The sequence below is a fragment of the Nomascus leucogenys genome, chromosome 13 (assembly GCF_006542625.1).
Source record: "Nomascus leucogenys isolate Asia chromosome 13, Asia_NLE_v1, whole genome shotgun sequence".
Classification (NCBI taxonomy): domain Eukaryota; kingdom Metazoa; phylum Chordata; class Mammalia; order Primates; family Hylobatidae; genus Nomascus; species Nomascus leucogenys.
This window is the reverse complement of record NC_044393.1, coordinates 26,593,329-26,715,224: the sequence shown is the minus strand read 5'-3', so window position 1 is coordinate 26,715,224 and position 121,896 is coordinate 26,593,329. Positions and strand designations below refer to the sequence as shown.

At 53.5% G+C, this 121,896-nt stretch overlaps 1 protein-coding gene and 1 pseudogene across 5 annotated transcripts; one reads left to right on the top strand and one right to left on the bottom strand.

Annotated features, from left to right (window-relative positions):
• The first annotated feature begins 19,319 nt into the window (after window positions 1-19,319).
• SRC (SRC proto-oncogene, non-receptor tyrosine kinase) lies at window positions 19,320-80,674 on the top strand. Of its 5 annotated transcripts, none has more exons than XM_030826273.1 (16): window positions 19,320-19,522; window positions 40,497-40,570; window positions 57,179-57,346; window positions 58,731-58,988; window positions 60,646-60,745; window positions 61,031-61,048; window positions 67,589-67,621; window positions 68,501-68,599; window positions 68,780-68,883; window positions 70,768-70,917; window positions 72,301-72,456; window positions 74,714-74,893; window positions 76,217-76,293; window positions 77,065-77,218; window positions 77,379-77,510; window positions 77,801-80,674. In XM_030826273.1, exons 4-16 carry the CDS (start codon window positions 58,739-58,741, stop codon window positions 78,007-78,009), a joined length of 1,662 nt encoding a protein of 553 aa, XP_030682133.1. In that variant the 5' UTR covers window positions 19,320-19,522; window positions 40,497-40,570; window positions 57,179-57,346; window positions 58,731-58,738; the 3' UTR covers window positions 78,010-80,674. The 5 variants fall into 5 exon arrangements, with proteins under 5 accessions (XP_030682133.1, XP_030682132.1, XP_030682134.1 ...); XM_030826272.1 differs by lacking the exon at window positions 19,320-19,522 and adding an exon at window positions 20,720-20,891; XM_030826274.1 differs by lacking the exons at window positions 19,320-19,522; window positions 57,179-57,346 and adding an exon at window positions 20,720-20,891.
• A 39,591-nt stretch (window positions 80,675-120,265) lies between these two features.
• On the bottom strand, window positions 120,266-121,068 carry LOC100602876 (annotated as a pseudogene).
• Window positions 121,069-121,896: the final 828 nt, after the last annotated feature.

Genomic DNA, 121,896 nt, shown 5'->3' with positions numbered 1-121,896 from the left:
AGCCATTCTACCCAACCATTGCCCCTTCCCCTGCCAAATGCATTTTTGACTTAATGATATTTTCTATTTAGGATGGATTTATCAGGATGTGACACCATCGCAAGTTGAGGAGCATCTGTATACTGTCTGGTTCTATTCCAGTGAAATTCTAAAATAGACACAACTAACCTGTGGTGATAGAAAGCAGATCTGTGGCTGCTTCTGGGAAGAGAGTTGACTAGGAAAGAGCATGAGAAAACTATCTGGGATAATGAATTTTTTCTTTTCTTTTCTTTTTTGAGGCGGGTTCTTGCTCTGTCACCCAGGCTGGAGTGAAGTGGCGGGATCTCAGCTGACTGCAGCCTCCCTCTCCCAGGCTCAAGTGATCCTCACACCTCAGCCTCCTGAGTAGCTGGGACCACAGGCATGTGTTACCGCATCCAACTAACGTTTTGTATTTTTTTGTAGAGACAGGGTCTTGCCATGTTATCCAAGCTGGTCATTAACTCTTGGGCTCAAGTGATCCACCCCTTGACCTCCCAAAGTGCTGGGATCACAGGAGTGAGCCACCACCTGCACCACCTGCTGGAAATGTTTTATATCTTGATATGCAGTCATCCAAGTTGACTGAATGCTTCAGATCTGAGCATTTCATTATGTGTAAATTGTTTTTTCCTAAAATATTTTCCTAGGCTGAGGCGGGTGGATCACTTAAGCCCAGGAGACTAGCCTGGGCAACATAGTCAGGCCCTGTCTCTATTAAAAAAAAAAAAAACAAAACAACAACAAAAAAAACTTTAAAAAAATTTTCCTGTGGGTCAGGATGTAAGCTATGTGTTTGGGACACAGTATGTCATTTAACTTGTAAGCAAATTCATTAAGGTAGATATTATTGTCTCTGCCTTACAGATGAGAAAACTGAAGCTCAGAAGGGTTAAACAACTTGCCTCATTAAGAAAGGTGGGATTAAAACCCAGCACTACGGCCAGGCGCCGTGGCTCACGCCTGTAATCCCAGCACTTTGGGAGGCCGAGGCCGGCGGATCACGAGGTCAGGAGATCGAGACCATCCTGGTTAACACGGTGAAACCCCGTCTCTACTAAAAATACAAAAAATTAGCCAGGCGAGGTGGCGGGCGCCTGTAGTCCCAGCTACCTGGGAGGCTGAGGCAGGAGAATGGCATGAACCCTGGGGGGTGGAGCCTGCAGTGAGCCGAGATTGAGCCACTGTACTCCAGCCTGGGCGACAGCGAGACTCCGTCTCAAAAAAAACAAACAAAAAGACAAAAACAAAACAAAACAAAAAAAAAACTCCAGCACTATGACCCCAAAGCCCATACCTCAAGGGTTACCTCTTCTCTCTCAACCCATTCTTTTCCCTAAGATTTTACAAAAGAGGAAACTGAGTCCCAGAGAGGGTTGGAGACATGCTCAATGCTACTTAGCTCTTTGGAATCAGAATGGAACTAGAATCCAGGTTTCCAGAGCTTTCTTACTGCATCCTACTTGGGCAAAGAAGTCAAGCTCACTCCCACCTCCACCCAGCTGGAGGTTGGGAGCTCAAAGTATAATCTCTAAAGACTTGAATATAACATTCATGTTATGGGAGGCCCAAATTCAGGGCATAGATATCCTGTGACTTCAAAATGAGAGACTGTGCTTTCCATCTGTCTTTGTATTATTGGAGTCGTTCCAGGCTGGTTTTCTGTGGATCACAGAGGCTTGCCATCCACCCTGCTGCAATTATCCCATTTTACACCCAGGACCCCCGACTAGACTCACCTATTCCCTCCCTCCGTGGCTTTTTGGGTGGCAAGATTTCCAATCCAACAGATTCCACAAGCTTCTCTCTGCTTAATTTAAGAGGAGCCAGCATGAGTTTCTCATCTGCTCCTTGACACTCAGAGTTCTGACACAGATTCATGTCAAGAACAACAAAAACAGCCAATCTAATTTGGTTTTAACCCACATCCAATCAATCAACAATAAGAGTGGCTGTTGTCATGTTCAGCCCATCACATTGTTCAAAAAGCAATGTCTCTTGTGTTGTTAGAAGGTAGCATCTTGTCTTTTGAGAGAATTAGGCTTGAATGATGATAGATTCCTCCCAGAAAAGCTTGGTTCTCTGGGAGGAAAAAAAGTAGTACGTGTCCCAGCTTCTTTGGCCTTTTTCTGCTAAAGAGAAATTTCATTAAAAAATGCTGGCCCGGCATGGTAGCTAATGCCTGAAATCCCAGCACTTTGGGAGGCCAAGGCAGAAGGATTGTTTGAGCCCAGGAGTTCAGGATCAGCCTGGGCAACATGGCAAGACCCCCATCTCTAAAAAACAAAAAAACACCCAAAATTAGCCAGGCACGGTGGTGCACACCTGTATTCCCAGCTACTCAGGAGGCTGAAGTGGGAGGATTGCTTGAGCCCAGGGAGGTGGAGGCTGCAGTGAGCTGCGATGGTGTCACTGCCCTCCAGCCTAGGCGATAGAGACAGACCCTGTCTCCGAAAAAAAAAAAGTCTTTTCCTCCTCCTTAAAAGTCAGAGTGTGTTTCACGGGCTGCCTTTTCTCTGGAACTGGCAAGTGGTGCTGTGAATGAATCACCCTGTTTCTTGGGAATGTTTTGCTCCAAGAGCTCAAGGGGGTACAACAAGATGATAAACAGCCTCTTGAAAGGGCTTCTCCTCCCCCCGCTGCGGGGCTTGGAGCCTGTGAGTTCATGGAACTGGGCAGTGGCCGAGCTTTCAGAGACTGCTGAGTCCAACTCAGTTTTGCAGACGAGGAAACCTGGGCTTTCACATTTATGGAAATGGAGCCAGGAGCAGGGCCGAGGCCATGTGAGTACGACCCATCCCCACTGCTGGGGGGCCTGTGGTTCATACCCGCGTCACTCTAAGCTTTAGCCTCCCTCTCTGGAAGATGAGGGCAGGATGCCTGATGTTCCCTGTGGTTTCCTATCATTCAGGGATCCTGAGTCTTTGCTCCTATGTAGTCACTTTGTAGAAACGCTGAACCTGAAATGTGGCACTTTGCTTCTCAAGCCAGAGAAGGATCCAGGCTTATGGCCCTTAGCAAGAGCCCAAGCGGTTCAGTTCAGCTCAGGTGGGTTCAACAAATACACCCACGCCCTGCCTTGTTCAGCCCCTATGCTGGGCACCGGGGATGCCAGGTGGATCAGATCTGGCCCCTGCCTCCAATCAGTGGGTCTAGGCAGACACACAGACAGACTATGACCATAGGCTGTGGCAAGCCTGGGGGTATTAGGCCTGAGGGGCTTTGGGAACACAGGCAGGGCCTAACCAAGCCTAGGGGAGAGCCAAGGAGGGCCTCTGGGGCAGGTAGCCATGCTGGAGAGTTCGACTCTGGCGGCACTGATGAGAGGAGGTGACGGACAAATGGAATGAGACCTTGGGCAAGGCCCTTCCCCAGTCTGGGCCTGGGTCTTCCCAGAATGCACTAGCAGGGGATGGTGGAGGTCTCCCTACCTCTGGACTTCTTGGGTGGGGAAAGTGTTAATGTTCACTGTGAGCTTGGAGGGCGCCCGTCCATGGCCAGGAGAGACTGTCCTATCCTGGCACCCAACGCTGTGGCCTTTTTCACCTCCTACAGGTCCAGAGTCCTCTGGGAGCATAAGGGCTCTGCCTGGCAGCCCTCTCAGCTCTGACTGAGTCCCAATGTGTGTGTGGGAACACCCTGAGCTGGGAGAGGGGAGAGTGAGGCACCCTGCCCTCTCCTGACCCCTGCCTTGTCCTCGGTCCGTTGGAGAATTGCCGCAGGCAGGAAACAGCCCTCAATAATACCGAGGACGGAGGTGCACAGCTGCTGATCAGTACCAAAAAGGAAACTCTTTTTTTTTTTTGAGACAGTCGCCTTCTGTTGCCCAGGCTGGAGTGCGGTGGCATGATCCTGGCTCACTGCAACCTCCACCTCCCAGGTTCAAGCAATTCTTGTGCCTCAGCCTTTGAGTAGCCTGGGCTACAAACACATGCCTCCATGCCCTGCTAATTTTTTTTATTTTTTACTTTTAGTAGAGATGGGGTTTCACCATGTTGCTCCGGCTGGTCTCAAACTCCTGACCTCAGGTGATCTGCCTGTCTTAGCCTCCCAAAGTGCTGGGATTACAGGTGTGAGCCACCGCGCCCAGACTCAAAAAGGAAATTCTTATTCTGAAGTGTCCATCTCTGACAAATCCCTGGAGTCTCTGGCCCTAGATGGGCAGGGGAGTATCCTGGGACCCTCAGTCCCTATAAGCGGCGTCTGTCTCTCCCTTGCCCTCCCCAGCCAGGCTTAGCTGCCTCCACCTCCTCTCCTCCCACTCCTTCCAGGACCTCTAGTGGTCTAGCTCCCGCCTCTACTCCCCTGAAACTTTACTCCCTGAAGTCAGCTGGAGCTGCTTTGTGATTGGTGGCTTAATGACCTGGACACTTTATTGGCCCTGACTTATCTCACGTGATCTCCCAGCAACATCTAATCCCAGAACAACATCCTTCCAGGAAGCCTAGAATCCTCTTTGAAGGCCTCTTCCTGCAGCCTATTAGACATGAGGACTCCCCGGGCCTCTTCCTGGCTTTCTCATCCTTTACAAAACACCATATTCTGAGCTTCAGTTTCACCGTCAGTGAAATGGGAATAATGATACAGGTTGAGCACCTCACATTCAGAAATTTGCCATCCAAAATGCTTTAAAATATGAAACTGTTAGAGCATTGACATGACATTCAATGGAAATGCTCACTGCAGCATTTTGGATTTCATTTTTTATTTTTTGGATTAGGGATATATATAATGCAAATATTTCAAAATCCAAAATTGAAACACCTCTGGTCCCAAGCATTTCAGATTAGGGAGACTCAACCTGTAGCACCTTTTCCAATGGGTTGCAATGAGTTAATGCATATAAGGCACTTAGCAACTGATGCAGCGTGTTCAAAAACGTTGGTTAAATTATTCATTTTTTTCAACATCTCCGTGGATATCTAACAAGTTTGCCCAAAATAATTTGGCCAAAACCAAACTCGTGACTTTTTGGCCTCAGTGGGCTTCTACTCAGGCTTCCCCATCTCAGTAAATGCACCTCCACTCACCCACCCAAAGCCTGAGAATCCGTCTTGAGCTGCCCTCTCTGTGCCCACACCCCTCATCCCTCAGCAGGGACTGTGGGTGCTTCCTCCTAATGCACTCAAGTCATCCACTCTCGCCACCTCCCCTGCCAGGCTTGCAACACTTTCACGCCCTCCTGAAGGACATCCCAGCCTCCTTGCTGGCCTCCCTGCCTCCACCCACCTCCCTTAATCCCGCTCTATGCCGCTGCCGGCAGGGCCTTGCAGAAACATACATTGGTGGCTTATGCCTGTAATCCCAGCACTTTGGGAGGCCAAGGTGGGCAGATGCCTTGAGCTCAGGAGTTCGAGACCAGCCTGGGCAACATAGGGAGACCCTGTCTCTACAAAAAAATAAAAAAATAGAAAAAAAACATTAGATCTTGTCACCAACACCTGTCCCCACCCCTTAACATCCACAGTGGTCTCCCAGAGCCTGGAAGTAAAGCTCAAGCCCCTTCCCATATCCCAGGAGGCTCCAGTCCCTGTGAAGAGCTCTGGTTCCATCTCCCACTAATCTTCCTCCACCCATTCTCCATCCAGATCCAGTATAACCATTCCCAACTTGAGGGCCTTTCCCTGAGTGTTCTTTTCCTCAAATCAATTTCTTTTAATTTTTTATTTTATTTGAGATGGGATCTCGCTTTATCACCCAGGTTGGAATGCAGTGGCACGATCATAGCTCACTGCAGCCTCAACCTCCTGGGCTCAAGTGGTCCTCCTGCCTCAGCCTCCCAAAGTGCTGGAATTGCACTGTGCCCAGCTCTCCTGAGTCTTTGTATGTTCTTTCTTTTTCATCCTTTGAGGTTTAGCTGCACAACTACAGTCCCAGCTGCTTGGGAGGCTGAGGCGGGAAGATCACTTGAGCCCAGGAGTTTGAGGTTGCAGTGAGCCAGAATTGTACCACTGCACTCCAGCCTGGGCAACAGAGCAAGACCCTCTAAAAAGCAATAAGAACAATAAAAACCAAGCTTTAGCTACTTTCCTCTGGGAAGACTTTCTGACCTGCTGTCCTCAGAGCTCCTCACCTCCTCCTCACCCTGTCCCTCACTGACTCCCATACTAGCAGGTAGCACATTCTGCATTTCTGCATCAATTGGTTCAATTTTCTTTACCGACCGCCTCTCACACCAACCTGTGAAATCCACAAAGGCAGGGGCTCTGTGCATTTTATTAACCAACGAGCCCCCACCAGACACTCAGCAAATGCTTCACCTGCTCCCAAGGCCTCAATCAGATCTCCAGACCTGGGCTCTATGGCCTTGGGGAAGTTACTCACCCTCTCTTGGCCTGTCTGGCAGGTAGAGGGGCCTGGCTGGTGATGGATGCCTCCTCTTATCCCTGGCCAACGTTGTGGCAGGGAGGGGAGGCTGCCCAGGCTGGCCCTTCAGGTGCTGGGTACTTCTCAGGGCAATCTTCCACAGACAGAGCTCCCCGGGTATTTGCTGAGTTGAACAGAAGGACCTGGAAACCTCGATGCCAACACCTCCAGGAATGAGAAGGCTGCAGGGGAGTCAGCTCAAGGTCCAGGGAGCTAATTGCACCATTAGATGATTAAAGATGTTTAATGACGGGGATGCAGCTGTGGTGGGAAGTTAAGCACAGACCACAAATGGCCCGAGGCTTGGTTCAAATTTGGGATGTGGGAAGGAGCCTCCCCCAGATCCAACCATCTGGATAGGAGAGGTCACAGCCACAGCCTGTGGCCCCAGGCAGCTGAGGCCTGAGCCAGCACTGGGGCTGGGCTCCTTCTGGGATCCCTGGGGATCCCTGCCTCCGGAGTCCTCCCTGAGCTGGCGGGGCCCTGGGAGAAGGTGAGGCCAGACTCAGGGTGTGACGTGGGGTGGGGTGGCTGGCTCAGTTCCTGCTCTGGAAGCCAGAGCTAATGTGCAAGCCTCAGACAGGGGCTGAGATGGGCCTGGCCTGGCGCCAGCTGATCTGGGGAATCCAGGCCTGAGATTCCTGTCCCAACAAGTGTTGGGGCCTGTTCAGCATCAAGCGCTGGTCTGAGCAATGTTGGAACATGATGATGACCCAGCCCACCCTCTCCCTGCTGGAGAAACATCCACTGGGAGGAGTGCAGATGGGATCTACGAAGCTTTGACCTGGGCTGGGGGGTCAGGGGAGGGATCAAAGAATGGAACAGGAGTTAGCAGGGGATTAGAGACAGGAAGGACATCCCAGCAGAGGGCAAGCAGGAGCAGGGCCCACTGGGGAGACAGCGGCAGGGGCAGGGAAGCGGGGTGGCGGAGGTTCAGCCGTTCAGCCTTGCAGGCAGATGAGATAGGACTGGAGAGGCTGGCGGGGCCCTGGGGGCCTCTTAAGTGTGAGCTTTGGCCTAAGGCCCCTGGAGAGCCACTGAAGGACCAGAGCTGTGATTTGGAAAGAAGAACACAAGGACTGTTTTTTAGAATTATTTTATTTTTTTGAGATGGAGTCTTGCTGTGTCACCCAGGCTGGAGTCCAGTGGCATGATCTCGGCTCACTGCAGCCTCCGCCTCGTGGGTTCAAGTGATTCTCCTGCCTCAGCCTCCTGAGTAGCTGGGATTACGGGTGCACACCACCACGCCTGGCTAATTTTCTTGTATTTTTGGTAGAGACAGGATTTCGCCATATTGGCCATGCTGGTCTCGAACTCCTGACCTCAAGTGACTCGCCCGCCTCATCCTCCCAAAATGCTGGGATTACAGGCACGACCACTGAGCTCAGCCACAAGGACTGTTATAGGATGAATTAGGGAGGGGCACAGCTGGTATCTGGATGAGCCAGGCCCCACCTGAGTACCAGGGAGGGGGATGAAAGGAGGGGATAGTTGGAATGGAGGAGGGAGGCTAGGGATGCCAGGTTTCTGGCGGAAGTTCTTTTTGGTTTTTTTTAGATAGGGTCTCACTCTGTTGTCCAGGCTGGAGTGCAGTGGTCATGGCTCACTGCAGCCTCAACCTCCCTTGCTCAAACAACCCTCCCACCTCAGCCTCCCAGAGTGCTGGGATTACAGGTATGAGCCACCTCACCCGGCCTCTGGCTGAAGTTCTTGAAAGGGTGGGATCCCAGAGGAGGGCCAGTTTCAGGGAACAGAAGATGTGTTCTGCCTGGGATGAGTGGAGTCTCTGGGATACCGTGTCGGGGTAGGAGGACGTTCTACGGAAAGGTCTGGATGATGACTGGACAGATGGGTCCAGAGTTCTGGAGGGAGGCCAGGGCTGGGGAGGGAGATCTGGCATGCATCTGGGTAGGTAGTCCCTTCTCGAGCCTACAGCGGTGACCTCCAGAGCACTCCATGTATTGGCTTTTCTCCTTCCCTGCCTTTCTCTTCCTGCTTCTTTGCTCCAGCTTCCTGGGGTCACATCTCAAAAGAGTAGTCTCAGGCTCTGCTTCAGGAGAACCTGAACTAAGATAGAGTGAAGCTGAAGCCACCAGACAGTGGGCTGGCTCCTCTTGGGCTAACACCAGCTGTGTCCTCAGCCCAGACCCAGTGCAAAGGAGCCTCCCTTCCTCATTACCCACTTCTGCCCTACCCCGGGAACGTGTGTGGATATAGAAAGGGTGAGTCAAGGCCAAGGGGAAGGGGAAGGGGACATCCCAGAACGTCACGGAGAAGAACTGGGCACTTCCTCCTGGGGGTAGCACCCTTTCTCATCAGTGGTGCCACAACAGGTGCAAAATGCACAATGGATGTCACAGAGCATCCCCAGCAGGTGCCCCCAGAGCAGATGCCCAGAGCGGGTGCGGAAAGGCCAAGTGCATGACCGGCCGCCTTGAGGACTTTGGCCCCCAGGAACCCTGGGCTGTGGACTAGGCCTCATACTTGGGCTTCCCGACTAGTTGGGAAGCAAAGATCCGTGTGCTTAGAGGGCACTAGATGGCACTTTAAAAATAATTCATAGGCCGGGTGCAGTGGCTCACGCCTGTAATCCTAGCACTTTGGGAGGCCAAAGCAGGAGGATCACTTGAGCCCAGGAGTTCAAGACCAGCCTGGGCAACATAGGGAGACCCTCGCCTTTACAAAAAAAAATTTTTTTTTAAAAATTAGCCAGGCATGGTGGTGGTCGCCTGTGGTCCCAACTACTTGGGAGGCTGAAGTGGCAGGATCGCTTGAGCCCAGTTCAAGATCAGCCTGGGCAAGATGGTGAGACCCTATCTCTTAAAAAAAAAAAAGAAAAAGAAAAAGAAGGAAGGAAAGAAAGGAAAGAAAGGAGGAAGAAAAGAAGAAAGAAGAAAGAAAGAAAGAAGGAAAGAAAGAGAAAGGAAAGAAAGAAAGAAAGAGAGAAAGAGAGAAAGAAAGAAAGGCAAGCCAGGTGTGGTGGCGCTCATCTCTAGTCCCAGCTACTCTGGAGACTGAGGTGGGAGGATCCCTTGAGCCCAGGAGTTTGAGGCTGCAGTGAGTTGTGATGATGCCACTGCACTCAAGCCTGGGTGACAGAATGAGACCTCCTGTGTCTAAAAAACACATAAATACATAAAACTAACTTAAGCTATTTTCTATTGCCTGAGCAACATTAGCTCACTGTAGAAAACTTAAAAAATGCCCAGGCACAGTGGCTCACGCCTGTAATCCCAGCACTTTGGGAGGCCGAGGCGGGTGGATCATCTGAGGTCAGGAGTTTGAGACCAACCTGACCAACATGGCAAAGCCCCATCTCTATTAGAAATACAAAAATTAGCCAGGTGTGGTGGCGCATGTCTGTAATCCCAGCTACCTGGGAGGCTGAGTCAGGAGAATGGCTTGAACCCGGGAGGCAGAGGTTGCAGTGAGCCAAGATAGTGCCATTGCACTCCAGCCTGGGTGACAAGAGCTAAACTGTCTTGAAAAAAAAAAAAAAAAAAGAGAGAGAGAGAGAAGAAAACGTAAAAAATAAAGACAAGCATAAAGGAAAAAATTATTAAGCTAATCAGTAATCCCCCACCCCCAGGGCAACTGCTAGTATCATGGAAGTGTTTATTCCATTTTTTCCTGTGCCCACTTTTTAAAAAAGACAGAAATAGTTACATCATTAATGCTATAATATTTTAATTTACTAATATAACATGAACTCTTTCCATGTCAAAACAAATGAATCTTTAGCTGGGCATGGTGGTGTGCGCCTGTATTCCCCGATATTCAGAGGCTGAGGTGGGAGGATCTCTTGAGCCCCGGAGGTTGAGGCTGCAGTGAGTCGTGATTGTGCCATTGCACTCCAGTCTAGGTGACAGAGCAAGACCTTTGCTCAAAAGAACTAAAAAAGAAAATAAAAGTTATGTGGATCTACATTATTAGTTTTAAGGCCGTCATAATTATCCACTTTATTAATGGACTTGTCCGGCTGCACCAGAAATAATAATAATATGCATTTACTGGGTATCTAGCATGTGTATCATTACACAGCCATATGAGGTGTGTACAAGTATCCCCGTTTTACCGATGAGAGAAGTGAGAGTCGGGGGTTAATGACTTCCAAGGCCACACAGCTACCGAGGCAGGATTCAAACCCAGGTCTGCTCTTAACCATGATGTTCAGCCACCTGGCAGGTCCCTCCTGCTGACCCCTATATTTGTTTCTGCAAAAAATTCTGATGAGTCAGAGCCCCGTGTGTGCATTTTACCAGTTCCACTTGGAGGGAAACTTTATTTGCAGGGCATTACATTGGGGCAGGAAGGGTTGGGGGAGCAGTCATCACCATCCCTCCTGCCTGCCCCCTGGACATTGCACTGCTTCCCTTAGCAGCTGTGGAAACCACTCCGGCCAGAGAGGGGAAGGGACTTGCCCAAGGCCACATGGTTCAGAGGCTGCACAGGACTGCGGTCCTGGCTTCCAATTCCCCACCAGGGTGTGGATGAAGCATGTGGGACACACGAGACATAGGGATTAGAGGCCCAAGCTCCAAAGGGCAGGGACGGTGCCAGTCTTGGTCACTCACTGCTCACTCATCTGTCCCCAGCTCCAGCACAGGAGCTGACACGCAGGCCTGAATGGATAAAGACGATAAGGAAGCCAAGACTGGGAGGGATCTCTGTGGAAGACTTCCAGGAGGGGCCAGGGGTGGGCCAAAGGGGAGTGGGGCTTGGACCAGCAGAGAGGAGATGGTGGTCCCGCGTGGGCAGGTGTGTGGAGGAGGGAGGAAACCTGGCCTGCTGAGAACAGAAATGGGTCTGGGAGCAGGCCAACCAGCCAGAGGGGGTGAGTCTGGGAGTGGCCAGAGCAGATCAAGGAGACTCCAGGCCCCGCCTCTGGGGCAGCCCCCTGTCCCCCAGCCCCACCACAGAGCCCTGCCTGGGTAATTCCTGAACAGGAACAGAAGGAGGAAGTTGTACAAGTGACACTCAGCTGGTGAGTGGGAGGCAGGGTTTGGTTTCCTTTCCAGACGAGCCCTGGGTTTGTTCAGCCCCGGTGCCTGCCCCCACCCCTGCCCCTCCCCTGCTGCCTGTGGCCTTGGCTCAGGCACTGATGAATCTCAGAGGCCAGGGAGGCCAGGAAGGAGCCATCCAGGCCAGGAAATGGGGAAGTCCCGTTGCGTGGGAATCCCCTGGGAGGGTGGCTTGACGTGTCACCTTCTCTCTCGGACCAGACTGTGAGAACTGAAAGCTGGGGCCGTAGCTTTCACATCCTTCCGGTGTGGCAAACTCCTTTCCATCCTTCAGGACCCAATCTATTTTATTTTTTTTACTTTGGAGATTGGATCTTGCTTTGCTGCCCAGGCTGGAGTGTAGTGGCACAATCATGGCTCACTGCAGCCTCCAACTCCTGGGCTCAAGTGATCCTCCTGCCTCAACCTCCTGAGTAGCTGGAGTACAGGCACACCCACCATGCCTGGCTAATTTTTAATCATTTTTGTAGATATGGGGTCTCGCTATGTTGCCCAGGCTGGTCTCAAACTCCTGGGCTCAAGCGATCCTCCTGCCTCACCCTCCCAAAATGTTGGGATTACAGGCGTGAACCATTGCACCCAGCCAAGACTCAATCTAAACGTCCCTCGTTTGGTAAACTCTCCGAGAATCCCCTATCAAGGCAAACTGACAGATGCTCCCCACCCCCGAACTCCTGTAGCACTCAGAACACACTTAAAAATAAAAAGAATCACTGTTTATTGGGTGTCCACAATGCACAGGGTCTCACACTTCACCTCCTTGTTGTACCTCTCAGCATCACTGACAGTTGGCACCATCCTTAGTTGCATTTTACTGAGCAGCTCAGTGGGGCTCAGGGAGGTTGCAGGGTTGCAGGCAGTGGGGCTGGGTCTCCTGGACACCAAAGTGTGTCGCTGTCTGGCCCTCCTGCTCACAGTGTTTCAGGGTCTGTTTCCTCTTCTGGCTTGGAGCCTTCAAAGGGCAGAGTCTGTGTCCCTGGAGACCTGGCCTTGGGCAGGTGTTGACCCATGGACAAATCTTTGAACCTCCCCCCCAGCCTTCACCATGACGAGGACCTAGGCTGGTGCCTTGTATACAGTAGGCTGTTACTGAATTCTTGTGACATTGAGAAAGCTTGATCTTAGTCCAGGCTCCATCATAAACTTGCAGTTTGAGCTTGGGCAAGTCACTTCTATTCTCTGGTCCTAAGTTTCCCTGGGTTTAGAAGGAAATGTTTACAGACAAGTGTCTTAGCTTCCTCCCTGTCCGAAAATTCAATCCTTTGCTCTAGAACGTGGCACATACCCCACACTCAATTTCCCTTATTATTATTGTTATATTAAGTTTTTTTTTCTCAAGTAGGCTTGCTAGGGAATCCCTTATTATTAATATCCATGATAGTATAGTATGTTACAATTAATGAACCAATATTGATACATTATTATTAAGTAAAGTCCATATTTGCTATGGAGCTCCTTAGTTTTTCCCTAATGCCTAATGTCCCTTTTTTTTTTTTTGAGACAGTGTCTCGATCCGTCGCCCAGGCTGGAGTGCAGTGGTATGATCTTGGCTCACTGCAACCTCCACCTCCTGGGTTCCAGCTATTTTCCTGCCTTAGCCTCCTGGGTAGCTGGGATTACAGGCACGCACCACCATGCCTGGCTAATTTTTGTATTTTTAGCAGAGATGGGGTTTCGCCATGTTGGCCAGGCTGGTCTCGAACTCCTCATCTCAGGTGTTCCACTCGCTTTGGCCTCCCAAAGTGCTGGGATTCCAGGCATGAGCCACCGCGCCCGGCACCTATGTCCTTTTTCTGTCCCAGGATCATGTCTCCTCTTGGCTTTGATAGTTTCTCAGACTTTTCTTTTTTTGATGACCCTGACAGTTTGGAGGAGTACTAGTTAGGTGTTCTGGTTTTTTTGTGTGTGTGTGTTTTTATTTGTTTGTTTGTTTTTTGAGATGGAGTCTCGCTCTGTTGCCAGGCCAGAGTACAGTGGCATAATCTCAGCTCATTGCAACCTCCACCTCCCAGGTTCAAGTGATTCTCCTGCCTCAGCCTCTCGAGTAGCTGGGACTACAGGCATGCGCCACCATGCCCAGCTAATTTTTGTATTTTTAGTAGAGACGGCGTTTCACCATATTGGCCAGAATGGTCCTGATTGCTTGACCTTGTGATCTGCCCGCCTTGGCCTCCCAAGTGCTGAGATTACAGGCGTAAGCCACCTTGCCTGGGCTTTTTTTTTTTTTTTGGATAGTGTCTCAGTCTGTCACCCAGGCTTGAGTACCGTGACACAATCATAGCTCACTGAAGCCTCCACCTCCCAGGCTCAAGTGATTCTCCCACCTCAGCCTCCTGAGTAGCTGGGACTGCAGGCGTGTGCCCCCATGCCCAGCTAATTTTATTAAAAAATTTGTTTTTTGGTAGAGATAGGGTCACGCCATGTCACCCAGGTTGGTCTTGAACTCCTGGCCTCAAGCGATCCTCCTGCCTTGGCCTCCCAAAGTGCTGGGATTATAGATGTGAGCCATAGTGCCTTGCCTAGTCTGGTGTTCTGTAGAATGCCCTGCTATTAGAATCTGTCTGAGGCTTTTCTCATGGCTAGACTGGGGTTCTGGGTTCTGAGGAGAAAGACCACAGAGGTAAAATGCCATTCTCATTACATCATGTCAATGGCAAATGTTATCAGCAGGCCCGATCACTGCTGATGTTGGCCTGATCACCTGGCTGAGATAGCGTTTGTAAGGTTCCTGCACTGCAAAGGCAGCGCCCCCACCCCTCTTTCCACCCTGAACTCTTTAGAAGGGAGCCACCAAGCACAGCCCACACCTAGGGACTGGGGAGTCATGTTCCCCTCCTTGAGGGTGGAGTATAGTGTGAACATTTTTTCTTCTGTCTACTTTTCAAAGTACTCCCACAAAACATTGCTACATTGCATCTTCCCAATGCCTAGGAAATGTGGAGGATGGAGGCATTCCATTGAGGTGGAGGCCAATGCTGAGAGGGGCAGCAGTGGTTCCCTGCCCAGCCCCTGTGGATCTGGCCTTTCACTCTTGGATGTGAAATACGTGAGCTTCGAGGTTCACAGACCCGGGTGGCACAGAACTGCAGCGCCTGAGTTCCAGATTCAGTAAGGCTTAATTTTTTTTTTTTTTTTTTTTTTTGAGAGGGAGTCTTGCTCTGTCGCCCAGGCTGGAGTGCAGTGGCGCGATCTCAGCTCACTGCAACCTCTGCCTCCTGGGTTCAGGCAATTCTGCCTTAGGCTCCTGAGTAGCTGGGATTACAGGCACCTGCCACCACACCCAGCTAGTTTTTGTATTTTTAGTAGAGACGGGGTTTCACTATGTTAGCCAGGCTGGTCTCGATCTCCTGATCTCAGATGATCCACCTGCCTCGGCCTCCCAAAGTGCTGGGATTACAGGCGTGAGCCACTGCACCCAGCCAGGAAGGCTTGAATTTTGTTTGGGTTTGAATTCAAGGTCCTGCCCTTCCTCACCAGGTCATGTCACCTCACTGAGCCTCAGTTTCCTCATCTGTACGGTGGGATAACAATAGCTCCTACCTTGTTGCGTTGTGAAGAATGAACTAGATGCTACATCCAGGGTCCCTGGAAGCGATTCCCTGCTCAGGAAACTCCTTGCACCAGGACTGTGAGCCATGGTGATTATTTTTACAATGATTCTTTCAGCCCTCCTGTCGTGACCGTCTGTCTCCTCTCTGTGCGGCGGGTTTCTCGCCCCCTATGGACTGTGGGGTCACAGCTCTAGCTGCAGATTTCCGGCTGCCCTCTGCCCTCCCATCAGGCCAGGCAGATCAAGGGCCCAGTCTCCTTTCATCTTTTCTCACAAACATTCTGGGATGTGGCGGAAGGAGGCCTGGGCTGGGGTGGGATGGTGGCTCTGCCTGCCAGCGACTCTCTGTGTGACCTTGGGAGAATGCCTGTCCTTCTCTGGGCCTCTTCTGCAGCCTGAGGGGAGTGAGGTGATGAGTGTCTGAGTTTCTTGGCACTTGGCCGTCACGTGAGCCCAGTGGGGCCAGGCGTCTCCCCCATTTTCACATGGGCAGGTCTTTTCTGCCTTTGACGTCTGTGTTTTGTCTCCAGATTCTGGGCTGGGTAGAGACACACTCGAGCCTGAGATTCCCCATCTGTGAACACGCCATACAGCCCAGAAGGTCTGGCTGTGAGGGTTTGAATGTGCAGGGCTGTGCTCAGTGGTTTATGCCGTTTGAAGGTCACCACTCAGGCGCCACCTGCTCAGGTGCTGCTGTCGCCATCTCTTCCCTGACGGGGGCACATTTGTTATGATTAATGAATCAATACAATATTGATACATTATTATTATTTAAAAAAAATTTCAAAGGCAGAGTCTCACTCTGTTAGCCAGGCTAGAGTGCAGTGGCACCATCACGGCTTACTGCAGCCTTCACCTCCTGGGCTCAAGCGATTCTCCTGCCTCAGCCTCCCAAGTAGCTGGGATACAGGTGCACACCACCACGCCTAGCTAAATTTTTGTTGTTGTTTTTTGTGGAGACAGGGGTCTCACTGTATACTCAGGCTAATCTTGAACTCCTAGACTCAAGTGATCCTCCCACTTTAGCCTCGATGCTGGGATTACAGGCATGAGCCACTGCACCTGGTCTGATACATTATTATAACTGAAGTCCATGCTTTAGTCAGACTTCCTAAGTCTTTCCCTAATGTTTTTTTTCTGCCCCAGGATCATGTCTCCTCTTTGCTCTGATAGTTTTTCAGATTTTTCCTTTCTGCCTTTGACACCCATGTTTTGGACGCCCCTCCCAGTGCCGGCCGCTGGGGGAGAACAAGCTCATCTGCTCCTAGCTCCTGACTCCCATGGGGTTGGGGATGCTTCTCTAGTGTCTTGGGTTTCCCACGTTTGGCCAGTTTGGCCTCACTTCCTGGAACACAGATATATGCCCATGCACACGCTCCCGTGTGAGCCAGGCCTTCTGCCTCAGCTGGGGCCCCGCTGCTCCTCAGCACAGAGGCCTCCTGACTGCCCCCTCCCTGTCCCCTCATGTGACCGCCACTCCACATCTCCCCAGGCCCTGTTCTGCTCACCACCCTCCATGGTTCCCACCACCTCCAGGACAGAAGCCACGCCTGGCACTCAGGGATCCCCAGGTTCCCCTACTACCCTTCCCACCTCACTTCCCCGACTCCAGCCCAACCACCATGCTGTGCTTCGCAAACACCACCTGCTTCTGCATGGAGTTCCAGACGCAGCGGCGTTCCCCATCTCTGTCTTTGCTCACACTGTCCCTCTACCTGCACGCCTGTCCTGTCCTGTTTGTTATTATAATTATCTTTTTTTTTTTTGAGACAGGGTCTTGCTCTGTCACCCAGGCTAGAGTGCAGTGGTATGATCATGGCTCACTGCAGCCTCAATCTCCTGGGTTCAAGTTATCTTCCCAGCTCAGCCTTCCCAGTAGCTGGGACCGCAGGTGCACACCACCACATCTGGCTAATTTTTAGTTTTTTTTTTATAGAGACAGGGCCTCACTATGTTGCCCAGACTGGTCTCAAACTCCTGGGCTCAAGTGATCCTCCTGCTTCAGCCTCCCAAAGTGTTGGGATTATAGGCGTGACCCACCATGCCCTGCCTCCCTGTCCCATTTTCACCTGGCAACCATCTCTCTAGGCTTCTAAACTCTCCATAGACAACTGTCTCCTCAACACACATGCTGGGTTGGGGGCCCCACTCTGGGCCGTGCAGCCCCGGTACTTGCCCATCCCTGACTCCTCTAAGTTAGAGACCAGAGACCAGCCTTGGTTTTTTCACTGCTGTATCCCAGCATGTAGCACAGACCCTAGCACATAGTAGATGCTCAATAAATGACCACTGCAGGAGGAAGGATGAGTGCAGCCAAGCCAAGGGCTAGGGGGTGGGGAACCTTCTAGGCACAGGGATCAGCAAGTGCAAAGGCCTCAGGACAGGGACTGCTTGTGGAGGGACAGCAGGAGGCAGGTAGAGGAGGGGAGGGGACCAGGGCCTGCACAGCATGATATCTCTGTGTAAACTGTGAAGTGCAGTGCCAGGGGAGGTGCCAAGCCCATTCCACAGACTCAGGCTAGAGCCCATCCCCCACCCACCCTCTCCTGTAGCCCTGAGCCCAGTGGCTTCAACTAGACCACTCACAGCACACCATGTGGAGAATGGCAGAACTGTTCTGGAATTTCCCACTGAGGCCTGTGATGGGTCCAGTTTCCTGGTTGCTGCAGCAAGGGTGAGATGGGCTGGGGCTGGGCATGGCAGATCAGCCACCATTGAGCCAGAGTCACCAGGGCACTAGGTGTGGTGTGGGCAGCACCTCTGATCCCATGTCATGGGACAACTCTGGCTCGTGGGTTCACTGCCAGTCGTGGAGGGCCAGGCCTCACCCTACCCCCTCCACCCTGCCCTCAGTTGTGGCTTTGGCCCACCCAGGTTGAGGGAAGGAGGAAAGAGGAGGTTTCTGGAGACAGAGGACTATACAACCAGCTTGACGTCAGTAGCATCTATCATCTGCTGGGTGCTTTTGGGTTGGGTAGTGGTTCCTGTTGGTGTTCTAAGACTGGCCTGGGGCCATGTATACAGTTGGTAGTCAATAAATGCTTGCTGTCCATTAATGATGATTTGCAGGAATTAAGCAATGAGTTGCTGCTTTACCAAGAAAGAATGTTTTAAGCAAAATAATTTGCACAAAGAGTCACTTATCCACCAGGCCAGACCCGCAACTCCCAACTGCATAATCCTGGAACTTGCCAGAGTTGTTACCCTCATTTTACTGATGAGTAAACTGAGGCCCAGAGAAGGCAGGTTCACGTAGTCACTGAAGGGAAGAGCTGGAACTTGAACTCTTTTCTGCAGGTCCCAAGTCAGTGTGTGCTGCCTGGCCAACTGGGCAGTGCCTGCTCCGTGCTGGGCATGGGCCAGGCCTTGGTCGCTGCCCTCAGGGTGGGGACAGACACACTCAGAATGGACTTAGCATGTGCCTCCATCAGGACGTGTCAGGAAGCATGTTGTGGAGAAGGTGGCGTTTACTCTGGACTTTGAAGAACAAGGTGAGGTAGCCAGGGACAGGGGCTGAGCCTTCCTGGCAGGGGTTACAGCCTAGCAAAAGCCCAGAGGGGTGTTTAAAAATAAAGAGTGCTTCAAACGCACAATAATGAAATCATTGTGCTGGCCACATCCTCCTGAGAACCTCAGCCGCTGAGCCAGGCCCTTGAAGTCGGCGGTGGCTTCAGGTGGGAAGCTGCATCTGTGCTTGCAGAACCCTTACTTGTCTAAGTTGTCCCCTCTCTGATAAGAGCATGTAGGGTATGAATGAGAATGAGATTTCACCTGTGATGAGCGGGCATCACCTCATTTCATCCTTACGTGCATCTTCTGGGGGCTGTGATATCTTTAGCCCACTGTGCAGGTTGGCATACTGAGGCTTCTTACATTATCTGCAAAGTGGCAGAGTTGAGACTTGAACCTGGGTCTGGTCCAAAATCTGTGCTTCTAAGCTCTCTGTCATCCCAGTTCTCGAAAAGCCCAGAATTTTCTGTTGAACTCCTGGGGATGAGTTTAGTGATGTGCTGGTACATATTGAACAGCCAGCTCTGGAAGAAAAAAGAGGCTTGATTGGTAGCGTATTCCGATGTCCAAGGGGTAAATACTCCCACTGTGGCTGACCTGGAGCTACCAGTGTGACATTCTTGAATATGGAGTTGGGAAGAGATGAGCACAGTCGGTTCTTGCAAGTAGGTAAGGGCCAGCTCCAGCGTGTCACTGGGTGAATGTCCCTGCCTCCCCCCCGGAGCCCAGTATGGCCAGTAAAGGCCTTTAGACATGTCTAAGGAATGGAAGAGGGCTGAGAAACCTGCTCCTCCAGCCGGGGGCCCGCCCTAAGCCCTGGGAAGCTGCGGTTAATCTTTAAGCCAGCCTTGCAAACAAGTGCAGCCATTTCACCAGCCCAGGCTGGCTTCTGCTGTTGACTGGCTGTGGCACCTCAAGCAGCCCCTTTCCCCTCTGGCCTCAGTTTATCACCGCAAGAGCTACTATTCATCTAGCACAACCTGACCATCCTCACACTGGTCATTTCCAACCTTCCCAGGAATCTTCTGTGGCCATGTTCACTCCGGTTTTACAGGTGAGGGGGCTGGGAAGCTGATCGATTTGTCCACCCCACAGCAGAGGGGCAGCTAGCCTAGATGCGAACCTAGTATCAGTGTAGAGTAAGGCTTTGCTCATTCCTGGTCTTCTGGAAGGTATGTTGTACCCAGAGGGCTTTGCCTTCCACATTCTAGGGTGCTCCTCCCAGCTCCTCTCAGCAGGGACCTTTGCCCAGGGAATAGAAGCCTGACCTGGCTGGGCCTTAATTTCCCATCTGTGAAATGGGAGAACTTTCAAAGAAGGAACGTGGAGGTAGGTGTGATATTTAAAGCTGGACCCAGGCCCACCTTTCCCTGTGCTAGGATTCCAGGACAGGTGAGGAGCCAAGGGTGGGGTGCCCAGCCCCAAAAGGATAGCCCTGGAGCCTGCACCAGGGGGTGATAGGGGAGTCTTTGTGGCCTAAAGCAGCATTTCCTCAATGTCCCGTTTTTCTGCTACACTTCCTGCCCTGGTTCAGAGGCACTTAGCCTCTTTACTTACTTGGAAGTGTGATTGCCACTCAGACGCCCTGGTCAGCCCCTCCTAAGCAGTAATAACCAGAACTAGGGGACTTCCGATGGGCTGCCAGGGATGTTTTGTCCTTATGCACTTAAAATGAACCCATAACTATTAAAATAAATGTCGCTCCTCCCCACCCTGTCCCTCCTGCCCCAGCCCCTACTTTGAGAAACTCAGGTCAAGGCTAAAGTCCAAGGCCTGGTTCTCGTCAGTGCCTCAGTTTCCCCATCTGTAAAGTGGGGCGATCTTCCGCCGCTCAGGCCAGGTGGTGGTTAGGATTAAACCCTGAAGTCGACCTGAGCAGCTTAGCATGGCGCCTGGCCCAGAGCGGGCGCTCCACGCCCGCTGATATTATTACCAATCGTGATTTCGGGAGAGGCGGATCTGGGGCGTTAGAGGGTGGATGGGTTGGGGAGGGCATTTTGGCCTGGGGGCGGATGGGGCCCGCGGGGTGGGGCGCCCTGGCGGAGTGGGAGGCGGGGCTTCTGTGCCCGGTGTCCCCCACCCCGCCCGGACCCCCGGCTAGGGCCGCGCCTGGGTCTCTCCCGGGTCACCGGCGGGGAATCCGTCCCCGCGCGCTTCCTCCTTCCTCCTCCTCCCGGCTGCCTGCCGGGCCCCTCCTCCCAGCTCGCGCGCTCCCTCCCTCCTCTTCCCCTCCCCGGGCCGCCGCCGCCTCCTCCTCCTCCTCCTCCTCCCTTTCTCTCTCGATCTGTCTCTCCCGGCCTGGAATCCATTCCGGCCTGGGAGCCGGAGCGGCCAGGCCGCCGTCTGCCCGACCCGCTGGCCGTCCCGCGGTCCGCCCTCCCGTGCGTCCGTCTGCCGGTGCGCCCGCCCGCCCGCCGGCCCAGGTGAGCGCCCCCCGCCCCTCCGCGGACCCCCCGCCCCGGCCAGCGCGGGGGAGCCTCCGCCCTGGACCACCCTGGCGTCGGATCTCGGGCCGGCGGGGACTCCTGTCCACCCCCCAATTCCCACCCCCCCGGGCCGAGCCGCGATACCCGAGCGCCGGGCGGGCGCACGGGGCCATACCCGGCGCGGCCTTTTGTTGTGATGCCGCAGGGGGAGGGGGCTGGGAGGGGGGGCGCAGGGGTCCTGGCTGCGTGGGGTCCCCCTCCAGCTCGTGCTCCCCATAGGATCCCCCAGAGAAGCGAGCGAGCTGGGCCCTAGCCCCCGGGCCAGGTCTAGGCCAAATCTGAAATCTGAGTCAGTCGGCGCCGCCTCCGGCCGGGCTGCGCGGCCCTGCGCCCCCCCGGCCCAGGGTGGGAGGTGGGGGGATCGGCAGGGGGGGCTGAGGGGCCCCGGGGTCAGGGCGCCAGGCCGAACCGCCAGGACCTCCCTGCCCTCGTGGGGCCTCGGGTAGGGCCTGGTGCTGCCGGCCTGGAAGGGACTGGGCCAGACTGCGTTTGGTCTCCACTGCCCACAGCCCCCAGCCTCGCCCCTGAGCAGACCCAGCCACCAGCCAGCTCAGAAGTTGGCAAAAGTTTTTGGGGTTGGCCATCGGGCCAGGTCCACCTGTCTGCCTGGGCTGGGATTGGGGGTGGGTTTGAGTCCCCACCAGGGCTGCCACTTGCCCTGCTGTGTGTCCTCAGACAACTGCCTGCCTCTCTGAGCTGGGGTCCTCATTGGTGGCAGGTGGGCCTGGCTGGAATTGCTGGGTTGGTGGAAGGATGGGGTGAACAGAAGGGGCTCACCTGTGTGGTATCCTTTCAGCCCCTGCGTCCTTCAGGTGGACTTAGGAGTGGACAGAGCCTGTGTGTGCCCCTGGGCAAGGCCTCCTGAACTTCATGGACTCTGTACAATTTGGGGCAGTGGTTGCTGGGTCACCTGGGGTAAGTCCAGGCCCAGCCACAGCCACAGTGCATCTGGGATCAGACTTGGTTTCAAGGGTGGGCCAGGCTGGTCCTGTTGCAGACCCTCTTCTCAGCCCCCTGGCTGGGGAATCAAGGCACTGAGGCTTCTTGTCTCACCCAGTGACCTGGGCCAAGAGATTGCCCCTCTAAGTCCCCATACGTGAAATGAGAATCCTCAGGCGAAGATTCTAAGCGCTTCTGCAGGTAGAGGCTTGGCGTGTAGTAGATGCTCAATAAATGAATCGTTCACTGGACACATTGGCTGAGAAAGATGGGTGAGATGTGAGGTTGTTGGCTAGTTCATTCTAGAAGAGGATGGGTTGGTGACTTGAGAAAGAAATAGCCCTGGCACCGTCCTGCCAGCCAGCAGCTGGGTGACCGTAAGCAAGTCACTTTTCCCTTCTGGCCTCAGTTTTGCCACGTATAAAACTGGGCCAATGGTAATGACAGCTGCCAACATCTACTGAACACCTTTTAGGAGGTAAGGATTCTTGTTTATCCTCATTTTGCTGATGGGGAAACTGAGGCTAAGAGAGGGGAAGTGACTTGACCAAGGCCATACAGTTGGAAGCTGGAATGAAAGCCCAGACCTCAGAGACCACAGTCTGGCTGTCTTTGCATCCCTCCAGTGATGGGGCAGTGGAGGTTCGCAAGACAGGACTGTGCACACAGCAGTGTCGGAAAAGACTGTTCTGCTGAGGGATTGAATGAAAGCCACGAGGCCTTTTTGGTGATGTGGTCTTTCCACCCAAGGAAATGATTTACAGTGTGTCACCTCTCTCAGCTGACTGCCTGCCTAGGCCCTCCCGCGTGCCCCTGGGCCTTTGCTCCTAAACCGTGTCCCTCCCAGAGTGCCCTCTCCTCCAGGTGCTGCTTATCTGCCCTTGCCCTGCCAGGCTTAGCTTAGGCCCATCTCTTCTAGGAGGAAGGCCCCTGGCTCTCTCTCCCTGTCCCCTAGCTCTTCTTGGAGCATGACTTATCCACAGCTCAGCCTGGTTCCTGCTTTTGCTTCTCTGATTGTGACCTGGGGGGTGGGGTGGAGGGATGTCTGGCTCCCCCAAGCCCCAGGAACCAGAGAGGAGATGGCTCAGTGACCTGTTGAGGGACCTTCTGCCCATCTCCCTGGTCCTCAGCTGACCCCATTTTCTCAAACCTCCCCATGTATAAGCATTTGTGACCCCTGTATTGAGCACCTGCTGTGTACCAGGAACTTGGAACTCGAGCTGAGCAGTATTGTGCTGGGGTTAGCATGGAGTGGGAGCTGTGGGTGTCATGGAGGCTTCTAGAAGGTTGCAGGGCCTGAGCTGAGGATGAGCAAGAGTTCACTTGGCAAAGAAGGGGAGAGGGAGCTCTTTTTTCCCTTCCCAGGGGCCCCGGGGTGGTGGGGTGTGGTCAGCCTGGTTGGATACTTGCTGGGGACCTGGGAACAGGTCCTTGGCCTCCCAGAAGTTTGAATCTGGAGGGTGAGCAACGTTGCAAGCAAGTTGCCAGTTGAGTTACTATATAATCACAGATATGATAAGGGCTCAGGGAGAGAGGCCTAGTGTACAGAGGAATCTTGAAGGAGGCGTGTAGGGGTTGACCGGGCATGGAGTTAGGGAAAGGGCTTGCCAGGCAGCAGGAAGTGCATGTGCAAAGGCCCTGAGGTATGTGCCAAGACATGTGCTGTCATGGAGAATCAGTGGGAGAAGCTGTGAGGCTGGAGCGTGCATAATGAAGGGGAGTGGGTAAGAGGTAGAATGAGGGGGTGTATCAGCAGGGCTGGACCATGCTGGGGCCTTGTGGGCCCTGGGGAGGAGTTTGGCCTTCATCGTCACACAGGGGGCTGATTGGTGTCCCCTGTGTGAACAGCCCCAAGCTGGAGGCCAGAGGTACAGAGCTGACCAATAGAAATTGATCTGACGATAGAGCTAGATCTGTAGGCTGGACTCCAAAATTTTATGGAGGCCTAGACCAGGTCTCAAGAGGAGCGGGTATTTGAGGCTGGGCTTTGGAAGTGGAGTAGGAGTTCACTAGCAGCAAGGCTGGAGAGGATGAGAGCCGGGGGTGTGGGAAGTGCAATGCCGAGTGTCTGGAAGCTGGGAGTGAGGTGGGGAGCAGGGAGAGGTCAGCCCGAGAGATGGGGACCAAAGGTTTGGTAAGGGCTCAAGAGTCAGACAGGCCTGGGTTTATGTTCCGACCGTCCCACTTGCTGTGTGTCTTTGGATCATTTACTGTATCTTTTGAGAGACTTAGTTTCTTTGTCATGAAAATGGGGACAATAGATGTCTCCTTGTTGGATTAGGGTTAAAGGAGGGCTGTGTGCCCTGTGTCTGGCACCGGTAGGTACTTGGCAAATGGGACCTGCTTTGCGCTGTTGCATTGGACAGGTCACTTGGCCTCTCTGGGTCTGGCCCTGCCGGCTCTGTGGTCAAGCCCTTGCCTGGGTGATCTCATTGAGTCTGAAGGTGCTGGTTGGGGCAGGGCTGGCTCAGGAGAGGATGTTGGCAGCCAAGGCCGCCAATGTGCAGGGTGACTTTGAGTCCTGCCCTGCCCTCTCTTTACCTTCTCTGTGTGTGAAGAGGCTAAACTGGGGAGAATGCCATGCGTCTAGCCCAGCCCCGCTTCTTCGAAGCCTGCCTTTGGTGCAATTGGTCCCATTTTCCGGTTGTAAGTACTAAGACCCAGGAAGGGAAAGTCACTTGCCTAGGGTCTCTCAGTTGCCAAGTGACAGGGCCAGGCCTTGGCTGTAGGGCTCTGGACTCCTAGTCCAGTAGAGCCACTGAAAAAGGCCGCCACTTCCCTGCTCTGGGCCTTTTGCTGGAGCTTCATTTCCTGCCTCGGTGTGTGTCCCCACATCTCTATCTCCCTTCAGATTCCCGTAGCCCTTTCCTTCCCCTCCATGGCCCCCACCCCTTATCTCCAAGGGAAACCCCTCTGGCTTCCCCTTGAGCTCCTGGGGGCCACTTCCTCTGGGGAGCCTCAGTTTCTTCATCCCTGAAGTAGGATAGTGAGTCATGGTTCCCAGGATGTCCCAAGAGGACAGAAATAAAGTGCTTAGCACACATTAGGGACTCCATCAGTGGAGGCAGGGGAGGGCCAGGCACCTGCTCAAGTCCTGCCTCCTCTGGCAGCTGATGCCCTGTCCTGTGATTCAGTTTCTGAAGCTGTGAAATGGGCCTAGGGCTTGTACTTAGTAAGGCTAACAAGAGGATGGTATGAGGCTGTACCTTAGGTCCCCACCTGGTGGCTGGCTCCGTGTCGCTGTTCCTGGGTGAGGGAGACCCAGTAGAGGCCTCCCCTGTGTTCAAGGCCTCATTCCCTGCTGTTTGTCCAAAGCTAAGTCACTTAGTCTCTCTGAACCTCAGCCTCTGCATACCTCCTTTGTGAGGATTAAATCAGCTAATGTATTCCCAGTGGCTCAAATCTACTGGGTGCTTAGACAATTTTATATTTTTCTTTCCCCATTCTCCTCCCTCTTGGGGACTCAGATGTTATCTAGTTTAGGGAAGGCTCTGGGCTTTCATCCCCCTGGCCTAGAGTGCTGTGTTGAGAAGCATTCTGAGGCTCAGTGTTGGCTTCATGGGAAAGAGTGCTGTGATAGATTAGTCATGTCTGCCATGAGCAGAGGATAAGAGAGTATTGTATGTGTGCCATGAGTTTGTCATTCTTGATCTATTCTGACCTTCTCCTTTCACAGATGGGGGGATCGAGGCCAGAAAGACTCAGGGCAAGTCATCTAAGCTGGGAGAAAAATGCAGAGCTGTTGTCTTCGATCCAGGACTCTCCCCAGCCAGCCAGCCTCCTCCTTCCCACAGTACAGCCTGGTAAGGCTGAGTCAGGGATAGATTACTTGGGAGGATATCAGAGCTGGGAGCCAGACCTCCATCTCCCTACTGCTTGCTCTGGGTCCTTGGGCAAGTGACTTTCCCCCAACTTTGGTCCGTTTGGTCCTCCTTCTCCCTTAGAACTACCCAGAGAAGTTCCAGAGTAAAAGGAGAAGCCAGAAGGGAGGCGAAGTTGAATGATCTTGGCCAAATCCCTTCCTGTCTGGTCCTCAGTTTCCTCATCTGTATGGTGAGGACTCCCCCCACTGAGGATCTGTGATGGTGATCCTAGCTGGGGAGTGCTCCAGGGGCAGGCCCAGCGGAGTCTTCTTTGGTGCTCATGTAGGGGTGGGGATGTCTATGGTGGGTGGCTGGTGATATCTGTGGACCCATTGAGAAACTTTAGGAATGGGTTCTTCTGAACGCTTGGACCTGCTGGGCTATGAGGCTGGCACAGGCAGAATCCAGTTACTGGGAGTGGAAATTGAGCTGGAGTGGCCTGGGGAAGCATGGCCTCCCTGTCGGGGTCTGATTAGCTTCTCTTAGGCTGCTTTGCCCAAATTCATGGCCTTGATTTTTACCTTGTCTGATGTGGATATCTTCATGTCATGCCCTTCTGAGCTGGGTCATAATAAGGTGACCCATTGTATCCCTTGCTCCATCCTGGGAGCAGTCAAACTCTTATTCCTGTTACACAGAAGAGGAGACTGAAGCTCAGAGAGGCTAAGAGCTGGGGCCACAGGAGTGCAACAAAGTGAGGTGTGAGCCCAGACTTCTGGCTGCTGAGTAATTTGTGGGGATCTGATTCTTATTAAGTGTGTAACCAACGTGGCTAAAACTTTTTCCAGGTTATAGGAGGGGTGTGGTGCTGGGGGCAGGTGACCCTGACTCTCTGGGTTCCAGCTCTGGCTGATGGATTCCCCAGTCGGACCTGGAGTACTGGGATCTTGGGTGCTCAAGGATTCTTATGCCATAAAGGGTAATGGAAGTAGCAAAGCCTTTGAAGCCAGTTGGTTCTGGGTTCAAATCGTGGCTTGGCCACTTGTTTGCTGTGTATGATTGTACAGCTTAGAACCTCAGTTTCCCCATCTGTGAAACGGGGATGACAAGGCTGGCACCAACTTTGACAAGATGGCATGAAGATCTGATGAGCCAATGTGTGCCAAGTGCTTGGGTGCAGGGCCTGCACTCAGGAAGTGCGTGATATTTATGAGTGCCTGTTAGAAAGGTGATTCCCTGATGAGGCAGGAATCCTGGGCTTCTGCAGGCCAATTGATCTGGAAATCCCCAGGGCAGTGACCGGCCACCTTTGTCTGTGGTTGGCTTGTTCTGTGGGGAAGGGAGTGGGGGGGAAGATTAACTAAAGACAGATGAGCAGTGATGCCTGGATTGATTGGAAGCCGCCAGCTCCATCCAGCCTCCCTGAGCCTGGCTTCTGCCTTAGCCCTTGCCTGCCCATGACCTAGCATAGCCTCCCAGTGCCCCGATGCCTCACCCCAGCCTCCCTCCTCTGCCTCACTGAATGGGTCCCTCTCTTCAAAGGTGGATTCTATTTGAGCATCCTTGCCCGTTTGACCTGAGAGGTGAGAGCTGTTCCTGCTCTTGTTTTTGGGAGACAGCTGAAGCTCAGAGAGAGGCAGGGATGGGCTCAGGCTGCACATCAAGGGCCCCTAGAGGTGCCCTGCCCTGATCATCTCCCACATTTTCGAGCTGTAGCTATCTTCCTGCCTGACCGGGATTATCGGGCCGTACACCTTTGTCTCTGCAGCTCCCACTGCCTGGTGTGCCCTCCCTCTCAGTACCCCTCCAGGGTCTGAGATGCTTCTGGCTTCAGAAGGCCTTTGTGACCACCCTCCTGGTCCCACTGAATCCCTTGCTCCATCCTGGAGTCCGTACTGACCCCACATCCACCATGGAACTTCACCTTGTCCCTTCTTTGCCCTTCCTCATGGCTCTGACACATTCTGCCTTAGATGACAAGTCATGGGATTCTTTTTGCTTCTAAGGGAATATGGTAATCATCACGCCCAAGGGCACAGCCCTTTACAGTTTATAAAGAACTTTCCGCAGTTGCCTCTGTGCATCCCCAGCACCAGCGGGGCTGAGACAGACAGAACCACCGTAATAAACTTTGTGTGGCAGATGAGAAAACTGTGACCTCAAGTCAGGGTCATGCCAGGGGCTCTCTCTGCTTGGGCAAATGGAACTGGACTCTTTCCCCACCAAGCCCGTCTCCTCAGTCTGGAACCCCTCTCCCAGAGCCCTGTGAAAAGCATGACTTATTGTCAAAAGGAGGATTTGGAGGTTCAGAGAGGTAAAGTTACTTGCCTGAGGTCACACAGCCCTGAAGGGACTTGAAGGGTTCCTTCTAAAAATCAGAGAAGAGGCAGATTGGGCCAGTTTTCCTCCCACTTCTGAAGGGAGGCCCAGACATGCCTGGGACCCTGAAGGAGCAATGAGCCACCGTGAGCCCTTGCGGTCCCTTCAGCCAGCGTTCATTCCTCCAGCACGGAGTTGAGCCCTTCTGCAGTGCCAGGCAAATGGTTGTCTCATGCTCACAGCAGCCTCGCGGGGTAGTGGTCCTGGCTCCATTTCACCAAAGAGGAAGCTCAGGAGCCAAGGGACTTGCCCAAGGTCATCCAGTGCATGGATTTGAACCCAGGGCTTCCTGGGCATGCCAGGCTTGCCTGCCTCATCTGGGCTGAGCCCTTCTCTGCTTCCACAGACCCTTGATCAGCCCTCTAGCCCTCCCCACAGTTCCTCACTGGGCAGCGTGAAGACAGGGAGACTTCTCCTCTACCCCCAACTGCTGTCACCCACTAGCTGTGTGGCTTTGGTGAGTCAGTTTAACCTCTCTGTGCCTCAGTTTCCCCATCTGAAAAATGAGCCTAGTGGTAGAACCCACCCCATGGGCTTGTTCCAAGGATGAAGTCTTGTGTCCAATGCTCTCAGCAATGCCAGCACATAGTAAGTGCTTGGTGCGTGTTGTTATTTTATTATAATTTGTATTAACCTGGGGAAGAAGGGAAAGACCACCCCGTTATCCAGATGGGAAAATGGAGAGAAAGGAAATAGCATCCACCAGGTCACAATGTGATGTCACAGCCAGAAGTCTCCTGGGGCGCATTCTGCTTTCCAGATGGGGAAACTGAGGCCTAGAACCTGGGAAGGGACTCAATCAAGGTCCTAATTTCTTGCCTTTAGTTTGGGTTGAAGCCTCCTTGTCCGCCTGCTTGCCCTGGGACTATGGATCAGTTGCTTCCCCTCGCTGAGGCTCAGTTTCCTTATGTGAGAAATGAGGGAGACAAGTGTGCACCCGGTGGGGCTGGGGTGGGGACTGGGTACGGTCGTCTCCATAAAGCATTTAGTTCAAGGCCTGGCCTGGAGGCAGCACTCAACAGCTGCAGGGACGGACTTCCAGGACTCAATTTTCTCATCTGTGCCATGCTCTGTGCATGTTGTTGGGGAGACAGTTCCATCTTATCCCGCCAGTGTGTCTCCTCAGTCTCTTAGAAGCCACCCTAGGCAGGGGCAGGGGCCGGGGAGGTGAGGTCTGGCCTTTTATTCTGCCTGGGAGGCCAGGGCTGTGCCTTGTGGACTTTGTCCCTGAGTTGTGCCAAGTCCTCAAGGCTGGGCCTGGTTGGGAGACTGCACCAATCCCCACCAGGCCTTCTGGGTGCCCTGTGGCTGCCAGCACCCAGATCCTACCACATCACTGCGTCTGCCTGCCTTTGCTGCCGCGTGCCCCGGGTGGTGGCTTCTCTCTCTGAGCCTTGGGTTTCCCACCTATGAGAAGGGGTAAGGAGTCTTCCTCACCGGGCTGTTGGGAAGGCTTGATGCACTCATTCTCCCCATGCCAGGCTTATAGAAAGTGTCACCGTTAATGGGTACGGCTGTGAGGACGGGTAGGATCCTGACTGGCAGGAGGGGCGAACAGCATCCTGGGTAGAGGATACACGTGAGTACAGGCTTGGAGGTGGCACAGTTTGGGGAGCACCCCGTAGCCAGGTGGGTGAAGTGGGAGAGGACCCCATAATGTGCGGATTTGGACTGGCGCTGGGTGAAGTGGGCAGGATCTCAGCGCCAACTGTCGTGATTTTGGGTGATGCTGACTCCCCGGCCCTCTAAACTTTAGATTTCTGTTTGAAGCCTCGGGAGCAGCCTCCTGCCCTCCCCACCCCCACCCCGCCAGGTGTTCCCGAAGGCCCCGGAACCAGATGAGACATAATTCTATTTGGGGACAATACTGCTGTTCCCGTTTCTCTCCTGTGCCCTAGTTTTAGAAACGGAGTGGGTTTGGTTACCAGTTGGCCATTTGCAGCGAGCTCCCCCCATCCGCCCACTCCACCCATACCTTAGAGCTGTGGGCATCGCGGGCAAAATAGGACTCAGTGCTGCCACTGGAAGCGGCTCCTGGGCTCTGCCCCTGGGTTCTCTGGGTAGGGAGTTGGCAGCTGGACTCTCTATTATCCACCGGTGATATCTGGGCCTTGTGATGGGTGCTGGGAACCCTAAGGATGTACTTGGGACATAGTTTATATTCTGGGGGAGCCAGACACAGACCCCAGTCATTTCCCTATGGCACCACGGGGTAGGGGCCATAGGAACTATGGCAGCCCAGCACAATGCCAGGAGAGCTTCCCAGAGGAGGTGATACCTGGCCTGGGTCTTAAAGGGTGAGCAGGAGCTCATGAGAAAAAAAAGAAGGGCGAGGGTGGGCCGGGAAGAAGGGACCGTGTGCAAAAAGGTCTGGGGGTAGGAAGTAGCCAGGCGGTGTGGATAGCCACGGAGGTGGGGAGCAGCAGGCCATGTACAAGGGGGTTAGAAGGTGGCTTGGCTGATCAGGCAGAGCCTCAAACCCTCACAAGGCACTCAGGCTTGGGCCTGGGGGTGATGAGAGCAGAGCAGATTGAGGCCAGACTCTTGCTGTAGGTGTGGAGGACAGAGAAGGATCAGACCGGCCTCAGAGGCTCAGTTACTTTTGCCAAGTAAAGGCAGCCCACAGAGGCTAGGGTTCAAGACAGGGATCTAAAACCTTTCCCTGGGGCAAAAGGTAGGGGCTGGCCTGGGGCCTTGGAGGGTGTGAGTCAGGGAAGACTTCCTGGGGGAGGAGGTACTCTGACTTACCGGAAGGATGGGAGGGACCTCTGAGGGGAGATAGAGCTTGGCAAAGGGCCTGAAGGTGCCCTGTGAGCAGCTCCTCTTGGAGGTCCGAGGAGCCATAGAGTCTTGACTTGGGTCATTTGGCTCGTGCCAATGGGTAGGGGGCCTGGGGGCCCTGCTCTTTGGGCAGTGAGGAGGGGCTACTGGACTAGAGTAATGTATCCCACATTCTGGGTAGTGCCTGGCTCAGGGTCAGTGTGGCTTCAGTGAGGTGGCCCTGGTGGCCGCACTGAGAACAGATGGGCCTGGAGAGAAGGGGGCACTGGCAGGGGAAATGGCCAAGTCTGGGATGGACAGGGGACTGGTGGGGGGCAGGGTGGGGAGCCTCTGCCCCTGGGTCCTTCTGCCTGTCCATCCTTTCCTCGAAGACGCCCGCCTGGCAGGAAGTGGTGGAGACGTGTTGCAGCCCAACTGGCAGATTCCCAAGGTGCCTGGGGCATTGGGCAAGGGCTCTGGGATTAGGGCCCGGCCTCCCTTCCTTTTCAGGTAAACCTCACCAGGGCAAAGCTCCCCAACTCGGGTGAAGGACTAGGCCTGATTGCCTCTATAAAGACCCCCTCTGCCCTCTTGAACTCAGAGGGTCTGGATTCTAGACAGGGGGAGTTGAGAGCCGTGGCTGTTGGCACTGGTGCCAGATGGGCCTGGATTAGAATCCAGGCTTTGTTACCTGCTGGCTGGCAGACCTTGGCCTTTGAGAGCCTCAGTTTTCCCATCCGCAAAAATGGGGGTCACACTAGAGCTTCCCTCCTATGGCTCCTGAGAGAATGAAATGATATTGTGAAGAGCTGTGCCAGCACTCTGCCCGCCTCGTGGGTCTGTGTCTAGAGCTGTTGCCCCTGCCGGCTCGGGGACTGAGACTTGCTGGGCTGCGGGGGGCGGCTTCCGGTCCAGCCTGGGCTCTCAGCACAGAGGACAAAGCCCCTTTGTGGAGGGCGGATGGAGCTTGAGAGCCCCTGTCCTTGGGGAGCAGGGGACTGCTTGCCTCTTCTCTTCACTCAGTTCCCCTGGGGAGAAGGAGCTTCCTCAGACACAGAGGGTGGGAAACGAAAGTCAGGCTGTGCAGGAGGAGAGGCTGGGCTGGCTACAGCTGCCCTGGCCAACATCTGGCTGTGAGCTTGGGTGGGCCCTTCTCTTCTCCGGGCCACCTTCTCAGGCAAGTCCCAGGCCCACTGTGGGTGCCCTGCTTGCTCTTCCATCCATCCATCCATCCATCCATCCATCCATCCATCCATCCATCCATTCATGATCAGGTACTCACTCCATGCTAGGCTGTGTGCCTTTGGCCAGTGTCTGTTCTGACCCGCTGGTACCCAAGCATCCCAGCTGTTCATTGTTTTGAATATTACACCTGCCACAGAGCATTAAATTATAGGGAAGACAGAAGTGGCCCTCATCCCCATAAGACAGATTCTCACACAGTGAGTTATGTCATCGGAGCTGTGGTCGGTCCATGCTAGGAAGCAGGAATTGAAGATCCTCACTTGGACTGGGGTTTGAGGGAGGCTTTCTGTGAGGAAGCGGCTTTGGAGCTGAGACTTGGAGAGCAGAGTCGGCTGGGTGTATCAAGAAACAGGTGGTTGAGGAAGGCCTGTCTGAGCAGATGGCTGAGTCCTGAAGACCTGAAGGAGGCAAGGGAGTGAGGGTGGAGTGTGCTGCCGGTGCGGGAACAGCAGGTGCAAAGGCCCTGAGGCAGGAGTGTGCTGGCTTCTCAGGGAAGGGGCAGGTGGCCGGTGTGGATGGAGTAGAGTGAGGGGAGGGTTGGTGGAGGCCACTGAGGGCCTTGGAGGCCCCTGTGATGACTTCGGCCTTTGTGTCAGGAGTGTGGTACTGTGGGTGGTATTAAGCAGGAACGAAGGGTTCAAACTGACATTTCAGAAGGGTTCCCTGCTCCGTATTAGCCAGCCTGAGAGGAGGAGCCTGGGTCTGGCTGGGGATGTGGTCGTGGTGGGAGGGAGGGAAGTGGATTCAGAGCGTGTTGGAGGTGGGACTGACAGGGCTTGGAGCTGGGGAACAGCGGGACAAGAGGAATCATTGTTCCTCTTTTGGGCAGCCGGTGGTGAAGGGCAGCATCCCCTCACAGACAACTGTGGGCTTCTGGTCGGTGTGGTCCGCCCTCCCCACATGCATCTGGAGATGCACAGCCCCAGGGCTTCCCCACCTGGCCCTGAGGGCTGGCCCGAGTCCTCTGGGTCCTGCAGCTTCAGATACTGGATGTACCTTAGGCGAAGCTGGCAGGATTCTACCCATTTTACAGGTGAGAATACTGAGACTGTGAGTGGCACACCCATGGCCTGGGTTACACAGAGGGGCAGGGGTAGGTCTCAGCTTCCCCAGGACCAAGGGGCGCTATGGACTTCGGGAATATGGACTGTGCCCCCCAAATGCCAGCCAACGACTTCAGAGCATACCTGGGACAGTACCTGTCTCAGGGAGATGGAGGCTGCACAGTGTGACCCCGGGGATGGGGCCAAGAGGCCTGAACTCCAACTTGCCATGTGAATTGGGCCTCAGCTTCCCTTCCTGTGAAATGGGCACAGTAATGGTCCCTACCCCACAGTGCTGGCAGGAGGAGCCGATGAGACTGAGTGTGATGTGCTGACCTGATGCCCTGCATACGCCATGTGTTCAGTAGTTAGTGAGGATTTTGATTACTGTTGTTTTTGTGGGGAGTAAGGGCATATCTGTGGGCCCAGGCTCTGGCCGTGGTCACCCCAGAGCTGGGCTTTGGGAAGGGGCTAGAGGGCTGAGTGGCCCCTTTCAGGTAATTCAGCACCTTGAGATTCACAATCCTGGAATCCATACCCAACACTACTTTCCACGCAGGGAAATGGAGTCCAGAAGGGCTCGTGGATTCACTCAAGGCTCCCCAGCACCTTGGGACAGATCAGGGTTTCCGTACCGGGTGGTCTCTGCGCAACCCAGGGCTCACCTCTCCTTGCCCTGTTCAGGCGCCACCCACTTCCAGGCAGTACACTTCCTTGGAGGGCTTCCAGGCCCTGCACAGGTCCCACTGGGAAGGGATCCAGTCCCCTACAGTGCAGGCCAGGGGCTGGGGTCTGATAAAGGCCCCTTTTTTGACTGGGAGGAAGCAGAAGAGCGGCCAGGGCTGGGACAGTTGTGCTCTACAGGGCGTGAGTTTGGTGGGAGCTCCGTGGCCCCCCTGCTGGGGTTCTGCCCTTTCTGGGCTGCGGGCCCCATCCCCAGTGCACCCCTCCATGTCTGCCGGTGTCCGCCCCAGCCTGCCGTCTCCACCCCAGCCCCACTGGCAGAGCCGGTTTGAGTCTACTGTCCCTAAGCATGTTCGCGCCGCGGACACGGGACCAGGCATGTCCCGGCTGCCCTGGCCCGCGCACGGCCCCTTGCTCACTCTTCACTCACTCCTTGCTCACTCAGCAAACATCCCCTGGGACCTCAGTTCCTGGCCTGGGCCATGCTGGGCGGGGATCAGGGCCTGGAGTTGTCTTAGACTTGCTTCTGCCCTGTATAAGCCAGGGTGGGCAGAAGCTCTGCCGCAGAGATAGACCAGGCAGGTGGCAGGAGGGCACAGTGGCAGGGCATAGGCTGTGGGACTGGACAGATCTGGGGCGGAGGCCTGCCACCTCTTATTCCTGTAGGGCCCTGGGTGAGGCCCATCCATCCGTCTATCCATCTCACAGATACTTTCTGTGCTCAACAATGTTCTAGAGCTGCAGATAGCAAGGAACCAACCAAAGATCCCTGCTTTTGCAAAGCTCACATTCTAGAGGGGGAGACAGAAAAACACAACAAATAAGGAAACTGCACACACAGCCCGTAAGAAGGCGTTAAGGGCCACGAATCCATAATGCAGGGAAGCGGGTGGGCCTGCTGGCGGGCTCGTGGAGGATGGGTCGCAATTAGATGGTGGCCAGGGAAGGCCTCACACCTCAAAGAAGCTCACAACAAAGGAGGAGAGGGAGGAGCCATGCAGCTGCCTGGGGAGGGAACAGCCAGTGCAGAGACACCAAGGCAGGGGAGAGCCTGGAGTGCTGGTGGAACTGGAGGGGGCCAGGGGAACAGAGTGAGAAAGGAGAAGAACAGGGGAAGAATGGAGGGAGAGGAGGGTGGATCAGGGAGGGCACCTGAGCCATCTAAAACGCAGGCTTTGGACTTGAAGCAAGATGGGGTCACACGAGGGTTCTGGGTGCACCTGGCTGCTGTGTGAAGAGCAGACTTGGGGGTGAGGGTGGAGGCGGGTGGACCAGTGCGGTGGCTGCTGTGTGAAGAGCAGACTGGGGGGTGAGGGTGGAGGCGGGTGGACCAGTGCGGTGGCTGCTGTGTGAAGAGCAGACTGGGGGGTGAGGGTGGAGGCGGGTGGACCAGTGAGGTGGCTGCTGTGTGAAGAGCAGACTGGGGGGTGAGGGTGGAGGCGGGTGGACCAGTGCGGTGGCTGCTGCTTTAGTCCAGGGCATGGCTGTTCGCTTAGTCTGGGGGTAGTTGTTGGGAGGGTCGAAGGGCCAAGCATTTTTTTTTTCTTTGCATCATTTAAGTTAATCTTGCTTTTCCCACTCTATTCTGGAGGCATGTTCATAGAATTAGCCCCATGAACCCATCGCTGAGCCAAGCACCACTACCCGTGGCCAGTCCCGCCTCCTCCACACCTGTTCTACCCCATCCTATCCTGTGTCATTTTAGAGCAAACCACAGGCATCATATTTCATGTGTGAAATATTTCAGTGTGTATCTCTAAAAGACAAGGACTCTTGTGTTTAAAAAGTAGCCATAAAACTATAGTCCATGTAAAAAAAGTTAACAATTTCTTTCTCTCTCTCTCTCTCTTTTTTTTTTTTTTTTTTTTTGTGAGACAGGGTCTCACTCTGTCACCCAGGCTGGAGTGCAATGGTGCAGTCACAGCTCACTGCAGCCTCAAGCTCCTTGGCTTGAGCCATCCTTCCACCTCAGCCTCCCGAGTAGCTGGGACTACAGGCGCATACCACCACGCCTGGCTAGTTTTTAAAATTTTTAATTTGTAGTGATGAGGTCTCTCTATGTTACCAAAACTGGTCACTCCTGAGTCAATTCCTGACTCAAGTGATCCTCCTGCCTTTGCCTCCCAAAGTGCTGGATTACAGGCATGAGCCACCACCTAATGGCCTAACTTCTTAATATCAGCAAAAATCCCCTCCTCTCCCAGATATACTTTGATGGTGCAACTGACATCTCTGGACTTCCCCCTCCTTGCCATAAAGTGAGGTTCATAATAGCCCCTGCTGTCATGCTATTGTGAGATCATTCAAGTAGGATGCCTAGCACAGGCCCGGCGCATAGTAGGTGCTCGAAAAAGAATAGCTGCTCCTACTCTTTTGACTGATAGCAAACACTTAGGGCACACTTGCTAGGGTCTGGGCCCAGTCCTGTGTGCTTCACAGATATAAACTTATTTAATCCTCACAACAGTCCTTTGAGGTAGATGATGTGTATCACTATTTTATAGGAGAGGCAGTAGAGCCACAGAGAGGTGGAGTAACTTTCCCAAGGTCACACAGCAAGGAAGGGCCAGAGCTAGGTTTTGAATCCTGGCAGTCTAGCTCTTAATCCCTATGTGGTGGAGGCTATGTGAGCCCAGAAAAGGATGGCGGTCCCTCTCTCAGCTTGTGGGGGGCAGGCAAGGTAAGGTACTGCCTGTGGTCAGGCCCAAAGGGTGCACTGTAGTTCATGGTGGGGCAGGGAAAGGGGAGGTGGGTGGTGGAGCTTAGGGGAGGGAAGAGCATGTGCAAAGGCTTGAAGGCTAGAGGGTAGTTATGAGTTTAAGGGAGGGTCAAGGGATGGGAGCTTGCGGCAGGCCCCCTCCATCCGAGTCTGGCCTTGGTCCTGTGATCACCAGGCTGGAGTGTCGATCGTTTTTATCATCTTATGATCACTGTCCCCGGCCTGTCTCGGATGCCCTCTCCTCCCTCTGAGACCTGCCAGAGACCCATTTCATGGATGAGTAAAGGGAAGCTGACCTTCCTGTGACCACACAGCCAGGGGCAGGCCACCTGCAGGCTTGAACGGGGCCAGGGGGTGGGTTTGGAGCTCAGGCTGGGCCATGTGGAGGGGCCTGGCCACTAGGCACTCCTGCCCACCAGTGTCCCGGGAGGGAGATACTGCATGGGTGTGGGTGGGGAGGAGGGGGCACTGTGTGTTCCCAGAGCAGCTGGCAGGGAACAGCGGGTGCCGTGGGCAGGGGCCGGCTGGCGGCCATCTCCACAAGGCACATCAGCCATCAGCCATCAGGGGTGGGGCAGCTGGGGGCTCTCGGAAAGATGACTTGTGGCTGGGAGAGAGCAAAACTTGCCACCTCAGTGTTCACTGTGATCCTCTCCTGACACTGAGCAGGGGCAGGGTGCTGCTGAGGGTCTCTCTGTGCAGGTAGAGATGCCGGGGTCTCTGCGTGCAGGTAGAGATGTAGAGATGCTGGGGTCTCTGTGCAGGTAGAGATGCTGAAGCCCAGGTTAGCTCTTATTTATTTCTTTATTTTTTTTTTGAGACAAGGTCTCACTCTGTCACCCAGGCTGAAGTGCAGTGGTGTAATCATAGCTCACTGCAGCCTCAAACTCCTGGGTACAAGCAATCCTCCCACCTTGGCTTCCCAAGTAGCTGGAACTCTTGGGCACCACCATGACCGGTTACATTTTTTTCTTTTTTTTTTTTTTTTGTAGAAATGAGGGTCTCACTTTGTTGCCCAGGCTGGTGTCAAACTCTTGGCCTCAAGCGATCCTCCCATCTTGGCCTCCTGAGTCACTGGGATTACAGGTGCAAGCCACTGCTCCTGGCCGCACAGTGATTCTGATGGAAGCCTTCCACTCAGCCACGTGGTGGTTAGCCCTCAGCAGGCCGGGCCCCAAGGTTTTGTCTCCTCTTCCAGTTTCTCCTCAGCTCAGTGCTTTGGGGCCTGGTGCCCCAAGAATCTTATCCTCAGTGCCATTGCCCCCAGCCCACACCCTTATTCCAGGGCAGGCCTTGGCCTTGCTGTGTGACCAAGGGCTGGCAGCCCCCTCTCTGAGCCTTAGCCTCCTCATCTGCCAAGGAGAAGGGCCCACAAAAGCTCCTGGGGGTTGGAGCTGTGACCCCCTGGCCTCGTGAGCTGCCCTACCCACCCTGTTACGGGGCTGCCTGGTGATAGACTCTGGGATGGTTCCTGGAGTGGGGTGGGGGGGTCTGCGAGGCCTCCTAACCCCTCCAACTCACCAGTCCCTAGATGCTGCCTCCTTCTCAGTGACCTCAGTGACCTCAGGGGGGCGCGGGGGCTTGGAGGAGGGAGAGATGGTGGGAAGTGGGTATAGGGAAGAGGGAGCCAACCCCGTGTGCCAGTCTTTCCCCCATTTTGCTGCTGAGGAAACTGAGGCTGCAGGACTGAAATTGATATAGCTCCCTCGCCTGTCTCTAAGCGGTCCCAGCTGCAGGCCCTGTCAAAGCCGTCCCACCTGCCTGGATCACACTCTCCACTCTCTCTTCACAAACCGCCTAGCCTTTGGGCCTCAGCTGAGATACCCCCTCCTCTGGGAAGGCCACCATGGTTTAGGTGTCTCCTCTTGCCCCTCTGGCCCTTTGGAGCTGGAGATGACTGTCCCTGACAAGACACTGTGGGAAGGGCCACCGTGCTCTGACCTCTGGCTCCCAGGGGCCTGAGAAAAGCTTCCTGGCCCTGCTCTCAGTTTTGCAGGCCTTCATGACTTGCATTGAACATATACCTCTCAGGGTCTTCCCTGGGCCCCCTCGTGCCTAGGCCAAGGGCCAGCAGTGATCCAGTTATACTGGAACCCACTCTGGCCAGACCTCACTCTGAACAAGGCCCTGCCCACCTGGCACCCTGGTCCGCCTGCGCCTCTGCACCCAGGCTCCCTCCTGGGCCGCCCTTGCTGTGCTCCTCGCAGGGAAGGTGGTGTAGGATGGGCTTGGTGTCCCTCGGATCTGGCTGGCATTCTGACTGTCTGCCTTCTGGCTGGGGCAGGCTCCTGGAGCCCCTGTGGCCTTGTGTGTAAAATGAGTGTGGCCACAGCTTGCTACAGGGCTGCTGAGAAAATTGGAGGGGAGCGTGAACCCCAGGTGGGAGGATGTGAGGGGGAGAAGCTGAGGGGGAGAAGCGTGGGTTTCTGCACCCCTATCAGCACATCCCATTCCACGCCCAGCCTGGGCCAGAGCAGCTGGTGACGTTGGGGTTTGCCAAGAGGAGCCCAGGCTCCTTCCTTGGGCTGTTCCCAGGGGCTCTGGGTGGCTGTCCCAGTTAGGGAGACGTGCAGAGGGTTAGGGATTGTCACTTGGCTGCTAAGAGTTGGGATCTCAGGCACACCATTTAACCTGTCTGTGCTTCAGTTTCCTCATCTGTGTGATGGGGTGATGAGCGTGGTGCATGGCAGGTGCCTGACAAGCCCTTCGGCTCTCCCATCAGGGAGAGGATGGCTGCCAATGGGCCAAGTCCCTGCCCACCGCCTTCCCCCTCCATCCCTGCACAGGCCTGACATTATACCCACCACTGCTCTTCCCTACCCCGCCTCCCACCTCTTCCCCACCACTGGGGCACTGTTATCAGGAGGCATTTCAGTACTGGCTGAGAACAGCTTCCACCCTGGGCCCTTCTGAGAGGATGCGATCACTGATAGATGCCCCGCTGGGGCCTCCTTTGAGGAATGGGCTCTGGGGTACGAGACGGTGGAACCCAGATAGTCTGGGTTTGCCTCCCGGTGCTGTGTCTTATGAGCTGTGTGACATCAGGCAAGCAGCTCCACCTCTCTGTGCTTCAGTTTCCTCATCTGCAAATCAGGGCCTGCCACAGAGGGCTGGGGTGGCTCACTGAGCTCATAAGCATGGTGCTCGCCACCCAGGAGCACCGTGATGGTGACGCCCTAGCTGTTGTTATCCTCTGAGGACCAACCGTCCCTCCTCCTTGTGGGGCCCCTGGTTTATTTGGCCTCTGTGTCCACCCCGTGATGAGGGCATGGCAGGAGGACCCCTCTGGACTTTCTCTTCTCCAGGTCTAGGGGACAAGTAGAGGGTGGAGCTGAGAGAGGCTGTGTTCAGAAATTGGGAACCTGCTGTGTGATCTTGGATGGCCCCTCTCCCTTTCTGAGCCTCCATTTCCCGGCCTGTTCTATGAGCAGGTTGACCTGGCCCCTCGTTATCCTTGTCACGATACTTTCTGTAGTTCCTCCCTCGGCCAGCCCAGCCACATGGCTTTTGAGTGTCTTTCCCACTACAGCATCTGGGGCGCAGTAGGTGCTCAGCTAAGCCTTGTTGGAGGAGCCCGGGAGTGCACCACGGAGTGGCCGTCCAGGGCTTTCCCACTCCCGGCCTCTTGCTTGTGTGGCCCCCTTTGCCAAGAATGTGGCCCCCATTCATCTCTACTTGTGGAAATCCTTGTCCTCGAAGCCCTTCGCAAATGCTGCCTCCCCCAGGAAGCCTTTCCCAGTTTCTCCCAGCCGGAGGAGATGCTGGTCCTTGGAACACTTGCTCTGAGGCTCTCTGGTGGTCCTGTTACAGTGCACTGCCGTGTCCATAGTAACAGATGAATGGTAAACAGGGACTGTGCACTTATTAGGAGCCAGGCACAGGGGGAGGCCCTGAGCTTGTGCTGTCTTATTTCATCTTCCACACCAACCTTGCAAGGTGGATATTCATCCTATTATCCCTCCCTTTACAGAACAGAGAACAGAGGCTCAGAGAAGTGAAGCAACTTGCCCAGCTATGAAAGACAGAGCCAGGATTTGAAACCAGGTAAGCCTGTGTTTTTTCTTAAAAAGGGAAGAAAAAACATCCACACACACACACACACACACACACGACAGGGAAAAGTAAGTCTCTCTCACACCCAGGTCTCCTTGGCAGAGGCAACCACTTGAAAAAATTTCTGGTCTATCCTTCCAGGGAGATCCAGGCATATATAAGCATGTATATTAACAATTTTTTTTAGCATAATGTGAATTTCAATAATGATGGGAATGCCAGGTGTTGATATTTTTAGCTTCTGCACTTGACTCAATATTATACATTTGCAAAGAATTTTTTTTTCTTAGACAGGGTCTTACTCTGTTGCCCAGGCTGTAGTGCAGTGTCACAATCATGCTCACTGTAGCCTCGAACTCCTGGGCTCAAACGATCCTCCCACCTCAGCGTCCCAAGGAGCTGGGTCTGCAGGCACATGCACCCCATCCAGCTAATTACTTATTTTTTTATAGAGACAGAGTCTCACTGTGTTGCCTAGGCTGGTCTCGAATGCCTGGGCTCAAGCAATCCTCCTGTCTTGGCCTCCCAAAGTGCTGGGATTATAGGTATGAGCCATCACCCCTGGCCAGAATTTTTTTTTTTTTTTTAGACAAATGATAGCACACACTTTACCCTGTCCTCAATTGACTTTTTTCTCTTGACAGTGTACCTCAGAGATCACTTATTTGTGCTGCACTTTTCTTGTTCATGGTTGCGTAGTATTCCACTGCATGTATGGTGGTCACACTTTATTTAATTAAGGACAGATATTTTGGTTGTTTCCAGTCTTTTGCTTGTTCTAGACAATTCCGCAAATGAATATCCTCAATCATATGCCTTGTGTTTGTGTGTTCTTTTAGGATCAATTCCACCTTGTAGGGCCAGTGGGTGTGTAATTGTCATCAGTATTGCCAAATTGTCCTTCAGAGAGATTGTGCTGGTGTCACCACACCCTCTGTTCTCCTCACTCTCACCAGCATAGGATGTTACCAAATTTGGGGTAAATTGCATAGGTGCAATTTGCCAATCTGATAGGTGAACAGTGGCCCCCCGTGTAGTTTATTTGAAAAATGTATATCACAGCTTTACTGAGATAAAATTCACTCCCATACAATTTATCTATTTAAAGTATACAATTAAGTGGTTTTTAGTAGAGTCACAGAATTGTACAGTCGTTACCACAGTCAAATTTAGAACATTTTCATTACCCCAGAAACAAACTTTTACCCATTACAGTCACTCTCCACTTCCCTCTAAACTTCCCTCCCCTAGGCCTAGGCAGCAACTAATCTAGTTTCTGTTTCTATAGATTTGCCTATTCTGGACATTCAATAGAAATGGAATCATTCAAGTGTGCTCTTTTGTGGCTGGCTTCTTTCACTTAGCGTAATGTTTTCAAGATTCACTCATGTTGTAGCGTGGATCAATATTTCATTCTTTTTTTTTGCCAAATAATATTCTGTCATATGGATATACCATATTTTATTTATCCATTCATCAGTTGATGGACATTTGGGCTTTCTGGCTATTATGGGTAATGCTGTTCTGGACATTCATGCGCAAGTTTTTGTATAGACATATGTTTTTCATTTCTTTCGAGTGTGTACCTAGGAGTAGAATTGCTAGATCATATGGTAATTCCGTGTTTAACTTTTTGAGGAACTGCCAGACTGTTTTGCAAAGCAGCTGCACCATTTTACATTCCCATCAGCAATGTCTGAGGGTTCCAATTTCTCCACATCCTTGCCAACATTTGTCTTGTAGATTCTAGCCATCCATCCTAGTGTCTGTGAAGTGGCGTCTCATTGTGGTTTTGATTTTTTTTTTTTTTTTTTGAGACAGGGTCTCACTCTGTTGCCAAGGCTCACTGCAGCCTCAAACTCTTGGGCTCTAACAATCCTCTCATCTCAGCCTCCCAAGCAGCTGGGACCAAAAGTGTGTGCCACCACGCCTGGCTAATTTTTGTTTTTTTTTAATTTGTGGAGATGGGGTCTCACTGTGTTGCCCAGGCTGGCCTCGAACTCCCGGGCTCAAGTGATCCTCGCACCTCAGCCTCCCAAAGTGCTGGGATTACAGGCATGTGCCACTGTACTCGGCTGTTTTGATTTGTATTTCCCTAATTACTAGTGACATTAAGCATCTTTTCATGTGCTTGTTGGCAATTTGTATATCTTCTTTGGAGGAATGTCTGTTCAAGTTCTTTGCCTATTTTTATTATTAATGTTATCTATTTTTTTTTTCCTTAGAGACAGGGTCTCACTATGTTGCCCAGGCTAATCTAAAAGTCCTGGCCTCAAGTGATCCCCCTGCTTCAGCCTCCCAAGTACCTAGGACTATAAGTGCATGCCACCATGCCTGACTTAATTTTTTTTTTTTTAATTTTGTAGAGATAAGAGCTTACTCTGCCACCCAGGCTGGAGTGCAATGCTGTAATCATAGCTGACTGTAACCTCAAATTCCTGGGCTCAAGCAGTCCTCCCATCTCAGCCTCCTGAGTAGCTAGGACCACAGGCATGCAATACCACACCTGGCTAATTTTAAAAAAATTTTTAGTAGGGGTCTCGCTATGTTTCCCAGGCTGGTCTCAAGCTCCTGGCCTCAAGAGATCCTCCTGTCTTGGCTTCCAAAGCACTGGGATTACATGCATGAGGCACTGTAAGAGATTTTTATATATTGTAGATACAAGTCCCTTGTCAGATATATGATTTGCAAATATTTTCTCCTATTCTGTGGGTTGTGCTTTTACTTTCTTGATGTTGTTCTTTGGAAAACAGAAGTTTTTAATTGTGATGAAATGCAGTTTATTTTTCCTTTTGTTGCTTGTGCTCTAGGTGTCGTATTTAAGAAATCATAATCTGGCCAGGCGCGGTGGCTCACACCTGTAATCCCAGCACTTTGGGAGGCGAGGCAGGTGGATCACCTGAGGTCAGGAGTTAGAGACTAGCCTGGCCAACATGGTGAAACCCCGTCTCTACTAAAAATACAAAAATTAGCCAGGCGCATTGGTGGGCACCTGTGATCCCAGCTACTCAGGAGGATGAGGCAGGACAATCACTTGAATCCAGGAGGTGGAGATTGCAATGAGCTGAGATCGCACCATTTCACTCCAGCCTGGGCAACAGAGTGAGACTCCATCTCAAAACAAACAGACAAATAAACAAACACAAATAAACCAACCAAACCAACAAAAAAAGAAATCATAATCCAAGGTCATAACATTTACGCCTATGTTCTCTTATGAGAGTTTTTATTTTTACCTCTTTCATTTAGGTTTGTGATCCAATCTGAGTGGATTTTTATGCATGATTTGAGGAAGGTGTCCAGCTTCTTCTCCCTTGAATTGTCTTGGCACCCTTGTATAAAATCAATTGACTGTCAATGGGAGTGTTTCCTTTTGGACTCTGAATTCCCCTCCACTGGTTTAAAAGTCTACACTTCTACCAGTACCTTGCTGTTACTGTTGTTTTACAGTTTTGAAACTGAAAAGTGTGAGTCCTCGAACTGTTTTTCTTAAAGACTGTTTTGGCTATTCTGGATGCCATGACTTCCCATATGAATTTTAAGATCAGTTTGTCAATTTTGGCAAAGAAACTCGCTGGGACTTTGATAGGGAGCAGACCAATTGGGGAGTATTGCCATCTTAATAATATTTAGGCTTCTGAGCCATGAACACGGGATGTCTTTCCATTTCTTTTGACTTTTTTTGTAGTTTTCAGGGTATAAATTTTATACTTTTATTAATCTTATTCCTAAGTATTCTTTTGATGCTATCATAAATTTCCTTCTTAATTTTATTTTTGGATTCTTCATTGCCAACCTATAGAAATACAGTGTATTTTTGTATATTGATTTTGTACTTTACAGCCTTGCTGAACTCATTTATTAGTTCTACTGACTTTTTGACGGAATTCTTAGGATTTTCTATATATAAGATCATATTATCTGCAAATAAAGAGAGTTTTACTTCTTCCTTTCTAATCTGGATGCCTTATGTTCATTTTCGTTCCTAATTGTCCTGGCTAGAAGCTCCAGTACAATCTTGAATAGAAGTGGTGAGAGTAGATATTCTTGTCATTTCTGATCTTAGGGGGATGGCATGCAGTCTTTTACCGTTAAGTAGGATGTTAGCTATGGAGTTTTCTTTTTCTTTCTTTTCTTTCTTTTTTTTTTTTTTTTTTTTTAAGATGGGAGTCTCACTCTGTCATCCAGGCTGGAGTGCAGTGGTGCGATCTTGGCTCACTGAAACCTTTGCCTCCTGGGTTCAAGCGATTCTCTTGCCTCGGCCTCCTGAGTAGCTGGAATTACTGGCATCTGCCACCATGCCCAGCTAATTTTTGTGTTTTTAGTAGAGACGAGATTTCACCATGTTGGCCAGACTGGTCTCTAACTCCCGACCTCAGGTGATCCACCCGGCTCTGCCTTCCAGAGTGCTGGGATTACAGGTGTGAGCCACCGCGCGCGGCCTAGCCGTAAGGTTTTCATTGCTGCTTTTTATCTGGGTGACGAGGTTCCCTTCTATCGTTTTTGTCATGAAGGAGTGTTGAATTTTGTCAAATGCTTTTTCTGCATGTATTAGAATTATTACATGGTTCTTGACCTTTATTATATTGGTATAGTGTATCACATTAATCAATTTTCAGAAGTTAAACCAACTTTGGCCGGGCTTGGTATCTCACGCCTGTAATCCCAGCACTTTGGGAGACCAAGGCGGGAGGATTGCCTGAGGTCAGGAGTTCGAAACCGGCCTGGCCAACATGGCAAAACATCGTCTCTACTAAAAATACAAAAATTAGCTGGCTGTGCTGGCGGGCGCCTGTAATCCCAGCTACCTGGGAGGCTGAGGAACGCGAATCGCTTGAACCCAGGAGGTGGAGGTTGCAGTGAGCCAAGATCGTGCCACTGCACTCCAGCCTGGGCGACAGAGAAAGACTGTCTCAAAAAAAAAGTTAAACCGACTTTATATTACTGAGATCAGTCTTACTTGGTCATAGCGTCTAATTCTTTTCATATGTTGCTGGATCCAGTTTTCTAGTATTTTGTAGAAGATTTATATATATGTAATATATGTATTCATTTTCATAAAAGTTATTGGTCTGTAATTTTCTTTTCTTGTGATGTCTTTGTGTGGTTATGGTATTGGGGTAATACTGGCTTCAGAAAATGAGTTGAGAAGTGTTTCCTAGAGAAGAACTGGTATTATTTCTTCTTTAAATATTTGGTAGAATTCACCAGTCCAGCTATCTGGGCCTGGGCTGCTTCTGTGAGAAGATTTAAAATTAATAATTCCATCTCTTTACTTGCTTTAGATTTATTCAAATTTTCTATTTCTTCTTCTTCTTTTTTTTTTTTGAGACGGAGTTTCACTCTTGTTGCCCACGCTGGAGTGCAATGGCGCTATCTTGGCCCACCTCAACCTCCGCCTCCTGGGTTCAAGCAATTCTCCTGCCTCAGCCTCCTGAGTAGCTGGGATTACAGGCATGTGCCACCACGCCCAGCTAATTTTTTATTTTTAGTAAAATTAAATTTAGGGTTTCACCGTATACATGTGGGCCAGGCTGTTCTTGAACTCCTGAACTCAGGTGATCCGCCTGCCTTGGCTTCCCAAAGTGTTGGGATTACAGGCGTGAGCCACCGTGCCCAGCCTATTTCTTCTTATTTTTGATAATTTGTGTTTTTTTCCTAGGAATTTCATCTAAGTTATCTAGTTTGTTGACATAGAATTATTCATAGTAGTCTCTTATAATCTTTGTTTCTTTAAGGTTAGTGATAATGTCTTCCCTTTCATTCCTGAGTTTAGTAATTTGAGTCTTCTCTTTTTTTCTTGTTCAATCTAGCTAAAGGTTTGTCAATTTTGTTGATCTTTTCAAATAATCACCTCTTGGTTTTGTTGATTTTCTCTATTGCTTTTTATTTTTTATTTCATTAATTTCTGCTCTAATCTTTATTCTTTCCTTCCTTGTACAGCTTTAGGTTTAGTTTGCTCTTCTTTTCCCAGTGTCTTAAGGTAGAAGCTTAGGTTATTGATTTGAAATCTTTCTTATTTTTATTTTTATTTATTTATTTATTTTGAGACGGAGTTTCGCTCTTGTTGCCCAGGCTAGAGTGCAATGGTGTGATCTCAGCTCACTGCAACCTCCACCTCCCAGGTTCAAGCAATTCTCTTGCCTCAGCCTCCCAAGTAGCTGGGATTACAGGCACCTGCCACCACGCCCGGCTGATTTTTGTATTTTAGTAGAGATGGGGTTTCACCATGTTGGCCAGGCTAGTCTTGAACTCCTGACCTCCAATCTGCCCCCCTTGGCCTCCCAAAGTGCTAGGATTACAAGCGTGAGCCACTACACCGGGCCTATTTTTATTTGTTGCCCAGGCTGGAGTGTAAGTGGCACGATCATGGCTCATTGCCGCTCTGAACTCCGGGGCTTGAGCAGTCCTCCTGCCTCAGCCTCCCGAGTAGCTGGGACTACCGGCAGGTGCCACCATGCCTGACGATTTTTTTTTGTGTGTGTGTTTTTTAGAGATGGGGGTTTCACCATGTCACTTAGGCTAGTCTCGAACTCCTGAGCTCAAGCAATCCACCTGCCCCAGCCTCCCAAAGTGCTAGGATTACAGGCGTGAGCCACCACATCTAGACGGTTTCTTTTTTTTAAAATATAGGATTTTACACCCAGAAATTTCCCTATAAGTTCTCTTTTTACCACATCCATATATTTGGGTATGTTGTATCTTCATTTTCTTTTATCTCGAAGTATTTTCTAAGCTTTTTGGTGATTTATTCTTTGACTCACTGGTTATTGAGGAGCATGTTGTTTAGTTTTCACGTTTTAATTTTCCAAATTTCTTTCTGTTATTGATTTCTTACTTCATTCTATTGTGGTTGGAAACATACTTTGTATGATTTCACTCCTTTTAAGTTTATTGAGGCTTGTTTTATGGTGTAGCATATGGTCTATCCCAGAGAATGTTCCATGTGCACTTGAGAAGAACGTGTATCTGCTGTTGTTGCGTGGCTGGTATGGTTTGAATTTGCATTTATCTTATGAGTGAGGTTGAGCATCTTGTCATGTGTTTGCGAGCCATTTGTTTGCTTTTTCTGTAAACTATATGTTGTCATTTTTCTTACTTTATGGGAGCTTATTATATACATGCTAAGAAAAAAAACCACCCTTACCTATGACATGAGTTGCAATTATTTTTCTTTGTCCTTTGAACTTGTTTATGATGTCTGTTGAGCCATTTCAGATTTTCATGTAGATTGATTTATCATTTAAAAAATGGTTTCTAGGTCTTATATCATGTTTAGGAATGCTTTCCCCATTCAGAGATATGAAAATTCATTATCTTTCCCCTTTATACATATATATACACATATATATACATATACATATATACATATATACACATATATACACATATACACACACATATATACATATATAAATACATATATATATATACATATATACACACACACACACACACATATATTTTTTGTGGATATGAGGTTTCGCCATGTTGTTCAGGCTGGTCTCAAACTCCTGGACTCAAACAACCCTCCTGCCTTGGCCTCCCAAAGTGTTGGGATTACAGGTGTGAGCCACCGCGCCCAGCTCCTCCGCTTTTTAGAGTTTTATTGTTTGAGTATTTTGTGGTTTAAATCTGATTGGTTTGTAATTTATTGGCATATATAGTGAGATTGGGATCCAGCTTTGTTTTCTGATGGCAGATTGTTGGTCCTAACTCCATCTTAAAAATCATCCACCTTTTTCTCACTGGTATAAACTGCCATCTTCATTATGTAGTACATTCCCATATATTTCAGGACAACTTTTGGATTCTCTATTCTGTTCCCCTGATGTACTGATGTGCCAATAGCACACAGTTTTAATGACTGTGTCTTTATAGTAAGGTTTACTGTCTGGTTGGGCTGTTTCTCCCTCATTACTTTTCTTTTTAGGAGTTCTCTGGCTACTCTTATTCATATGTTTTTACTTACAAATTTAGAAATTGACTTTCCTAGTTAAAAAAAAATCTTCTTGGTTTTTTTTTTGTTGGGATCACATTGAACTTTTAGATTGATTTATGAATAATTTTTTTTTTTTTTTAGACAGAGTCTTGCTCTGTTGCCCAGGCTGGAGCGCAGTGACGTTATCTCGGCTCACTGCAACCTCTGCCTTCCAGGTTCAAGCGATTCTTCTGCCTCAGCCTCCTGAGTAGCTAGGACTACAGGCACCTGCCAGCACACACTGCTAATTTTTGTATTTATAGTGGAGACGGGGTTTCACCATATTGGCCAGGCTAGTCTCGAACTCCTGACCTCATGATCCGCCCACCTTGGCCTCCCAAAGTGCTGGGATTACAGGTGTGAGCCACTGCCCCTGGCCGATATTTTTATAATGCTAAGCTTTCTTTCATTTTATTTGCTAAGCTTTCTTTCATTTTATTTTCTAATTGCAATTGGTATATATACACATAACTGATTTGAGAATGTTAACTTAATTCCCTGCCACTTTACTTAATTTGCTTTTGGTTTAATAGTTTTGCAGTAGATTCTCTTGGATTTCCCAGACTTATACCTATACCAAATACTATAATAATACTTTTTTTTTCTTTTTTTGAGACAGAGCCTTGCTCTGTTGCCCAGGCTGGAGTGCAGTAGTGTGATCTCAGCTCACTGCAACCTCCACCTCCCAGGTTCAAGCAACTCTCATCTCTCAGCCTCCAGAGTAGCTGGGATTACAGGCATGCACCACCACACCTGGCTAATTTTTGTACTTTTAGTAGAGATGGGGTTTCGCCATGTTGGCTAGGCTGATCTTGAACTCCTGACCTCAGGTGATCCACCCGCCTCTGGCTCCCAAAATGTTGGGATTATAGGTGTGAGCCACTGCACCTGGCCAATAATAATACTCTTACCTTCACTTTTCTAATTCCATTTTATTCTTCAATTTCTTTTTCTATTCTTTTTTTTTTTGAGACAGAGTCTCACTCTGTCACCCATACTGGAGTGTAGTGCCATGATCTCCACTCACTGCAACCTCTGCCTCCTGGGTTCAAGTGATTCTCTTGCCTCAGCCTCTCGAGTAGCTGGGATTATAGGTGCCCGCCACCATGCCTGACTAATTTTTGTATTTTTAGTAGAGATGAGGTTTCACTATGTTGGCCAGGCTGATCTCAAACTCCTGACCTCAGGTGATCCACCTGCCTTGGCCTCCCAAATTGCTGGGATTACAGGCATGAGCCACCGTGCCTGGCCTCTTTCCTTTTTTTTTTTTTGAGACAGAGTCTCACTCTGTTGCTCAGGGTGGAGTGCAGTGCTGTGATAATGGCTCACTGCAACCTCAACCTTCCAGACTCAAATGATTCTCTCACTTCAGCCTCCTGTGTAGCTGGGACTACAGGTGCATGCCATCATGCCTGGCTAATTTCTTTTGTGTATTTTTGGTAGAAATGGGATTTCACCATGTTGCCCAGGCTAGTCTGAAACCCCTTAGGCTCACGTGATCCTCCTGCCTCCGCCTCACAAGATATTGGGATTACGTGCATGAGCCAACACACCTGGCCAAATTTTTGTGTTTTTTTTAGAGATGGTGTTTTACCATGTTGCCCAGGATAGTCTGAAACTCATGGGCTCCAGCATTCCATCCGCCTCAGCCTCCCAAAGTGCTGGGATTACAGATGTGAGCCACCACACCCAACCCTCTTTTTCTAAGCTAATTGTATTGGCAAGTATCTTAGAATGGGGTTAACTGGTGGACATGTATTTTAGTTCATTCAGGCTGCTGTAACGAAATACCATAGACTGGGCAGCTTAAACCATGAACATTTATTTCTCACAGCTCTGAAGGCTGGAGAGTCCAATATCAAGGTGGCAGCAGATTCAGTGTCTGATGAGGACTCTCTTCCTGGTTTGCAAACAGCCACCTTCTTAATGTGTCCTCACATGGCAGAGACAGACAGGGCTCTGGTTTCCTCCTCTTCTCATAATGGCGCTAATCCCATCATAAGGACTCCATCCTTATGACTCATCTAAACCTAATCACCTCCCAAGGCCCACCTCCAAACACCACCACACTGGAGATTAGGGCTTCGACATGTGAATCTGGGGTGGGGGACGCACATTCAGTGCATAGAGATATCCTTGTCTTTTCTGGGTTCTTTCCCTGTAAAGGGGCTTTTGTAGGTCTTGGCTCCTAATCAACTCCACCAGACAACACCCCTCAGGACCATGCACAGGGCATGGCACATATAGTAGGCATTTTGGAGGCTTTTGCCTAACTATGGAAGTGACTGCAAAAGAGGGCAAGTGTCTGAACAAGGTCTTCCACAGAAATCATAATAATAGCCAATTAGATATTGAGCACTTTCTATGTGCCAGGCGCTTTACAAATATGACATCATGCTTTCCTCACAATGAGCCCCACGTTATGTAGGAACAATCACACTCATTCCCATTTCCCGAGGCTGCATGGTGAGGAAGTTGCAAGCTGGCATCTGAACCTGGCATTCTGGCATTCTGGCCCCAGGCCACCTGTGTGTATATATATATATATATATATATATTCTTTGGAGATGGAGTTTTGCTCTTGTTGTCCAGGTGGAGTGCAATGGCACGATGTCTGCTCACTGCAACCTCCACCTCCCTGGTTCAAGTGATTCTCCTACCTCAGCCTATCAAGTAGCTGGGATTACAGGCATGCGCCACCATGCCCAGCTAATTTTGTACTTCTAGTAGAGATGGGGTTTCACTATGTTGGCCAGGCTGGTCTCTAACTCCTGACCTCAGGTGATTCACCTGCCTCGGCCTCCCAAAGTGCTGGAATTACAGGCATGAGCCATTGCGCCCGGCCCCACCTGTAGTTTTTGACTGCTCTGTGATGCTTCTGCTTCCCTGGAGGGTCTAAGATGTGGGCGATGAGGTCATAGGTTGCCCTCTGACTCCTGTGTTGCTTTGGGCCGTGGGGTCATTGGCACGGTGAGCGGGGCACCAGAGGTGGGTTCTGACACCGCTCTCCTGAACCGTGAGCATCCCAGGTCTGCTGCACTCACTTGCTGTGTGGCCTTGGACAAGGTTTTAGTTTCTCTGAACCTTGATCCCGTCTGTAAAGTGGGTGCAGTTACAGTCCCTGCTTCACTGTGCTGTTGGGACAATTAAGAACCAACTGTGTGTAAAGCGCCCAGCCTTGTGCTTGGCGTTCAAGGCCCTGCCACTGCCTCCTCTTATTCCCTGGAATGATAATAACAACAGTAAACAACATTGTGTGCTGTTTATCGTGCACTTATTCTTTTCCTGCCACAAGGACTCGCACTCGTACTTTTCAGTTGTTAGGTTTCTATCCCCATTTTAAAGGGGAGGAAACTCACAGGCAAAGTGACTTGCACAAGAAAATGTAGCTACTAAGAAGTGCAGCCAGGACTTGAACCCAGGTTTGACTGGAGTCCTCACTCTCAGCTCCTAAGCTCCTGGCCTGCTCTCCACCCTTAGAAGAGGTGAGATGATGTTCTTCAGAGTCAGGAAGGAAGGGGCTGGTGTGTAGTGGCTGAACAGCAGTGTGTTCTGAGCATCCGTGAGCCAGGAGGTGAGAGTGTGTGGTACCCTGTGGTTGGGCTGATCATTGTGGGAGAATGGGACACGCCGTGGGAGCATGGGACACACCGTGGGAGACGGCAGCAACACCAGCTGCAGGGCCGTGTGGACCCAGGTGATGGCTTTAGGCCTCATCCACAGGGTTATGATGAGAAGCTCTTGAATATTTTTTTAAAATTCTCACTTTAGAAAATCATGACAAAGTCATTTCTAAATGTCAACTGATACAGGGTGTAAAGTGAAAAGGGGATTTTCCTCTCCCCATCCCACACTTTTGAGATGAAACATTGTGATGAATTTGGAATCATTCCAGAGCTTTCTTTTTTTAAAGTTTTTTAAATTTTTATGGGTACACAGTAGGTGTATATATTTATGGGGTACATGAGATATCTTGACACAGGCATACATTGTGTGATAATCACATCGGGTAAGTGGGGTATCCGTCACCTCAAGCAGCTATCATTCCTTTGTGTTACAAACAATCCAATTCTACTGTTTTAGTTTTTTTTTAATTTTTTTTTTTGAGACATGGTCTCATGGTCTCACTCTGTTGCTCAGGCAGAGTGCATGTGTGTGTGTGTGCAATTTCCTTTCTTTCTTCTCTTTTTTTTTTTTTTTTTTTTTTTGAGACAGGGTCTCGTTCTGTCACCCAGGCTGGAGTGCAGTGGCGTGATGATAGCTCACTGCATCCTCAAACTCCAGGGCTCAAGTGATCCCCCCACCTCAGCCTCCCAAGTAGCTGGGACTACAGGCTAATTTTTAATTTTCTGTAGAGATAGAGTCTCACTATGTTGCCCAAGCTCAGCCTTCTTTACAGAGATAATAGCAGCTCATGTTTGCTACGGGCACGGCACCACACTAAGCCCACTGCCTGCATTATCATGTTTGATTGCTCACAACCCTATTATGTGGGGTAGCATCGTCCCCATTTTCCAGAGGAAGAAACTGAGGCCCTAATATGCCCAGAGGAGATTCTACACTGCCGCCGCCTTCTTTTCACTGAAACAGTATGTTAGGGTCTCTTCTCGGGCCACTCTCAGCTCTCATTCTTTGTAATGGCTGCACTGCTGTCCACTTGATGACTGGAGCCCCTTTATTTAACCAGCCCCTCTCTGAGGAACACGTAGGTTGTTAATGGCTTTCTGTGGAGAGTTTTATGTGGGGGAGGCCCGGTTGTCTGCGAGGTTTACAGAGCAGCCTCTGGCTGTGGGGGGAGGGTGGACTGGAGGGGCCCACACTGTTGTGTCCAGGCCCAGGATCACAGGGCCCTGGCCTGAAGGACTGGAGATAGACAGGGTGGAGGGGAGGAATGCGCTTGAGGAAGATTCAGGAGCTACCCCAGGGCTCCCCAAGGGCAGAGCCCCACACAGGGCTTGGCACATGGCAGGTGCTCTGCGAATACCTGGAGAATGACTGGGGTGGGATGTGCAGGGGTGTCGCTGAGTCAGTGATGGGGATGGGGGAGGGGGGATGCAGGCTTAGCGGGAGGTGCTAGGCCACTTGGGGACCTGCTGAGCTCAAGGCACTGGGAATGCCAAGGGAAAAGTTCTTATGGCAGCAACTCAGCACCTCTCGAGGGAGCGAGCCATAGTGCAGGCCCCTGTCTGCTGAGGAGTCCAGAGCCCGCGGTGAGGAGTGGCTTCCTGAAGGAAAGGGGCCACCTTTCCCTGGGAACCTCAGGCAGCCCCAGTGTGGGGCCCCCACTACTTCCCCTTGACCCCTGCAAGGGTCTATCTCTACCTTGGAGGCTGCAAGTGGCGGAAGAGATGGGGGGGTTGGCCCCTCTCCAAGGAGCAACTCATGGTGACTCGGCAGTTGGGCCCCAGAACCGGGAAGCCCAAGGATAGAGCTCTGTGCCAGGGAGGAGGGTGGTCTCTCTTGAGGTCCCACAGCATGGAAGCAGCCCTCCCAGACTAACTCCCACCCTCACTGAGTCATCGAGTGAAGAGCCGGGTAGCTTTCGAGACCAGCCCGGCCAACATGGTGAAACCCCGTGTCTACTAAAAATACTGGAATTAGCCGCGAGTGGTGGCATGCACCTGCAATCCCAGCTACTCAGGGGGCTGAGGCAGTAGAATTGCTCGAACCTGGGAGGCGAAGGTTGCAGTGAGCCGAGATCACACCGTTGCACTCCAGCCTGGGCGACAGAGGAAGACTCTGTCTCAAAAAAAAAAAAAAAAAAAAAAAAAAAAATAAAATAATATTTAGCCAGGCGTGGTGTTCGGTGCCCGTAATCCCAGCTACTTGGGAGGCTGAGGCAGGAGAATCGCTGGAACCCAGGAGGCGGAGGTTGCTGTGAGCCGAGATCGCGCCACTGCACTCCAGCCTGGGCAACAGAGTGAGACTCCATCTCAAAAAAAAAAAAAAAAAAAAGGAAAAGGAAAAAGAAAAAGAACGAGAGAGCTTGGAGTGGCCTGAGAAGATGCTCCGAACACACTAACACACTAAGTGAAAGAGGGAGGCGGCAGTGTAGAATCTCCTCTGGGTATCTCAGGGCCTCAGTTTCCTCATCTGGAAAGTGGGGGCCACAGTGCTACCCGCATGACCCTCAGTGGGCCATTCTTGCTCAAGCACGTTCTGCTCAGAGCTTTCTCTGGCTTTCTCTGGGAGTGGGGTGGGCTGCTTTATCCTCTCACCCCTCTTCCAAGGCCATCTGGCTGCTTTGTGAGAGAGAGTCCCTGGGGGTAGGAGGTGGGGCCTGTGAGTTTCAGCCCCTGATTCCCACCTGCCAAGTGTGGTGGCCCCTTTTCACTCTCACCCATGCTGTGTGACTTCTGGCAAGTTCTTCAACCTCTCTGTGTCTTAATGTCCTCAACAGTAAGATAAAGACATGATTAGTATTTACCTCCTAGATTATCATGAGGAGCCGATGAGTCAATGTTTGCAAAGTACTTAGAGCAAGGTCCAATTCAAGGTCTGAGCTCTGGGAGTATTTGAATACCACGGAATGATATTTAGTCTTTTCAGTGTGGCATTGCGGGAACAAAGTAGGATGCAAATTATACATCCATGCCCATTTAGTCTTTTGTCTATTCTGCAAATAGTTCCAGAGCACCTAGTGGGTGTCAGGCCCGTCCTGGTCTCTGGGGGCATGGAGATGGATCCTGCCTGGCCCTGCCACCCGCGAGTGCACAGTGGAGGGCACTGGGTGGACCCCAGTTTGTTGACCGTCTTGCGTTGCTGTGACGCTGGAAGGAAACGCACCACCACACCCAGGTGTTTGTCTTCTAGGGGCAGAATTATGGGGCATTTTCTTTTATTTTTTCTTTTCTTTTCTTTTTTTAATCTTCCTGTAGTTCTCAAAGAGTCCACTCTGAATGATAAAAGTTACCATTTACGGAGGCCTGGCAACGTTCCGCGCCATCCTGAGCATGTTCCGTGTGCTTTTCTCATGGATTCTCCCAGCAGCCCTGACATGGGTGTTATTCCCGATCGATAGAGAGGAAAACTGAGGTGAAGGGCGGCAGGCCAGGATTCAAACCAGGGAGTCTGCTCCAGCACTCCGGCTCTTAACCTTGACCGTCTGCCTCTCCACAAACACTAGGATCAACCATCAGGACCAAAAAAACAGTCTCACAAACCAACAAACATTGCACTTGGTGGCGCAGGACCTTAGCTTGGTCTTAAAGGTCCCCGTTATGCTTTTTCTGAGTGCCCCAGTGGGGACTGGTCTTCATGTTTGTGAGTGCAGGGGTCAGGGGCTGTGTCTTTTCTTCTTGTCCCCTTCAAGAGGGGACATGTATCCTTGATCCTGGAAGGGCCCTTAAGGTCTAGCCCTGGCTCTCTGTCTCCCGTCATGGCACATCAGCCAAGTACCCATTCTCCTGTCTTTGATTACCTCCAGTGTCAGGGAGCTCACTCCTCAACATTTATTTTATTCTAAAGAAAATTCAGGCTCTTAGATAGTTCTTCCTCCATAAAAATGTTTTAAAAAAATTTTTACTTCCTCTTAAAGTCTCATAAACAAGTCCCCTGCTTTGGGGTCCTGAGGCAGGACCTGGCTAATTCGTCTCTATGTCCCCCTATAGTGAGGAGCACAGGGCCTGCTAGTAGGTACTATAAATGCTGCACCAGGAAGCAAGTGGCTAGGGGGCGGGCTGGTTGGGCCCCCATCAAGCCTCGGGCTGCAGGTAACCAGGTCAGCAGGTCCTGTGGGACACCAGCTGGGTGAGTGCTGATGGGCATCGTGACCTCAATGGAATAGGTTGCCATAGAAACTGACTTTGGACCTGTCCCCAGGTCCATTGACTTGTCCCTCAGGAGACCATGGTAATCCCTTGAGCTGTTCAGCAGGTCTCCCCAGGGCCTCCCCAACCCCACATTCTCTGAGCTGGGTGGTCCCCAGGGAGCATGCAAACCATACCCCCATTGTGCAGCTGGGTAGCCCGAGGCCCCACGGGCGCAGGGGACAGGCTGAAGTTCACACAGGCAGGGGGCGTCTCATAGCTGGGCTGGGCACTCAGGGCAAACAGCCTTGCCCGAGGACCCAGCCAGTCAGGGGGACTTTTCCCCACTCATGGGTTCTCAGAGGAAATTCTGGACCGATTCCCAGGCCTTCTGCCTCCCCAGAGAATAATCAGAACCGGCCTCCCTGGTGTGTCCAGAATCGCACAATATCAATAATGGCTGAGGTGCAGGGTGACCTGTGATGCCCCTAGCACCCTACAGTGTCTTGTGCACTTACCACAATGACCCCATCGTTACAGATGAGGAAACACGGCACAGAGAGAAGTTAAGTCACATGCCTAAGGTCACACAGCTGTTTAGGGGTAGAGCCAGGATCTGGATGTGGAGAGCCCAGCTCCAGAGCCCATTCTCACCACCATGCCATACCCTGTCTCGCTCTTGCTTTGAGAGGGTTGAAAACGCTTTGGGAGGGTTGAAGGATATTTCAGGTCTAGGAGGCTCTTAGCACTGGGCCTGCTAGAGCCATAGCCTGATGAACAGTGATCAGAGAGTGGGTGCCATTATGATTTCTCTTTCTAATGACATCCTCAAAACAGTACTGAGATGTCTGCTTTATCCCTGCTTTGCAGATGAGGACGCTGAGGCACAGAGAGGGGAAGCCACTTGCCTAGGGACACACAGCGGGGAGAGGTGGAGCAGGGCCTCTATTTCGAGACCCCTGACTCCACACCTTGTGTTTGTGCCAAGACCCCAGGCTGCCTCCCAGGTCCTCTGGGACAGCCCCTGCCTTCTACCAGGTGAGATGATGGCCCTATCAGGGCTCAAGATGGGTGGGCAGACCCCGGCCAATCTGGGTGGGAGCTGGGACCAGCCAGGGCCTGCGCATGGGGAAGTGGGAGGCAGAGGGTGGTGGCAGGACTGTGGGCGTCAGGGGGAGTTTTCAACTTGGTTTACTCTGTGTTTCCGTCTCTCTGGACCTCCCAGGTTTCTGGCTCTGAAGTCCCTTAGCTCTTAAATAGTCACTCATTCATTCAGCTGTTTACTGAGCACCTACTGTGTGCCACACCCCATGCTAGGCACTGGGAGCACAGCAGTGAACAAGATGAACAAGAGCCCATGACAGTAGTCACTTAACCACATGAATTCAAACAACAAAAACAAAACAGGACCACATGTTATCAAAGACAGACAGAAATCGGGGGACCCAGTGAAAGGATTTGGGGAACACTTCCCAAGGAGGGGACTTTTGAGTTGAGAACGGAAGGAGGCACCAGTCACCCTGGTGAAGTGGCCAGGGAACAGCATTTGGGCAGAGTGAATGGTATGTGTGAAGGCCCTGTGGCTGGAGTGAGCTCCCAGCCATCTCTGCTTCAAACCTCCCGCTGTACGGCCTTGGCTGCCACTTTTAGCACCTTTCTCCAGCGTTAAGCAATTCCCGTCAGCCACATATTCATTCAACAAACCCTCAATGAGCCCCCTCCATGTGCTAGGTGCCCGGGACATAGGCGTGGCTCAGACACTGTCCCCGCCAGGAGGGAGGGAAACAGTGACTCAGGGGGAGGTGGGTGGGTAAGGTCAGGGCTTCTGATTATGAGGCATTTCTTCCGTTCCTGGCGCTGGACCGAGGAAGCCCTTTATGGATGGATGCCATCCTTACGGCTCATTTTACAGATGAAGACATCGAGGTTTTGAGAGGCTAACTATCCCAAAGAGGCTGGTGCCCTGTCCCCCCTTTTATATTTTTTCTTTTTCTTTTCTTTCTTTTTTTTTTTATTTTTATTTTTTGAGACGGAGTCTTCCTCTGACTCCCAGGCTGGAGTGCAGTGGCAGGATCTGGGCTCACTGCAGCCTCTGCCTCCCCTGTTCAAGCGAGTCTCCTGCCTCACCCTCCAGAGTAGCTGGGACTACAGGCGCGTGCCACTATGCCCAGCCAATTTTTTTTTTTTTTTTTCAGTAGGGAGGGGGTTTCCGCGTGTTGGCCAGGCTGGTCTCGAACTCCTGACCTCAAGTGATCCACCCGCCTCGGCCTCCCAAAGTTCTGGGATTACAGGCGTGAGCCACCATGCCCGGCCCTGGTGCCTCTCTTTGGGCCTCGTTTTTCCCATCTGTGGAATGGGTGGGAGGGAGGCCGGCCAAGGGGCCTCAGCAGCCCTGCCTGAACAGTGTCTTCTCTCTCTCCAGCCAGGACCATGGGCAGCAACAAGAGCAAGCCCAAGGACGCCAGCCAGCGGCGCCGCAGTCTGGAGCCCACCGAGAACGTGCACGGCGCTGGCGGGGGCGCTTTCCCTGCCTCGCAGACCCCCAGCAAGCCAGCCTCGGCCGAAGGCCACCGCGGCCCCGGCGCGGCCTTCGCCCCCGCGGCCGCCGAGCCCAAGCTGTTCGGAGGCTTCAACTCCTCGGACACCGTCACCTCCCCGCAGAGGGCGGGCCCGCTGGCCGGTCAGTGCGCGGGCGGCGCGGGGTCCTTGCCCACCTGGGGCCACGGCGGGGAGGCGGCGGGGCTGTGTGCCCGGGGTCGCCCCCTCTGCGCAGGCTCTTCCTCTCGCCAGGGGTAGCGCCCCTGGGTGACTTGGGAGTGCGGGGAGGGCCATACACACTGTGAAGCGTCCGCGCCGCCGCCGCTGGCTTTGGGGAGGAGCAGGCGCAGAGGACGCGGGGTCTGGTGATGGGGTCCTAGTGGGACGCTGAGGCCCACAGAGAGGGGCGGCGCGGGGACCGGGCCTGCTGCTACCTGGCGCCCAGGCCCTTTTCGTTGCCTGGGTCCGCCCAGAGATGAGTCGGGACGCGCGGCCCACGTGCGGCGGAGGGGCTGCTGGGTCGCTCGGGGAACGGGGCACCAGGCGGCCCAGGCTGGGCCCGCGCCAGGATGCGCCCCTGCGCCCTCTGCTGGCGCTGTGCGGTCACCGCAGCCCCGGAGAGGGCCGCTTGGAGAGCCGCGGCCGTACCCCAGACACTCCACGCAGACTTCACACTCAGACCCGTGCACTCTCCCCACAGGCACACGCTGGGCCACACACACGGCTACACCCCCGCCCGGGGCACGCACACATGCAGAGTGGAGGCAGGGTCACAGACACCCGCAGACACATCCCCAGCCCAGCTGTACCCAGATGCAAACTCACATGCACAGGTGACCTCACACTTGTAGCTGAAGACACACGCACATGCCCTCAGAAGCGCATTCAGAGACACACACAAGACACAGACACACGCTCAGCTGGAAATCACCATCGTGGCCGCCAAGGCGACAGATACACACAGGTGCATCGAGAACATGCGAACACTCAGAGACACACGGACAGGCTTGGACCCCTCAGACGCAGACGCACGCCCAAGAGAGAAACAGACCCACAGACGCACCATTCATTTGTTCAAGAAGTATATGTGGCGCTCCTACTACAGGCCAGGGCTCCTCTGCTGCCCGGGCCCCAGCGGTGCAGACAGAACCCACCTGGGGGAAGGAAGCAAAGGGCAGCTCGTGGAGGGTGTTAGAAGTGGCGCTGCTGCGAAGGCACAAAAGAGGCAGGGAGGGAGGGCTGGGGGATGTGTGGAGGTGGAGGCTGTAGCTTAAAATGGTGGAAGGGGGTACGGGCTCCTTTTTGAGGGGGCAGTTACTTGGAGCCAAATCTTCCTGGACACCAGGAGCCCCCAGAGTGACACACTTTACAGAGAGAGAGCGAGCCTCCTGGGGCATTCTTTATTCACCACTTTGTTCAGCCTATAGCTCTTTCTTGAGCACCTACTATGTGCCTGGCTCTGGAAACAAAACAAAGATGCTTGTTATTGGCGACTTCTGGTCCTAGAGCAAGATGGGCACCAAACAGATAAGCCAGCACCCAGCACTGCCCAAAGCCCCGGGGACGGACGCGGACAGGAAGGGATGCTCCCGCTCCCACATGCCCTTGCAGGGATGCGCAGATACAAGGATGCAGTGGACACGTGCACAGGCCCATCTTCACTGAACCTGACTGTCTTTGGGCTGAGCACTTGTGGTGTGTGGGAGACAAATCCACTCCTCCTGGGTACAGGGCCCTCCTACCCATGCCTTCCCTGGCTGTGGCCCCACCGTTCTGACACACCCCACCCCTCTCTGCAGGTGGAGTGACCACCTTTGTGGCCCTCTATGACTATGAGTCCAGGACGGAGACAGACCTGTCCTTCAAGAAAGGCGAGCGGCTCCAGATTGTCAACAACACGTGAGTGCCCCCTTCCCTATTGCCCCTCAGGGCTGGGTGGTGGGACTTCAAAGCGGGCAGGGGCTCATGCAGGATCTGGCATCAGGGCAGCACAGTGCAGAGCCCAGGGCAGTGTGAAGCCCAGGGCAGTGTGGAGGCAGGCGCCTGCTGCACTCTCGCCCTGCGCAGCACCTGCTGTTGCTCCCCCAGCCGTGGGGAACTCGTCCCAATCCCTGGCTCTCGCTTGCTCCCTCCAGCCCCCTCTCAGCTTCTCCCTCTCTCTGCTTCTCTCTCGCTGGCCCTTAGGAGGAAGGTGGATGTCAGGTGTGTACATGCTCCGTGGGCGGCGGGCTGGGTGGGGTGCTTTGCGGGGGGTGGGGGCTGCTGTCTGCATGTGCTTCCACTCCCTGCCTGTGATCTCTGGCTCTCTTGGCTGCTCCTCACCTCCCAGCTTCTCCTCTCCCCCCTCCACCAATTTGATTAGGTCCTGGACCTTAACGCGGGCTGCGATCAGGGGCCCTTCCATTGCACTCTCCTGCACACCTCCTCCCCATCCACCTTCCTACTCACTCACCCTCCCATTCTGCCCTGTCAGCCCACCCAAGTGTCTGCTGCATGCAGGAGCCAGTGCTGTGACGGGGATGGCCTGGGTGGGGAAGGCCTTGGCCACGTCCTCCTGGAGCCAGCATGTGGCCAGGGAGACAGCCCATGGCCCCAGTCCAGGCCAAGAGTCAGGCAGCGGGCGAGCCCAGAGTCAGCTCCTGGAGCCCCTGCTGTGGGCCTGCCTCCGCTGATGACCACAGGGACTGAGAGGGTCAAGGGCCTCCAAGGAAAGCCAGTGAAGTTCTCTGGCAGGTGGAGGTGGTGGAAGGGCAGCTTGCGGGAGGGTGCCGGGCTGGAGGGGGCTGACACCTTCATGGGTGTGGAAGGCAGGAAGGTTCTAGAGGGCAGAGGAGAATCGATCCCTGGGTGTCCTCGAAGGCCTGGCTAAGGAAGTTGGGGGTTTCCACCGCCCCGAGCGTGTCTGGCTTGCTCATGCCCCACTTGCCTTGCGCATGCTCTTCCCTTCGCCTGAAATGCCCTTTCTCCAGTGTCTGCCTGGGGAACTCCTGTTCATCGCTCAAGATCAGTGCAGGACTGCCTTCTCAGGGGGGCAAAAGGGAACAGAGGTGCCAGTTGCCATGCCAGTCGTCTCCACCTGTGTCCTCGTATTGACTCCTCTCTGCAGTCTAGCCAGGGCTGAAGTGGTCGGGGAGGGGGCTGTCTCCATTTTGCAGATGAGGAAACTGAGGCTCAGCGATGTGAAGGCCCTTGTCCAAGGTCACACAGCTACCAAGTAGCAAAGCCAGGATTGGAACCGAAGCAGCAACTTTCTGCCCTCCTCAAGCTGCTCTCGGCAGGGGGTGGGGGCCTCTCCCGGCTCCCCCTCCCCCCTTGCATGGCAGAGTCCTGGTGCGAAGCTACAGTTTCCTTATTGTCACCAGCTGTTTGTTTCTGCTTCCCCCCTAAAGTGGGAGCTGCTGGAGGGCGGCTCTCTGGTGCACCTCACTTCTGGGTCCCCATAGCACCTGTAACTCAGCACAGTGGCGGGTGCCCAGCAGGTGATGGTGAACAGGATGAATGAACAGCAGTGACAACGTCACTGTTTCTTGTGCTCTCTATGTGAGCTGGGCCCTGTGCTGAGTGCTTAAAGTCGCATTATTTTATTTACGCATCACCATAGCCTCGAGAAATGGGAAGTCTTACTTGCACCATTTTACAGATGAGGAAACTGAGGCCCAGAGAGGTGAAATAACTTACCCAAGGTCACATGGCTAGTGTGGCAGAGCTGGAAGACTAGGCTGGCCCTCTGACCCATGGTCCTTTCAGGAAGGCTCAGTGGAGGTGCAGCAGAGGCCACAGGAGGGAGAGGCCTGTGCAGGGGAGGGGTGTCAGCAGGATGGCTCTGAAGTCCTGGTGGAGTCTCTACCAAGTGTCTCAGACTGGGGTGACAGCTGGGGCAAAGCTGTGGAGGCAGGAAGGGCTCGGAGAACTTTGGTTCTTCCTTTTTCACCTGGAGTCAGAGAGCAGCCCCATGCTTGCCTTTTTCCAGCCCTTTCCCTCCACTCTTCTTGCCTTCCAGGGAGGGTGGGCTGGGGGAGGTTTGGCCAGGAAGCTGGGGCTGCCAGGAGGCCTGGAAGTGATGGAATCTCATTCAGGCAAGACCCTGGGGTAGCTAATTGGGAGATGGGGGTGGGTGGATTGGGAGCCCCTCCTCAAATCACAATGTTCCAATGCTCCTTCGCTTAGACGTCGGAGATGGTGGCTGAGCGTGGTGGCTCACGCCTGTAATCCCAGCACTTTGGGAGGCTGAGGCAGGAGGATCGCTTGAACCCAGAAGTTTGAGACCAGCCTGAGAAACATAGGGAGACCTGGCCTCTACAAAATATAAAAGTAAATTAGCTAGGTGTGGTGGCGTGTGTCAGTGGTCCCAGCTACTCAGGAGGCTGAGGTGGGAGGGTTGCTTGAGCCAGGAGTTGAAGGCTGCAGTGAGCCACGATCGTGCTACTGCACTCCAGCCTGGGTGACAGAGCAAGACTCTGTCTCAAAAAAAAAAAAAAAAAAAGAAGTGAAGGAGGGAGGTGTAGGTGGGGGGCTAATGGTATTAGTAGAAGAGGAGAGGGAAAGGGATTTGGGGGGCAGGGCTTTATAGGAGATGGGCCACCTGAATTTAAGGTGTTCGAGTCTCACACCTCACCCCGGGGACCCGCCTGCGTGCGTGTCCTTCCGCCGTCAGTGCTTAGGGCCTATTACTGTGTAGTGCCTCCCCTACCCTGTAAGAGTGGGGGGTTTTCTGAATCTAGCGTGGGGCCCAGGCACGTGTGGGGGCTGGGCTGGCTGTCAGGGCAGTAGAGAGCTAGAGGAGGAACCCGTCTGTGGATGGGGTCTGGCCAAGTGGGGGTCCTCGCAGTAGCAGACCCAGAGATCCCCCGTCATGGATCTTGGTGCCACATGGCGCTGGGTCCTGGTATTCTGGGTATTGTGTGGTCCTGGGCACGAGGAACCCTCTGGGGCTGAGGTCTGACTGCCTCAAGCTCCCTCATCTGACATCTGAGTCTCAGGAGTCAGGGCCCCTCTGGGTCTGACTCTGGGTTGCTCCCTGAACTGCCCCTTCCTCCCACCCAAATTCCAGGAGCTTCTTTTGGGAGTTTTCTGGCAGGTGCTTCTGGGCAACAGCGCCTCAGCTGGCCTCTGCCTCCTTGCCGCGGGCATGGCGGCAGGGGGCACCTCAGGAGTCCAGAGCCTCGGGGCCCTGCCTTCATGCTCTCCTCCAGAGACCTGTGCTGGCTTCACCCCTGCCTCGCTCCTCCCTCACCCCACAGACCATGTGCCCCAGGTCTTGGGGCTTGGCAACTTGACCTCCTGGCCACTGCCCGCCCGGCCAGCCTCAGCTGTGGTGCACCAGCTCAGCGGCCATCCCCAGAGTGCCCTCCCAACCAGTCCCAGCAGCCCAAGGGAGCGAATGTCAGTGCCCACGCTGGCACATGTCCCAGGTTCCAAAGCTGCCGTGCCCCTGAGCCACACGCCACCCTGGCTGGCCCCAGGGATTAGGGCCCCAAAAGAGGATCCTGAGGCTCAGAGAGGTGAAGTCAGTTGCTTGAGGTCACACAGCTGGTGACCAGCAGTTGTGAAAAATCGTGGCTCTGGGACTCTTGGCCCCTCTTCTAGCCATGGGTGGGAAGGCTTCCCTTCCTTCCCTGCTTGCTGCCCACCTGATGAGGACCAGGCCCGGGGGAAGGTGCTGGATGCAGTAGAACTCCTCTCCCCGATGGCTTGATGCTGCTATGACTGGTGACCGCAGCCACCGGAGGCAGGTTTGAGCCTCCCAAGCCCTTGACAGGGGAAGCTGGGGATTGATCCCTCCATTTCACAGGTGGGCAAACTGAGGCTCACATGATCATCATGGTCATTATCTCTGTTTACTCTGAGCCCAGCATGACGCTCACTGTTTACACACTTTGCCTGCAAGGGAAATTCTGTGAATGTTGTCTGCTTTTTACATATGAGGAAACTAAGACTCAGAGAGGGCAGGGTACTTGCCCAAGGTCACACAGCAAATCCTTGTTGGAGACTAGGACTGTGCTGCTTTGGTTTTTAAAAACGTTTTGAAGAGTAGGAAGGGGCACTGTGGAAATACCGATTTAGTTGTTTTTATTTTTATTTTTTAGCTAAATCCAGATCTAACAGCTGATGCATGTTGTGCTGGGCTCTGATCTGGCTTTTTTTTTTTTTTTTTTTTGAGAGCGAGTCTTGCTCTGTGGCGCAGGCTGGAGTGCAGTGGTGTGATCTTGGCTCACTGCAATCTCTGCCTCCTGGGTTCAAGTGATTCTCCTGCCTCAGCTTCCCAGCTTCCCAGCTTCCCAAGTAGCTGAGATTACAGGCATGCACCACCATGCCCGGCTAATTTTTATATTTTTATTAGAGACGGGGTTTCGCCATGTTGCTGGGCTGGTCTTAAACTCCTGACCTCAAGAGATCCATCCACCTTGGCCTCCCAAAGTGTTGGGATTACAGGCGTGAGCCACCGTGCGCTGTCTGTTCTGGCATTTTATATCGTGGGAGGGAGACATGGCTAACCCTGCAGATGAGGAAACTGAGACTGGTGAGTGTGGTGTGGAGGGGCCAAGGTCAGACAGCCAGCAAGTGGTGAGCTGGGATGGTGTCTAGGGCAGTCCAGCACTGGAGCCCATTCCCTCAGACCCCTCTAAATCAGGGGCCAGGCTGAGACTGGACCTTGGGTCCTTCAGTAAAATTGGAGTGCATCTCATCTCTCTCCCTGCCCCTTGTGAAATGAAACCCCCAGACTGGACCGTGAAACCCCAGACTCACAGGTGGGCTGACTCTGGGGAGCCGGGAGCCCCGCTCGCTGAAATCTGGGTAGCATCAGCTGCACTCCTCTCGCTCTTGGGCCCTGCTTGGCTGGCCTCCGAGCACAGGCCTCCTGCCAGCCTTCCACTCTGAGTGGGTGGCTGGAGGCTCCCCAGAGGCCGGCCAGCCTGCGTACTGCAGCTTTGTCAAACGGCCTCAATTTTTAGCGTCTGGCCTTAGACCTTGGCCCCTTCCCGCTGTGGCCTGTCCTCTGCCCCCGCCCTGCAGCCTCCTCTTTCATCTGCCACTGGCTTTCCCAAAGGTCTCAGCCTCTCTGTGGCCTGGGGAGGCCCTACTGTGCCTGGCTGTGGACAGTCAGGGGCCCTGCTTCTCACTCTTGCTCTGCCATCGATTGACCATGTGGCTTTGGGCAAATAACTGGCCTGTCTGTGTCTCATTTTCCCCCACTGGTAAATGGAGGCTTTGAACTGAAAGATCTCAGAGAGCTGTTTTCTGTGATTTGAGTCCTTGCTTTGTAGCTTTGGGCAAGTCCCTGCACCCCTCTGTCCCTCAGTTTCCCCAACTCTCTAAAAGAAAGTGCTGGCCGGGCGCGGTGGCTCATGCCTGTAATCCCAGCGCTTTAGGAGGCCGAGGTAGGCAGATCACTTGGGGTCAGAAGTTCGAGACCACCCTGGCCAACATGGTGAAACCCCTTCTCTACTAAAAATACAAAAATTAGCTGGGCATGGTGGCGCTTGCCTGTAATCCCAACTACTCAGGAGGCTGAGGCAGGAGAGTCGCTTGAACCCGGGAGGTGAAGTTTGCAGTGAGCCGAGATCGTGCTGTTGCACTCTAGCCTGGGTGATAGAGTGAGACTCCATCTCAAAAAAATCAATAAATAAAGTGCTGGGCTACTCTGGCCTGGGTGCTGTGTGTCCCTGCGCTGATCCCTTGACATTTCTGAGCCAGTTTCTTCATCTGGGGCCTGGGGCCCTGCCATCCTCCCTTGCAGGGTGGCCTTGAGGGTCAGTGGGAGAGACAAGTGTGGACACACCGGGTGGGTGTACAACAAGGAGGTGGGTGGGGATTTGGGGCATCCAAAGGCTTCTTTCCTTGAGTTGGGTCTTGCCCCCTTATTCCAGGGCCGTCCCTCCAGTGACCCCACAAGGCTTGCCCCCCTGCCCGAGTGTGTGTGTAGCCATCACAGAGCCAAGACAGGCCACACATCCCCAGTCACACCCCCTGGCCTCACTCCATCAGGAGCGGACACAACACCCTCTGGCTCACTTCGAGCCATCCGGCCGAACTCCAGGGTCTCAGGTGCTCACCTGTCCTCCGACAGGTCCCTGGAGGGCTGGCTCCCCAAGCCCTGCTCCCTCCTGGCCTCAACTTCTCCATCTTCTATATGGGCTGAAGAATATGGCCAAGGGCAGCTCAGAAGAAGTGGGAGCCAGGGATCCAGGTTCATGTTCAGATTGTGTGACTGTAGGCAAGGGCCTTTCTCTCTCTGGGCCCTGGCTGTGGGTGGGGGCCACCCTGCCTGCCGTGTGTCTTCTCAGGGTCCTGGTGAAGTACAAAAGTGGCCTTGGATTGAGAAGAGCCCAGCAAGCTGTCAAGCCCTGCTGCACCCTGTAGGGGGCGCTCCTTCTATCTGGGAGTCAGGAGCCTGGGCCCAGCTGTGTGACCTTGAGCAAAGAGGCCTTTGCTTCTCTGGCCTCTGTCTTCCCAGCTGTAAATGGGAATGAGAGGGGGCTGGACCCTAGTTCCCAGGTCTCCCTGCCCATTGACCTCTCCTCACTCCCTGTGGACCCTGTCCCTGTCCCCTTGGTTGCTTTGGATGTGAGGCCTCTGTGGCTGCCCCCTCGTCCCGTGTCCCCAGCACCGCCTGGCTCTCCCGCTCTCTCCCCTGCTCTTTCTGCCACTCTCCGCCTCTCACCACCCCCATCTCTGCCTCTTCTCTCCTGTTGGGCTCTCGCTCTCTCCTCCCTCCTCTGTGTCTCTGGACCCCCGCTCCAGCCAGACCTGGTTCACATTCAGATGGCTGCAAAGGTACTTCCACCCCTCCCCGCTCCCGCCCAGGCCCAGGGGACCCGACCACGCCGGGAGCTCCTCCTGCCCCATCCCCATCACACCCCCCACTCCTTCTCCTTACTTTCGCATAGAAGTGCCCTGGGCATTGGGGATCTGCCACCTCACCCCCTCTGACAGGGCTCACTGTGTGACTTTGGGCAAGTCCCAGCCCCCTCTGGCCTCAGTTTCCCCCTGCAGATGGGTAGGCTGGAGGAGGGGGCCTATAGTTTTCAGCCGAGGAGCCCTTTAGGTGTGACCCATGACTTGGGACAGAGGCAAGCCTTGCTGTAGTTTGCAGGGTTGGGGCCTGGATGGTCACTGGGTCCCAGAAGGGCCCCTGCTTGCCTCCACCCAGGTCTCACCAGCTCCCAGGAGCGGGCTTCCGAATCTCAGAGCATGGGGACACTTTGTAGGTCTCACTTGACTTTCTCTCAGCCAGGAATCTCTTCTATTACAACCTTACTTGCCCGCAGAGACAGGGGGCTCCCTCCCTCCCTCCCAGGGCAGCTCTCGGCATCTTGAGATGTCTTGGTACATCTGAAAGGAAATGAATTTCTTCCTGTCCCGGGACTCCTCCCCTATGGATCTGAGCCTCAGATGACCAAGGCCAGTCCTGCCCTGGTCCAAGACAAAGTCCATCTGATCCAGCTTTGGCAAAAAGGCGTCTGGGCCAGGGAGGGGAGGAGTTCCAGGCCAGCTGGACCTGGCATGCTGCGGGGACTCACGCTGGCCCCACCACCTCCCTGGGCCTCCCTCAGCCACTAGAGCCCTGAGCACAGCTCCTAGGAGGATGGTGGGCACCGGGCTTGTGGCTGACGGCTCCCTTCTCCTTTCCTCCCTCCTTCTGTCCCTGCTCAGAGAGGGAGACTGGTGGCTGGCCCACTCGCTCAGCACGGGACAGACAGGCTACATCCCCAGCAACTACGTGGCGCCCTCCGACTCCATCCAGGCCGAGGAGTGAGTACCGTCTCTGGCTGCCTCTACCCGTCGTCCCTGGACACTGCCGGTGCAGAGCGCCTCTCCTGGGCTGGGGTGGGAGGTCTGGCTGCCCAGCGCCCCAGCCATATCCAGGGAGAAGCACTGTGAGTGGGCAGAAGCCCGGATAGTCAGCACCATCCTCCGTCCTCCCACCCCCAGGTGGTATTTTGGCAAGATCACCAGACGGGAGTCCGAGCGGTTACTGCTCAACGCGGAGAACCCGAGAGGGACCTTCCTCGTGCGAGAAAGTGAGACCACGAAAGGTACGAGCACTCTTGCTGGCCAATGGATACTGAGTCTTCTGTGAGTGGTTTGAGCTGGGTGTTGTGGAATGAGCAGGAGTTTGGTTTGCGGAGTAGGGAGGGAAGAGCCTTCCGGGTGCAGGTAATGGCAGGATCAAAGTCAGGGAGGTGCATTTGAGGAACGTTGAGTAACTCGCGGTGGCCAGATGTCCAGAGAAAGATGAGGCTTAGTTTCTCTGGCCTCAGTTTTCTCAGATGAAAGATGGACATAGGTTGTCTGGAGGTCTGAGTGTCACACAGTAACAGGCTTGTTCCCAGGGTAGGTGCTGCTACAATAAGCCCTGCTTCTTCCCCTTCCCCAGGGGTCCCTGGGCTGCACTGGATGCTGGAGCCTGGCTTTGCCCTCCCCCAACCGCAGTCCTGGTCCCTGCCCCTCTCCTGTCCCTCCCCCGAGCAAGAGAATGAAGACCATCCCCTTCCTCTCCAGCCCCTCTGAAAGTGGGTTGCAGGCTGCCGTCACCATGGCAACCAAGCTGGGCTGCTTCCTGTGGGCCTGGGGCTCGGCGGGAGATGGGGAGCAGAGCATCCATGTCGAGCTGTGCATTTACGAGCAGTCGTGCAGCCATGTGCGGGTGTGCACGCTGTGTGTACGTCTGGGTGTGTGTGTGTGTGTGCATGTGGGATGGAATTGTCTGTGTGTCGCTGTGTGGGAATGGACTGCTGTGGTTTGTCTGGTGCCTGAGGGCCTGGGGAGCGTGTACTTGTGTGAGCGTGTGGCCACTGGGCACGGGCATGCCTGTGTGTGTATGCACATGTGGCCGGGGTTGGCTTCAGCCTCAGGCCTGTGGCTTCCGCATGCACCAGCCCGGGCCATCAGTAGAAAATCATGGTTGCCTAAGGCAGGCTTTGAGTCCTCGATGTGGGTTTGAGCCCCAGCCCTGTCTCTGGTTTGCTGGGTGACCCCAGGCTGGCCACTTCCCTCTCTGGACCTCTTTTCTGTACGCTGGGATTGTAATCTCCTCCTGAAGATCGCAGAGGGGGAGGTCTGTGGGCTAGGAGGGCTGGGCTTACCCCATGCCTGTGCACCGCCTGGCCAGGCTCCTGAGAAGGCCCGTCCCTGGCCGCTGGAGCCTCTGCCCCTGCCTCCGGGGCTCAGCCTTGTTCCCTGATGCCATTTGGGCGTCTCTTGGCCTCTGGTCCTACCCAGGCCTGCTGGATGGGAGGAAACTTTTCCAGCCAAAAGCTTTTCTATGCTCAAGGGAAAGAGGGGAGGCACCAGGTCTGGCCCCGTTTGACCCAGGCAGCCTTCAGGCCACACCCAGCCCGTGGTCTCCTGCCCATGACGGCCAACGCCTTTGCCAACCACCCCCTCCCGCCTGAGCCTGGGCCTGTCTTCAGAAAGGAGGTTGGGGGGACATGGACAGTGCCCCCGCGAGCTGACCCAGAGAGGGAAAGCAGTTAGGCCAGGGCCACACAGCCACAGGGAGCCACTCACAGGCTCCCAGCAGTTATTGAGTGCCCAGTGTGTGCCGGGCCCTTCTATGTGTGGTTGCATGGAATCTCCCCAGCAGACCTGGGAGCACCCGTATTGTGCAGAGGAGGAAACTGAGGCCCAGAGAGGGCCAGCAACCCCTCCAAGTCTCATAGCTAGGATGCGCACCTGGGATATGGAGGTCTTGCTGGGGCCAAGGATGCATGGCAGGACGTTCTAATCAAGCGTCTCTTGGGTCCCTTGGCCCTGCCTCTGTGGCTGCCCCGGGGCTGGCTGCTGAGAGACAGGGAGGGCCTGGGGCCCCGCCTGGGCCTCCGTTCCCTCCAATGTCAGGCAGGCACAGAACGGCGTCCAGAGCAGCCGCCTGCGGGGGAGAGGGCGTGGCGGTCACAGCTCCCCTCGGTGCCCCGCAGGTGCCTACTGCCTCTCAGTGTCGGACTTCGACAACGCCAAGGGCCTCAACGTGAAGCACTACAAGATCCGCAAGCTGGACAGCGGCGGCTTCTACATCACCTCCCGCACCCAGTTCAACAGCCTGCAGCAGCTGGTGGCCTACTACTCCAGTGAGCCAGTCTCGGAGGGCGGGCGGGCAGAGCCTCAGCTGCAGACCCTGGGGAGGGGCCTTGGAGCCTAGAAGGGTGGGGGATTCTGTTATCCTGCTCCCCTCCCCACTTTCTCCCTCCCCGTTCCCTTCCTCTCTCCTCCCTTTTCCCTCCTTTCCTTGTCTCCTTCTTCTTCCTCCTCTTTCCCCCAGCTCCCCTCCTCCCTGTCCCCCTCTCTCCCCGCTCCACGCATCATCCCACTCCCCGTCTTTCTCTGCAGCTGGCTGGTATGGAGGGGGCTGCCCTGAGGAGCCCCAGAGTAAGCTGGAAGGGAGGGGACAGAGGCTGGTGTCGTTTGTCTCTGTAGCCCTAGGACCGGTCTGAACCGGTTGCTGGGAGAGGAGGAGGGGGCGGCCAGATCGATTGCAGCAAAGAGGGAAGAGAGCGGCAGAGGGAGCTCGAGGGGCTTGCGTGCTGGGTGAGGACTCGGGCGTGGGCACAGTGCTGTAGCCCACCCACCTGGGCATCCGGAGCTGACTGCAGTGTCACGGGCCTGCGGGTGCCTGTGTGCCTGTGTGTCTGTGGCACGCATGGCCTCTGTGCACAGGTGTTGGTCCACTCCCCACCCCGAGCCTCCTCCTCCTCTCACCTCGGCCTCCTGACTTCCTCTGGGATCACCCACCACTCTCTGTCTCTTCAGCCACCACTGTGTGGCTCATTCTGAACCCCGTTCCCTCAGATCAGAACTCTCCAGGGGCTGTCTTGGAATCTTGGGATAAAGACCCCCACCGGCCCCCGAGTGGTCTAATCCCGACTGCCTACCCACCTCCGCCTGGTGCCACCCTTCCCCACCCGCTCCCTGCGCCCCTTTGGCCTCCGCTTCTCCAGCCCTGCAGCTGTTCTTTCCTCAGAGCCTTTGCTCTGGCTGTGCCCCTGCCTGGAGGGCTCTTCCCTACTTAACCCCTCACCCTCCTGCACATCCAAGCTCGGTTGCTGCTTCCTCCAGGAAGCCTCCCAGGACCCTCCTGCTGTTGCGCGAACAGCTCTCCAGTCACATTCACATCTGTGGTCCTGGGAGGTGATTAAGGAAGTGGGGCTCCTCCCTGGACTCTGAGTTCCTGAGGGCAGGTTCCCTGGACTTGTTCCCTCCCCGCAGGGTCCCTGGCAACCCCTACTGTCTGCTGAATGACTGACTGAATGACTGACTCAGCAGATGCATAAAGCACTGTGGGCCTGTGTGGGGGTGGGGCTGTGTGCACACAGATGTAGATGCCTGGCTTTGAGGGCGCCCTGCGTGTCCCCGGAAATCTGCGTGCATCTGGCATGTAGGGCGACACACACTGAGGGGCAGGGAGGCCCCAGGGCAGAAGCCCCATCTAACTGCTCCTCCTGCCTCCTCCTCAGAACACGCCGATGGCCTGTGCCACCGCCTTACCACCGTATGCCCCACGTCCAAGCCGCAGACGCAGGGCCTGGCCAAGGATGCCTGGGAGATCCCTCGGGAGTCGCTGCGGCTGGAGGTCAAGCTGGGCCAGGGCTGCTTTGGCGAGGTGTGGATGGGTAAGGCCTGGCCCCTGCCCTCGGGAGAGGCATCCACCCCCACCCCGTGTGGCAGCTCTAGGCTCCCTTGGTCCCTTTGCCTTTAGCTGCCTCTGCTGGATGATGGGGCCCTGTCGTAAATCTGGAGCTCCCCAGTGGTGGCTGGCACCGACTTGGGATGTGGCCACCCAAGTGCTGTGCCCCGGACCGTGCAAACCATAGCACCTGATTCCAAGATGCGCACAGGGCTGGGCATTGCACAGACCTGCTGTGTAGGCTGAGCCCGGTGGCCTCACTCGGATCCTCAGTCTTCCCGACTGTGAATGGGGCTAGTGACAGTGGGACCTATGGGAGGTTGTGAGACCCTGACCCAGTGCGTGGCCACACACTAGCTGTTCGCCATGGAGAGAGAAGCCCGGCTCGCGGGAGGGAGTGCTGGAAAGCTTAGGTCTGTCATGGTCTGGGCCTGTTAGCGATTTCCTGTCTAGCCCTGGAGAAACAGCAATGCATGAGCGCTGTGCAGTCCTGACAAATCCCAGGCCCCTCTTCCACTGGCTGCTTTCTGCTCACACGGAGGGACCGGAGGCCAGGGTGGAGGAGAGACGGCAGTTGTAAGCCCGTAAGCCCATGGTGCTAGCGGGGATCACGGTGCGCTGTTTTCAAGGTGGTTTCATTGGAGCTGCATCTCCGCTCAGTCCCACTGCCTCCACGTTCCGCCCTCCAGAGGGCTGATGGAGGAAAGCAGAGGGGCCTCCTGGGTGGAAGGCACTGCAGGGACAGAGGCCTGGAGGCTGGAGGTCAGGCCGTCCGGGAAGGGGAGGCGTGGGCTTTGAGCTGGTGAGAGGGGAGAGGGGTGAGAAGCCAGGGTGTGGGCACAGCCACAAAGTGAGGACTTGAGCAAAACCTGGGCGAATGCACAGCGTCAGCCATTCTGGTGGCTGCAAAACTCATTTCTGGCTTGGGTGAGAGGTGCTGTCCCTGGGAAGGGCCTCACTTCCTCCCTGGGTGCTCCACGTTGACTCATGAAGTGCCACATGCAGATGGCCTGAGCCAGGAGGGCCACAGAGATGGGCCTGAGCCCCAACCCTCAGACGGAGGCCCAGCGACTGGGAGGAACGGGCCCAAGGTCACACATCAAAGGAACCTCGAGGCCCGCTGGGACAAGAACCTGGATTAAACATGCTGGTCTAGAATGCAGCTTCCCCCAGAGCCCCACAGTTAGAAAAGTAGACAGTAGTGAAATGATAACCACATTACTTACTGAGCCCTCACAGTGGGGCTGGCCCAGTGGTTAAAATCTCATTCAGTCCTCAAACAGCTCCACGGGTAGGCACTATGGATCCCCGTTTTCCAGATGAGATAACTGAGGCTTAGAGAGGGGAACTGACTCTCCCATGGTCTCTCTGCTGGCAGGAGGTGGAGGTGGGAGTCAGGCTCTGGCCAGCCTGACCCCCAAGCCCTCATGCTTAGGACAGTGTCTCATTTTGGGGGGCGGGTGGGCTCCAGAGGTGACCTCTTGTTCTGGCAGCAGCCTCAGAAACCCCTGGGCCAGCTCCACATCACCCCTGGCCTCCACCAGTACACATTGCATTTGCTAACACATGAGGCACGTTCAAAGTCCTGCCCAGAGGGAACATGACCAACCCAGAAGTGACACCGGTTGAGTTAGAACGTTGGTCCCCTGTCTGTCCAGGCTAATAAGCTGCTTTTTAGGACTTTTTTTTTTTAGACAGGATCTCACTCTGTCACATAGGCTGGAGTGCAGTGGCGCGGTTTCGGCTCACTGCAACCTCCGCCTCCCAGGCTCAAGCCATTCTCCTGCCGCAGCCTCCCGAGTACCCAGTATTACAGGCACGCACCACTACCACCCAGCTAATTTTTGTATTTTTAGTGGAGACAGTGTTTCACCATGTTGGCCAGGCTGGTCTTGAACTCCTGACCTCAAATGATCCACCCGCCTCGGCCCGCTAAAGTGCTGGGATTACAGGCGTGAACCACCACGCCCAGCCCGGACATTCTTAATAGTCACAGTCCCGACAACAGCTACTGGCTCTTGAGCATTTAATCCTAGTAACAATGCCATGAGGAGCACCCTGTCATTGTACCCATTTTACAGATGGGGAGACTGAGGCTCAGAAAGGGCCCAGGCTTTGGCTGGGTTTGTCACATGGCTGTGGAGGCCACAGCTGACACTGGCGCCCAGGCGGGCAGATCCTGGATCCCTGTGCAGTAGGAGTTGGGGGGCTCCACTGAGTCAGCCTGCATCCCTCCTCAACAGGGACCTGGAATGGCACCACCAGGGTGGCCATCAAAACCCTGAAGCCTGGCACGATGTCTCCAGAGGCCTTCCTGCAGGAGGCCCAAGTCATGAAGAAGCTGAGGCATGAGAAGCTGGTGCAGTTGTATGCTGTGGTTTCGGAGGAGCCCATTTACATCGTCACGGAGTACATGAGCAAGGGTGAGGCCTGGGCGGCCGGGGCAGGGGGCAGGGGCACTCCGGACAGGGCAGGGGGCATGAGCCTCATGTCCTCTCATGTCTAGAATGGGCACCTTCAAAGGTGGAATGCCGTAGAGCCAAATTCTCTGTTGCCAGGGCCAGAGTGCAGTGGTACAATCATAGCTCACTTCAGCCTCAACCTTCCAGGCTCAAGCAGTTCTCCCACCTCAGCCCCCCAAGTAGCTGGGACCACAGGTGTGTGTCACCAGGCCCAGCTAATTTTTTATTTTTTGTAGAGATGGGACCCTGTGTTGCCTAGGCTGGTCTCGAACTCTTGGGCTCAAGCAATCCTCCCACCTCCACCTCCCAAAGTGCTGAGATTACAGGTGCGAGCCACAGTAATTTTTAAACTAATTAGTTATTTTTCAAAATTCCACTTTTTGGAGGTAGAGTTTACATATGATAAAATACACCCCTTTTAAGTGTTCAGTTCAGTGGGTTTTAACAAGTGGATTTACTGTGTACCCCTAACCATAATGAAGATATGTAACACCTCCATCACCCAGAAAGTTCCTCGTGCCCTTTGCAGACAGTACCCTCCAGCCCCAAACCCAAGCACCCACTGATTTGCTTTCTGTCATTATAAATTTGTTTTGTTTATTCTAGAATTTCATACATGGAATCTTTTACATCTGGGATGCATCCTTTTTTACTTTTTACATTTAAATTTTTTATTTTTTGAGATGAGGTCTTGCTATATTGCCCAGGCTGGAGTGCAGTGGCGTGATCATAGCTCACTGCAGCCTTGACCTCCAAGGCTCCATAGATCTTCTCATCTCAGCCTCTCAAGTAGCTGGGACTACAGGTGCACAACATCCTGCCCAGCTACTTTTTTTTTTTTTTTTTTTTTTTTGTGTGTATTTTTTGTACAGACAGAGTCTTACTGTGTAGCTCAGGCTGGCCTCAAACTACTGGGCTCAAGCGATCTTCCCGCCTCGGCCTCCCACAGTGCTGGGATTGTAGGCAGGAGCCACTGCTCCCGGCCTGAGATGCATCCCTGTTGCGTCTCCCAGCAGTTTGTTCCTGTTGTCGCTGAGCAGGACTCCGCTGTCTGCATTAGCACAGTTTACCTGTTCACCTGGAGGTGGACTTCTGGTTGTTTCCCATCCTCCTTGCCTTTTGAGTGACAAGCACTGAGTGAGACTTTATTCAGAGATGAGTTTACATAAAATCTGCTGTGCTGGTTAAAGCAAGGCCAGCCGCCTGGGAGGACGGGTTTTGGGAATCACTGCATCCTGGCAGAGGGACAGGGCAGGAGCTGGAGCTGGGTCTCTCTCTGCCCAGGGAGTTTGCTGGACTTTCTCAAGGGGGAGACGGGCAAGTACCTGCGGCTGCCTCAGCTGGTGGACATGGCTGCTCAGGTAAGTCAGCCCCTCCCGCCTCCCCACACCCTTGGTCCTCAAGCACCCAGACCCATCTGGTACAGTCAGTTCTGGCCTCTTGAGTGCCCCCTCCAAGAAGCCTGCCTTGATTGCCTCCACACTCATTGACTTGCCGCACGTATTTATCAGGTCTGCTTACAGGTGCCCTGAGTGGTGATTCTGGGCAGCAGAAAGCCCTTACCTGGGCATCAGGGGTCACTGACTTACTGTGGGACCTCGGGCCTCAGTTGTCGTCTCTATAAAGGTCATTTAGTCGCTTAGCAGACGTGTTCATGCTTGCTGTAGGCAGTGCTCAACAAGCTTTTTTTTTTTTTTTTTTTTTTTTTTTTCATTTAATCCTCATCATGACCAGGAGTGATGAGGATTGGCTGTTAGTCCCATTGGACAGATGAGAAAACTGAGGCTCAGAGAGGGGACTTGGGCAGCAGGCAGGACCTGGCACTCATCTGTGTCTGGGTCTGCCGGGGCCTCTTTCCATGGTCACCTCGCTTTCCTGGCTGCATCTGATCTCGTGCCTCCCCTTTGACCTTTGCCCTCTGCCCTCTGCCCTGTGCCCTGTGCTCCCTACTCCCGCAGAGCACTGCTCCTGCTTTCGATGCCAGCAGCATTTACTGTGAACTGACCTCACTTGCCTGAAGAAGTGTGGGGAGGGTGGGGAAGGAGTGGTTGGCTCTCCAGCCCCGGGATGCTCTGTGGCCCTGGGAGGGCGTGGGTGGCACCTGAGCCAGGCTCCCACGGTTCCGCCTGCAGATCGCCTCGGGCATGGCGTACGTGGAGCGGATGAACTATGTCCACCGGGACCTTCGTGCAGCCAACATCCTGGTGGGAGAGAACCTGGTGTGCAAAGTGGCCGACTTCGGGCTGGCTCGGCTCATTGAAGACAATGAGTACACGGCGCGGCAAGGTGGGCAGGGGCTGTGTGGTATGTCGTGCTTGGCCTGGGACAGGTCACATCCCGCTCTGAGCCTCAGTTTTTTCCTCAGCTGTCATTCCTCATGGTGCTTATCTAGCAGAGTGGTCGTGACAGGAGGTCAGAGCTGCCCTGACCTTTCTCGTTCCTGCAGGTGCCAAATTCCCCATCAAGTGGACGGCTCCGGAAGCTGCCCTCTATGGCCGCTTCACCATCAAGTCGGACGTGTGGTCCTTCGGGATACTGCTGACTGAGCTCACCACAAAGGGACGGGTGCCCTACCCTGGTAAGAAGGTCCTCATGGCTCGTCTCTGGTCCCTGAACCCCTCTGCCCTGGTGGCCTTGGGCAAGTCATGACTCCTGCTGGGCCTGTTTCCCCATCCGTAAAACAAAGAAGTTGAGCATCTGATGTTAGGCTCTCTCGATGGTCCGTGTTCTCAGCTTCGGGGACAGGACCTATCTATGGTCACACCCAACCTGTCCTAGGCAGGAAGTCCTCGCTGTCCTCCCCATCAGCTTCCCCCACCCCACTTTCCTCACCGGAGCCGGGCTCCCCATGCCTCGCTCTGCCCACAGGGATGGTGAACCGCGAGGTGCTGGACCAGGTGGAGCGGGGCTACCGGATGCCCTGCCCGCCGGAGTGTCCTGAGTCCCTGCACGACCTCATGTGCCAGTGCTGGCGGAAGGAGCCTGAGGAGCGGCCCACCTTTGAGTACCTGCAGGCCTTCCTGGAGGACTACTTCACGTCCACCGAGCCCCAGTACCAGCCCGGGGAGAACCTCTAGGCGCAGGCGGGCCCAGACCGGCTTCTTGGCTTGGATCCTGGGCTGGGTGGCCCCTGTCTCAGGGCTTGCCCCGCTCTGCCTGCCTGCTGTTGGTCCTCTCTCTGTGTGGCTGAATTGCCAGGGGCGAGGCCCTTCCTCTTTGGTGGCATGGAAGGGGCTTCTGGACCTAGGGTGGCCTGAGAGGGCGGTGGGTGTGCGAGACCAACACAGTGACTCTGTCCAGCTCCCACTGTAGCCGCACGCCTCTCGCCGCACTCCCTCCTGGAGCTCTGTGGGTCTCTGGAAGAGGAACCAGGAGAAGGGCTGGGGCCGGGGCTGAGGGTGCCCTTTTCCAGTCTCAGCCTACTCCACTCACTGAACTCCTTCCCCACTTCTGTGCCACCCCCGATCTACGTCGAGAGCTGGCCAAAGAGCCTTTCCAAAGAGGAGCGATGGGCCCCTGGCCCCGCCTGCCTGCCACCCTGCCCCTTGCCATCCGTTCTGGAAACGCCTATAGGTGGAGGCTGCCGAGACAGACCCTCTGCCGCTGCTCCCAGGCTGGGCAGCACGAGGCCTCGCCTGGCCTGATGATGGGTGGGTGGGATGAGTACCCCCTCAAACCCTGCCCTCCTTAGACCTGAGGGACCCTTCGAGATCATCACTTCCTTGCCCCCATTTCACCCATGGGGAGACAGTCGAGACAGGGTATGTGACATGCCCAAGGCCACGGAGCAGTTCAGAGTGGAGGCGGGCTTGGAACCCGGTGCTCCCTCTGTCATCCTCAGGAACCAACAGTTCGTCGGAGGCATCATGGAAAGACTGGGACAGCCCAGGAGACAAGGGATCTGAGGATGCATTCGAGATGGCAGATTCCCACTGCCACTGCCCGCTCAGCCCAGCTGTCGGGAACAGCATGGAGGCAGATGTGGGGCTGAGCTGGGAATCAGGGTAAAAGGTGCAGGTGTGGAGAGAGAAGCTTCAATCAGCTTGTGGGTGATTTTTGACCTTCAGAGCCAGTGGGCCATGAAAGGGAGTGAGCCACTCGGCTCTGGAGGCAATCAAGCAGACGTAGAAGAGCCAAGAGTCCAGGAGGCCCTGGTCCTGGCCTCCTTCCCCGTACTTTGTCCTGTGGCATTTCAATTCCTGGTCCTGTTCTCCTCCCCAAGTTGGCACCCTTTAACTCATGAGGAGGGAAAAGAGTGCCTAAGCGGGGGTGAAAGAGGACGTGTTACCCACTGCCATGCACCAGGACTGGCTATGTAACCTTGGGTGGCCTCTGCTGTCTCTCTGGGCTGCAGACTCTGCCCCACATGTGGCCATGGCCTCTGCAACTGCTCAGCTCCAGTCCAGGCCCTGTGGCAGGACATACATGGTGAGCCCAGCCCTGGGACATCAGGAGACTGGGCTCTGGCTCTGTTCAGCCTTAGGGTGTGTGGCGGATTCTCCCTGGGCCTCAGTGTGCCCATCTGCAAAGGGGCAGCTGACAGTTTGTGGCATCTTGCCAAGGGTCCCTGTGTGTGTGTATGTGTGTGCATGTGTGCGTGTCTCCGTGTGTGTCCATATTTAACATGTAAAAATGTCCCCCCGCTCCGTCCCCCAAACATGTTGTACATTTCACCATGGCCCCCTCATCATAGCAATAACATTCCCACTGCCAGGGATTCGTGAGCCAGCCAGGCCCTGCCAGTGGGGAAGGAGGCCAAGCAGTGCCTGCCTATGAAATTTCAACTTTTCCTTTCATACGTGTTCATTACCCAAGTCTTCTCCCGTCCATTCCAGTCAAATCTGGGCTCACTCACCCCAGCGAGCTCTCAAATCCCTCCCCAACTGCCTAAGGCCCTTTGTGTAAGGTGTCTTAATACTGTCCTTTTTTTTTTTTTTTTAACAGTGTTTTGTAGATTTCAGATGACTATGCAGAGGCCCGGGGGACCACTGGCTCTGGGCCGGGCCGGGGGGTCTGAAATTCCAAGGCCCAGACTTGGGGGGGGGGGTGGGGGTATCCAGAAATGGTTGTAAATACTTTGCATATTGTCTGATTAAACACAAACAGACCTCAGAATTTGATCAACAGTTTATTGAACATCTACTGTGTGCTGGAGAGCAAGATGGGGCGGAATGTGAGAACAAACTGCCCCTCGAGGGGTCTTTGGGCAGCACTAGTAGCTGGAGGGCTTCAGGCCAAGGCAGGGGTGATGACATCAGATTGGAGACAGCTATGGCAGAATGTGGCTGTTTGTGCACATCTGCACCTGTGTTAGGGAGTGAGCACCTGGGAGAAGGACAAGGCACATCACAGGACTTCCCCGAGCATGACAAGTTCAGGACTCAAATGTCCGTGGTGGATGGTAGCAGTGACACTGGGGAGTGGGTGGGGCTGTCAGGCCTGCCTAGAGGAGATCACAAATACACGACGAGAATACCGCTGTGTGTGCTCTTCATGTGTTTCCTAGGAGTGCAGGGCAGGGGTGCTGGGTCGATCCACAAAAGTCCTGAAAACAAGAAAAATCCAAAGACCCTTCCCCTCCTCCCTCCTTCCCCACCACCAAAGCACATAGTCTTGAAATTTGATTTGCAACCGTCTATATGAACACATTTATTTTACACAAATATACATCAGATCATGCACCTGCGCACCGGAGTCAACTCTGGCCACAACGTTGCTTAATAACAAATTTCAAAAACTGGACATTTTTCTGTTCAGTATTATTTTCACAAGCCAAACACATCATAGTGTCCGGGTCAGGGTGGCATCTGGAGATCGCGGGGGGTAGGGGGCGTGTGAGTGTGCGTGTGTCTCCGGAGATGGGGGTCTGGATGTGAAGTTGTGGTAGGTGTTCTCTGCTTGCTGGTGGGAGTGTACCTGGATGCGTGTGCCTTTGTGTTCATGGGGGTATGTGCGTGGGCTCTGTTTGTTCGCAGACATGGTGCTTGGATGTTTGTGTGTGAGCACCTGTCTAGGTGGTCTGTGAGCCTGAGCTCATGGAAATGCGTCCCGGATGTGTGTGCTTGGGCATTAACGCGATGAGGTGAGCGGGTCCGCTTGCTCTGGCTGTGTGTGCAGAATGTGTGTGTACTGCGTGAACACAGATCCAGGGGCTTCATGAGCCTGTGGGCTCCTGGAGTGTGTGGGCACCGAGGTGTGCAGCTGGGTTCACATGGATGTGAGTGGGAACAGCATGTGTGCCCGTGGACCCGTGTGAGCTTGGGCTCGCACCCCCAGCGCTGGCCACTCCCGGCGGGACCCACGTGTGCCCGGGGGCGCGGGGCCACGTGCGAGCACAATGGGGACAAAGCGCTCGCCCGCGCTGCCGCGGCGGGTCCGGCGTGCGCATGCGCGGCGCGGCAGGGTCCAACCCCAACCCCGCGCGCCGGGACAGGCGGGACCCGCCACCGCGCGGCCTCTCTTCTTCCTTGTCCATCTGAACCTTTCTCTCTCTTCCTCTCTCTTGTCTGTCAGTGCCTCTCCAGCCCTCTCTGGCCTTACATCAATTTCCTGTTTCTTCTTTTTTAATTTTTAAAAATTTCAGTAGCTTTTGGGGTTACAAGTGGTTTTTGGTTACATGGATAAATTATATAGGGGTGAATTTTGTAGTACACTCGTCAGCCGAGTAGAGTACGTTGTACCTAATATCTAGGTTTTTAAAATCCCACACCCCGCCTGCCTTGCTTTTTTCTTTCTTTCTGTTTCCGTTTCTTTTTCTTTATTTCCCTTTCCCCTCCCTCCCTCCCTTTTTTTGAGATGGAGTCTTGCTCTGTCCCCCAGGCTGGAGTGCAGTGACTCACTGCAACCTCCACCTCCTGGGCTCAAGCCATTCTCCTGCCTCAGCCTCCCGAGTAGCTGGAACCACAGCTGTGCGCCCTCATACCCCAGCTAATTTTTTTTTTTCAGAGACAGGGTCTTGCTATGTTGCCCAGACTGGTCTTGAACTCCTGGGCTCAGGTGATCTGCCCCCTCAGGCTCCCAAAGTGTAGGGATTACAGGCGTGAGTCACTATGCCTGGCTGGTTTTCCTTTTCTTTCTCTATGTGTCTCTCTGTCTCACTGTTGCTAATTTCTTTCTCTTTTCCTCTTTGCCTGGTTGCTGTCTCTTTCTCTAGTCCCCACCCTCCCTTTCTGCCTCTCAGATTTTTCTCCCCATCCACCTCTTCACATCTCTGACTCTTCCCAGGCCCCCCCACACCTTCATGCCTTTGCCCAGGCTGTTTTCACCGCTGGGAATGCCCTTTCTTCCCTCTCTACAACCTGGCAAACTCCTATTCATCCTGCAAAGCACATCTCCGAGGCCACAGACCGGCCCTGGGAGCTCTCCCTGACGCCCTGGAATCCGCAGAGGTTGTCAACCTGCCCACTGGAACAAGCGCTTGAGGGACTGGGTGACGTTCTCCCTAGTGATCCCAGGCCCCGCCACATGGGTAGTGTCTGCTCAGGGAAGGCAGGCCGGAAAGTCGCTCTGTCTCTCCCACTCCTGTCTCTGGCCCTTTCTCTGGTTGGGGCTTCCTCACTCTGGGCCTGTGTCCAGTTGGCTTGTGCTGGACTCGGTGTGTAAGGGAGACAGAGATAGACACACAGAGATGGAGCGCAGAGGCGAGAGATGTCATCCACTCTGCCTGGGCCACAGTCTCCTGGCTCTACTGTCCCCTCCTTCGGCCCTGTGTAGTGTCCAGGTGTCTCCCGGGGATACGAGACCCCAGGGCTCCATGCCCCCTCAGCCTTTCCTTTCTGACTTCGGTTGGTTTTACTCTTAATTCTGCATGCATTTTTTTCTTTTGGAGAAAACCAAAATGTTTCCCCCATGACAGAAAAAAAGAATATATATTCTTTCTGGCAAAATAGGAAAGATACAGGAAAACACAAACCAACCAACCAACATATTTCACACCCCCTGCTCGGCCCCTCCCGTCTGGAGTCTGGGGCATGTCTCCAGGGTGCATGCAGGGTGTGTGTGGTGTGTGGTGTGTTTAGGGGTGTGCGGCATATGCGTGTCCTTGCTGCTGTTGCCTCCCAGGCTTCATCCTATGAGCTTCGAAAGTCTCTTTGTTCATCCTCCGCTTCTCTTGTCCCCCCTCTTCCTCCCTCCCTAGTTACATTCTCCAGACCAGACTTCATGCTGGGTGCACGCATGCACGGACACGCACAGACACGCACACACACACGCATACACATGCACACACACACGCACAGAGTCTCTTCTATGCATTTTCTGTCATCTCTGTCTTCTTTTCCCATTTTTCTCTCGGAGGCTCTGAAACGCTGTGATTCACAGAGAGAAAAAGAGACGGGCAGAGATTCAGAGATTCAGACAGGACAGACAGGAAAAGGGGATGGAGACAGAGGGGCTGGAGTTGGTGGCGGGGAGGGAGCGGCAGGGAGGGAAGCTTTTTGTCCATCTGTTTGTCGTCTGTGAGGTCCATCCCGATTCTCACTCCCCGCAGCCCTCCCCTTTCTGGGGCTTTTACCACCCAGCCCTTGGAGCGTGTCTCCTGGGATCCTGGGGCCGTGTCCATCTGTCCGTCTGTGTGTCAGCCTCTGCCTCCTGCCTGCCTCTTGCTGTGGTCTCATTAAATGCTCATCTCTTTCTTTGATTGTTCCACCCCCAGGTCGTGTGTGTGGGCACATGTGCATGTGTCCATGTGTCCAGATCTCTGTGCCTTTGTGTCTGTCCGTCTACCTCCCACCTGACTTCCCCTTCTCCCTCCCTCCTGTTCTTGCCACTGTGTCAGTATGTGTATGCACCTGTGTACACGTGTGCACCTGTGTACATGTGTGTCTGTGCATTAATCTCTCGCTCACCTCACTTCCCCTGTCCCAGAGGCTCCTGGACTTGGCCTCTGGGGGTGTTCTTCTCCTTACTCCCCATCCTGGTCCAGCCTCAGCCTCAAGGCTTGCCTCCTGGACAGTTTCCCTGGCAAGCATCCCTGGACATCTTACCTGCAACCTCCAAAAACTCAACTCACCTGTCCACTCCCACTCTTTCAGCAGGGGGATCTCCGACACAGAGCCACACGCCCTGGGTGGCTCAGCCGTCTCTCACTTACGCTCTGCTATGGGTTTTCATTTCCTCTTCCCACTTCTGGCCCCACTCAGAGCCGTGTCTCCCTCACCTGCCATTCTGGCCTGGCTCCCACTGACCTGTGGCATCCTGATCCCCACCATGCAGGCGTTGCTCATGGTGCCCTTGCCTGACATCTTTCCTCTCTTTTTTTCTTTTTTGAGACAGAGTCTCACTCTGTTGCCTGGGCTGGAGTGCAATGGCGCAATCTTGGCTCATTGCAACCTCTGCCTCCCGGGTTCAAGCGATTCTCCTGCCTCAGCCTCCCGAGTAGCTGGGACTACAGGTGTGTGCCACTACGCCCAGCTAATTTTTGTATTTTTAGTAGAGACAGGGTTTCGCCACGTTGGTTAGCCAGGATGGTCTTGATCTCTTGACCTCACGATCCGCCCACCTCAGCCTCCCAAAGTGCTGGGATTACAGGCATGAGCCACCGCACCTGGCCGACATCTTTCCTTTCTTCAGCCTGCAAATCTCACCTCCTCTGGGAAGCTGTCCTGATAACCCCCTTTGCTGGGTTCCCTTGTCTCTGATACTCCCTGCAGTGAGATCTGTCCTGGCCTTGGCCTTGTCGCAGGCTGGGCACCCGACTGGAGTCCATTTGGACTTTTGTGGGCCTAGGCATCTTTGCCCTTCCTTTAGAAAAGAAAATTAAAAATTACTTGTTACGATAGCATTGGTACGAACACGAGTATATTAATAGGACATACTGAAACATTTTCTTTGAGTTAAAAGTTCATTTTTCTTCTGATTTTAAAAGAAATTGAAACATTTTCTTGGGGTCCCAAAAGTATGGTGCATGGGCTATAGATTCACTGATCCCCTCCTCTTGCCAGGCCTGGGCGAATGCCATGGTGGGCAGGCTGTGTATGCTCCCCGCCTTCTACCCTCTCTGTGTCTGTCTTCTTCATTTTGCCTCTGCAGTTTGTCCTTGTGTTAGTGCATTAAAGCAAGACGATGCGTGTGTTTGTGTGTGTGTGTGCCTGTGTGCATGCGCGCACGTGCCACATCCTCCCTCTTCATCTCTGTGTCCATCTCTCTGTGTTTTTTGTTTGTTTGTTTGTTTGTTTTTTTGAGACAGGGTCTTGCTCTGTCTCCCAGGCTGGAATGCAGTGGTGCAATCACGGCTTACTGCAGCCTCAACCTCCTGGGCTCAAGTGATCCTCCTACCTCAGCCTCCTGAGTAGCTGGGACTACAGGTGTGCACAATCACGCCTGGCTATTTTTTTTTTAATAGAAACGGGGTTTCACTATGTTGCTCAGGCTGGTCTTGAACTCCCGGGCTCAAGAGATCCGCCCACCTCAGCCTCCTAAAGTGCTGGGATCACAGGTGTGAGCCACTGTGCCTGGCTTATGTTCATCTCTTTCACCATAACAGGTTTGTCTCTTTCTCCGGGGTCCCCTCATTCATTCATTCATTCATTCCTGCAACAAACACCTGTGTGTGTCCGTGTCTGTGCGTCAGCGTGTCTGCCAGGGAGCAGGGGTCTTGGCTCCTCATCTTTCCCCAGGTCTCCTGCCCTCCCAGATCTGCAGGCTGTGAGCTTTCCAGGGTGGGCCATGCTCCCTGCTCCTGACCGTTTGCCCACCCGCCTCCCCTTGCTGCAGCGTTGGGGTCACTGCTATGAGTGGTGGTTGTTTTCCCTCTCCGCCTTGGTTCTTCCTAGAACACTATGCAGCAGCTGCTCCTGCCCAGCAGGGTGTGCGTGTGTGTGTGTGTGTGTGTGTATGGGAGGGAGTGAGAGGGCCAGGCCGACATATAGACAGACAGACACCAAGAGAGGGTGACAAGTGCACAGCCGGCACCTGTCTCTCCTGTATTTGCCTTCTGTCTCCTTCCCTCTCCTCTATGGGGTTTTGCTGGCATTTTGTCTTTTCTCTGGCTTCCTGCATTTGTGTGTGTGAGTGTGTCTGTGTATGAGTGAGTGTGTGTGTACGCATGTACACGTGGCATCCTCAGGTCTAGGTCCCCCCTTCCTCAACCTCCCTGTGTTCCCCACAATCTCCACACCTTCTCTACCACAGTCCAGGTGTGAGTGTGGTCTGTGGTGTGTGTGGTGTGTGGTGCGTGTGTTGCATGGGTGTGTATTGTATGGTTTGGGTGGTGTGGATGTGGTGCAGTGTGTGTGCAGCACGGCATGTGTGTGGTGTGGCCGTGGCCTGTGGTCTCTTGCCTTTGCCTGCATCCAGCGACAGCTGTGCTGAGGCCCCTCCCACCCATCGAGGCCTCTCCTCCTTTCTTTCTTTCATTCATTCACTTGCTCCTTCGTAAAATCCTGATTGAACCATGAGGCTGCCCCGGTGGCCGGGGCGCACGTCTCTCTCTGGGTCATTCTCTTTCTCCTTTTCTCTCTCTCTTTTCCTGTCTTTGGCTCCGTTTCTACGTCTCTTTTTCTCGCTGTCTTTTGTTTTGTTCTCTCTGTTGTCTGAGTCTTTGTCTGTTTCTATCTTTGCCTCTTGGTTTTAGCCTAGCCCATTCAGGCACTAATTAGTTGTTCCCATTAGGAAGTGGCTGCAAAGTCTGTGTGTGTGTGTGTGTGTGTGTGTAAGTGTGCATGTGAGTGTATGTGCCTGTGTGAGTGTACGTGTGTATGTGTATGTGAGTGTGTATGTATTGTGTATATGTGTGCATGTGAGTGTATGTACCTGAGTGTGCGTGTGAGTGCATGTGTGTGTGTATATGTGTGTACATGACTGTGTGTTTATGTGTGTGAGTGTGTGTGTATGGGTGTGTGTGAGAGTGTGTGTGTGTGTTGTGAATGTGTATGAATGAGTGTGTGTGTGTGTTCTTGCTCTCTTTCCAATAGTTTTGGCCATGACTCCACCTCCCATTCATTTCCTAAGCACCCCCCTACACACACACACTTGTAGGGTCCTCCCAGGCATGAGCATGTGTATGTGCGGCTAACAGGTCTGGCTCCTCATTGTTCCCCGAGGCTCCTGCCCACTGTGGCTGCAGGCCGGTGGGATTCCGGCGTGGGCAGCAGCTGCCTCCCCTTGCTCCAGCGTGGGGGTCGCTGCCATCGGCTGGGGGTTTGTTTCTTTCACTTTCACAGCTCTTCCCAAAACACTCGTCTCGGAGCAGCTGCTCCTGCCTCTGTGTGTGTGTGTGTGTGTGTGTGAGAGAGAGAGAATGTGCATGTGCGTGTGTGTGTGTGTATGTGTGTGGAGGGTCAGAGCAGCCCCTGCCTGGCCCCCTTTCTGCAGGGCTTGGCTTTTGTGTTCATTCTGAATCCCTTGCACTTGTCCCTCAGTTCAATCAACACCCCTTCATCTCTCCTGTGTACTGGGCTCTGTGTGTGTGTGTGTGTGTGTGTGTGTGTGTGTCTCCACTTCTCCCTCCTTCTCACCTGTTCTCGCCAGTCTCTAAGGCACTCTGAAATCTGCCCTGGCTGTATGTGTGTGGGTTCACAGGGCGAGGTCTGTGCGCGTGAACCAGTATGTGACAAGCTGTCAGGGCATCATCTCTGCCACTGTACCTAATCCTTCACTCCCACCCTGGCGTAATTTCCTTTATACTTTCCTTTGGTCCACACATGGAGAACAGCTCTTGTGAGTTGTGCACACAGGTGTGTGTGTACACGCGTGCTTGTGTGTGTGGTGTAGGGGGGAGAGACAGAGAGACAGATCTCCTCTCTCCTTTGCTCTCTCTGGCTCCATCTTGACCTTTGCACACCTGCCGGGATCCATCTCTCTCTCCACTTCCCCTAAACCTCTCCTTGTCTCTTTCTGCATCATCTCTGAGGCTTTGCTTTCGCTCTGCAGATGGGAGAGGGTGCTCTGTCCATCCATCCATCTAACCATCTGTCTGTCTGTCCAAGAGTTATCTGTGGGCCCTTTCTACCTCCCCTCCCCTTTCCTGGGCCTGCACTCTTGTCACCCACCCTCCTGCACCCTCCTGCGGGGCCATTTCAGCACCCACCCTCTTCACCTCTCCATCTCCATCCTTCCCTGCTGGGTGGGTTCTGGACCGGGACCTGAGAACAAAGCTGCCTCCTGGGCCCCTCACCCATCACCCAGCCCCAAACCCTTCAAGGCCGGTTCGGGGCTCAGCATCCTGTTTGGCTCCTTCCCTCGTCAGGGGGCCTCGTGCAGCCTCACTCCCCCTCCAGCAGGTCACCCCTGCCGGGCTGTTCCCCTGCCACTCTCTTCTGCCCCCCTCTAGCTCGGGGCCATTTCCTTCCTGCCTTATAACCCCCCTACCCCCAGTTCAGGTCTCCCAGGGGCCTCTCCTTTTCCCTGTGGGGGTCTAGGAGTCGGTCTTTCTCTCCTGGTCAGGTTCCATTTTATTTCCTTTTTCCTGTGACTTGGTCGGGTTTTGTTCTTCCCTGGGCATCACTGGTACCTGTATGTGTGTGTCTGTTCCTGTCTCCCTGTCTGACGCATTCACCTTTCCTTCCACCTTTTATCCTCTTCCTCACATTTTAAAGAATTGGGATCTAACTTACATATCGTAAGATGCACAAATCTGAAACAAAAAGCTTTGATGAATTTCACATGTGTCTGCACCTGTGGCTCCACCATCCGGAGCAAGAAACAGATCATCCCGGCCCCAGGGCAGGCTCCCTCCCACCCGCCCCTCGAGGCTCGGGGTGTTTCTCACTGTGTGTATGCGTGACATTTTGTCTGTCTGTCTATCCTGCAACTTTCTCAGCTGTTGCTTCCCTCTGGGAGCCCCTTGTCTTTGTTCCTGCACTCCATCAGCGGTTATTGAACACCTCCTAAGACGGGCTCCGCGTGTGCCTGCCTCCCTCCTCTACTACCCTCCCTGCCTGCTCTCTCCCACTCCGCTCCCTCTCCAAGTTGTTATTGAATTCTGCTTCTATTCTGTGCGTCCCTGTAGGAGTGTGTGTGTGTGTGTGTGTGTGTGTGTGTGTGTGTCTCCCCGATTGCCCACCACCTCCCCCCTCGCTCTCCTTCCCCCACCTCTGCCTTCCTCCCTTTCTCTCCCACTCCTGGGGGCTCCATCGAGATTGTTCCAGGGTAGCCCAGCCCTGTGTCTCTCTCTGGCTCTCCCACCCCTCCTTCCTCCCCTCGCTGTCTCTGAGGGATGGGCGCAGGCTGGCTCTCACCCTGGGCATGTGCTGGCCTGTCCACCTCCATGCCAGCTCTGGCCACCTCCTCCTGCCCCTGGCATCCCCCCCATTCCCTTCTGCCAACTCCCTTTGCTCCATACATAAGCTGCCAACATCGGGGTCTCTAGCCAGGATCTCCGAGCTGAGCCCAGACCTGTCCACTCATCACGGTCCATCTCTCCCGCTGCAGAGCAACCCCCAGCCCCCTTCAAGCCCCCACCCCATCCCTCCCCTCCCCATCCTGAGCTGTCTACCAGTCCACACCTCCTTCTCACTCACTCCAGCTGTGATTTGTGCCGGACCTCCCGCGTGGCTCTCACCAGCACCTCGCCTACCTCCCTGCAGACATGAGCTTGTCCTCATCTTCCTCAACTTCTCCGGCATCTGACTGTAGACACATTGGTCCCCTAAGCCTGCCCTGCTTCCGGAGGACTGCTTCTCTGAGTCTTGGCCTTCTAACGTACTGTTGTTCCTCGTCCTCTTCTCCCTTCCCACCACACCTGGTGACGGTCCCCACTCTGGGGCTCAGCTCCCCCTTTGTAGGGACCACCCCACCTCCATCCCCTGAGTTCCAGTCCTCCCTGCATACAACCTTCCGAACATTCCATGGGCACCTCACGATGGACTCACCCACCCCTCTTTCTCCAAAGCCAGGGGTGTCCCACCTCATATGCCCACTACCTGGCAGCACCCGGCTCAGACCCTGAGCTGGTCCCCTTCCCCTCCTCGCCCACGTCCTGTCCATGTGGTCCCCCAATGGGTCTCGCCCCGTCCCTTCCCCAGCACCTTGCCTTGGGATTCATGTCCCCTCCTGGGCTGTGCTCTAGTCCCCTCCTTGGAGTCTCTGTCACCTGTCACCTCCTGCAGTGCAGCAGCCTGTGCAGTGCTCTGGCCAGCACTTGGCTCACGGCAGGCAAATTTGGTTGTGCCTTTGGTAGATGCTCCCTGATCCAGCACCCACAGGGGGCGGACTTAGGGATACAGAGGCAGATCCGCGGCCCTGGTCCCTGGTCTGGGGGGGAGACTCCAGTGGAGTCTGCTGGGCTGCGGGCCGTAGGCTCATACGCTCCTTCTCAGCTGCGACTTCTCTCTTCTAGTGACCCCTTCTCCTTCCTCCTGCCTCCTATTGTCCCACCCAACTCTTTCCACTGCAGCGGGGTGTTTCGGCCTGTCTGAGGGAGGGGCTGCGGGCCTGTCCCTGTCTGTCTGTCTGTCTCTATGTCTGTCGGTGCCGCATATCTGGTCTGCCTGTCCCTCTGTCTTTGTGTCTGTGAGAGGTCTGTGTGTGTGCATTCTGCTGTTGGGCAGTCCTGGCGTCTGATTTGTGCATGTGTGTGTTTCTTGTGTTGGGGTGTGTGTGTGTGGTGGTCTGTGTGTCCTGGAGTGGGTTTCTGGCTGGCCAGTTTTGCCAGTGTGGAGGGAGGCCTGCAGCATGGCAGCTGTCTGTGGGGGGCTGTCTGTGTGTCTGTCTCGGTGTATGGGGCTGCCGGCCAGTCCTGCCTGGGTGCAGAGATGAGTTGGGGGAACTCCCTGAGTGCAGGGGTCTGTCTGGGTGATCCCATCCGTGTGTCCTTCCTTCCCTCTCTGGGGGCTCTGGAGAGCTCCCCTCTCGCTGTCTGTCTCCCCCTCCTCTTCCCTGAGTCCCCTCTTGGGGGCTTTGTCAGGGTCTGCTTGTCACTGCCTTGCCTGGAGCGCGGCCTGCGTCACAGAGCACAGCTGAGACCCTCTCCCCGCGTGGGCCTGGTGTGTGCATCATCTGGGGGCCCCTGGTGGTGTGGGGGGCCTTGCCTCGCTGCTCCGAGCTCTCCAGTCCCTCCCTCTCTCCCTCTGAGCCTTTCTGGAGCTTTCTTCCCCTTCCTGCGTGCGTCAGGCCTGCGTCTGTGCCATGGAGCTCCCACCCTCGCCCCCCTGGTGGCCTTCCTGCTGCTGAGCGAGGTTGTCTGGAACTTTCAAGGTGTACCCGAGCCCTGCACCCACAAACTCCTACGGGGCAGGGCTGGGCAGAGCCGGGCAGGGCCCTGATGTGCTCCTCAGTCCTCACCAGAGCCCTGTTTCCCTCCAGGAGCCCCACCTTTCAGAAGCGGATCCAAGGCCTCACCCGATCTTCAGGGAAGGCCCTTTGGCTCTAGCCTTCGCACTCCTCGGTCGCCCGCAGACCCCGCCACTTCTTGTGCTGCGGTCGCCCTGCCCTTGCTGTGCCTTCGATACACAGGCCGTTCCTGCTACCTGGACTGCCCATGCCCAGAGAGGCCCTACCTGGCCACACTGTCTGAATGCGTCTCTGTCACTCTCTTTCCCCCTACGCTGCTGTTTGTCTTCATAACACTGATCGCTTCCTGCCATCCTCTTACACGTTGATTTCTGGCTTAGCTTCGGTCTCTCATGCTATCGTCTCTGCCACTGTGCTGTAAGCCCCATGAGGGCAGGCGCATGTCTGTCTCGTCCAGTGTTGTGTCTCCAGCTCCTAGAACAGTGCCTGGCATGTAGAAGGGGCTTGATTGAATGAACAATCTCATTTCTGAGCTCTGTCTGGCCAGGATGCAGTGGAAATCCCTCCCCTCATTCACCCGGTCCCCAGGGAGGCCACACCCAGCTCCATCCTCCCCTTCCCAGTGTGCACATGGAGCCTGTGGCTGCCTCTCAAGCACTTCTGGCCATGTGTCCCTGGCTGCTTCAACCCCTCCTGGGCTCCCTCCATCCCGCGGGCACTGTCCAGGCCTTTGCATGCCTCAACCCCCATTGCCTCTCAAGCCTTACCCCTTCTCTGTCACCCCCACACCAGCCACTGGCCACCCAGATGGCCTGTCATCTCAGACACCACCCCTCCCTCACACACATTCTCACCCCTCCTGGCCCTTGCAACCCCTCTGCGTGAGGTGTCCCTTCCCAACCTGCTCCGGTGATCGGGCATCTGGCTCCAAGTCACCTCCCCCTGCAGACTGGGGGACTGTTCCCCTCTTCCCTTCCCTGTGCCTCCCACCCCCAAGCAGAGTCAGTGTCTCCCTTGCCACCATGGCTTCCTGAGGGAAGGGGCTTCCAGGAGCGCTCCTGCCCCACTGTGTGCTGATGGTGTCCCATCTGTTCGTCAGGCCAGGCCGTGAGCCACTCGGCTCTGGGTCCCCTGTGCCCAGGAGCGGCTTCCCCCCAGGCGGCTGCAGAGAGGGACTTGTGGGGGATGAGAGGAGGGGCCGTGTGTCCTGGCCCCTTGGCCCCTCCTCCTCTCCCTCTCGGTCTTCCCTCTCCTCTTCTGAGTGTCCCTCGCCCAGTTTCCTCCCCACTGTGTGTGTGTCTGTCTGACTGTCTTTCTGCAGCGCCTTCCCCCACTGGAGCATTAGTGCTTCATTGCTCCTTTTGAGCATCAAATACTTTGCCCTGTGTGTGTGTCACAGTGCCCCCAGTGCCCTCTCTCCGTCAGTCTGTCTGTCCATCCGTCTGTCTCATCACACTGTACTCTTTGCTTTCTCTCTGCTCTAGCCCTAGAGGTCATTGTCATTCTTTGAGCATGTGAGACACACACACACACACACACACACACACACACACACACACACACACACAGAAAACACCAGAACCCCCACCTGGCCCCCTCTCTGCGGGGTCTGGCTTTTGTGCTCATTCTGTGAGTCACCGCATCCACTCCCTCCTTCAGGCAGCACCCCTCAGAGTCGCTCCCGTGTGCTGGCCGGGCACGTGTGTGTGCACGCATGTGTGAGTGTGTGCATGTGTGAGTGTGTGCATGTGTGTGTGTGTGTGTGCGTGTGTGTGTTTCTCTGGCTCTTCCCCTGCCTCCAGCCTGTTCTCTGTCTCTAAGGCGTTACTGAAATCTGCCCTGGCTGTCAGAGAGACAGAGGTTGGGAGGGAGGGAAAGGAGGTGGTGGGCAGCTTCCCAGTGCCTGCTACTCACTGCCCGCTCCCGTTCTTCTCTGGCTCTGTCTCTCTCTCCATCTCTCAGCCTTTCTGTCTGTCTCTCTCCATGTCTCAGCCTCTCTCTGTCTCTCTCCATGTCTCAGTCTCTGTCTCTCTCCATCTCTCAGCCTCTCTCTCTCTCCATCTCTCAGCCTCTCTCTGTCTCTCTCCATCTCTCAGTCTCTCTCTGTCTCTCTCCGTCTCTCAGACTCTCTCTATCTCTCTCTCTGTCTCTCAGCCTCTCTCTCTGCTCCTGTTCTTCTCTCCCTCTCTCTCCATCTTTTGGCCTCTCTCCTCCCTTCTCAATTTTTCCAGATGTGCCATGTCTGACTCTGCTCATGCCACGTATTTCCCTTCCTCCTCCTCCTCCTGCTCTTCTCTCAGGCTCTGTCTTCTCCCCCTTCTTCTGGCCTCCTGTGCATCTGTGTGTGTCTCTGAGTGCGTATCTCTGTGTGTCTGTGAGCATGTGTGTTTGTGTGTCTGTGTGTATCTCTGTGTCTGTGAGTCTGTGTGTCTATCTCTGTGTATGTGTCTCTGTGTATGTCCCTGAGTGTGTATCCTTGTGTGTCTGTGTGTGTCTGTGAGTGTGTGTCTCTGAGTGTGTATCTCTGTGTGTGTCCATGTGCGTGTATTTCTGTGTGTCTCTGTGTATCTCTGTGTGTGTCTGTGTGTGTGTCTCTGAGTGTGTATCTCTGTGTCTGTGAGCATGTGTGTTTGTGTGTCTGTGAGTGTGTATCTCTGTGTCTGTGAGTCTGTGTGTCTGTGTATTTCTGTGTACGTGTCTCTGTGTATGTCTCTGAGTGTGTATCTTTGTGTGTCTGTGTGTGTCTCTGAGTGTGTATCTCTGTGTCCGTGAGTGTGTGTATTTCTGTGTCTCTGAGTATCTCTGTGTGTGTCCATGAGTGTGTGTATTTCTGCGTGTCTCTGTGTATCTCTGTGTGTGTCTGAGTGTGTGTGTGTATTTCTGTGTGTCTCTGTGTATCTCTGTGTGTGTCTGAGTGTGTGTGTGTATTTCTGTGTGTCTCTGAGTGTGTATCTGTGAGTGTGTGTGTCTGTGTGTATCTCTATGTATGTGTGTGTCTCCATGTATGTCTCTGAGTATCTCTGTGTGTCTCTGAGTGTGTGTGTCTCTGAGTATGTATCTCTGTGTCTGGGAGTGTGTGTCTGTGTGTATTCTGGAGTATGTGTCTCTATGGTCTGTGTCTCTGCGTGTGTGTCCGTTTCTGTGTGTGTCTGTGTGTCTGTGAGTGTGTCTCTATGTGTCCGTGTGTGAGTGTGTGTCTGTGACTGTGTGTATGTCTATGTGTGTGTGTCTCTGTGTGTCTGTGTGTGTGTCTCTGTGTGTCTGTGTGTGTGTCTCTGTGTGTGTGTCTGTATCTGTGTGTGTCTATGTGTCTGTGAATGTGTCTATGTGTGTCTCTGTGTGTCTGTGTCTGTATCTGTGTGTGTCTGTGTGTCTCTGAGTGTTTGTGTCTATGTGTGTCTGTGAGTGTGTCTCTTTCCCCTCCCTCTGCCTACCCCTACCCTGCTGGGGGCCCTGGGGGGCTCCATCCTGGGGTCTTGTCCTCTCACTAGTGCCTCCAGCTGTGGTCTAACTGCTCCTGGAGTTCCATCCTGAGGGGTCCCCACATCCCCCATGTCCCCCAGGAGGCCACAGAGCTAAACCCACCCTCTCATCACACCTGGTCCCTGGATTCAGAGCTGGAGATTCCCACTCTCACCCCACTTGCCCAGGCCAGGGCTGGCCTGCCCCTCCCCCATCCACAAACCATCGTGAGGACTCCTGAACTCCCCCTCCACACCCCCGACAGCTCTCAATCCCCACCTCCCTCTCTACGGCCACCCCAACTCTCCCTGGAAGGACCCTGCTGGCTTCCTCTGTGGCCTCTGCTTTCTGCTCCCCTAAGGGTCAGAAACCCAGAGCAGCGCCTGTCCCAAGTCCTCCAGATGCCCACGCCCAGGCCCTGCCTGGCCCCTGCCTCCTCTGTCCTCTGTCTCTGCCACTCTCTGTCTCTGTGTCTCACACCAGGATCTTCTGCTCTTCCAAGCCTTTGTCCTTGTGCTCAGCCTTTGTCCTCTGCCTGGTGACCGGGCCTTCTTTTGCCCCGTGCCTTCTTCCCCCTCTGGCAAACTCCTTTTCCTCCCCCAGGGCCCCGCTTTGTGCTCCTGGGCTCTGGGACCTTCCTCTGGGAGACCCTTTCCCTGCTCCACCTCCAGGTCAGCCCAGACTTGCCCCCAGATCGAGGTAGGTTCAAGGGGAAGTGGCTGCAGCCTAACCTAACCCCGGAAGCCCGCACACAGCAGCGGGTCGCCCCAAACACACCCCAATCTCCTTCTCAGTGGGTGCCAGCCTGTTTGGGGTTTGGGGCTCAGTGCCTTGGAGGCCTACCCCACCTTGCTGGCCCCTCCTTGTTCCTTGCCCACAGCCTCCCTGCTCCTCCTTCCCTGTGTGCAAACACATGTGTATTTATATGTGTGTATGCATGTGTACGCATGAGTATGTGTATGCATGAGTGTGTGTATGCATGTGTGTGCACACCTGTGTACGCGTGCATGTGTGTGCATGCACGCATGTGTGTATATATGTGTATGCACGTGTGTATGTGTGTGTACGCATGTGTATGCAAGCGTATGTGTGTATGTTTATGTGTGTATATATGTGCATGTGTGCATGTGTGCGTATTGTGTGTGTGTGTGCGTCTGATGGCCTCCCCTCCCTGTTCTCTGTAACTTCATCTCCATTCACTCTCTCCGTGACAGTTTTGTTTCTTTATCTTTCTTCTTCCCAGGCATGCGTTTTTTTCCCGATTGCAAAGGTAACGCTCCATCTCCATGACAGGATGTTTAGAAAATACAGAGAAAACAATGGAAGCCTCCATGGGTTCCGTTTCCCAAGAGGAGGGGCCCCTGGGCATAGGTTGGGAAGTGGCCCCCATGTTGGTCTGTAGCCCGGGCCCCCGTGCACGAGTGTGCGTACCTTGCACACTTGTCCACCCCTTCTTCCCTTGGGCTCTGCGTGGCCCTCTCTCTGTTCCTCTCAGGAACTCTGCCTTTCCCAGTCTGTCACCGTCTCTCTGGTCTGTCTCTGAGCTCCTCTGTCTCTGGGCGCCTTTCTCTGTCTCCATTCTGCCCTCATCCTGGGGGTTCCCGCACACATCCACTTTCATTCATTCACAAACTCCGCTCTGCAGACGCCGTGCCGTGCCGTGTGTGTCTGTGGGAGAGCGTGCCTCCTGCTGTCTCTCAAGGTTCCTTGGATTTTGTCCCTACTCTGTGGGAGCTCCTGGGGTGCATATGGGGGGCGGGGTGTCCACACGTCTGGCTCCCTGGATACCTTCTGCCTGTGTGTGCGCTTGTCTTTCTGCCGCCTCCCTTTCTCTGCGCCTTTGTGAACTGCCATCTTGCCCTTCACTGCATCCTCTGTGTGTGCATGTGTGTGTGTGTGTGTGTGTGTCCCTCCACTCACGTTTGTCTCCCTCGCTTCCTCTCTGTGGTTTCCTCATAGTTCGCTCTCCCTCTGTTCCCCTGGGCCACCCGCATTCATCACTTCTTTTGGTCATTCAAAAATGGAGCATCATTTCTTTCTAAATTATCTGCCATGAGCACAGAAAGCTTTATTACCTTTGTAATAAAAAACAAAACGAAACCATGAACATTGCACCCACCACCAACAGGAGTCACAGGGGTGCTGGTGCCTATTGCTCATGTCCCTCTGAGGTGTGCCTGTGCCAGGGTGAGTGAGCGTGTCTGCCTGTCCTTCCACCTCCAGCCTTCCTGGCTGCCTCTCCTTCCTCCTGTCCACCCTTTTTCCTGGAGATTTCTGCAATTTCACTCTCGCTGCTCCTGCTGTGAGCCTGAAGAATGGGCTGTGTGTGTGTGTGTGTGTGTGTGTGTGAGTGTGGGCGCTGAGGGGTGTGTATGTGTGCGGTGGGTGGGTGTGAGCCAGGCTGCACGTGCTCCCGCCTCCCCTCACCGCCTCTGCAGCCCTGCCAGCCTTTGTTCCCCTCCGTGAACATTTCCTTTCTTTCAGAAACGACATTTATTGTTTTCCTTTGGTTTCAGATGTCATATGCGTTCCCTGTAGAAAAGGTGGAAAATACCAAAAAGAATGTGCAGAGGAAGACAAATAAAAATCCCTGTGCTCCCACCTCCCAGGGAGAGAGGAGCTGCCGCCCACATTTTGGGGAGCTTTTCATTATCTTTGCCTTGTGTCTGCGCACTATTTTTCTCGCTCTTTCTTTGCAGATTCTACCCCACTCTCTACTCTTATTCAATCCTTCAGAAATATTTGGGGGTCCCCACTTGGGGCACCCCTGTGTGTCTTTGTCAGCCCATCTGAATGTCTTTGTCGGGAAGGTCTGTCTGTTTGAGGGTCTCCTACCTCTCTCCCTTTGTGTGGGTGTGAGTGCATGTGTGTGTGTGTGTGGGGAAGCTAGAAAGAAATAGTTGGGGGGAGAGAGAGACAGAAAGAGACCCCGCATTCTCCGCCCTCCCTCCCTCCTCCTTCCTCCTCTGCCCACTTCGGGATGCAGGGATGGCTGTGCTAGGTGCCTGCCTGTGGCCCGCAGTCCCTTTTCCTGTCCCCATCCCTTTGTCTTTGGGTTCCTAAAGGATGGCACAGAGCCTCGAGGAGTGGAGTGGGGCAGTGTAGGTGGAGGACACAGCTCCCAGCAGCGAGTGGAAGCAGGAAACGGTTCTGTTTCCGGGAGCTTTCCTTGTGTGGCCCAGGAGATGAGGGGGTAGGGGACCAGGGGACTGGCCACGGAGGAGCTTCCCTCTTGCTCTACCCTCGTAGGGGCTGGGAAGTGGGCTGTGCTGTGGGAGCACCAATTACCTGTTGTCAGCACGCAGTGGGACCCCTGCTTGACCCCTGGCTTCTACCACCCAAGCCAGAGTGTCCTGTTTCCTGCCATTCTGAACCCCAAACATCTCCCTGAGGTCCTGTCTCCTCCCTGCCACCTTGCCCTGGCGTGGGCTTTGTCATTGCAGGCCTGGATTCTGCCTGGGGCCCCTCCACTAGCCTGTGGTGACTTCACAGTGTGGCTGAGAGGCCGTGGGGGATGGGGGTGGGAATGGTGAGCAGAGGGATGGAGTGACCCATAAGAGTCCCACACTCTCATGAGGCTCCCAGCCTAAACTCTGACCCCGAACTAGCTGTGCCCCGTCTCTGCCTCAGTTTCTCCCCAAGGCCTCCAGCTCAGTACAGGGCAGGAGGACATCAGAGAGGGGCATAGAGTGTGGATTTGGAGCAGGTAGGTCTGAGTCTCCCTCCAGGGTCGCTGCTTTCATTCTCACCCTTGAGCGTCAGTTTCCTCCTCTCTGACATGGAGCTGCCACTAGCTTCTCTTCCAAAGGCTGTGCACCTGGCCAGTGCCAGGAACATTTTCTCCGACAGCACTACAGTCATTCTTATCACTGGCGATGGCGCCCCCAGCCCCTCTCCTGGCACACAGGAGGGATCCCTGGCTGGCATTTGAATGAGTGACTCAGAGAGACTTGGAGAGCAGGCCTGACCGAGGCAAGTGGACAGAGGGACAGATGTGTGAACACACACAGGCGTGCAGGCACCACATGCACAGCAGCACTCACCCACGGATTGGAAGGAAATGGGATTTAATTCTAGAGATAGGCACTGAGAAACAGAAGACAAAAGTTGCAGGGTTGGGGGCCAGGAGAAAGACCCTCCAGGGGCAGACCTGGAGCCCAGTACAAAGACTGGGACTCAGCACACAGCCTGCCCTGGGGAGCTTTAGGGTCTGCACCAATGTGCCGGCCACCAGCTGCGGAGCGTGAGGGGAATGGAACACAGACTCCAGGAGGACAGAGGCGGGGAGAGAGACAGAGAGGGAGAGAGAGAGACAGAGAAATGGAGAGGGAGATGGAGAGGCACAGAGAAAGAATAGGAGGGAGGGAGAGACAGAGAGGGAGGGAGAGAGACAGAGATGGAGAGAGAGCGGGGAGGAGAGAGAGAGAGAGGGAGAGACAGAGGGGGAGAGAGAAATGGAGAGGGCAACAGAGAGACACAGAGAGAGAGAGACACACAGAGAGAGGGAGGCAGAGAGACAGAGATGAGGAGACATAGAGGAAAACAGATGAAGAGATGCAGAAACCCAGAGGGTAACAGTAACCCGGACAGAGACAGAGAGACATAGAGAGATATAGAGAGACAGAGAGAGACAGAGGGAGAGACAAAGGGAGGCAAAAAGGCAGAGAGACCCGGGGAGAGACAGAGATGCCCAGAGAGACAGCGAGAGTCCAGAAGGATGCAGAGTAAGGGGTGGTGTGGGAGACAGAGGGAGCCAGGGAGGGAGAGGGAGCTGAGGAGGGAGGCATGTCCAGTGGGGACTGAGGGGTGAGAAAGTGCCCTGAGGGGAGGTCTTGGCTGTGGGAAGAGCCTGGGCCAATGCCAGGAAAGCTGCTGTTGCCCCGTTTTAGCAGACATTGGGAATTCTGGACTTTACTGCATGGGCCGTAGGGAGCTAGTGAAGGTTATAGAGCAAGGGGGTGATCTGTCACAGTGGCAGAGTTTGGTAATGTGCCCTCTGGCAGCAAGTGAAGAAGAAGGAAGGTGCAGAGGCTGTGAGGGGCTGCGGAGGCAGTGGGGAAGAAGGAAAGAGGTTGGTCCACGCAGGTGTGGCTCCTCCGAGATGTTTAATATATACTCAGGGAATAAGCATGGGAGAGAAATTATGGAGGCCTGCAGGCGGTGAGGATGGAGGAGGGAAGGCTGGTCAGGATCAGTGGGGACATGAGTGGCCTTCCCCAGCTTTGACACTTTGCTATGGCTGTCCCCTTGGTCTGGGATGCACCCTCCTTCCCTCCTCCTCCCCTTTACCCAGCTCCCTTCTTCTCACAGCACCCCTTCCTGTCACCCCGCAAGTGGGCATCCTGCCTTGGGGCTCCCATGACCCCTGGGCACCACCCCATTGTTGCTGCTGTTCCCATCTTCTCTTGTAATTATCTGTCTCTCTGTACCTGCCTCGTACCCAGGCTAGGGGTGGTGGAGGGTGGGCCTGGCACTCCAGTTCTCTCTGGAGATTTTCCTTGCCTGCCTAGCATGGGGCTGAGGGCATGCAAGGCACTCAGGGGATCCCGGGAGCAGCTGGAAGAAGGAACACACTTTCTTTCTCCACCTGGCTAACTTCTATGCATCCTTCGAGGCCCTGCTCAAATGGCCCTTCCTTCTGAAGCCTTTCCTGCTTCCCCTTTAGAAAGTGGCTTCCACTCTGGGCTCTGTCATAACAAGCCTCTGTCACATCACAGGTCTCTTTGTGTCCCTCTGCCTTTCTCAAGGCTGTTGGTGCTCAAGGACAAAACAAGACAGAACAGAAGAGCAGCAGCCACGAAGCCTTACACAGTGCTCACCGCACGCTGGAAGCTGTGCTAAGCACCTTCCGTGGGCTTTTCATTTCATCCTTACGGTGCAAGTATAGACCCTATGATTATTGCCTTTTACGGATGGTGAAACTAAGGCTCAGAGAGGTGAAAAGACTTGTCCCAGGTCACACGGCAAGTAAGTAGTGACGGTAGGATTTGAACCCAGGCTGTCTGGCTCCAGAATCACCCTGTAAGGTGGTGTGAGGTGGTATGTGTCAAGCATTTCTCTCTCAGTGTAAAGGGCCCTGGAGTCTTTCTCTTTTCTGCAGTTTCTGTCCTGCCCTGGGCTCCTTGTCCCCTGTCCACCTTCTGCACCTTCTCACTGGGCAGCGAATTCCCTACCCACGGTGCTGACCCCCAGAGTCCCTCCCTGCCGTTCGCCTGGTTGAAGGCACAAGGCCGGCTCCTGCTGGCCCCTCCACCGACGCCTCAAGCCCACTGCCTGTCGTTACAGTCCCCAAATGTGTTTTTCTCCTGTTCTCATTAGCGCTGGGCGTCACCACCCACCGGGGCTGCAGCCAGGAGCCCGGAGTCATCTCTGATTCTTCCGGTGCCTGCCGCCCACCACCCATCTGTCCCCACTTCCTGCCGACTGTCCTCCGGGGGCCCCCTCCCTGGCCCACCACCTCCGCTCTCACCCTCCACTTCTTACTCAAACACCTGTTACCTTCCTAAGTCCCCGTGTCCGTTAACGAAGCTGGTGACGGCATGTTCCTCATGGAGTATCTCGAGGATTAGGCAAATACCGAAAAGCTGTTGCGGCAGGGCCAGGTCTGCAATCCGCGGCTGTAATTAAAGATTAAACGGGTAGCTGTGACTAAAGATTTTCTGAATGAATGAATGAGTGAACGGCCCCATGGGTATGCCATTTTCTTTTCCTTATATTCCTCTCAGATTCCCCGTCCCCCACACTCCTTGTCTCTAGGGCACAATTTTTACCATTTTTGAATGATGGCTGCTCTTTGGAAATGCCCTGGGTCTCCTAAGCCAGCCTGCAAGCCTCTCCGGTCCTAGAAAAAGATCCTTCCCGTGACTCCATCTCTCTTCCAGCTCCAGCGCCATTCCTTTCCTTTCCTTTCTTCTTAGAAAAGCTCTGGGAAAGAATTGCACCCTCCCAACCGCCACTAGCCCCATTTCCTCCACCCACTCCCAGCAGCCCCTTCCCCTGATGCCTCTGCCCTGGTCAAGCTCATAGGTGGCCCCCATGCTGCCAAATTTCATGGACCTTTTTTTTTTTTTTTTTTTTTTTTTTTTATGAGACGGAGTCTTGCTCTTTCGCCCAGGCCAGAGTGCAGTGGTGCGATCTCGGCTCACTGCAAGCTCCGCCTCCCAGGTTCACGCCATCCTCCTGCCTCAGCCCCCCAAGTAGCTGGGACTACAGGCACCCGCCACCGCGCCCGGCTAATTTTTTGTATTTTTAGTAGAGACGGGGTTTCACCGTGTTAGCCAGGGTGGTCTCGATCTCCTGACCTCGTGATCTGCTCACCTCGGCCTCCCAAAGTGCTGGGATTACAGGCGTGAGCCACGGCGCCCGGCCTGGACATTTTAAACGTTAGTTTTTCTCTTCCTCTGACTCTCGGCAGCATTTCAGCACTTTCTGGGATGTCCCTTCCGCATTTCTCCTCATGTCCTCCGATGACCAGCCCCTGGAGAGCCCCTTGTAGAGGTTGTTGAAATCTTGGTGAGCCCGTGGCTCAATGTCTGCTTCTCTTTTCTTTCTCTGTCTCTGTTTCTCTCCTCACTTCCCTGGGAATCCTGATTCACCCAGTCCTATGACTTAAAAACCCAGTAAGACTTGTGTTGATTATTCCTAGCTTGGGCCTGAGCCCCAGGCATGGATGTCCAGCTGCTCCGTGGCCATCTCCATGTGCCAGTCTGTGGCCACTCAAACGTCACATGCTCCAAATGAGCCCCTGACTTCGATCCTCCAAGCTGGACCTCTGCCTAGCTGCCCTCACTTCAGGACCTGGCACAGCTACCACTCAAGTCTAAAATAATAGCTGGGCATGGTGGTGGGCACCTGTAATCCCAGCTACTTGGGAGGCTGAAGTGGGAGGATCACTTGAGGTGGAGAGGCAGAGGTTGCAGTGAGCCAAGATCATGCCACTGTACTCCAGCCTGGGTGGCAGAGCGAGATTCTGTATCTCACACACACACACACACACACACACACACGTCTAAAACAACGGTCTTTCCAGACATGCCACCCTCTCTCATCCTCAGGGTTGCATCCCCAGCCCTCCTCATGACTCCCTATCCCCTCGTTTCCTCACTGTTGCAATAACCACACAAATACTGATGATTCTGGAGTCTCTATCTCTTGCCTAACTTTTATTCTGAGACTGTGATTAGCCATTTGCTGGAGGTTTCTACCCCGAGGTTCCTCAGGCACCTGCTGCTCCACCTGGACCAGGTGGACTCAGCGTCGTCCCCTACACATGCTCCTTCTCTCTCTGGGGTCCTTGTGCTGGCAAAGAAGACTGCCATGTGCCCTACCATGGAGGGCACCGCACATCTCTTAATTCCGCGTTGTTTACTTCCGCTCGTACTTCTCATTGGGGTGGTCATTTGCCAAGCCCTTCTTGTGTCCCCTCAATCACTGTTTGTTTCTTGGTTCTCTGTCTTCTCTATTCTGAATTCTGTGGCCATTCTTGATGACTTCAATGACAACATGGATGGCGTAGCCAACACTGTGGTCTGGACCTCCCAGGTACCCAAAATATTGTCCTTTGTTCAACTGCAGCTATGATCACATCCTTGGTCTTGCCATACAATGACAGTGCCAACTCTGAAATCTCAATTTTGAGCCATCCCACTCCCCAGCATTCATCTGCTGCCATTCCACCTCATTTGCTTGAGCACGTCTTTGCTCAAAACAAGACTTTGGAAGTCAATCCCCAACTATTCTTTCTTTAGCCCCTCTAATTAGCCTTCCATCCCCACTTTGCTGCTGGCATTGCTCTTGGCAGGATCACCAGTGACCTCCATCTTGTCCTATCCAGCGGTCACTCCTCAGGCCTCATCTTCTTTGTCCCATCAGCAGTGCCTGATGGGGTGGATCACTTCTTCAGTCTCAAAACATTCGCTCGTCTTGGCCTTCATGATACGACACTCTTGTACTTTTCCTTCTCAGACTCTGTTGCTGGATCCTGCTGCTTCCCCAACCTCTAAATGGCCCCCTTCTCTTTTGTACCCACACTCTCTCCTGATCTCCATCAGCTCACTGGGTTGAAACACAATCTATTTGCTGATGACCTCCTAACTCCAGCTCTCCCTGAACTTGACTCCACTGCCCATTCCACATCTCAACTTGGATGTCCAGGAGGCATCTCAAACTCACTATGTCCAAAGCAGAACTCATTCCATCTTCCCACAAACTTGCTCCTTCCCCAGTCTTTCCCACATCAGTAACTGACACCACTCTAAGACCCTAGAAGTCATTCTGGAACCCCCTGTTCTTCCATCACTCATATCCATGTTTAATCCACTGGTAAATACTGACTTAACTCCCAAAGCTCCCCACGTCCATTCTATGTTGTTCACCCTAGCTGCCCCATGCTAACTCAAGCCCCCATCATTCCTCTGGGACACCAGCCCAGCCTCCTCTCTGGGCTCCCTGTTTTTATTCCTGTTTCCAACTCTTTGTCTATCTAGAACCAGAGGGATCTTGTAAATAGGATCATGCCACCTCCTGCTCATAACATCCAAGTTTTGTGTCATAGTCTACAAAATCTGACATGATGTGACCCTGATCCCAGCTCTGGCTTCATTTCCTGCATCGCCTCCCTCCCACTTGCTTGGTTCCAGCCCCGCTGACCTGCTTGCTCTCCCCCAGACACACCGAGCTCATTCCTGTCTTGGGGCTCAGCCTGCAGTTCCTTCATACTGGAAGACTTTCCTCCCAGGAATCCACAAGGCTATGTCGTTCCTTCTTGTCACTCAGTGCTAGGTTCAGATGCCACCTCCTCAGGATGGCCTTTCCTGACCATCCCCTGGACTCAGTCTCACCAGCCTACTTTATCCTCTTCTTTGCTCTTATCATTATCTGAAATGATCTCATTAATTTACTCCTCCTTTCTTTCTGTCTTCTGTACTGGAGGGTCATTTCCGGGATAGCTGGGGCTGGGGCTGGTCTGCTCTGTGCTGTAATTTGGTCATTCAGCACTGTCTGGCATGCTGTAGGAGCTCTGTAAATTCTCGTGGGTTACAGGCATGGCTTAGGTCCTTTCAGGTTAGTTCCTTAACAGCTCTCACCTCTGTGCCCTCCACTCACCTCTCTGCCTCCCTGACTTGCTCTCTGAGCTCCCTTCCTCCTTGTCTCTTGGCTTCAGGGTTCTCACTCTGAGCCCGCACAAGTTTGGCCGCCCCTTTGTGAGTGTATCGTGTGTGTGTGTGTGTGTGTGTGAGTGTGTGAATGCACACCCATGTCTGTGCCTGTCTGTGTCACTGTGGGTCATATTTCTGTTTCTCTCTCACATAGTGGGCTTTGATATAACTTCTGGTTTGCCTCATTTATTCATTCATTCATTTGTTAATTTATTACTTTATTCAGTTATTCCATCTTTAAATATCTTGTGGTGGATGCTATACTAGACAGTGTAGATGCGTGATATGTGTGTGTGGACACATCTGTGAATCTCTCATATTCTGGACCCTTATCACGTGTTGTTCTCACTCGATATTAGCCAAAAGGCCGAGAAGCCATCAGGTTTTGTTCTTATCTCTGGTTTATTCCATCCATCCATCCACACACCCACCCCCTATCCATCCACCCATCCTCCTCTCCACCCACCTACCCACTCGCGTATCCATCCACCCATCCACTCATCCATCCACACATCCATTCATTCACTTCCATTTATTCATTCATCCATCCACCCACTCACTCATCCACTCATCCATCAACCCATCCACTCATCCATTCACCCATCGATTCATTCACTCCTCCATTTATCCATCTATCCATCTCTCCAACCACTCATCCATCCACCCATCCATTCATTCACGTTCATGTATCCATCCATCCATCCATCCACCCACCCACTCACTCATCCATTCATCCATCCACCCATCCACTCATCCATTCACCCATCCATTCATCCACTCTTCCATTTATCCATCCATCTATCCATCAATCCATCCACCCGCCCATCCATCCCTCTAAAATATTCTGTGCCAGTCAGTGAGAGGTGAGTTTGTGCCTGTATCTATAGGGTGCCTCTATCCATGTCCCTGCTCTGTGTCTGAGGGTCCCATCTCCCTTCCCTCAATGCCTGGGTTTTTATCTCCTTCCAAAGCCACATCTTCCCTTTCTCTCTACAGAGAAGCCTTGTTGGGTTTTTGCTCTGAGTCTGCAAGCCATTCATGCTGTGTGTGTGTGTGTGTGTGTGTGTGTGTGTGTGTGTGTGTACATCTGTCAGGTCTCTCACTTCTTTCCCCCTGGGACTTGGGATGGGCAGTTCCTGGTCTCTGGGTCACTGTCATTTACACCTTTTCCATCTATTTGTTGATTCATCCACAAGAGGTTGATTAAACACCTGCTTCATGTCAGGACCTGGGCTGCTCCATTGTGTATGTGTGTGCATGTGTGAATGCACGCTGTCTGCCATCCCTGCCTTTGTCTCCTTCTCCTCTTCTTCCACCTGCCTTCACATCTTGGGGCCCCGGTGCATGTCCTGAGCCCCACCCTCCTCCTCTGCACCAGCTTGCCCTGCCCTTGGTGCTGACGACCCCACGGGCCAGGCTGCCCTCATGCTCACAAGTTGGATACTCAAAGCCAATCCTCAGCTGTCTTTGGTATCACAAACTCAGTGGATGACAAACTCACCACATCATTTCCGCACCCCTGATGTGTTTCTCTCCCTGTTCTCGTTAGCGCTGAGTGTCATTGCCTGCCTGGGTCCACAGCCAGGAGCCCCAAGTCATCTATGAGTCCTCACTCTCCTGCCGCCCACAGCCCATCTGTTCTTCCTGTATAATCTTTCCCCAAAAGCTGCTCAGCACCCCCCAACCCCCACCATCTTATCAGCCCCTGCCTCAGCCCGGGCCTAGAAAAATTGAAGCCTGGACCACTGTACCCATCCATCCATCTGTCCATCCACTCATCACCCACCCATCCATTAATAGACTTGCACTGAGTATACACTGGGTCGCTGCTGAGGACACAGGCCCCAAAGGCAGGAGCTCAGAGTCCAGAGGGGAGACAGAACAGTTGTCACTGCCCTTCAAGATGGGTGATGGAGACTTCCCAAGACTTTATGTCCCTTTTGTCATCACACAGTGTGTTTGGGGGAGTGATCTCTCTCTTTTTTTTCAGACAGGGTCTGGCTCTGTTACCCAGGCTTGAGTGCAGTGGCATAATCACAGCTCACTGGAACCTCTGCCTCCCCAGCTCAAGCAGTCCTCCCACCTAAGCCTCCCGAGTAGCTAGGACTACAGGCACATGACACCACGCCCTGCTAATTTTTGTATTTTTGGTAGAGACGGGGTTTCGCCATGTTGCTCAGGCTGGTCTTGAACTCCTGAGCTCAAGCAATCCTCCCACCTCGGCCTCCCAAAGTGCTGGGATTACAGGCGTGAGCCACTGCACCTAGCCGGCATCTGTCTTACTTATCACTTTTTCATACCTCCTTCCTCCATCCAACCCTCCACCAGGGCTGTGTCCTCCCGCTTTGCCCCAGGTCCTTCCATGATTAGTGTGCCTGCACCATGCTGTCCCTGCCCAGGGCTGCAGAGATGCCCTTCATGCAGACGGTGCTCATGTACGTCCACTCTGCAGAGATGCCCTTCACGCAGACGGTGCTCATGTATGTCCACCCAGCAGGGGCTGGATCTGTTCTGCTCCGTGCTGTAATTTGGTCATTCAGCACTGTCTGGCACGCAGGAGCTCTGCAAATTCTCATGGGTTACAGGCATGGTTCAGGTCCTTTCAGGTTGGTTCCTTAACAGCTCTCACCTCTGTGCCCTCCACTCACCTCTCTGCCTCCCTGACTTGCTCTCTGAGCTCCCTTCTTCCTTGTCTCTTGGCTTCAGGGTTCTCTCTCTGAGCCCACACAGGTTTGGCCTCCCCTTTGTGAGTGCATCATTGTGTGTGTGTGTGCGTGAGTGTGTGAATGCACACCCATGTCTGTGCCTGTCTGTGTCACTGTGGGTCATATTTCTGTTTCTCTCTCACATAGTGGGCTTTGATATAACTTCTGGTTTGCCTCATTCATTTATTCATTTGTTAATTTATTACTTTATTCAGTTATTCCATTTTTAAATATTTTGTGATAGATGCTATACTAGAAAAATCCACTCAGATGTTCAGCAACACCACAGACTTGCCAAGATAGCATCAAACCCCTCAACATCCCCACTCCCCTTCCTTGTTCCCACCCCCATCTCTGAGACCAAAAACCCAGACACCTTCTCTTCCTCCTTGGATGGGGAAGAGATATCCATCTCCAATCTGACTCTCACTTCTTGCCGATTCTTCCTCCAACATCTCTCCCCTGTCTTCCCCTTTGGTCCTCTCTATCCCCATGGCCAGTGTTGTTGCCCTGGCAACGGCCATTCTCCCTTCTCTCCTGGCTGCTCTCAGCTGGGGAGCATGGCCACTTCTCTCTAACTTGTAGAGAAACTCTCATCTTGATCTGTCTCCCTTCTGTCCCCTCTCTCCTTCCATCATCAGAAGAGCTGGGGAGGGAGCCATTGGCTTCAGTGTTGCCAATCCTGCTTCCTCTGTGCCAGCCAAGGTGCTCAGGTAGGGCCCTCTACCCACCTCCTGTGTGCCAGATCTTCAGTCTCTTGTCCTTTGCACGTTCATCTGCCCAATGTGAGAGGTCCCTGTGGGTGTCTTACAGGCTCCTCCTCACCATTGGCTACAATGACCTCTTTTCCTTCCCTTCCCAAACCCATCTTTCAAGAATAAGACACTGTGTGTCCCCTTTGATGAAGCCTCTGCTGGCTTCTTTCCCCCAGGACCCCCATCATCTCCCAAGATCTCCCCCAAGGAACAGATAGGCATGCCTTGGTTTGGGTACCTTTCTCCCCTACCAGACTGTGAACCTTGATGTCAGGGTCTTCTGTGGATGTCAGCACAGAGGAAGGCTAGGGATGTGTGTGGCTGGGTGGGGAAGGGGATGGACAGATAGATGGAAGGCATGTATGTCTGTGGGTTTCTTCTTCTTCTTTCTTCTTCTTCTTCTTCTTCTTCTTCTTCTTCTTCTTCTTCTTCTTCTTCTTCTTCTTCTTCTTTCTTCTTCTTCTTCTTTTCTTCTTCTTCTTTTCTTCTTTCTTCTTCTCCTTCTCCTTCTCCTTCTTCTTTCCTTCTTCTTCTTCTTCTTTCTTCTTCTTTTTTTTTTATTGTTGAGGAGACAGGGTTTCAGCCTGTCACCCAGGCTGGGGTGCAGTGGCACAATCACAGCTCACTGCAGCCTCGACCTCCCGGGCTCAAGTGATCCTCCCACATCAGCCTCCAGAGTAGCTGGGACTACAGGGGCATGCCACCATGCCTGGGTAATTTTTTTGTATTTTTTTGTGGATATGGGGTTTCACCATTTTGCCCAGGCTGGTCTCGAACTCCTGGCCTCAACTGATCTGCCCACCTTGACCTCCCAAAGTGCTGGGATTACAGGCATGAGCCACTGCGCCTGGCCTCATCCTGTTCTTTATCAGTCCCTTTCTCCCCTTCCTGTCATTCTTCTATTTTTTTTTTAACCAAAATTACTTTTACTTTCCAATCTCATCAGTGATATGCAAATACATTTTCTTCTTAAAAGATTAAAACATTACATATGAGACTAAAGTCTCTTCCACTGTACCCGCCATCCTACCTCCTTGTCCCCAGTCCTCTCTTTCCTAAGAGGAAACTAAGTTATCAAATTAGTGGGGAAAAATTCATCTCTCTCTCTCTCAATCTCTTTCTCTCTCATAAAACAGCCCAAAACAAAGCCAATGATGAGACTGCTTTCCTTTAAGATAAGGAACAAGGCAAGGGCAGCTGCTTTTAGTCTTTCTATTCAACATCATATTGGCAGTCCTAGCCAGTGCAATAAGACAATAAAAAGAAATAAAAGAAGATATAGATTGGAAAGGAAGAACTAAAACTGTCTCCATTAGCAGATGACATTACTATCTGTATAGAAACTTCCAAAGAATCTACAACCCCCCCACCCAGTACTAGAAAGTGAGTTTAGCAAGGTTGCACAATAAAAGGCCAATGTAAAAATGGCCAATATAAAAAAAAAGTCAATGAACAGTTGGAAATGGAAGCATATATATTCCTCTAGAAAATGCAGAATACTGTTTGGTGTTTTTTAAATAAATTGCCTTGTACTGTATACATTATTCTCTAGGGGCTTTTACCTCCAGCAGCCCCCATAGGGCCCTCTTCCCCCTTTAGAACAGAGAGTTGCACTACATTCTTTTCCTCTGCTGCATAGGATTCTGGAAAAGGGAGGCACTGGGGTTTATTTAGACATTTTCCCAGGGAAGGACATTTTGGTTGTTTCTACCTTTTCACCATTACAGACGAGGCTGCAGTGAACACACACGTCTCCTTCTGGCTCCCTCTTTTAGGTTCCAGGGCACCCCAAACCTTGTCTGGGCATTCATCTGTCTTTTGGGGTCTCCAAGTGCTCTGTCACTCCCCTTCTTGGCCTCATTTGCCCTTTGTTTCTCCCTCATCTTTCCAAGTTCCCCTTGGACTTGGCCCTAGTTCTTGAGTATGTGTGTGGGGAGTGTGTGTGTTGTCTGTTCCCCATTCTGTTTATGTAACAGTAAGGGGTCCCATCAGGAAAGTGATATCACAACCAAATTAGGATAATTTCAGGTGACTCCTCTCTGGGGCCTTTCTCAGGTTTTTGTTCTCACCCTCTGGCCTACCCCACCCATCCTCCCACCCACCATGGACTCATTCACAAAAACGCACTGAGCCTGTTCCGGGAACTGGGGTTCAAGCTTGGCCATGTGTGTGTCAGTGTGTCTGTGTGCATGCACGTGCCTGGGTCTCACCTGCCTGCCTGGCCGTCTCCCTGAAGACCCCACCTCACTCCACTTCCCATGCTCTAATTTTTTGAATGTACACATCATCTTGCTCATCCAGCTTCTGTCTTGATCTTCTGGCTCAGTGTGTTTTTTTCCCACTCTCTCAAGAAGTGTTATTTAATTTTGCTCTGAGTTGGTGCATCCTTCCTGCTGTGTGCGTGTTTGTATGTGTGTGCACACGCACATGCGTGTGCACAGCTTCCCCTTAGCTCCCTCTTTTTTTCTCAAGCTCATAAAGTTTCCCACTTTCTCCAGGTCTTACTGTGTGTGCATGCACATGTGTACACATGTTGGTCTTCACTGGATTCCATCCTCTCTGTTGTTCTCAGTGATTCTTCAACCATGTGCCAGTACATCCATCCAACACACCATACTTGTTGAGCCGGGACCAGGATCTGCCTGTTTGTCCTGTCTCTTTCTTTCCTTCCTGACTCCCCCTGCTTTACACACCCTCACATCTTGGGGCCCCAGGTCCTGTCCTGGATCGTTCCCTCCCCAGCTTTTCACCAGCTCCCTGAGGTTCAGAGTCATTCTTTGCATTGACACCCCAGCATCCCCTGCAGCCCAGACCCTACTTGTTCTCTCCCCATCCTGTCACTGAATCGTGGCTCACACAGACTGGGCTCTTTCACTCAAGCCCAGCACATCCTGTCCCCATCCTCCAAATGCATTTCTCACTCAGTTCTCGTTGGCACTGAGCTTCACAACCACCTGGGGTTTCACAGCCAGGAGCGCGAGTCATCCCTGATTCCACTCACTCCTGCTGCCCACTACCCATCTGTCCTCTTTTCCTTTCAAGTCTCTCTCCAAGGGGTGGCTAAGCAGCCCCCTCCCCACTCTGATCACTTCAGCCCTGTCATAGCCCAGTTGTCAGGTTTGTGATGCCGGGAGCATCCATACCATTATCCCTTCATCCCCCATCATCCATCCATGTCCCCATCATCCATCCATCCCCCATCATCCATGCATCCCCCATCATCCATTCATCCTCAATCATCCATTCCCCCCATTATTCATCTATCCCCCATCATCCATCCATCCCTCATCATCCATCCCCCATCATCCATCCATCTCCCATTATCCATCCATCCCGCCATCATCCATCCATCCCCCATCATTCATCCCCATCATCCATCCCCCATCATCTGTCTATCCCCCATCATCCATCCTCCATCATCCATCCATCCATCATCCATCCCCCATCATCCATCCATACCCCATCATTCATCTCCCCCATTACCCATCCATCCCCTATCATCCATCCTCCCATTATTCATCCCCCCATCATCTGTCCACCCATCATCCATTTCCCCATTACCTATCCCCTCGTCATCCATCCCTTCGTCCATCTATTAACAGACTTGCACTGAGCACCCACTGGGTATTCACTGGGGTCACAGGCCACAAAGCCTTAGGCCATGGCCTGTGGGAGCTCAGAGTTCAGGGAGAATACAGAGCAGTTATGCCTGCACTAAAAGATGGCTGATGGAGGCTTTCTAAGACTTTATGTCACTCTGCAAATCACAGTGTGTGTGCATGTGCACATGTGTGCGTGTGCGCATATGTGTCTACATATGAGTGTGCACCTGTGTGTGCATGTGTGTGTGCATGTGCACGCGTGTGTGTGTGTGCTTGTGTGTGTGTATTTGTGTGGGTGCCTGTGTGCCTGGGTGGGGTCACTCTTGGCTACTTCTCCAGCTCTTTTGCCTCCTCCTTGCTCTCCAGCACAGACACCTCTGCAGCTGCGCCTCCCCCTTCTGCTTCTCTCCCTCCCTGAGATCTCCCTGCTTGTCCACTCCTGGGAATTCAAAGGCCCTGCCACAAGCTGCCTCACCTCAGTGTCCCCTCCATCACGGTTCTTCAGCTCAAGCCCCAGACATCACATGTTCACTATTCTCTCCCCGGCTCTGTTCACTGGTTCCACCAGCTTCACAGACTCCCTGAGCCAGGATCACACTCTCCATCCTCCTACCCCCACCCCCACTCCCAGACCCAGCTGTCTGGCCACCCCTCCCCTCTCCCTGCCCCACCTCTAATCTGCCCCAGGTCTTCACAATCTTTTCCACAAAATCTCACTCCCACCCCCACCCCACACTCTTCCCTCCCCATGGCCCTCTCAGCAGGTAGATGAGGCGGTGGAGCTGGGGGTGAGACTGTCTGCCCTCATAGGCTCCCTCCTGTTTGGCCACAGATGAGCTGGGGAGGGAGTATTAGGCCTGGCGGTTTCTCTGCCTTCCCCTCTGCAACTGAGGACCCCTGCCCTGAGCCCCTCATAGTGCCCCGTGGGTCTGCCTACCTGCTCCTTGACAAGCCTGCAGCCTATCCATTCTTCGCTCCCCTGCCCCATGGAGGCCAGTGCTGGCTTCTGGACAGCAGCCTCTCCCTGGGTCCCAGATACGGAGGCCAGGCTTTCCTGCACCTCTCAGTTGGGCCTCCTCCATTCCTTTGGAGGGTTTCTCTTGCCAGCTACGTGGGACTCTGGTGCTCCAGGGCCCTGCCCTGCCTGCTCCCCAGCACTTTCCTGCCCTTCCAAGGCTGACCCTGGCCAGGCTCCACTCTGGCCCTCTCTGCAGAGCCCAGATGTCATCAGCCTGACGGGGAGGCTCCATGTGTAGTGGCCACCAGGTTCCGTCCCTTTCTGCCACGCCCCACCATTGTAGAGAAGAAGGCCTGGGCCCTTGTCCTCCCCACAGAAGCCCCTGCTGAGCCTTCCCTTGAGCCCTCCTGGATGCAGGGAGCACTCCCCTCGGAGCACTCAGCCCCAGGCTTGTGGTCATCCTTGTCCCCGCCAGGCCACGGGCTCTGTAGGGCCTGGGTGTGACCTCTCTCAGCGTCTTGGCACCGAGGGAAGTGTGGAGATGAGGACAGACGGGGCATCTGCGAGCTCTGCTCTTCTACCCTCTTACTCTTTCTCCCCTTGTTGCTTCCCATCTCCTTTTGGAAAATCATTTTTTAACTCTACACATGCTACAAGGACCCATTGTATTTGTAAAAAACATGAAGCCTTCCATATAGGACTGAGGTGCACTTTGACCCCTGCTCCTATCTTCACTCAGGCCCCAACAGGAAACAGATGTCTCCCTCCAATCCAGGAAGCCTCAGGAGGGTCTGTTTACAAAGGTGCCGAGAGAGGGGGTGCAAGAGCCAGGAGAGCAGCAAACTTGTGATTTCCAGTGAATCCGAAGGAACAAGGGAGGAGAAGTTTCCAGAAGGCAGCTGACAGGGCAGCTGAGAGCAGAGGGCACAGCAGCCTGAGCTCCAGGGGAGCAGACACGCTGATCTCCCTCCCTCCTCCCTCCGCTCTCCTGCTGGGGGTCCCCACTGGCCAGGTCCAGCGTGAAGCTGTAGGCCCAAGGCTCATCCACAGGGGCTCAGCCTCCCCAGCCCAGAGCAGGGAGGAGGAGGGGGGCCGGTGGGGTGGGAAGGGCAGGTGTGGGAGTCATCAGGCACCTGCATTGCCCTGAGGGCTTTCCCCCCTGGGGCCTTTCTCAGGCTTGGTTGCCCTCTCTGTGCTGCGGCATTCACCACCCACCTAACAAATGCATGTGAGCGCCTCCTGGGAGCCAGCGGGTGGGCTGCGCGCCTGCTCCTCCGCCTGTCTGCCTCCCCAGGCTTCTGCTCCCCTTCCTTGACTTTTCAAACTTTTCTTTGGTGCACCACCCCCTCTCTCGGTGCCTCCGTCTCCTGCTCCCTCAGCCTCGCTCCTCCAGCTCTCCAGGGGAGCTTGTTGAATTGGTCTATTTGTGCATCATTCCTGCAGTGTGCGCGTGAGTGTGTACACAAGGTCAAGGTTGGTTGCCACCTTTCCTGTCCTGCTTCATCTGTCTGTGTCTGCCCACCCATCTATCCAGTAGTCATTCAACAAACGTGAATTGAACATCTGTGTGTGCGCTGCTGAGGGTGAAGAGCCCAGAGTCCCACCCAGGCTGTGTCCTGAAGAAACTCAGAGTCCAGGGCAGACAGACCAGTTGTTATATCACAAGAAGACTGGGTTGGGTCACTGAGCATCACACTCAGGGTGTGTGTGTAATGTGTGTGTGCAGGTGGGTGTGTGTGTTGTGTGTATTGTGTTATGTGTGTTGTGTGTGCGTTGTGTGTGTGCATGTGCATGTGTGTGTTGTATGTATGTTGTATGTGTGTTGTGTTGTGTGTTGCGTGTATGTGTGCGTGTGGTGTCTTTCTGCATTGCCCACTTCTCTACACCCGTTCCCCTCTCACCCCTCCAGCATCAGCCAGCCCTGGGCTGTGTTCTCTTCCATCTGCGCCCCTCCACGCATACCCCCTCCCCGGGCCAGGGCGCCCACATGTGGGGCTTCTGAGATTCCCTCCGCTCGCCCCTGTGTCCACCCAGGCCCCCCTACGTACACCCCAGGCCTATACATCTAAACATCTTCTTACCCACCCCCACCTCCTGGATGTTCCACCAGCATCACAAACTCTCTAAGCCCAGGGAGAAATCCTTGACTTCCCAATCCTTCCCCTGTGCTCCCCTTCACCATCCCTGGGCACTTGAGTCCAGGCGCCCCTCCCCTCTACTGCCCCCCACCTTTCAGGTTTGCCTCCTCTAAGCCACACTCCCACCCCGTCTTCCCTTTGCTCCTCTCCATTACCCCATTCATGTGGTTGCCCTGGCAACGCCATGTTCCCCTCTCCTGGGTTTTTCAGAGGCAAACTTGTTCACCTCCCTCCGCTGACTTTTTGTTCCCATCTCCCTCTCATCTGCTCTCTCCTCCGTCCACAGAGGAGTTTGAGATGGAACTTCAGGCTCTTTCTCCTCTTCCCTCCCAGGCCCTCTGTGACCACCACCTGCCCCGAACTTGAGCTCACCGCGGGGCTCACCTGGGGCCTCCACTGACCTGTTTGCCAAATGGAATAGGATCTTTTATCTCCTCCTCTCCCCTCGTTCATGAGGGGTCCTGGTCCAGGTGCCAGGACCAGGACCCCTCTCCTCCCTAAGCTCCTGGGACAGTGAGGGTCTGTCCTGCCACCTCTCAGGCCACCTCTTCTGTTTGCTTTGGCGGATTCTCTTGCTCCGTGATCTGCTGCGTCGTAGCACTCCCCAGGCCAGGCCCTGCCTTCCCCAACCTGCTGCACAAACCCTTCTGTGGGTCACTTCCACCCCTCTCAGGCCATAGGGTCCATTCACACCTGTGTCTGTGGCCAACTCTTCCTGCTGAGCTGGGACCCCCACATCCATTGCCCTGAGGGGCTGTTCCCCTGGCCATGGCCTCCACAGGCCTCCTTCCTGTGTCTTCCCCACAGAGAACCCTGCTGAACCTTCCCCTGGAGAAGCTCCCCTGCCCCCCAAGGGCACTGGGACCCTCAGGAAGAGCTAGGTTTGGACATCTTTCTTTGAGCTTCTTGAGAACAGTCTGCATGTCTGGTGCTCAGCATGGAGGAGGGGCTGGCTGGAGGGGAGGACAGACAGAGAGACGGATGAAAGTTGTGTCTTTCTAGAGGATCTTTTCTCTACCTTTAACTCTCTTGTTCTCTTCCTCTTTCAAAAAATTAAAACGTATTATGAAACCTCGTCTCTACAAAAAAATCAGAAAATTTGCTGGGTGTGGTGGTGTATGTGCCTATAGTCCCAGCTACTAGGGAGGCTGAGGCAGGAGGATCGCCAGAGCCCAGGAGTTCGTGGAGGCTGCAGTGAGCTGTGATCTCGCCACTGCACTCCAGCCTGGGTGACAGAGCAAGAGCCTGTCTTGAAAACAATATGAATGTTTAATTACTTAAGTGACACATCACCACATCATCTTTGCATAAAGAGTAAAGTATTACAAATAAGATTAAAGGTCTCTTTTGACGCTCACTCCTCCCATCCTGTTCTCTAGCCTTTTCCTCTGGGGAAAACCAGTTCTTACTTTAGCAGGAATCATTCTATACTATATACATATTTTTAAACATAAAAATGTATGTTTTTCCCTTATAGAATCTAATTTTTTGGGTAGGTTTTGGCTTAGGGCATTTTTTTTCCCATAGAAATTGCATTGAGCTACGAATATTGCTCTTCAGTGGGACTTTGACTTGATATATTTTGGGGATCTCTTTCCATCTCAATACATAAAGCTGTCCATCTGCCTTTTTGTCAGCTGCATAGTATTCCAGCAGGCAGAGCTGTCATGGTTTATTGGCCGTTCTTCTGGTAATGGGCATTTAGATGGTTTCTACTCTTGTGTCATTAAAATGAGGTTGCCACGAACACCTGTGTCCCTGCTTCCCCTTCCTATTGGTGCGTTCTCCCTTCCGCCTCCGGGGGCCCTGGGTTACTCTTTCTGTCTCCTTTTCTTTCTTGTTCCCTCTCAGCTTCTCATCCCTCCCTGTTCTTTCTAGATGTAGCTATCACTTTATGTGTCCCAGCAAGGGGTGTGTTGTGTGTTGTCTATTTTTTTCACTGTGGGTTTGTGTTAGTCAGGATCCTGACAGGAAAGGGATGGAACACTTAAATTTAGGAAAATCTGAGGCGAGTTTGTTTACAAAGGTGCTATATTGCAGGATGTGGGATTTTGCAGCAATCTAGAGCTAATAGTTGTGAGGCTGTGACCACCCCCCTACTCCCTAAGGGGTGAAGGGTGGAAGTAATGAATGATCAGGCCCTGGAGGCAAACTGTCACCTAGAGGGGCTGCCTTGCTGGGAGCTGAGACCTCTAGGAGAGGGACCACCCAGCCTGAGGTGACCCGGGGGAATAAGCATCCTTATCTCATTCTCCTCCCCCATCATCTCCTGCTGGCCATCTCACTGGCCAAGCCCAGCTGGAAGCCAGAGGGCAAGGCACCTCCCTGAAGGGTGTCATCAGCCTCCTAGAGCAAACGAGAAGGGTGAAAGGGACAGAGGAAGTAGAGGGCATCTATAACTATCTCTCTCCAAGCCCTTTATCAGGTTTTGTTTCCAGTCTCTGGGTTACTTCATCCACCCATCACCCCCATCCACACATCCATCCAGCCAAAGTGCATGGAGCCCCTCCCAGGTGCCATGTGCGGACTGGCACACCTTTTGGAGGGTTTGGTTCCCCTGTGAGCCCATGCTGGGCCTCTGCCTGCCACTCCCACTGCCTGCTGGCATGGCTCACGCCCCCTCTTGTTTTCAACTTTCTTATTGACGTCTACTCCCCCTTCTCTTCCTGTATCTGACTTTGTCTTGCTCATCTCTGCTCTTTCCCTCTCTCTAGAGGAGAGTTATTGAATTTTGCTCTGAGGCTGTGCGTCATTCTTGCAGTGTATCTCTCTCTGTGTGTGTGTGTGTGTGTGTGCTGTGTGAGTGTGCTGGCTGACTTTCCCCTGCAGCTCTCTCTTTTCTGGGGCTTGTGGAGTTTTCTCTAAAGTTCTAAATTTCTTATTGATTTTCCTGATCCTAGTTTCCACCCCCTTTCCCAGAGGAAATTTTGGTTATCACAATGATGATCAGCAAAGTGGTCACATAGGAGTCTTTCTCTTCCTGGCTCTTTTATCTGATTTTATTCTTACTCCTTGAATTACTCCATCCATCCACCCATCCTTCCACTCCATCTATTCATCCATTCATTTATCCATTATCTATCATCCATCCAACCATCCATCCATCCATTCATCATCCATCCATCCATCCATCCATCCATCCGTCTATCCATCCATCTCTCCATCTATTCTCCCATCCATTCATCTCTCCATCCAGTCATTCATTATCCATCCATCCATCCATCCATCCATCCATCCATCCATCCATCCATCCACAAACACATAGCAGCTACTGAGTGCCAGGACCCATGTTCTTTTTCCTCTTCAGTCTCACTGTTGTGAACACACGTGTGGGTCTCATCTCTTGCTCTGAGGTGTGACTAGAGTTTCCCCCCACCCTCTCTGTCACTCTCCTTGCTGTTGGTCTCAGGCTCTTTTATTTGTCTGTAAACTACTTAGTTCAGTGCCAAGGGCAGTCTGTCTGTCCTGTCTCTCCTCTTCTACTTCCCTAACTCCCCCTCCATCTGTTCTCACACCATGGGGCCCCAAGGCCTATCTGGAGTCTTCTGCTTGCTCTGCACACATTCCCTGGATGTGCTCACCCACGGCTTTCTGTGCTGACACTACCCCCTCGGCCCCTCATGCAGCCCAGACCCTTTCCCTTCCCCTTAAGCCACAGGCTCAAGCTTGAGGAAGCCCTGCCCAGCTCAAGCCATCGCATTGTTTTTGTACCCACCAGAGGTGCTCTATCTCCATTCTCATTGGCACTGAGCATCTCTGCCACCCAGGGCTCAGCAGCCAGGAGCGCCAAGTCACCTCTGGCTGCTCTTATCCCTGTCTTCACGGTCCATCTGTCCCCTCTTCCTGGCAGATCTTCCTTGAAAGGGCAGGTAGATAATCCCTCTCCATCCCCTCAGCCCCTGCCTCAGCCCAGATGTAAGAATCTAGTGCCTGGACGACATCCATCCATCCATCCCTCCACCATCCATCCCTCCACCATCCATCCCTCCACCATCCATCCCTCCACCATCCATCCCTCCACCACCAAACAGCAGTTGGACACTTCCTAGGTGCTCTGATTATGATACAGACACCCAAACCCCAGGCTATGCCCTGCAGAAGCCCAGAGTCCAGGGAGAAATTCTCTTGAGATCTTGGCCTTCTGTTAACGTCTCCTTCCTGCCCTGCCCCCCGCCAACTCCTGTCCACAGAAGTGCTGGGGAGGGAACCCTGAGCTCTGCTGTTCTCTCCACAGCCCCACTTCTCTATGGCTACCTGTGGCTGGCTCTGAACCCACCACCAGGCTCAGGCAAGGCCCCCACCAGCTTCCCGTTGGCCAAACCCAACCAGCTCTTTCTGTTCCTACCTCACCACCGGGCAGCTCCTGATGCGGGCCGTTTTCTCCTCCTCTTCCCTGAGGCTGCCGATGGCTCTTGGCTTTTCTCCCACTTCCCTGGGTGATCCTTCTCTGCTTCCTTTGTGGGACTTTCTGTTCACCCTGCTTGGAATGTTGCAGAGCCCCAGGCCTGAGCTTCCTGCCACTTCTTCCTGCTCTGCCTTTTCTGCTGGGGCAGTTTTCTCTGGGAAACAGGGTGGCTTACTGTCCCTGCCTTTTTGCACACAGTAAAGTCCAGACGTGAGCTCCCATCTGCCTGGGGTGGAGACGGGGTCTCCCTATGAACACCCTACAGGTACGTCCTCCTACTCCACCTCTGGCCTCCTTCTTCTTCCTTCCCCCTCCACGTATTAAGAATAAGGTATCATTGAAAAAACAAAGGAGGCTGAGAATAAGTGGAGAATCAAAGTCTGTGCAGTTGAAGAGCTGAGGCTTTGCAAGTTCAACAACAAAGAGAGAGGGACTGTGGAATCCAAACTAGATAAGACTGAGGAAACTGGGTGGGAGGACAGTGTACAACTGGTAGGTGCAATGAGGACAATGAGGCCCTGGGTCCTCCCCCACAGAGGCCTTTGCTGGCTGACTCCTGTCCCCCAGGAGCCCCTGGGCATGGGAATGAGGGCATCTTTCTCTTCGCTCAGACATGGAGCGTCCTGGGAAGAGGACTTGCACCTGTTCCTTTTGGGTCTCAGGTTAGAGAGGAGGATGAACAAATGGAAGGCGTGTCTTTCCACTAGTCTCTCTTGCTCCTCCTTTGCTGCCTCTCCTCTTACCCTTTATAACATTAATTTTCTTTTGAGACAGGGTCTTGCTCTGTTGCCCAGGCTGGAGCACAGTGGCACAATCATAGCTCACTGCAGCCTCTAACTCCTGGGCTCAAGCGATCCTCCCACTTCAGTCTCCTGAGTAACTGGGACTACAGGTATGTGCCACTACGCCCAGCTAATTTTTTGAGGCAAAATTTGTATTATTTTAATTATTTTTATGTACAGAAAACTCAACAGTGTACATTTAACCCAGTTTAGTGGCAAGTTCTTTAGCCTTTGCCTTTTTGAGCTTGGCGATGTGAGCCACAGACTTGGGGCCCAGGACATTGCTTCCCCAGTGATGGTGGATCTCATCGTATCTCTCGTTGTAATTGGTCCTGATAGCTTCCACCAGCTTAGCCAAAGCACTTTTGTCTTCCCAGTTAACCTGTGTGAAGGCGACAGTGGTGCAGGTCTTCCTGTGGACTAGACGCCCCAGTCTTGCCTTCCCCTTGATAATGCAGTAAGGGACCCCCATTTTATGACACAGGGCAGGCAAAAAGACAACCAGCTTGATGGAATCCACATCGTGTGCGGTCACCACCAGCTGAGCTTTCTTATTCTCCACCAAGGTGGTGACTGGGTGTTAACTCCTGCTTGAAGGACAGGTAGTCTCTTAGTGGAGTTGTCCCCTTTGCCAGCAGCTTTCTCCTTGGCCTGGGCCAAGAGCCTCTGCTTCTTCTCTTGCTTTGTGTCTGGTCTGTATTTGTGGGCCAGCTCAAGCAGCTGAGTAGCTGTTTGGCGGTCCAGGGCCTGGGTGAACTGGTTAATCGCAGGAGGCACTTTCAGCCGTTTATAGAGGAAGGCTCTCTGCTGCTGCAACCTGACATAGCGGGGCCATTTCACAAAGTGGGTGAGGTCTCTTTTGGGCTGGATGTCCTGTCCAACGCCAAAATTCTTAGGCCTTTTCTCAAACAGGGGATTCTCCACTTTCTTGGCCTCCTGCTTCTTCATGACAGCAGGGGCTGGAGCCACCTTCATCCCCTTGGCCTTCTTTCCTTTCGGCATCTTGGGCAGCGGGAGGAGAGAGTACACCCAGCTGATTTTTAAAAACTTTTTTGTAGAGACGAGGTCATGCTATGTTGTCCAGGCTGGTCTTGAACTCCTGGCCCTCAAGTGATCCTCCTGTCTCAGCCTCCCAAAGTGCTGGGACCACAGGGGCATGAGCCACGGCACCTGGCTGTAAAATTAATTTTTAATTACACAAGTCATTCACCCACTGTCTTTGTAAAAAATAAAAATCTAAGTGTTGTACATAAGACTGGTGTTCTTGTCCACTTCCCATCCCATCTAGCCCAGGGTACAAATACTGCTCCCCCGAAGTAATCACAGTATTGATTTGGGAGAATCATTCCACTCTCTGTATATGTTATTTTCTCATGAAAAAAGGCAAGTCCTGTGGGTGGTGCTGGCTTTGGTTTTCATGTCAAATAAGAATCATATTGAACCAGGCACACCTGCTCTGTGGTGGGCTTCTCTGCACAACAGCGGATCACAGATGGCTTCCAGGTCTCAGGATCTCTGCTGCGTGGTAGTGCGGAGGCCAGGTGAATGGTGGTTGATGCCACTCTGTGGATGGGCATGTGGCTGCTTCCCCATGATCACTATTACAGACAAGCTAGCTGCAAACACCCGGCCCAGCCTGCCCCCATCCCTCTGCACGCACAGTGCTCGCTGAGCTCCAGGCTATGATCTGTTATGTCCTCCCCTCTCCTTCTCGACTCCACCTCCTCCTCCTGTCCTCCAAGGTCAAGCCCCGCTCCTTGTTCTGGTCCCACTCTTCTGGCTGACACCCCTATCCCTCACTTGCCATCCGAACTCTGCCCTCAAATGCAG

Excerpts from the sequence above, each read along its gene's own strand:
- SRC (XM_030826273.1), top strand. The coding sequence starts at position 58,739 with ATGGGCAGCAACAAGAGCAAGCCCAAGGACGCCAGCCAGCGGCGCCGC. Across the intron at positions 68,884-70,767 it reads AGAAAGTGAGACCACGAAAG|GTGCCTACTGCCTCTCAGTG; the intron begins GTACGAGCACTC and ends GGTGCCCCGCAG. Across the intron at positions 72,457-74,713 it reads CTTTGGCGAGGTGTGGATGG|GGACCTGGAATGGCACCACC; the intron begins GTAAGGCCTGGC and ends CCTCCTCAACAG.